Source organism: Misgurnus anguillicaudatus, chromosome 20 (genome assembly GCF_027580225.2).
Source record: "Misgurnus anguillicaudatus chromosome 20, ASM2758022v2, whole genome shotgun sequence".
Lineage (NCBI taxonomy): Eukaryota > Metazoa > Chordata > Actinopteri > Cypriniformes > Cobitidae > Misgurnus > Misgurnus anguillicaudatus.
In genome coordinates this window covers 1,282,583-1,401,398 of record NC_073356.2, presented here as the reverse complement: position 1 = coordinate 1,401,398, position 118,816 = coordinate 1,282,583, and the positions used below count along the sequence as shown (strand labels likewise).

The window sequence follows — 118,816 nt, the reverse complement described above, 5'->3', positions numbered from 1 at the left end:
TAAAAGTTCATATGTAGAGACTAACTGGTTGGACAAAACATGTAAATGTCATAAACAGAGCTTATTTTTTTGTGATAATCCAAACGTCTATGGAAAAAATGAATGGGTTACCTTCCAAATTACCTACAAAAATATGTCACTGTGGCACTCTATTGACAGCAACCTGAGGTAAACATCACTCCTCAACTTGGTCCATGTTTGTTTTTACAATAGCAAGTGGAAATGCATATGTTGGGGAGATGTTATAGCAGACTAATAGCAATGCTTATGGTCCGCAAAGAACCGACGCGTTGTTACATTTTGGGAAAGGTGTGCGTCAGTTTATGCACAGCACGACATAGCTATGGCGTAGGTATGCCATTTATCCTATGTTGAACTATAAATTTAGTAAATTTTAAAAGTTGGTTGATATTCTAATATATTTAGATCTCCTTTAACACCTTTACAAACTCAGTTTATCCAGTTGAAATAGACTTTGCTAAAAATTTTAATTAAAATTTTATCAGATTCTGCCAACAAAGTGTTAATTTTGAATGGCCTGAGGCCGGGATTAAGTGGATTTGAAGTGAACATGTTTGAAGAACGTATAATGTGTGTCCAGAGCATTTAGTTAATATCATCAGCATTCAGCAAAGTCCTCTGTATTTTACTCAGTCTCAAGCTAGATGTATAAGGCTTTCCTCTTTCAGTCAAGCACAGTTAAGGGTTGTGTACACCAAAACTTTTAAACGCGGCTGCAAACGCCTGGACAACGCCGAATGCCAGCTGTTTTTCAGCTGAGTGCCGGGCGCCTGTTTTCAGCGTGGAAGAAAACCGCTAGCTGCTGGCTTATTTGAAAAACGCCGAGCTTCAATTGAAAACTATTGAAAACATGCGCCGGCCGCGGGCGTAAAAGCGTTGGTGTGCACGCCCCCTTAGACCCATAATTAATAAAATCCTGGTTCTTTCAGCTTTAAAACCGCATTGTTTTAATGCCCCATTTTTAAAGGTATTGCGGAGGATTTTCTTTTTCCGGGTGGATCATCAAGACTATTGGTCCTCCTAGTTGTCAATCAGGAGTGTTGCGCAATTGCATTTTTTTAAAAAGTGGAGAAGGCGTTTTTTCTCAAATTTGAGAAAATCCTCCGCTACACCTTTAAAGCTACAAAAGCTGCATCCATCCATTAAAAACTAATCCATACAGTTATTAAATGTCTTCTAAGGTAAATCGATGGGTTTAAGGAAACCTGTATATTTCAAACTTCATAAACTATGTCTGGACACGTGTTCACCAGAGAGTTGAGGTCAGGTTAGGGTTTTGCAATTTGCGATTGCAATCGAGGCAATTAAAGGTGCGCACACTCTGTGTGAGAAATTCATATAGAGCTCAAGTGCATACTTGAGAGCGCATTTGTTTTTAACAAAAAAATATATATATATTTTGCCTGTCAGTCAACTCATGTTGAATGTGTGAACTGTTCAGAACACAGTTGCTCAGAATATAAACTCAGAATATTGTCTTGTTTCGAATCGGAGTGACTGTCTAGCTCATCTGATAGTGATAACTCGTGAAACATTGCTGACTCGAGACATTTTTACGAAACATGAGCAGAATAAATGATCTGTGTAAATATAGAGTTCAGATGTGAATGCCTCCATCAAAAATGAGACAATGATTGTAATTGAATGCTCTTGACATGTACTATACGTTAGTGTTGTAGTCAAGACCACCTAAACAAAGACCGAGTCATGACCTAGACCAAGACAGGCCGAGACCGAGACAAGACCAAGACTTTAAAGGGTCGAGACCCAGTCAAGGCCAAGACCAGTGCAAGTAACTGCAATAAAACACTTATGATGTGGAATATGCTGAAATCAACTTAACCATTTATTCTGAACTGTCTTTTCATGGCTTGCCATCCATTTAACACAATGCAGGTGTTTTTAGTAATAAAATTAGAAAAATTATCATTGGGAGAAACTTAAACAATGCTTAAACAATGCCAACATCATATGCCAAACCTGAATAAACTGCATAAAATGAATGATAAAAAATACATTTGTGATGTGCGATCAGTTGTGGTCTTGACCGGTCTTGAAATAAAATTCAACTGAGACCGAGACGAGACCGAGTAAAAATGCGGTCGATTCCGAGACGAGACCAAGACCTTTAAAAAGTGATCTTGAGACTATACGTTTATCAAATACTTTGCGTCGAATCCGCTTAATCCAGCGCTCAGAAAATACAGTTTTGTTTAAGCGGAATCCTCTGATTAAAAAATTCTATTAACAAGAAATCATGCCAGACGCACTTAGCAGGTTTTGCATTTGTAATGTTCCTCTATAGCTCAGTGGTAGAGCATTGCGTTAGTAGCACAAAAGGTCATGGGATTGAACCCAGGGAACACATAGGCTCCTGAAAATATATGTTTACCTTGAAATGCGCTGTAAGTCGCTTTGCAAAAAACCTGCCAAATGTAAATGCATCTGAACTCTTCATGTTTTCTAGGAGGGCATTTTTAATGCAAATCTGTGAAAATGGTGGCACCATGGGCATGCATATTGCGTGTTCAGTCTATTCAATGGGCATGTGCGAAAACTTGACAACCATAACAACAATGGTGGCCTACTGGAATGTTTTTTTTTGTGTTGAGTTTATTAACACTTCTCCAACGAAATTTGCTGCTTTATGATCCAGGGGCACTTGTAGTTAAAAACCTACCTCATCTTTCGCTCAAACAAAACTGCTCGATGCATTCGCTGTTTCGATTATTGGTATATAACTTTTAAAAAAGTAACATTGCAGACTACTTGCCTGGCACGTGTAATGCGGCAATGTGGACAGCGTTGTGTGTAAAATAAACGTTTCTGTTTCTGAAAACATCAAATTTTAACTGTCCTATTGAATTTATTGCAGCTATTGGTGTAATGAAGAAATTATTACATGATTTACGTAATGCATGGTTTAAACAAATTCTGCTCAATATTGCTAGTTGACTTCATAATTCTTTCTCCAATCGCAAATTTTGTCCAGACAATAAAACCAATCTGATAAAGACTAAAAGAAGTCTTTATCTTACAGAATCTGAAACGATCATCTAGTATATGATCTCTTCACCAGATGTCAATGATGTAAGATCACCTGTAACACTACATGGTGGCCACCAGCATCATATAAGAAGATCCCATCAGCAGAGCAAACAGAGAGATGATGATGATGGTGGGTGGAGAAGACTGAGGGTCCAGTGCATTGAGCTCAGCCAGTCTCAGTCCCTCTGGCTCCCTCGCCAACAATAGAGGAGACGTGGCCTCTAGCCTGCAGCTATTGTACCCGTCCACATGGGGCCAGGGGTAATAGGTATGACAGCTAAACTCTCTCTGGGGGGTCCTATGCACTCATACACACACACAAACACAACACATCAGCAGAGCCGAGGAGACAGCGGTCAAAAGGAAACGGAGAAATGATGGAAATGCTGGTGGACGTCATATTAATCTGGGTTATAAAGCAGTTTAACTGCTAACTTTACCGGCACAGTAGTTTAATACAACTGATATCTGACATTGATTCTGGTGTAGACATCCTTAACCTGTCATGATGTCATAACCGAATGGACACAACTACATTTTAGTTTACATCAATCAAAACAGAGCAAATCCCCCTAACAGGAAAGAAGGAGGGTGTGATGGGGTCATGTTTGCCCATCAGGTAGGGTGGCAGGTACCCTAGGGTGCACGTGACCTAGTGTGCTCTGGCTGGATGTGTGTTTGCATGTGTGCATGCGGTGAACCTGACGAGATTAAGAGGTGGCTGGTCGTTCTCTCCGCATAGCGCCAGGCCCAACATCCTCTCCGCTCGACCCTTCTCACGCTCACAGTTCAAAGAGAAAGAGAGGCAGGCGTTGGAGGGGAGGGGAAGTGATCGCCGGCTTCCTGCCCTCTTCCTAGCAGTGTTATCTACTGATCTTAACATGCCTTATCTCTTAATGAACACCCATCAGAGGCACTACATCTACTCTCAGTTTTACAGGTTAAAGGATTAATCTACTGATTTGGGTAATCTTGGGAGATATTTACGTACACTCAACCTTAAGTTAAAGAATGTCTTGTTAAGTTGACACCACGGGTCACACTGGTAAAACAGTTATGTTCAAGAGATGTTTCTACCTGATCTGAACCTTTCAACATTACTTCAACATTTACTCTGTGTCCCATGATGTTGATGTTTGCCAATGTATCGATCAGTTGCATTACATGTCTTCTGTTAATAAAACTACATTTAAATTCTTAAAAAACTCTTTAAGCCAACTTTAAACTATATGCTCTACTATAAGATATAAATTATTTTGACAGTAACTCTGTTTTCTAAAGTGACATTATATGTATACCTAAAGGTCCACTGTGTAGTTTACTGTAAAAAAAAATTGTTTGCCAGTAACTTCCTGTAGATTTAAATATATTTCAGTGTTTTGCATGAGGCTGTTATTGAATAGTTTTACTGTGCAAAGATAAAGACTTGTTAATGTTTAATGTTCATTTAACTTTAAACAAACTGTTGCCAGTAAATAACATACATTTAAATCTACAGTAAGTTACTGACAAACAGCTGACAGTAATATGGTCATTTCTACAGAAGTTTTTAATAGTGTTACAATAAAAACTTATAAAAAAAACTGTTGGTCACATAATAATTTAGATTCATGTAACCTAACGTAGGCAGGTTAATTCAGTCAGGGATATTAAAATAAAAACAGTTAATCCCACCCGATGCTATTTTAGAAAAACAAGTGAGAATAATCCCTAAAATGTGATATTATAAATATGTGATATGATATTCATTATAACACTGATGATATTTTACAACAAAAGGTATGTTTAATTCATAGATCTTCCTCTCAACCGGCCTGGGCTGAATTTGTTTTAGTGCTACAAACGCTTTTGTCTTCATTATTTGTATTTATACAATTTGAAAAGAAACGTACACTGTAAAAAATTAAGTTGAACAATTTCAACTTGAATTTATAAGTTATGTCATCTCATCACAAGCCAAAACTTAAAATAGTAAGTCTAATTTACTTTATTGAAAGGCTCACAATAAAGTCACGTAGTAGATAGTGAAAAGAAAAGCTAAAGAAACAAAAAGTATGATAGACAAAGAAACTAAGAAAATAGAAAATGCCAACCTGTACAAATTAACAAATGAGTATACATCACTTTACACTTTTTAACAGATTTCTGATCATCTTTGACATGCTACGTTGTGTCAACAATTACAGTATTTCACTTGTTAAAAGGCCATAATTAAAACTGCATTTTTACGATTACTTTGTTCAAACTGTCATTTAAAATCTGTCATGTTACACATTTCAATAAAAATTATAACATTAAAAAAGAAAACACTGTAAAATTGATTTTCTGTAAATTTCCAAAAATGTAAATAAAATATTTTTGGGCCCCTGATATAAAGGACATTTTCTTAAAAAAAAAAAAAAGGAAACATCATGATTATTTACAGTATTGGGCTTTCCCTGTTATTTTATATTATTCATCTAATTCCACAATACATTTCTGTACTATTATCCAAAAATTCTGTTTTTCCACAAAAACAGAAAGAAACTGTAAAATACACACAACTGGTTCCTGTAAAAATAATGATTTTTTACATTGTTGGTTGAACTGGCTTGCAAAGGAAGTTGTTTTAACTTCATGCTGCATTTATTTTACAGTGTATGTAAATATAATATTGACATATATTTAACCTTTGAACAGTCTTGTAGACTTGTACAGTCAGGTTATCTAGCTCTCTGTCAAGAAGAGGTCATTGTAAGCAAAATAGCAGTATGTACAGCCAGACAAGAAGAAGCTGTGTTTGTATGATCAATGTTAACCCACTTATAGAAAATGTCCTAGCAGATTGTTTCGAAGATAAGAAGTCCAGTAAATGTTCTTCTAATGTACCCTTACATATTCACAAATTCACTTAAAATACCTTAATGGCAATGTATGAATAGATATGAAGAAGATGAACTTAAAGCAGATTTTGTCACCTGCACTCTTAAAAATAAAGGTGTTTAAAAGCATCTTCACAGTGATGTGGCATTGTGAAGCACCTTTATTTTTAAGAGTGTGTACTCAATAATCTTACATATGTCTCCTCTTCAGTTATAGACATTTTCAAACTCTACTCAGATTGATCAAGATACTGTAGTTGGCATTTGAACATAAAACATTTCTCATCCAGTTTAGCATAGAGCTGACCAGAGCTATGCTGTCTATATTTGCTTTATACTTGTCAACAACTGTACTGCCTTTTTTTCCTCCAAAGGAATTTAAGAAGCAACATTGTGGGTCTCGACATTGTGTTAATCTGAATGTATTACATATCCTGAGCTCATTTCTTTAATGGTCCACCCTCCACAAGGACAACAATATTGTTTCATTTTTCACTCCTTGTGACTGTGCGCTTTCCAGCAGTACAGGACGATGAGCCAGAAACGTTGCAGAAGGATTGAGAGAAGCTTTCAGAGATGAAGGGACGTCAGAAGAAAAGGAGTAATTACTGGCCCTTTCTTATGGAAATGCTAATGAAGTAGAAGAGAGGCCAGCAGACAATGGGGGCTGCGAGCGAGTCGAGCGTCCCCATGTAAACAGCTTCCTGTCATGGAGCCATTTAGCCCTCACTTTTACTGACTAACAAGACATCTCCACGCCAACTACAAAGAGCCAGCGTTCATCAAAGCCACACCAGAGCACCTCAACACTGACAGTTTAAGAAAGACAGATTTGTTTTTATTATTAAACTCCTAAACATAAAGAATTTTCTTCAAATCAGAATTTGAATCATTTGATGAAACTAAGAGTTTGTTTTGTTTTGGTTTTAATTTGTTTATAAATGACAAACTCTTAAATACTTACATATAAAATAATAAAGCTCCTGAATCCATCCAGAGTCAAAATGACAATATAAACTGCATATAGATGAGACACTTAAGTGTAAATAATTCAACTTAAATGTATTGTTATAGTAGTTTTCCCAACTTAAAATGATTTACGGAAGGGAACTAGAAGAAAAAAAACATTGTTGTTATTAATCTTTAGTTTTTATTAATTCTTTGTGAAGAATTTACACTTCACATTTCACTTTACAGGACTCAGTAAACAAGTACTTGTTACACAATAAACACAGCATGCATTACACACAAAATACAAATTATACAAAGGCTATAATACACAATTTATGCTCAACAATGCAAAAGCAATGCACAACAATATACAACACAAAATAGTAAACATCTACATTATGTGTATAATGTCAGGTACAATGTCTTATTCACTACACAAATAAATGACTTGAAATATAATTTTTTTATCCCATCATTGTGATGCCCAGTCGATATCTGACCAGCGACCATGCTCCGCTTCCCTTTATAATCTAATCTGCATTTTTTTCTTAATAAATCTTACAGTATAGTATTTTTCTTCTGGATCGCCCAAGTCTGCCCAGCGACAACCAACCCCTTTCTTTTTTAATTTCCATTATTAAAACTTTTAATTCCCATTATTTTAGTACCTCACATATATAGTATATCTTCTATAGGATCAGCTATGTTTTGGCTCACTTTCAAGTTTTTTTTTCTCCCAAGGACTTTTTTCTCTAGGGACATTACCTTAACCTAGGACTATACATTATGTCACATCTGCGTTACATTATTACTTCGCTCACTTGTACGGATTAATCTTAGCTGTTTACTTTGCAACTTGATGGTCTGGTTTTCTCTTGGTTTTATTCATGTAAAGCTGCTTTGAAACAATTATGCAATTGTGAAAAGCGCTATATAAATAAAATTGTATTGAATTCATGCTTCCCTTTATTTAATTTACTCAAAATAAAGCATGACATCAGAACTGTAGCCCAAGATAACCCTCATTTGCTAGAGCAAAACTGACCTGTAGAGGGCAACGCTTTAGGTGTCTGCAGAGAGGCGGGACGCTCCGGCCCACAGCTTTGGTAAAAGATGTGGGATTAGGGGGCTGTATCTATTGTCCTTTAATGAGTGGCTTTGATCTGGGCACAGAGTTTAGTGTTTGTACACCTGGGTCACTGCAGCCCTTCAGTAGGTCTGGCTCAGGGTGGCTAACACTGCTGGTGGGTGGGTTGGGGGCTGTAGATGATGTGGATAGGGGGTTATGGGGGATATCCAGCATCGTGCAGGTAACACTTCTCAGTGAGCCACTGTTGCTGGCGTGGGAATGCTGTAAAAAGAGCCTAGCTAAGGGCCCTGCCCCCTTTGTTTGCCCTGGTTTTATGGTTCGCTGGCCCCCAGCTCCTGTAAGGAGCCCAGACTACAGATGCAGGGCTCAGGCTTCTATAAATGACAGCAGGATGAGCTACTGTACCATATCTGCCCCCCCCCCAATTAGTTATGACAACTATATATAACAACTTGGTTTTGCAAGTTAATTCAACCTATTTTAAGTTTTGGCTTGTAATAAATTGACATAACATATAAACTCAAGAAGTTGTTTAACTTCAAGTTAAAGTAATGTTGATTTGACAAACATGCTGCATATTTTGTTGGCTTTTATCTTAAAACTGTAGTTTACCTAACATAAATCTGATGCATATATGCAAATATTATTGTTGTTTATAATACTGCATATATGATGATTTGATGTTTGATATATTTAGAAGTTATTCAGTCAGCAAATAAAATCGAATTAAAATGTCCTCATATATGTCACAGATATAAAGTGTCTATAGCATAACGCATCGACCGCCTCATTGACATACAATGAAGAATAGACTAAAAAGACTTCCTCCAACATCCTTTGTGTCACGCATGTCAAGAGAATATAATACTTTTAGCATTAAACTCCCTCTCTGTGTTAACAGGCAAGTGTGCAAGTATTTAGCCTGTAGCTACAACCTGCTTTAATATGTCACCATTGTTTCCAGAGGCAAATAGGACACATACATTGTGTCTACATACAATGTATTTTTCCTGCAGAACGCCACTTGTCATTCAAATGACCTCAAATCTACATTCAAGCATCATTCTGATGGAGGGGAAATATTTTAATAAAGGGTCTTTAGCTTACACATTTTACTAGTGAATGATGATCTGAATGAGACATATTTACACTACACATCTGTAAAGAAATTCATTTAAGTTTAAATATTGATGAGTTTAGATGTATGTCATCATATTATTTTCATTTAGACAAACACCACTTTTATCCACATTATTTCAAGTTTATTTCAATATTGTTCAAATCAATTTTTTAACAAACTGGCTCATTGAAGAAGAGGACATTTACCCTGTACCCTATAATAAATGATTAATGGACATGTTTTTGTGATCTTAAAAATCTTTGAGTCTAAAAATGACTGTTCAAAATAACTGTTTGACATTACTTTTGCAGACAAAAACATAATTATTAATTAATAACATAATTAAACTACTAAAGTATCCCAACTTTTAAAGAGTAGTGTATATTATACACATTATAGGGTTTGATTACAGAACCATGATCAGTGCATTTTATTTGTGTATTGATTTACTTTTCACTAACATTATCAACACATTGAAGGTTATATATTGATCTAAATGGTGCCAATTTTATATTACATAATTTTATAATCTAACATGTTACTTCATATGTTTTTTCCAAATATATGTATTGTCCTTTTCTTATGTATAACCATACATCAACTAGGGCATAATACATTATAACAAAATAGCACATGAAACAGTAGACAAATTAGACAAGCATATACACCCTTTCACATATTTCATTTACAAAAACATAATTAATAAATATAATAATAAAGATTTAAAAATAATAATAAATACATGAATAAAGAAGTAGGTAAAATTTGTTACAAACAGTGTAATGAGCAATGTTTTTTGTTTTTTTTACATGTTATTTATGTTTGGCTCCCATAGTTGATCAAAGTCTTTCCCTTAGCCTTTCATTTTCATGCATGGAGCATAAACACTTTTCCTGCAATAACTCTTTGGTCTACACGTTTAATCTGTCTTAATGTTTGTATAAAGTTTGTTGGATTTATTTCAAAAATACAACATTTTACATTGAAAGGAATTTTAATATTAAATGATATAATGTACCTTTCTCGTCTAAACATTTATAACACACATTAGCGGACATTTGATAAAGTTTGACAGGTTTTCATTCAATTAAATTTAAATCTTAGATGTATTGTCTGTGCTTTAAGACATGCCTTGTTCCAGTCTGTCTCATCTATATCTTCTGTTAGTTTGTATACACAATAAAAACAACAAATCTAAACACCGCAGACTTTCAAAAGAAACATATGATGTAATGAGTTTGTATCACTGTGTCTTTGTTGCGGGGCAACCTGACCTTAGAAGACTGTAAATCAGTGCGTTGTCACTCTCTCCACCTGACCTGTGTACACCAACCAAATTTCACACTGACATGAGATGAACAGAGTTGTATCTAAGACAGCAGATTTTATTCTAATATTAGATTGAACTGTTCTGCTTCATTATCCAGATTTATGAGTACATTTATTCATGCAGAAATTGATTTTCTGGTGATCACATATTTACATGAAACATTCGTTTTTGTATCTGTTTGTCTTGCAATACATTTAAAAGATTACAATTATTAAGTAAAATCCCATTAAGTAGGAATTTCTGTGTGTTTTTCTTTAAATAAACTGAAAAATAGTATTACTTGTATAAAAATAAACATCCAGTTATGTTCACTAACTATCACTGTCTGTCTGTCTGTCTGTCTGTCTGTCTGTCTGTCTGTCTGTCTGTCTGTCTGTCGGTCGGTCGGTCCGTCCGTCTGTCTGTCTGTATGTTTCTACAGCTTTTACATTACTGTTTCTCTACAGGACAAAGTTCATCAAAACTTTTCTCTCTCTCATTAACATCCAAAAGGTTTGATGTGGACTGTGGGGAGGGGGCAGAAAGAAAGAGAGAAGGAGGGAGAAAGAGAGGGAGGGAGGGGGGAACAATTACTGCCCCTCAAGTCTTTTTTATCCCTTTCAAAGGGCCGGGTGATTAGCAGAGGAAAGTTTAGATTTCCTGAACTTGATGTGGAAACGCAGCAGTGACAGACGATCTCAGGCCTCAATCCACATCTGGTTGAGGGGGGTGAGGGGTGTCTCTCCACATACACATGCACTTCACTGTTTCAGGCAACACCTTTACACACTTATAAATCTACACTTATAAACTGAAATTAAAATACAATGACAACAGCACAGTTGAACAAATCCAGCTAGTTTTAAACTGAACAGATATTTCATTTATTTATATACTGGAACCTTTCGTGTGTGCGTGCTTTATTAATCCTCTTTATATAATGGAATCAGCGTATTTATAACATATATGATCATATATAAATGTAGGAAAAAATCTTGGGTCAGAGATATTTTTATGGGTTAAATTAAACAATTGACTTAACAGATGAACCGTATTATTTATTTTATATCGTGTTTGTGTTGATGAGGTGTGTATCTCGTGTCTTTCATTTTCCAGGAGCTGACTCATCCAGCTCTTCTGTTTACTGATTTAGGCCGGAGAGAAGAAATGTGGAAAATATGCATCTTCTCTTATAACTGTCCTTTTGTGGAGCACCAGGCCTCTGTAATATTTCTCACTGAGGTGAAAGTGTTCTTATGCCAGAGAGAGGCAGCGTCTCTTAACCCTTTACACAAACCTCCATCCACACACACACACACAGAAACAGTAAACATGCTCTCATTGCTGGCCTGGAAAGGAAAGGAGATTTTATGTGCTATTTTAAGTTTGAAAAGTGAAACTCTCTTTAAGAATAAAAAAGAAACTTTTTTACAAGGGCCTGACACATTGTCACAGTGATGTAAGTGAAGTATGTCATTTAGTTATGTACAATGTATCTCATTGGTTAGCATCTAAATTGACTATTCAAGTTTTATTCAAATCAAACTAGCTGAAAGCTTTGGGTTACACCAATAAAAATTTATTTACAGGGCCAGGTAAAATAACACTTTTTAATATTTTGATTCAATGTAACTTCAAAGTAAATTCATACAGCTTAAATAATATTTTGTCTTCATGTAATATTTCAGCCTTTGAGTCATTTATTCCAGTCTGAAATGAAAGGCTGAAACAGAAGCTAAAGATAGGAAAGGGATGTGACTGATGACTGTTTGTTGTTCTGTAAATCAGACAGTAGAAAGGTGTGATGGCCCTTCACATTTACAGCCCTCCAGCAGAACAGAGCTCCACTCAACTCCAAGTGCATCGAAAAGACACTGACCATATTAAAGTTAAAACACTGGCTTTACATTCATTTTACAAGAAAATATCTTTTAACATATATTTTACGTTTTAACTATCCAGCAGTATCCATATAATTTCCAACTAATAAGAATTTTAAATTAAGCTGTCAAGTGCGATACAGTAGCTTATTAACGGGGATAGTTGAAATAAAAGTGTTAAAAGATTGGAAGGTAATTTTAAATGAAACCTGAAATTATAGACAATTACACGTACACATTCCTTAAATGAAAACATTTGTTGCTTCAAAATTATTGTCTATATTTTAATATATGTATTTAAATATTATTTTAGTTTTAAGTAGCTAAATTTAATTTTAATAAATACTGTTTAAATGAGCATGTTTTGCGCAAAAATATATAGACCTAATTCAGCTTAAAATTAGCGGAAAGCAATGCTACATATTGTTTTAAGACATTTACTTGCTGGAGCCCTTCTGAATTAAGGAAATTCACATATCACCTGTGGGCCATCCACACTTCAGACGCGCATTAGCAGCACGCAGCTCGAGTCAATGGCTGTATCCTAATGGCCCGTCCCCAGTAAACACGAGCTTTCTCACATGTGTATCTGGGACAACAAAAGATTAGCATTATTCGCAAATATACAACCGAGTTCAAAGGCACCGAGGGAACAGACACCGTCTCTCGTCCCTTTATGTTTCAAAGACGAGCTTGCGATTAGGAAAAAATAAGTTTGGATTTATTTTACAAACGTATCGAAGTGCAAGCCCCCATGCTAAAATGAGCGTTTTCCGAACCAAATGATTTTTTTACAAAATGTACTATGTTTTAATAGGCTATATTTTAAATGAGGCTATTTAATAACAATAGACAAATAAAACGGAACGACAAATGGTATTAAAAGTGCCAAATTGTTTCTAAAGTTGTAAGCCTAGCTTTAATATTTCATATAACTAAAACATATACTTTAAAAAAAGATTCATTTGTAATTTATATAATAATGAATTATATAATATTATGTTTTAGGCTAGCTTGTTCATTATTTATTTTTTATTAACGTATTATTTTTTTTACACAAAGACCTGCATCTTAAAGGTTTGGGGTAATTCTCCGCACTTTTTAATGGCCCACTATGTATTTCAAGAATACATTCTGTTTAGTGGCGTCAAATTATTGAGCGCTATTAGGGCGCGATGGGCGTGGTCTAGCGCTTTGGGGTCACGCCCCGTATCAGCATGCGGTAAGTATCGGGCCTTTAAAAATGCTCGGGAAGCGTTTAAAGGGCAGATCGTGGCGCTCTGTCAAAGCATCGATATCGGACTTAACTCAAGATTTATTTGATCCAAATATGACTTCCTCCAGTCCAGACCAGCGCCTGGATCACCTCCTGAGCGCCGTGGAAAGCGAGTTTCAGAAGGGCAGCGAAAAAGGCGACGCTTCCGAGCGGGATATTAAACTTTCCCTTGAGGATGCGGAATTATGGACCAAATTTAAAGAGCTCACCAATGAAATGATTGTCACCAAGACTGGAAGGTATGATTAGATTTGTCAAAACATTTGTAGGCTAAAGAGGACTTGAACGCTTTTCAAAACTTTAAAAAAATATATTTCCAGTGCGGTTTGTAGTGAACTAAATAATACTGAAAATGTAATCACTTAATTCACACAAAAAAATCACTTTCAAAGTCATACATAGGCTTACAGTTAGTGCCAAGCATTGTCGGACATTTATCGCTAAGACGTTTATGTTGCGTTGCTATGACGCGTTCATTTACAGCTAATTAAAATGTCGAAGTTTAGATGGTGGAAATTCGTTTACCCATGTATCATACCAAGTAAATTTTTTTGACTAATTTTGTTCTTCGTTCTAGACGAATGTTTCCCGTGCTCAGAGCCAATGTCTCCGGCCTTGACCCCAATGCAATGTACTCCGTACTGCTGGACTTCGTGGCGGCGGATAATAACCGGTGGAAATACGTGAATGGCGAATGGGTGCCGGGCGGGAAACCCGAACCTCAGAGCCCGAGCTGCGTCTACATTCATCCAGACTCACCAAACTTCGGCGCGCACTGGATGAAAGCGTCAGTGTCCTTCAGCAAAGTCAAACTTTCCAATAAACTCAATGGTGGAGGACAGGTAAAAAAATTGCTGCTTTTCTCTATTGTTCTCATTGGTAAATTTATTCAAATTTGTGCTATTTTGCTTTGAATGATTTTTGGTTTTCTTGGCATTAATATGAATCAGGCTTATTGACTTAACAAGTGTTTGCTTTTTTCAGATTATGTTGAACTCTTTGCACAAATATGAACCCAGGATTCACATAGTGAAGGTTGGAGGGATTCAGAAAATGATCAGCAGTCAGTCTTTTCCTGAGACACAGTTTATTGCTGTCACGGCTTATCAGAATGAAGAGGTGAGGGGTTTTATAATGTTTTTATATCCCAGAGTTGTGCATTTATGAAACATATATTTTTAAGCTTTTGTCTCATTTGTCTAATTGTTCATTTTTACCAGATCACAGCTCTGAAGATCAAACACAATCCATTCGCTAAAGCTTTCCTTGATGCCAAAGAGAGGTAAAATCAAAACGCAATTACTAAACAAGAGTTATGTTTCTCCTAAAATGAACTAATTTAGATATTTTGATTTGAAAAGTTTTTATGGACCTATTGATAAGATCAAACTGAACATTACTGTGTTTTCATGTCAACAGAAGTGACCACAAGGAAGTCCCAGACCACAATACTGACAATCAGTCTGGATACTCACAACGTAAGTACCTTTTAAAGTTTTAAAATTTAGAAAACTGTTCTGGCATGGAAATAAACCAGGCCATGCAATTGCATCAAAGTATTTAATTATATATATATATATATATATATATGTGTATGTATTTACTCACAAATACACATGTTAAATTGAAAAGAAGGATGTAAGAAGATATGCAGTAATAATAAAACTATTAGAGCATTGTGTATGTAATTTTATGCATTTTGTTTAGTTTCCAAATTAAACTTGCATTTCAAACACTGTCTTAAAGCATTTTGTTTGTTTTCTTTTAACAGTTGGTGGCTGGTTCTTGCCCAGTAATGGCCCTATGGGCCCCAGCAGCAGCCCCCCTCAATTCAGTGGTGTTCCTGCTCACTCCTCTGGGTCTTACTGTGAGCGATACTCTAGCTTGAGGAACCACAGAGCTGCTCCATACCCCAGCCATTACTCCCACCGCAGCACTACCACCAGTAAGCGCAAATTATTAAAACCTTTCCACAGTTAAAAGTTTTACAGGCTATCATTAAAATGTATTTTTGTTGTGTTATTTATTTAGTTATTTATTGATTTCCATTCATGATCAACAAGATTTGTGTAGAAATTGTTATTGGAGTTGGTGTTTAATTATCGCATGTCATGGCTTTTAGATAACTACATGGACAATTCTTCAGGAAGTCTCGGCTCTCACGATAGCTGGTCAGCTCTGCAGATACCCAATTCTAGTGGGATGGGCACCCTGGCCCACACCACCAATACTACCTCTAACACCAGGTCTGTATACCCTCATGTCTTTTTGCTTTTCAATGAATGTTGTATTTTGCCGCCTGACTCATTAATTAATTGACTAACGTTGCATTTGCTGTGCTTTCCGTACAGCCAGTACCCGAGCTTGTGGTCTGTTGCGGGTACAACCCTCACCCCCTCTGGGTCAACGTCGGGGTCCATCACAGGCGGGCTGACATCTCAGTTTCTGCGCGGATCTTCAGTGTCCTACTCTGGGCTGACTTCATCTCTGCCTGTGTCCTCTCCCTCCTCTATGTACGATCCAGGCCTGAGCGAGGTTGGAGACGCCCAGTTCGAGAGCTCTATCGCCAGGCTTACAGCCTCCTGGGCACCTGTCGCACAAAGTTACTGAGATCCAGACCAACAACCTTCCTGTTTTTTGAACATGTGTTCAATCACTTTACTCTGTGCAAAGATTCAAGAGACTGAAGGGACTGAATCAGAGGTGAAGATCCTACAGAGACTGGTTAGAGCGTATAGATTATTTATTTCTGATGCCAACTTCCAGAGAAACTTTTCTCTGATTCATATCTGTATGCAATATTTTGGCATGTAACATTGTAGACAATCAAAACCTAGACAGACAATCACTCATAGCTATATTTGCTAATTCATCATAAGAAAAAAATATGGGGCCAATGATGGTGTTTATTCTTTATAATATTATCTAAAAAAAATAATAGTAAGACCAAAATGTGCTGATGACTGACTAAAATGTATATGTGTGTAAATAAATAGAAATTAACATTCACTTCGATTGTCATCTTACATAACAGCTACTCTGCTTACTGTAGTAAAAGTGACAGCTGGGCTACAAGAGAATGTCTGAAATGATAAAAACATTTCAAATGTGTCTCTGTAGTTATGTCTGCGATCCATCCGATGTACATATCTATCTATTTGTATTTGTTGGACTCATTGTGAGTTTTATTTATGTGATTTTAATAATAAATTAAAGTTCATTTTTCTGTCAAAACAGTTTGTCAGTCTTTATTCCTCTACCTTATGTTTTTCTTTAATAGTTTAAGGATTTTATGTGCACATCTTGACATTGTAAGGTACATTTATGCACACAGGTGAAGTAATTCGCCTTTTAACACTTTAGCAAAACTTTTATAACAGGTTATGTAATACATTTATAATAATTATGCAACAATTTGTGACCCTGAGATGAGAAGCATAAAGATTTGTTTTGACATTGATTTCAATCTTTGACTTTGACCTTACTCACTCAATATTAAAGATATCAAAATTATATTGTCACCAAATGTTCTTTACATTGATGTAGAAAACAATGAATCACAAAAGTGAATAAATGCAAAACATCATTTATTGTTGGTTTCAGTTCCCTACAAAGCATTACAACTTTTTGCATTACAGAATTGATAGCCATTATAAACATGTAAAATGGTTTAAAAACTAAATCGTAAACTGATGCTCCTTTTTAAAATGATGAACTAACTCTCCAGGTTAAATTATATTACTATTAATCTATTACTGACCACATCTGAATTTACACAAACTATGTGAATGTTTTGGTTCAGGACAGATTTCTTTACACAAAACCTGTTCTTGTAGACATCTAACCTGTGGCCGGTTGCATAAAACTTAAAGACTAGTCTTAAAAGTTAGTCATGATTTTTTTCTTCAAGACTGATCATAACTGTTTTAAGTATGTTACATAGAAAGGTAGATTGGTCTAATTTAAATCCAAATAATAAGACTGATTAGCCCAAACTAATTGTTAGTTAGTCAGAATTATTCTTAAGACACAGTCTTTAAGGTCACGGCTACGGTTATGCAACCGGCCACTGCTGTTCACGCGTAAGTCATCTTCCTTAAGCTCTGTTATTTATCTTTATTCAGGCGAATCTAAAACTGGTAGTTTCAGCCATTTTATCTGCATAATGATCTAAAATCTTGAAATTCAGAGGATGATTGCATACTTTTGATGATGAAGCTGATAATATCGCAGCAGGTGTGTGTTAAATGAAATCAAGGCTCATGCAGTAATAGAGAGATGTGAAGCAGAAGTTCAGAGTACGATATTCACACATCTTCACAGAGCTTTGTTAGAATCTACAGATCTGTGTTACACACTGTCCTCACATTTAACAATTCACTCAAAAATAATGAATATTAAATTGTAAACAATTGTTGCCAAGTAGCGTCAGTAGGAAAATTAAAAGAAAAGAAAAACATAGTGGTTTTGTGGAAGACGCACATACATCAACTTCGTCAAACAGAGAATAATTGATTTTTGTATATTTGTCTGTTGTTTAATGTTTACGACTTAGATTATTGTTATTTTGACAAGATATCTCTAAAAAAAACTTATATTGACTTAACCTTTAAAAAAATGCTTTAACAAAAAATTGACTAATTATTTGAACAGTGCAATAGGCTACTTAAAGGGATAGTTCACCCAAAAATAAAAATGCTGTCATCATTTACTCACTCTCATGTTGTTACAAACCTGTATACATCTCTTTGTTTTAATGAACTCAAAGGAAGATATTTTGAGAAATGTTTGTAGTGCAGGGGTGTCCAGACTTTTTTGTGTGGTGATCTACTTTTAAAATGATAAAGCCGACAAGATCTTCCTGCTAAAAAACAGTTACATTTTTAATGACAATAAATGACTATACTGCATATCTCTACATTGAATTTAAGGCTGTCCCATTTAGGCTACTCCATTCTTTTTGAGGAGTTAAAAAAGTCATTGAGTACATGTCAAGTACTGCTTAAGAGATGCAGTTTAGTGAAACAAACTAGAAAAAGACAACAGTATCAGAAGCGTATCTATCTCTCTCTCTCTCTCTCTCTCTCTCACACACACACACACACACACACACACACACACACACACACACACACACACACACACACACACACACACACACACACCCCGTGCGCATGGATCCACTCCTGATGAAGGCAAGAATGCGCATCCTGGTAAATTTCGGAAGTTAGACGACTGAGCTGCAGCGGGCAGGCATAAGATTTATAAAAAGACATTTGAGAAGAAAGGCACACAGCAACTCAAAAAGTCTTGCGTGTTTCACAATTAGGGGCTAATCACACCAAAAGCGCTTTAAACGCTTGGAAACGCAAGGCGCGACCCACTGCCTTTAAAAAAAGACCAGTGGGACACTTTTATATTGCTCAGAGTTGTATAGTACTTAAGTATTTTTACTTTCTAAAAGTACATTTCAATTATTCGTATTTTATTTGTGTTTTTCTTTGGAAAACAAACATTCCAAAACATATTATCATAATTTTTACTCCACTACATTTCATAATTTCAAGTTTTTGGTTTATATTTAATATTTAAGTACATTAAACATCTAGTAATTTTTTGTACTTTTACTTAAGTAATTTTTTTTTCGTACTTTTACTCAAGAAAGTAAAAGTACGCAATTTTTATGTAATTAGGCATTAAATCAATTTTAATATGCAATATATAATGAATACACAGTATGATTTTATGCTTTAGAATGTAGTGAACATTTCTTAGTAAAGAAAAGTACATTTTTTCCCAAGACAAACACTCTGATAAAGCACAGATGCTTGGAAAATGTAACTAAAATACTTAAGTATTATACACCTCTGATATTGCTAGGCAACCACCGAGTCAGCTGTCTTGTCAATCAAATATTGAAGCGTGAGCACTTTCTCAAAAATGAGAAAATGATGACAGAATTTTCCTTTTTGGATGAACTATCCCTTTAGTACTTTTCAAATGACTCCCAATAGACTCTAAATTATTCATATATTGAAATAGGAGAAAAATAAATTCTCATACGTGTCAACAAATGGGTATTCATTAGTTCTCTCCCTCGTTTTACTAAGTTTTATTGAATTTTGTTTTTGACCTGTCAATTAATCCTCTTATACCACAGTTAACACAAACATTGCTCTGGTGATTATTTTAAAACATTTGACAAACACCCATATACCATTTCTCCACCAATCAGAATAAAGTATTCAACAGATCCGTGGTATAATTGATTGTAATTGGTCACTTACAACATTCCAGGGTCTGTTAACCAAAGCTAAACCACACAACTCTTGACCACTACTACTTCAATACTTAATGTGTTACTCTCTTTTCTCACATAAGAGTTTGAATTTGTTGCAGATAATAAGATATTTCAAATTAATATTTCCAATCATGTAATAATTGGAATGATGTACATCCCACTTCTTTGCATCGTCCTCCTGATCACCCTGCCTGTGCTTATTTTGTGATAACGATCATTATCTCTTACACATCCTAAAGCTCGCTGTATAAGCTGATGCGTTCCTGACGTCACTGCTCTTTGACAGCACTGGAGCTGGATGGTCTGATGGCAATGATTGAGCACTCAACACGTTGGCGTAAATGAAGCCCGTAGGGTCACAAGGCCACGGGCAAACAATAATGAAGGAGCAATGTGACAGCCAGCTGGTAGACCCAAGACTGTGTGCTCTGATTCCCACAGTAAAGAGGGAATTGCCTATGAAAGTTTGCCTGTCTAAATGCCCCTCTGTCTGTACGGTTTAGATGGGTCTAAAGAATTAAGCGGAGCTCTCAAAAGCCTTTTGTATTAGTGAACACGCTGAAACATGTGTACAGCATATATATACTGTATATGTAATGCTCTGCTAGATCACTGACTGCACTCTTTGTCTATAAAGCGTTTGCCCTCATAACATCTTATACACACACAAACACACATGGCAGCCTGCCTGTGTTGATCCTGTTTAGGAGCTTCATTGGGACTTTGTCTTTGTCTTCCAGCAAGTGTGGCTTTTAAATACGCTCTAGAAAGTGTGCTCGGCACACAGGTGAGGAAAGGAAGGCTTATAAGACCCCTCACTGTGAGGACAAATGAGATTATTGTGTTCTGAAGTGTGCTATTTGTCATCGGTGCCCAATACATCCATATGGAGCCCACCATTCGTGTTAACATCACATGTTACTGAGAAAGTGGTACTGAGAATGATGTGTTTATCATACATTAGACACTGGTCATTCAGTTCGACCGCTGATGATCTTTGAAAATGTATAACAGGGACAAGTAGAATATGACTAATGAAGTGTTAAGACTTGGTAGGTTTTCCAGGTTGACGTCCCTTCAAATTTTAGGCGATGTGGACTGATGTCAAAACGCGAAACTAAAGACAATCAGGAAAATTGTACATACTTGTACATTTGTGACCCTGGATCTAAAAACCAGCACGGGTATATGAATACACTGTAAAAAATCCAGCATTTTTGTCAAATGAACATATATTTTTATGTTTTTTATGTTACTCTTACACTCTGAGGCTATTTTGGGGATTTCCGCCTGGATTTAGCCTACACAATATTAAAAGCTTCCCATACCCACATGCAGAGGTGTACATACAAAAGTTTGGTATCATTTTACAGGAAACCTTTTGAAATTATATAAAACACTGTTGGTTGTATGTGTTGTCAGTCCTCTAATAAACAAAAAAATAAATAGCCGCTTTTTGATGTTTCCCCCCCCCCTAAAGTTTGTATTTAAAAGTGTATAACTCTGGCCCTGAGTGATCACGAAAACTGCAGACAGTTTGATTCCTGCAAATGTCAGCTTACAGAGGAAAAGGGATTTTTTTCTGTATCGTAATCTATGCAAAAGTTATTTTTCTCCAACTGATGGGAGGAATAATACCCTTTTTGTATACAATTTCTGCCTAAACATATTTGAAGTGCTCCATACAGTGGAGTAAATGCAATATCTTTATATCATTTTACAGAAAACCCTTTGAAGTTACATAAAAAGCTGCTGTTTGTGACAAATATTGTTATTTATGTTGTTTTTCATATGATGAAACACCAAATCGTCTTTTTTTATGTTGTAAACACTGTCTTTGAAAGTGAATAACTCTGGCTCTGTGTGCTCTAGCAGACTGCAGACAGTTCTGGTTGTTAGCAGCAGCAGACAGTAAACACCCCCCAAAAATAATGGTCTCTTTAGCATGTCCAATTCAAAAGTTATTCCTATTTTACTGAAGGATGTGAAAATAAATTTTTCATATATAAGTTCTTTGTCTTGTTTTGCACATATAATAAATAGGAATAGATTATTCATGCTCACAAACAAAGAAAATGCTGTGAATGGACTTTATCTTAGGACCTAAGATAAAAGATGGTGTAGCATTTGTGGCTATCTGTGCTCTCTGAGGCAGTTCACGCTCAAGTTTCATGTCAATTTACAAAAGACAATTTTTTACCTCATTATTCATTTGACGATTGTTGGATATGTGATGATATGTATTTAAATAACGATGTAACCTTATTCCTGAGAGTGAAAGCTTTCATTTGATATAAGACTTGCCCATGTTTGACATATTAAATGAAAGAAAAAAATGGGGGGGTGGTTGTGTAAATTAAGTATAAATAACTTTCTTAAGGTAAAATATATAAAATATAAAGTGATGCATATCTGCATCAAAACCAATATTTTGATTTTTTTGTCGCCTCAGATTCCAGAATTGTACATAGTTGTGTCTGCCAAATATTGTCCTATCTTAACAATGACAATGGAAAGCTTATATTACATTTCAGATGGTGTATAAATTTGTCTGAATATTGATGCATATGGTTTTGTGGTCCAGGGTCACACATGTGTGTGTGTGTTATAGATATCTGTTCATGTTTTAAATAAAGGTGTCACGTACCGGAAATAAATGTGTCAGAACTTTATACATAGGGAAGGAAAGCGATGCCTCATTTTCCATCAACAATTTCATCATGCACATTTTCAGTATCAGTATGTGGTGACTGTGTAAACACAGCAGTTATAATGGTGAGTCTGAGTGCAAGGGCTTGTGGGTGAGTTATGGGAGTCTGCTGCCAAAACCAAGTCATCAAGTCTGGAGCGGTCATCGTGCTGCTCTGTTTGCCCATCATCTCTCCACCCCTTCACCCCCACACAAACCCTCGTTACCCTCTGATGTCTGTGTGCCTTCGTTAATGAAGAAATTCTGGTAGCTGGGTGAGACATAGCTCTCAGCTGAGCAACCTTCAGCTTTCTGTCCAAACTCTTCACCCCGGGCCAGCTCATCCACAGGGCAGCCAGAGCTTCCTCCGCTATACGCCCATCAGAAGCTGCCAGTGTCATGCAGAAACGGCAGGAAAAATATCTACAATATTACATCTTCGTAAGATGGGAATTTAAAATGATTGCGTCTACTTTCAAAACAATTCATGTTGAGGATAGAAAATTGTATTCACAGATGTTTCTTCTGAGCAAAAGACTCCAGTAATTGTATATGTGTCTGGAAATGTCCCAGAAAATGTTTTCAGTATAGAAAATACCTCTTATTAGATATTTAACAGACTATAAATTCAGTTTTACTCAATCGTCTGATTTGTTTAAAACCCCTTGAGACAAAACCGATACCTATATTAAGTATATTTAAGGACTTCCATAATAGTCCTATAATCAGTCCTTTGTCCTGTACCGTTGTGGCAAATGAGTTGCTTACAAGAGGCAAAGTTACTATTAAGTTTTAGGAAACATATGTGCCATTTCACATACAACAAACACTTGCAAGTTCGCACGAGCTAGTGCAACTGACAGTCTTGAGTAAAACGGTTCCTGACACTTTCACCATCATGATGAGAGATGTTGAGTAAAGCTATAGACCGTCTCACGATGTCCAGGAGAGTTGTTAACAAACTGTACAGCTAGCTTCAAACCATTAACAGTGATACAAAACATACAATCAAGCCTGGGTGAGGAATAACCTCTACAAAGGGGATATGTGAATGTTGGAGGATAAGCTAAAATGATGAAAAGTCACCTTTGAAAAATGTCTTTTGTGTAAGCTCTTGAAGAATCCAGTTATAAAATCTAAATAAATGGCTCTTAAATCAGTGATTTTTGATAGGAAGTATATACAAAAGCAGTGACTGGTGCAGTACCCTTATATGTACCATATGTACCACGGATTTGTACCTTCGAGGCACTGCACCTTTTAGGTACAAAGGTGTACTTATAGAAAGCTCATCTTAGTGCACATATTAGTGCAAACCCTGCTGAAATAAACTGACTGGTTTTAGCTGGTTTTTAGAGGGTTTTGACCACTTTTTAGCTGGTCAAGCTAGTCTTAGCTGGTCAGGTTGGACGACCACCTGGTTCACCAGCTATAACCAGCTTGACCAGGTTGGAAGCTTGCTAAGTTTGGCTAAGCTGGTTGGTTGGTCTTCTTGCCTGACCGGCTAAGACCAGCTTGAACAACTAAGAAGTGTCCAAACTCCCTCTAAAGTAAAGTGACCAGACATCCCCGTTTTCCGGGACCGTCCCGTTTTTGGTGTTCTGTCCCCGACTGGAGCTGTCCCGGAAACGTCCACATTTTACAGCACGTCTAAAACAAGCAGCAAATACACTGAAAAACCCGATCATCATGTAGCCTTGTAGTAGCAGACCGGAGCAATCATGTAATGATTATTTTCACCAGCAGAGGGGGCCGCGAGCTACACTGATTACTTGGTTGCGCTTCACTTCTTTAGCGCAGAAGAATTTAATACAAGACACACAAGAAACACCATCAAGTTAACATCAATCAAGTTATCATAAGATATGAAAACAGTCAAAGTTATCGGAGGTTAAGGTAACTACTCATGTTAAATTAAAGTAATAAACCAATGAAGTGAACTGATCACAGCATGGTAACTGTTACTGAGAATTTGTTTTGCGTTAAATATTTTACATTTTGCATTATTACTTTTGTTCTTCACGTTTACAATGCTATGAAATCAGCTGTAGTAGTGTAGTGTAATGTTTGATGAAGTATGTCTCTGTGCATTGCATAAAAAAGGGAAAAAATTTGATTTCGGCTTCAGAAATTGTTCAACTAATTGAATTAGAAACACTGGCAAAAAAAGTATTCTTAGTATTTTTGTCTTGTTTTCAGTACAAATATTATATAAAAAAACTTAAATCAGGATGCATTTTCTTGTTGAGCAAAATGACCTAAGAAAATAAGTCTCGTTTTAAGACAAAAAATATCAAATTTGTGCTTAAAACAAGCAAAAAAAAATCTGCCAACACTTAATTTAAAGAAAAAATGTCTTATCATTGGCAGATTTTTTGCATGTTTAAGCACAGATTCACTTGAATTTATAATTTTTTTGTCTTAAAGCTAGATTTTTGTTAGGGGATTTTGTTTATCAAGAAAATGCATCTTGATTTAATAATTTTTAAGATATTTGTACTAAAAACAAGACAAAAATACTATTAAGTAAGAAGTAAATAAGTCAGTCAGTCATTTTTTGCAGTGAACCCACAACAATAAAAAGAAAACTTTCAAAAAACGGGTTGTCCCCATTTTTCTTTTATTCATAGATAACAACAAATTATATTTTAATCACATTTTGACCATTGAACTAGGTTTTAATTTTAAAAATCTGGTCACCTTACTCTAAAGCCAACCTGCTTCACCAGATAAAACTAGGCACATATAGATCAGCTAAAACCTGCCAACCATCTTAGGTTGGTTTACGCTGTTTTTGTCAGCAGTGCACTTACATTGTGATAAAGAAGCGGGTTAAAATTCATTAATGTATGGTGTCATTCGTTTAGATAGTTCAAAGGAAAATAGCCTAGATAGGCTCTGGGGCTAACCATAAGAATCTGACAAAAGTATTGTGACAGCTTTGGTAAAACCTCCACGAAAATTAACAATGGTTTTATTGTGGTAAAAGTGTAGCAACCATTTTTTGCTTTATTGATTACTATCAGCAAAACCATGGTTATTTTGTGTTTACTATGGTTTTACTACAAGGCAAAACCTGTCATCAGAAAATAAATACAACTAATTTCAACTTCAAACTCTAAAAACTTATTGCACTGTTATAAATTACTGTTAAAATATATGAATATATATATATATATAAATTTCATAATAACAACAGCTACTTAATAACACTAGAAAGAGAGTTTAGTAGTTAGATGGCAATGGCAGGACTGATGAGAGAAACGCCGACACTGCCCTCTTGTGTTTATAATGCGTTTGAGTGAAACATCTCTCGAAAAGAAGGAAAACCCAAGGTACAATTTACTATAATAAAAAAATGTTAACCATGCATTAAATTGTGCATTTAATCTGTAGAAAAATGATTTAAAATAAACACATAATCTTCAGTTAACTGTTTTGTACCCCTAAAATTTAACGGGTACAAAATTGTTCCCAGGACTACATAGCATACAATATATACCCCAAATGATGCAACATTCCAATGTGTTGTGTACCCATAATTGTACAAAAATAAACCCTTAGGTATAGTTTAGTGTTGGTTTTTGACAATGTACCAATATTTAAAAAGGGGGAGAGCGGGAACGGTGGCAACACTTTTTGCATTTGCATTCCTTCAGTTTCTCAGAGTGTTTGTATTGAAAAGCCAAAATTGTAATACATTAAACCTGATGCCAAGCAAGCATTTTAGTCCGGGAAACCTCCTCTCAGAGTTATCCCTAAGCCACTTCTGTGTTGTACAGGTTGCATGTTTGCGTTGGAAAGAAAACCTTCGGCCCAGTCTCAGGATATCTCTGTACTTTGCTCCATTCACCTTTCCCTCAACCCTGACCAGTGTCCCAGTCCCTGCTGTTGAAACACCCTCTCAACATGATGCTGCCACCACCACCCTTAACTATTGGGATAATATTGGGCAGATGATGAGTGATGCTTGGTTTCCTCCAGACATAACAGTTTGAATTAAGTCCAAACAGATAAATATTGATTTCATTAGACCAGAGCAGTCTGAGAGTTCAGATACTTTCGTGCAAATTTCACCTTTAATTATGACCCTTCTCTCATGATTGTTAGCGTTGCAACAATCATGTTTCTGAGCTCTGCAGGCAGTTCTTTTGACCTCATGGATTGGTTTTTGCTCTGATATTCATTGTCAGCTGTGAGGGCTTTTATAGAGAGGTGTGCGCCTTACATCTCCAATCAATTTAGGTTACCATAGATGGACTCCAATCAAGGTTTGGAAACACATAGAGGCACCTACATAAAGCAAAACTTCAAGTGTTGATGCAAAAGGTCTGAATACTTGTGTGAATGATATTTCTGTTTTTACTTAGTCATGAGTGTAGATTTTTAGAAAAAATTATTGAATATCAGGCTGCAATATAACGAAAAAATGAACGGGTTCTTGTTGCTTTCTAAATGCACTGTAAGTGCTCATTTAACCCTTATGTTCAAAAAAGTCCCCCAATCGGTTTTGGGTCAATAAATTAACATTTTCTCCCTATTTCTATGAATATATTCAAAAATACATTTTAAGTACAATATATGCATGCATAGCTTGATATTGAAGCTTATTCTTAAAAGATCTGGTTTAAAACAAAAAGCTTTACTGGGATAGTACTGACAATATTCAGGTATAAAACATTTCTATTATAACAGTAACAACCCTGACAGCTGGAGAAAGGAAAAGGTTTTCATTTGTCCAACCCATCTGTACATGTCATTATGAAGGCTGCGTCCTCTGGAGGACACATTTGTCTGCAGCAAATATCATCAGGTCTTGTTTAAACAAAAACAACTATTACATAACAAAGTAAGAATAAAACTACAGTGATAATGTCTTAGAGGAATAAATAATTTCATTTTAACATGTTTAACTCTAACATTGGATAACCTCGATGACATCTCACTGCCACAGGACGCAGTCTTCAAAATGAGAAGGCAAGAAAAATAAAACAGGCAAGAAGCTGTTACAGTGCTCAGCATAAATGAGTACACCCCCTTTGAAAATTAAGATTTTACTCCTTTTGTTAGTAAATATGAGACCAGTTTGCTTTCTTTTTTACAAAATAGTTTTATTAAACATTCATTTTTATTAACAAAAGAGTTAAAGTCGCTGACCATCTTTAGGATACAAAAAATAACTAATTTAAATCAAATGAGGTGTTGCAAAAATGAGTTAGCAAAAAAATTAACAGGAATTCACTAGGAAATGATGAATATAATTAATCATCACACAGGTGGCCACAGGATAACTGACAATTGAGGGTGGTATGTAAGAGAGAAAATCAACTCTCATGTAATGGTGACAGAATAGCACCACATGGTAAAGAAATGTCTCAAGACATGAGAAATAAAATCATTTCTTTGCACAAAATGGTCAAGGTTTCAAGATAATTAGTTAAGCATTGCTAATAAGTTTGAATACTGTCACGAAAGGGATCCAAAAATTAAAAAAGGATGGACTTGTGAGAAGCTCTCTGCGATGTCCAGGACGTTTACTGAAGTTAACACCTTGTCAAGAGCGTTTTGTGATGAGAGATGTTGAAAAAAATCATCATGCAAGTTCAGCACAGTTGGCTAAATCATTAGAAAGTCAATCTGGGGTGTTTCCCGTGACACCACACGACGGAGGTATAGTTCAAAGGAGAGGCATGCATGGCTGTCATTCATAGAAAAAAAGCCACTGATGGAGCCAATGCACAAATACCCTTTTACTAGAGCTCATATTGAGAAAGATAAAGACTATTGGGTCTCTAGCTCTCTATACTGTGGAGTACTGAGACAGAGATTAATCTTTGTGGCTCTGAGGTGTTTCACTCAGTATGGTGTGGCAAAGGTGAGGAGTACAACAATGAAAAATGTGTTCTTCTGTGGGCTTGCATGAGTGCTGCAGGTGTCAGAGTGTTTAACTTTATAGACGGCATCATGAATACACAGATGTACTGTGAAATACTTAAAGAGAAGATGCTACCTGTCACTCTGTGCCGTTGGTCACCGAGCAATCTTTTAACATGATTGTGACCCAAAGCACACATCTAAGGTCAATAATTCATTTTCGAAGAAGCTCAGGGTAAAAGTGATTCAGAACTCAATCCAGGTTGAGATATATGTGGAGTTCTGAAAAGACAAGCAGAACGTCATTTTCCATCCAGGATCTGAAAGAGGTCATTGTTCAAGAATGGAGAATAAAAGATGTAACTGTATGTTGTTAACTTCTTTACTCAATGTCTAGAAGAATTTGTGGTTTTTAAAAAAAATGAATGGAGGTCATACAAAATATTTGATTTTTTTGTTGTAGGGTGTACTCATTTTTGCATCACCGCATTTGATTTAAATGTGTTATTTTTCGTATCCTTAAGATGGTAAGTGACTTTCACTCTTATGTTACGAAACATAAATGTTTAATAAAACTGGTGTGTTAAAATATAGCAATTTGGTCTCATATTTACTAACATACTCATTTATGTTGAGCACTATATATTGTGATTAAAGTAGTTATGTAATTGATCTAAATATTGTGTGTGTGGTATTTTTCAAATCAGAAGGTCATAAACAGCTGGGTCTGAAATGATTTATTAAAAAAACACAAAACCAACAAACGCAAGACATGATGCATGAAGCATTATAACACTTTCATCATCACGACAGTGACATTATTCTTACAGTCATAACTGAAAAGGGTAACACATTACATTAAAGTCCTATTTATTGAGATTACTAATAAACATGAACATTAGCTAACACAAACTAACAATATGCAATCAGTTTTTACAGCATTTATTAACCTTTGTCCATGTTAGTTTAAAATTGAGTCATTTCAACAACGTTTGGTAAGCTTGGTATCATTGTTAGTTCATATTAACTAATGCAATTAACTAATATTAACAAATAAAAGCTTACTGTAAAGTGTTACCCTGTCAATGGGTCTAACTGATTAGAAGCAGAGATCTGAACAATGTGTAGTGATGTTTACAAAGTCACAGACCCCTCAGCTGAACTTTGCTTTGGAGAAATCCATCTCAGGATGCTGAGCCATGAACCTGCAACCACATCATACAACAGTTAAAAGTACGAAAAAATAATTAGGTGAATTAGCAGTTCATGAGACCGTGCGTTCACACCAGACGCGAATGAAGCATTAAGTGTGAGTGATATACATGTTAAGTCAATGCAAAGACATCCTGTGACATGATTCATGTGGCGCAAATCATGAGCGTTTCAGGTGTTTGACGGTGGTCACACGTGATTCGCAAACTGAATTTTGCGAATGAAGCAAGTTAACTCAAAATGTTCAAGCATCAAACTACATGCGAATACCGCGATTTATTTGCTTCATTCGCGTCTGGAGAAAACGCAGTCACACCTCTTTTGTATTTTCCTTAGAAAAAAACAAATTCCTCTAGAATTATTACTACGCTCGTTTGTAGTGTTTATTATTAGCCGCTTCTTATATTATCTATCGATTTTTCTGTGCTTTCCCCTACATCTATTCATGTAAAGCTGCTTTGAAACAATTAACAATTGTGAAAAGCGCTATATAAATAAAATTGAATTGAATAGAATTACTTTTTCAGGATATCCTGTTTCTTCTGCTCTTCAGAAGTTGGCAACCCCATAGACTTCTGCCTCTGATCATACATCATCTTCTCCACCATACTGCGTGTCTCCCCATCCAAATCAGACAGCTGACCGCATTCAATTTAAGGAGGGATCAAAGTGTACACAGTTAATAGAATGAAAGTCATCAACACAGAATGTAAATAGTTTACTTTGAAAGAGTTTGGAGTGTCTTTAACCAAACTTTTAAGACCTTACAGTCCTGGTTTGAGATATTGTTTGCTCAAGCAGCTTAGGTCCATGTGTTTGATTGCTTACCTTAGAGTTCTCAGGGCAGATTTTTTTGGTGTTGATTTCAGGGTCTGTGGTCACCAACTTATTCCACCACTCCATTTTATTGATCTGAAACAAACATGTGAAATAATGGTTCAGTTTGACCATCAAACACTCGGCTGTCCCCTAATATCAATCCAGAGATCTGCTACAGCACAAATAAATGACCATGAATGAACTAGAATTACGCATTTTGAATTGGTTCACAATGAGAACAGAATTGCAGTTTGTGCGCTTTGTACTTCTAGGATTTTATCACAAAATAAGTTAAAACACAGAGTTAAAAGCAAACTATCAGTATCTGTAGATGTCATTCCATGTAACGAAACATTAGTATCGGCATAGAAATTTCGATGATAAAAGAAAATCAGTGCAACATCCCTACGACAAAACTAAAACACTGTGATTACACCGAGGACCTAACCGGTTACATCTAATTTGACAATATCAGTATAAGATGTAAACAAGAACACGGTTTAAACAAAACCCAACCCAAGTCGAAAGTATACTAGGGATGTCCGCATGACGTCATTTTTGCCCAAAATTTGAGACCGCGCGGACAGTGCGCGTACAGTCCGTGTACAACAGCGCATGCGCTTGAAAATATTTAGACAGGAAACTCCACTACAAACAATTATACAAAAGAAATAGACAGCATTTGCACACACACTATCGTTTTTCTTCTTTAACTTTTACTTCTTCCAAGAACAGAAAGCTGTGGAGCATGTTTGTTACCATAATGTTTGATCCCTGTTCTTTGTTGTCTTGTTGTTTGAACTAAACTGTGTTGGCAATGATGGATCGGTTACTTTTCTTCACCTATCCTAATGTTTTAATGTACTGTAAATGTCTCCAAATCAGTGCTGCCATGACGGCCTGTAAGAGTAATAATTTGAATAAGAAATCATTTGTATTGCGTATAGTGTCGAACGCGGCCATCCGCGTGTGGCCCCGGGGAGTATACTTGGAAAGCTGCGCGGAAACAAGGCACGCGGAAACAAGGTATACCCTGGCCTTAACACACTTATGATTTGAAAACACTTTCAGCATTTTGTTGTACTTTTACCTTCTCAAAATGGATTGTGACTACTTTTCCATCCTCAATGAGCCAAGAGCTCTCTTCCACCTTCACCTCATTGAACAGCTGTCCGTCAATCACAGGCGGATGACCCTTTAGACCGACCTTCAGAGAACGCCTCTGGATGTCCACCACAACATCTTTGCCCTTCATACGGAAGTTCACATCAAAAGGCACTAAGAGCTGTAAGAGAAACAACAGGATGCCACATGATCATCATCATCATCTCTACAGACAACAGCTAATTAATTAAATATAACACTGTATGATCAGGATAAATGATAAACAGGACCGCAGACACCAAATCTGATTGTTTACAATTGACTAAAGTCACCTCTAGTCAATACTGTCAGAAAAATAAAGATACCCTGAAACTAAGGTTTATATATAGGTGAATCGGTACAGTGAGGAAATATTTGGGTCACTCCACACAAAAGATAAATGAGGCCTTTGTACTGTGATATTACTGTCAGAACAATGAAACACATTCAATCTTTATTCTCATTAATACAGAAGAATCACATTTGTAATACTGTAAAGTAAATAAATGGCCTGTAGTTTAAATTGAAGATGATGTATCATGGAAAACAATATTTGTGGAACATCTGATCAATTTTGCCAATTAAAAATCGGACAGGTAGATTTTTACTTCTGCACTACTTTTCAAACTATGGGTCCGGACCCAATTGTGGGTCTCACAGTGAAAAGTGGGCCACACAGTGGGTTTTCTGTAGTGTTGAAAAGCAGTTTAGTTCAATTAATGACTAGCAATGACAATAATTTTGATATGATATACTAGAAATTATTTTGATATTTTATTTAAACTTACATTTTAATAAAAAAAATGACTGAATACAAAAATAATAAATTATAAAAACATATTTCCACTTAAAAATATGTTGGTGGGTCCAGGGATAGATTATACCTATTCACGTGGTAATGTTTGGAAACCGCTGCATTATAGGAATGTGATTTCTAACTTAATTTCTTTATGCAATATATCATTTCTATAATCCAACACAATTTCACAGCAATGACTAGTTTGCATGTGTATAATTTTTGACAGCAGCTAAAGACTCCAATGTGCAATACTTCTGTTGAATCTGTGAATGAGAATATAACTCACATCCACTTCAGAGAGAGTTTGAGTCCACCTGTAGTTTGGAAGATCTGCTCCATTTCCAGCATTTGGTTTGATCTTGTCTTTTTCATCCTCCTCTCCGTCCGAGTCAGACTGAGATGAACACATCAGTTCAGCAACACTCGAAAAGAACTTTAAAGAACTTGCAATATTGTGTTTTTGTTAAATAGCCCAGCTCTTGAATTTTCTACAACACATAACCTTTAATGTTAATATTCAAATACAGTAATAATACTACATTATATTGAGTATAAGCCTTCTATAAATAGTCAACATTCACGCCCCACCCTCAGGATGAATAACGTAAGGACACTAAAGTGTTCTGTATTATTTAAATACTGTGACTGACATCCAGAGATTGAAATGAGTCATTTCTCATTTTATTTGCAGTTGACAAAATCTTATGCTGTCACAGAGATAAGCTGGATATTTTAGCACACCTAACAAACCTTACATGATATCTGATTGCAAACAGCATATTGAATACAATGAAACACAACTGTTATTGTTCTGCTGAAGCATGTGGACGTCTGCATGTGGAGTCTAACTTATCTTTTGAAAATAATCATATTGACAACAGCTGTCAACCACATAAACCTGTCAGCAGTCATTCAGTAAATATCCCCCGACTTTAACGATAATTTTCAGAACGATATAGTTCAAGGAATTCCTAACGTTAATAATTTTTTAATGCTAATAATTGTTGTCATTTAGGTCAAGTGCAACTACCAAATAAGATAAGGGGTAACTAAACATTTAATACAGAAAAATCTCACCCCTTTTTTATCGGCTTTCTCCGAGGCATCATCTTTCTCAGCTACTTCTGAATCTTTCTTTTCCTCTTGTTTTGTTTGAAAAGGAGGAAGATACGGATTTAAAAACTTAACGGCGGGTTAATTGTAACACAGCTTCTTTATATTTATACATGTAACATTCACAGCTGACTTTCTAAATCATTCTTATAGACCAGGGGTCTCCAACACGTCGTTTGTGGGTTTATTTATTTATTTTCTGTGGTTATGGCGCATTTGGATGTCTGGTTAGTGTTACAAGCGCCTGTGGTACTAAAAAACTGGGTGCGTGTTTGACGTCGCATTGTAGATCGGCGTATCATATGACATCAGTAATTTAACATGTATTATCCAAAAACAAACAGATAAGTCCACGCATCGGCGCCGCGGCAATCGGCCGATCCTTGCAACGCTGTGAAGCCCGCGCCACGGCAACCGGCCGATCCGTGCGACGCTTCGAAGCCGAACACACCTCGAGTCGAGGCACTATGTTTAAAAAGAATGCCGTGATTTTCGGATTCACTTTTGGTAAAACGAAAATACAGTCGTTGTCACAAGTTCAATGGGTTATCATCTCATATTTAAACATCAAATGTCAAGAAATACCAGAGAGCCATACGAGCATTACATCTTGACTGAGAACAGGTGAGAGAACGACATGACACAGCTAACGTTAATAGCTAAAATGATATCAAAAGACTTAAGGCTGCTTAATATTATCAAGCTTGTGCTTTGAATGGACTGGACGTGTTTAAAAACATGCTGATGATGCGCATCCAAAACAGGAGTTAAACTTTCTGTCCAGTATAACTTAGTTTAAGTCTTACATTTTGTGCAGATGCACGTTATATAATACATTTATGTTGTATCATGGCTTAATATTATGTAGAGCGCGTCATACAGTATACAAAGCGCATCAGTTTGTGTTTATTAACCCTTTAGTTTCCCTTCATCACACAGCTTTTCCTGTTAGAGTAAAAAATAGGGCTGCACGATAAATCGCATGTGTTTGTCACGCACATCTCGTCAGTAATGGCGGTTCCTTGATTAGTATTAAATCGCCATCAGCTGTTTTCAGATGGAGCAGCTTTAACTGCACAGAGCCGTAGTTCCCTGACAATCGGGGCAATTTTGCATTAATTATCGCGGACGTATCGCCTGCGATATGTATGCGATATGGCCCAAATTGTCAGGGAACTACGGCTCTGTGCAGTTAATGTCGCGCCATCTGAAAACAGCTGATGGCGATTTAATACTAATCAAGGAACCGCCATTTCTGACGTGATGCGCGTGGTATCGCATGGGATTTATCGTGCAGCCCTAGTAAAAAACATCTATTTCATTAATAATCTAATATGTGTTCATTTTTCTGTCATAGTTTCTTCAAAGTTAAACTTTATTTGAGTGTTTTTAATATAAATATTTTCCTTTTCACAATGACGCCCTTTTCATTGCCTCAGTTAATCGAGTTGGCTACTCGTTTTTCAGACAATATGGATTAATCGAAATGAAAAAGTGCCATACATGCACATCCCTATTATGAATCCAAAAGCAGTAAATACTCTGTGAATGTTTGGATCATCTTTCTAAATCTTATCTTTATTAAATATTTTTTTTGTTCAAAATGTGTTTTTTTTGGAAGAATCCTACCAATATCTAAGAGGTGATAAAAAGTATAAATAAAGACAACATGAAAGTTTTTTTGTTGTTATTGTTTAAAAGGATATGTACTTTCATTTGATGTATCATATGTTTAAATAAATGCATTTTCTGGAAGGTATTAAAATTTTGTGAAGAATATAAAAAAAATGCTGGCACTGGCTGGCAACTTTTTTTAAAAATGCCATAGGGGAAAGAGTTCAAATCATAGTGAGTTAATAGATCGTTGTCTATTAACTCACTAATTTAGGTATTACGTGACACAAGTAGCTCTCGACCACTTTTATTTTTTAGAAAGTAGCTCTCCAATGAAAAAAGTGTGGAGACCCCTGTTATAGACGGTTTCAGCAGTAACAACACAAACAAACGGCTTTCGTGGAACACATATAACTTCTAGTAAACTCGAAGAACCAATGACAACACAGTGCATCTCAACTTTTAATGCTTGTGTGTAGCTGAATGTGTAAATTAAAGTAGTTTTTACTTGATTTAATTGTGACTGGAGTCTTTCAGCTTCTTCATCTGTAAGTTCTTTGATTCTGGGCTCCTCTGAAGTCTGTTTGATCTTTCTCTCCTCTTCCTTTAGTTTAGCAGCTCTCTCCACTTTCTCCTTTTTCTCCTTTTCTTGTCTGGACTGTTTCTCTTTCTGGGCTTTCTGAGCGAGTTGATTGTGATGAGCAAAGGCCTCTTTAACCAACTGAGGAACACACAGCAGATTATTAGTTGGGTCAAATGATACTACAGTAATGGCATGAAAAATATTAGATGCAGATTAAAGAGATCATTCTTTCAAAAAATGAAATATTCTAATATACACACACAAATTGAATAATGATCCAAATTGAAGTTTATTTTATATAAAGTTATTGTATGGCGGAAGAAAAGGTTGTAAAAAAGTTGTACTTTTTGTTAAACCCGACAGCTCCAATCCTTGTTCAGTTTCACTACATAGAAAAGTGTGTGCACAATATTCTTGACCAATTCACCTTTCATGTTGTACAGAATTTGTATGTGAATATTCCTTTCCATACATAATGGTGTCACATATGTGGGAACTACTTAACTAATATCCTCACATATTTTACTGAAAATATGAAGGACATCATCAACCCCCTTTAAAGCCACAGACTTTGAAGGCAAGTCTTGATATTTAAAAGCGGGAGCCTCTAAAGGCCAAAGAGCGAACTGAAATGAGATGGTCTAGCCTATAGGGTCTGGGGGATTGCGTCACTAATGAATTGCAAAATATACACTTTTATTTAACTTCAGTTTTAAATTTTTATTTCAAAATACCCAGACGTCATGGCCGTGCATTGCATCTTGGGACAGCCAAGGCTTGGTGCATCGCAATTCAGGGGCTGAAGGCAAATGAGGTCACCGGGCCACGACGAAGGCTGGCCCAATTCGAAGGCTCCTTCACATACAAGCCTCCAAATGTGGCTCTTCCCCCCACCCTAAAATAACTATCCATTAATGTATCCTTCAGAGCCTTGGCTTTCCCAAAACTGAAGTTAAATAAAAGTGTATATTTTGCAAATGAAAGGTCCTTGTCACTGTTTTATTATTACAAACGATGTTTTAGTGATAGGGAATTAATATTATTGCTGCAATATTGTGCGTGTTGCGTTTGTATATTTTTAAGGTTGGTGAATAATACATACTGTTGGATAGTTAAACTGCATTAGTGTGTTATATTTTCTAAAATAAAACACAAAAATTTCTGTATCCATGTACTTTTTAAAGGTTGAATGCGTCTCAGCTGTTATGTCCCGCTGACAAGCGTAGTGGGCGGGAACAGCAAGACGCAACTCCCCCCGTAGGCTAGACCGTCTCATTTCAATTCGCTTCATAGCCTTGCGGCCATAGTCTGCGGCCCTAAAAGGATCCAGACCCTGAATTGGGATGCATCCACTGTGAGGGATACATATATGGATTCTTGGTTTCAGGGGGAAAGGCCATTTGGAGGCTTGTATGCGAAGGAGCCTTTGAATTGGGACAGCCTTCGTTGTGGCCCGGTGACGTAGTTTGCCTTGCATTTGTCTGTTTAGGGCTACTGTAGAAACATGACTTCCATGTAAGGGGACCCGCAATGTATGTAGATAAAAACGGCTCATTCAGGCAATAAAAACAATACAGTTTATTATGTAAGGTCTTTATATACCACTGATAATATAGTCATGTATATTATATTGCATTTCTGTCATGAGATCATCCTATAATTTACACAGTGCACCTTTAACGGTAATAAACGTTACCACACCTTCTCGGGTGCTCCAGACTCTCCTCCTGTGAAGAAATCTGTTTTTCTCCTAAGAAAACTGAAGAATGTGTTCACCAACTGTTAAAAATAATAAAGAAGACTCAGTGAAATGATGAAATGATGCCAGAGATGCTGTTAATCTAATCTTAATTATAGCAAATTAATATACATTGCTCAATGGACTGCTTCAAATTCTACTCAACTGCATGACAAGACTACCAGAGGCACAGATATCTTGTTAGGTTTCGAGACACATAATATCCACATACTGGAACAATCTAGCAAACCACATAGTTATTCTTAAATTATTAACAGTAAACGGACTCCTACAATTATGTGTTGTTCTATAATCATTAATAAAGAGTTAAGTATACAGTAGTTATTGTAAATATAAGGTAAGGCTAAGGTAAGAAACGTCAGTTAGCACAGTTGCTAGCTTGCTCGTGCACGAGATAGACATGTCATACCTCCTGAACGCCTCCTTCATGCTGCTGCGCCATCGCCAGCAACATCCCATCAAATTTCTCGTCATCACCCATCTTCTCTCTCTTTGTTACAGATAAAAGACAGAAACAATAAATATTATATAATATTAAGAGTCACACTACAGCCGGTGCGTTGCCGTGACTACTTCCTAGATACAATCATAGACACGTGAACCTTACGGCCAATCAAATCAGACATCTTTGTAGCGCAAACGTACCAACCAATCAGATGACTGCGTTGTAACGCTTTAGCGGAGGAGGCAGGAACAGATGCACAGAACCTTCTAGACGTGACCGGCTTGTTCGACTTCATGCGGCCCCGCAAAAACCGACAGCCGGATGACCTCAAGTTACGCGAGAATTAATCGAGCAATCATATGAAGTCTAATTTCGTCTCGCTCGCGCGGTACTTTGACGTCATCCGCCTGTTAGTTCTAGCGGCGCCGCATGAAGTCGAACAAGCCTATATGCTTCTAGACACCACAGACAGACAAGATATTAAATCCTGCTTGATTTAAGTTAGCATTTCATATTTGATTTTAAATAAATATTCGTTTTATACTAATGTACATTTTGTATCATATTTAATGCGTACACCATTCATTGATTTTAGCAGTTTATTTTTAATTTAATGGTTTTTTTTAAGTGTAATTTTTATGAATGACATTATAGTACTCATACTCTCAATATGATATGAGACCCCTAAAACATGTCATACTTGTGTATAACAACGCTATCAAAGAACTTATATACTCTTTGCGCTATCACACTATATACTTAAATAGGTCTACAAGTAATACTTAGTTATTTAAATAAACACTACAACTAATATTGTTATAAACAGAAGACATATTTTCTCTCATTATGAAATGCTCTATACACAAATATCTTAGATTTCAGTGACAAAATCAGATGTTTGCTTGTCATTATTTTGACTAATCAAATAGAACAGATAAATTAACATACAGATGAGGCAAAATTAAAATTTTTGCTTTCAATCATTATTTCTGCATGTATTGTGACCAATTCAGTGCAGTGTCTGTTGAATTTCAACAAAAGCAAACCTCAGGAGTGACATAAAGTCATCCAACAGCAATATAAACGACTGAAAGCATTCCAGAATCAAAATTTGTTCAATCAAATATTCACTTTTGAACTCCTCAACAGTTCTTATGCTGAGCCGGAGTTTCTTCTGTAAAGAAAATGTTACACGGTCCAGAGTTTTTCTTTCTGATGTCTAAGAGTCAAAGAGGTCAAGGTTGAAGATTAGTTATGGTGCTATAAATAAGACTGCAGACTCAAACTGAAGTCAGTCTAGTGTGGAGTAGAAAGTGAATCTAACAACAACAGATTTTATTCTGTATAAAATAGGCATTACATTAGTGAAAATGAAAAAAGACTGTAACAATTCAAAATTCAGGAAACATGGAATTCTCTTAAGCATCCTAGGCCACAAACTTAAAGGGATAGTTCACTTTAAAATGAAAATTCTGGCATCATTTACTCATCCCCATGTTGTTCTATTCCTGTATGAATTTTTTTTCTATGATGAACACAGAAGAGGATATTTTGAGAGATGATGTAAACACACAGCAGTAAGTGACTATTGACTTCCACAGTAGGAAATTTTTTTTGGAAGTATTGTGATAAATGATAAAGAAAAAATTTGGATGAATGATGGTAAGCACACAGTTGACGGTACCCATTAAATTCCATCATATTTTTTATTCCTACTATGGAAGTCTATGGTCACTTACTGCTGTGTGTTTACCATCATTTCTCGGAACGTCTTATTTTGTGTTCATCAGAAATAAGAAATTCATACAGGTTTGGTGCAACATGAGGATGACCAAATGATGACAGAATTTTCATGTTGAAGTGAACTATCCCTTTAAACGCCACGCAGTGCCCTGGAGTTATTCAGGGATGCACAACTGTCAATGTGAGCGTTTAGTAAGACCACATGTACCACCGCTTTTATGGTCCTGATGAAAACTTTTCACTTTATGAAGAGCTTACCTTCATTCCAACATCTGCCGGTCAATGATCGTCTCATTCTTCTTCACAACCGTTGGGTACCACTCTTTATTCTAGGACTCGCTCAAGAGCGCTTTTCTTTTGAGGTGTGGGACTTCCCTGCTGCCAGCATCCTCAGAAATATACTGCTGAATAGCCCAGAGAGAAACCACCGCTATCTACCCACCCTGGCAGAAGTCAGCAAGCTCAAGTCTTTTCTAAATACACTTTGGAGCCTAGACCCGAGTCTAAAAGAGTATGCATATATCAAGGGTGCCATACTATTCAATCCAGGTAAGATTTGTCATTCAGTACCTAACCATAATCCTAACAAACAAATGTATCCTAAAAATACAAATAATCCTGTTGGTGGGTGTTTGCTAAAGTTACTATTACTACTGCTTATGCTTATAACTAGATACACACAAACCCAAACTGTAATTATGATGTTTCAATATCTCAACCTTCATTGTTTTTGCTGCAGAAATAAATTAAACAAATTCAAATTATGCAGCTCATTGAGGTTCATTAAATAGTAAATCCATTAACTAACAAGAACTATTAACAAGCAATATATTTTTACAGGATTTGTTTATCTTTTTCTTGTAGTTCACAATAACTGACGGTAACTGTGTTACTGCTTGAAAAGAATTACTCAACGTTTCATTCAAAAAGAAAAACTTTATTTCAAGATGATTTACACCAGATAAGTTTCATTGCTTAGCATTGAGTATAATTCCATATAATTCTCCTTGTTCAATGTAACATAATTTACAATGTAGAATAAACATAATTAATAAAGGTGTTTATTTAATTTCAACATTTACAGTCTTTACAGACGCTAGGACACATTTCTCAATACCTAGGTCACTTTTTGCAAAACTCTTCACACAGTGAGCACAACAGAAATCTATGTGGGCTAATCTGAGGATCAATTATCATTGCTTTGGCACAAAATGCATTCAATAACTACATCTCTCAAACTTCATGAATTCTTTTCTCACTCAGACACAACAACTGCCAAAACTCTTCATACATACAGGTCAATTTGCACATGCTTACATCCTGTTTTCAAAACTGTTAAACTTATGTTCAAAACAATAGCATAATACACAACTGAATAAGACAGCAATTTGCTACATATCTACAGTAATATTTTAATGAAATATATTTTAAATCTTAAAATTAAATGCTATAAAAATTACTTGACAATTGGACCAGCCACAGCTGTTCACAGTCGATTAGATTAGCATTACTATTGTATCTATCTGTATCAGTGGATGGTGTGTATACAAATTATGGTATTTTGGAATTACGCAATGCAAAAAAGTTAAAATAAAAAAACAACATAAAATATTGAAGAATTCTGCATAATGTCTGATTCATTCCAGTAACATATATTGCAGTGAATTATAAACAGAGATGTGTCCTTGTTTTACACAAGAAAACATTGTATAAAGCTATATGTTGTTAGTGTTTTTTAGGTCATTGTTTTGTGGGTGACAAAGTGTGTTTGTCGGCTGTCAACCTTTGCTAGTGTTTTAGAAGAATGAGTTGATTTGAGAGACCTGAATAAAGTGTTTTGGTAATTGGTGTGCATTTTGAATGTAAAATGAACTGCTTTGCCAAGCTGAAAGTTAGGAGAACTGTGTGAAGAGTTTTGCAAAAGTGACCTAAGTATTGAGAATTGTGTCCTAGCATCTGTAAAAAAAACTGTAAAATAAATTTGTTACATGCATTGTTCTCATGTTTCAGGTGTCCTGGGCTGCAGAGTTCAGTAGTAATAGCAGAACATCATGAGGAGCTGAAGAGAGAGATCAGCACAGATTCACAGATATCCTGATCACAGCCGGCTCGAAGCCTGCTGACAAACCTCTTTATCAGACCCATCACAGGCCAAACTCATCTTCAAGAACTCTTCAATGATGTTTCAGAATAAAGACAAAATGTAGCATTGCAGTGTTATCTTGTTTTGGGTATTCCCGGAAATCAAACCCTTAAACTGTTGCTAATGCTCTACCAATTGAGCTACAGGAACATTATAATTAGCATGAAAGAAGTGGCTTGTAAAACCTTCAAGTCATGTCTTGATTATAGACAGTACACAGAGTACACAGAGCAAAAATCATGCTGTAACTGTTTTAACAACTTTTTAATGTTTAATTGAAGATACAAAACTGCATTTCTCATTACTGTTGCTACGGTTACGCCTGCTATTCACAGTCACACTAATAGCTACCAAAAGATGACAATGACCAGCCAGTGTAAATAATAACATGAAGTTGGAACTGCATGCTTTGCAGAGTTTCAGCGGTCGGAAGCACTTTTGAAGCACATTGTGTGTTTATTCATGACATAAAACCCAAGCACAAAACAAGAATATAAGTACTACAAGTTTTCACCACTAATGAGAGTATAACGTGACAGTGCATCATTTTTAAAGTAAAAGTGATTTCATTATGTTAAAGGGGACATGTTTTAACTGGGTCCCCAGTGCTTCTATCAATATAGAAAATGTGAAAAAGTTCATTGAAATTTGGTTATCTTGTGATGTCAGAAGGGGATCTTATTATAATAATACCGCCCCTTAATGTGCTCTATCCAACCACAGCACTGCCATTTAGTGCAGAAAGAAAGAGAAAATAATTGACAGCACAATTGAATTTCAACAAACCACCATCATAGCGATCAGTGTTTGCATTTTGTCAGCCCATTTGCACATTTTCAAGGACACACCCAAAAACGCACATTTTTGCTCACACCTACATACTGGCAGTTATAATTATTTATATGATATTTTCAGCTAGAACTTTACAAACATACTTTACATTTTAAAAAAGTCTTGTGAAATGTCCTATTTAAAATGTGATTTGCACTGTAAAATTTCCCCTTTAGATAAGGCAAGTTTGTAGTTGTAAATCATGTATCCTAATGGATTATAGTTTTTAGTTGCCTCCAGCAGTGCACTTTGTGCACTTCCGTCACGTGCAGCATAAACTCACGCCAGTGAAATTCAATGAATAAAATTATATGAAATTCAATACAAACGGCTGAAAAGGTTAAAAGAGTTATTATTTACAACGCATTTGGCGTAAATGTCATTTGTCAGTTTAGGTTAAGCAATTTGTAACCTAAACTGATAATCCAAAGTAACTTACAGTTCATGATAAGGTATTCATTTATCAGTATGTGTGTTCCCTATCAAGTGTTATAAACGTTGTGTATGTAGTGCACAGAGATCTTCTCTGAAATGCCAGCATATAGGTGACAATTGTTTTCCTTCTAAAACGAAGTTTTAAAACAAAAATGCCTTAATGTAAACAGGGCATTAGACAAGTTACAAATGACTTAACCTATAAACTGATAAATTAAAGTGTATTCAAAATTTTAAATAAGTTTAAAAATGACTTGCACAGCATAAACTTGAAAATGTACAACAGCTAGAAATGTTTTACAGTGTCTGTATCGTCTTCACAAGTAGATAATGGTCTCCACCTCAATGTCACAAGGCAATTCTGTGAAGCAGTAATTTTCCACTGTCTTTGCTCAGTAAAATAACACACCTAATGAATCTGTAGTCACTCTGAGCAACTGAGATTATTCAACAAATTCTGCTCATTTTAATTCATCTCTTTACCTTCATCTCTGTATTTGTATTGTGGATAAGTAGAAGTAAGAACTAACAACTAGTTTGACTCATATAAACTCATGATGACAATTTCTGAGTAACAGACAAAGTCATTTTCCTGGCAGATGGAGATGAAATGAGATAAAGTGCAAAAATTGGCGAAAATGGTTGTTGCCATAAAATCATGCCTTTGACCATTGTAATCAATATACTACAAAAAAAAAACATGTTTTATTTTTACAAGGTTAAACTTTAAATTAATGTCAAGCACAATCACCCCAAAATCATATGTTTTCAATAAGTATTACTTCCCACATGACTTATGCTTACATTTATTGTGGTATTCAAACTAACGCAAACATTTTTTTTATCACAAAGTATTGATACCATCATTCCAATAATTGATACTATCCCATTTCACTAGCCACCCAAAACGCAAAATAGATGTAAATATATGAGCTTCTGCAAGTAAAACTGTAAACAATTATAAAATACAAAACACCCAATTTGGCAGTTGCACAACCATGTTAAAGTGACAGTTCACCCAAAAATGCTTATTTAATCACCCTCGTGTTGTTACAAACCAGCATCAATTCCTTTCTTCTGCTGAACACAAAGGAAGTTACATTTGTATTTATGAAGCAGGAAACTTCAGATTAACTTCCACAGTAGGAAAGAAAAATATGAAAGTCAATGGTGCTTAAAAATGATTTGGTTACAAACATTGCTCAAAATATCTCCCTGTGTATTTAGCAGAACAAAGACATTATACAGGTTTGTAATAACATAAGGGTGAGTAAATGATGACAAAATATTCATTTTTGGGTAAACTATGACTTTAATGTCATGTTGCCCAGTTGCACAATTTCTGTTAATGTAGCCCATTAAACATGAGAACCTACTGATTAAGATGATATTAGCTGTGCCATTTTTATTGTCTTTGAATGACTGATTATCATGAGGCAACTTAAGGTACTAGAGGATGTTTCAGCCCTTGGATTATTTTAAACATCTGTTCTTAAAGTCCCCCTGAACTGGAAATCGCGATCCAATTTACTTCTGGGTTGTGATGTATTTTCGAGTACAACAGAATATCACACGAGGAAAATAGTGGGCCTGGCTTGTTTTTTCCACTGTGCTTTGATTAGAAATAAAAAGTAGGCATTTCATTCAAAAATAGAACTGGCAGCAGGCTGACAGTGGATGGAGGCGGAGTTAATGGATGCGCCACCTGAGCTGTCTTACTGAAGTCATCTGAGAATGATCTTCACATTTTCATTAAAGTTTATGAGGGCACAAGAATTACAAAAAATTAAAACTTACACAGATAAATTGTTTATAATAAACACTGCAATATTACATTAAACATGTTCCCATAAATTGAAAGTTGAATTATAATTGGAAACTCCCTGTGCACAAACATTTCCCAACAATACAAAGTCACTGTTATTCCACAACGATGACAAAAACTTGTCAAACCTGCTGACAATGTTTGCTGTTGCTGCAGAGGTCTGCTTGAATCTGAGATTTTATCTGAATTGAGCATTAGATCTCAATGCCGTGGGGCACAAAGATGCCTTTATCATATTATTCATGTGCATAAATCATTGTTACTATAAATGGTATAAATAGATATAGCATCTGCATAGAAACAGAATCACTGGCGTCCGTATTGAACTTGTATTGAATCAGGTATGACAAGCTTTAGTAGTTTCAATGGTACCAAAACTATGTGGAGAAGATGAATCATTTGTGAAAATTCACAAAACATAAACAAGGATTTTCTGGACATTGGGCACTTTAATTAATCTTTCATTCTCATAACAGAGCCCTGAAACCATGAAGGAGGACTAAAACTTATACAGAAGAGATAACTTCAATCAAATAAAAATGTTATGTTTAACAACATGTTTTCTTTTAATTATACTTAAATTATTGTCTGAATTGGATTGGATTTTAAAATACGGACAGACTACACTCTAGTAGAATGATAAGAAGTCATGAGGAAAATACTACAAATGTGGTCAGATTAACTATGTTGCATTGGTTTACAATTGAGATCACACTTATATAAACTCTAGTAGTAAAATGTATTTGGAAACTCTATGAATATGAATATTATTTCATTAAAAAAGAAACAGTTAGCACCAAGCAATGTTCCAGCAAAATATAAAAAATAAAGTTTGTTGGGTCTTAAAAATTCAAACAAATGGTTTACCTACAAATAAATAGAAACATATTGTGGTGTTAAAGGTTTGTAGTCCACAGTTAACATGATAATGTACATCTGTGGTTATTTTGTTCCTGTTAAAAACATCTGTGTGAATATCATACATGCATTATGAATAAAGTTTGGATCACCTGGCTAAAAGAATCCCAAGAGTCCTGCAAATCTTTAAACTTGTACATTTCAATCCGATCAAATAAATTTGTGTTTATTCTCTATAACCCTTCAGACAGAAACCTATTGTCTTCTAAGGCTTAGTATGTGTTCGAGTATTAATATAATGTCAGTGAAACCAGACTCCAAAGTAGGCTACTTAAAACTTTCCTCAGGCAAATACCTCCCGCTGAAAATAATATAAAGATTGTAATTTCCTGGTATTGAACAGGGGATTTTATGGGTTTGACATGTGAAGAGTTGTGCTTCTGTACTAATACAATTATTAGCTCTGGCACTGTAACAAAGTCAAAGTCATTTTCTAGCTTATCCCACATGCAAATACAATGTAAAGGGCATTAAAACTTGATGTAATTTTCTCGCTTTATACTTCAGAAGAAGTCGGTCTCACAAAAAGTACAGTAGGCTGGCTGCAGGTCGCTGAGCAAAATACACATTTTATTACTTGGAAATCTATTTCATTCATTACACATAGTGACAGCATTCACAATTACACACAAAAAAAACAATCATAGTCTCTTGACAAGTGAAGTGCTTTTTATGTACATTTAAATAGCATAGGCAATTATCCAAACAATCTAGCAGGCTTATCCCATAAAGCACTTTCACTTTGGCTCAAGATCATTTCTTTTACTTTCTTCTACAAACACATACACACACACTTTGACTGCAGCTCCAGCATTTGACTAATACATTCATCCTTTTAACATCACCAGCAGGCACAGAAGAACTCAAAGGTGAGTTCAAGCACTATGAACTAATTCTTATGACAGTTTTGGCCCAACATTGGCTGTAGCTATTTCACAAACATCTTGGCTAGCTTTTCCACAACGAAAACCAAATGAAAATAACGTGAATATATCATTTGGCATAAAAAGAATAAAGCCTTATTTTAGGAACATAAAGATTTTATGCATTAAGACATTACTTTATGGGGCGGTTTCCGGGACAGGGCTTATCCGAGTCCCAGACTAAAGTTTGAGCTGCCTTAATTTAAAAACATCTTGCACTGACATATCCTAACATAACCAACATGTTTTGTCTCAAGATGCACACCAATGTTTTTTGTAAGGAATGTTTGTAAAAACGACATAAATGTTCTAATATAACTAAAGCCTAGTCCTGAATTAATCTAAAACCTGTCCCAGAAACTGCCCCTATACATACTGTCTTAACACAATGGATGTTTTGTTATCTAACAACTAGGGATGCACCGAATCCAGATTTTTTGGGTTCGGCCGAATCCGAAACCGAATAACGAATCCTACTCGCATCCTTATTCCATAAACACAGTGGGAAAAACTATTTTGACAATTACCATAAACCTATGCATAATGAAAGTGATGCGGTGCGACACGCTCGTTTTTCCAGGTGCGTCCGCGAAATGTGAACCGCCCCTAAGGCTCATCGAAAGAAAAAGCTTATCTTCACATTAGCACCCGATATGTATAATCAACGGCCGCATGACGTCAACCAGCGTAGCGCAAGCCTAGGGTTCGGTTCGGTGGAAAAAAATCTAGGATTCTGTCGAAACCGAACCCCGTCAAAAAGCCAAGTATTCGGCCGAATCCGAATCCTAGATTCTGTGCATCCCTACTAACAACAAATATTACCATAAATGTAAATGCTATACAATTAAAATATTTTGCCTTATAGTAAACTACTGGAGATAGGGGATTAAAAATCTCATTAATATCTCATGTGAAAAGTAAATCCTCATCAACGTAGACTTTTAGTGGTTGATGTTTTTTGTGGTAAAATATGACAATTACAGTGAGATTCACCCATAGAGGTCAGGCTGTATATTATTCTTCATTCCAAGCGATTGTTCTTCATTCATAAGTTGTTTCCAAAAGTCTGAACAGAGTGCATGTAAAGATAACTCACACATGGCAAATAAACATGGGTTGAGAGACAGAGAAATGTAAATAGAAGCATAATCACATTTCTGTCTTCGACCAAAAAAGACCCTAATGACTGCTCCTTAAATTACAGCTTCTAAATGTACTTAAAAATGAATGTAGATAAAACTCAGACCATCTTTTGTCAATGGACAGTTTGAAAATTAAATTGGTGTCCAGAGTAAGGTTGGAGAGAAAGCTCAAGCCTGTATGCTGCTGTGTAGTAAAGGAGTATCAGGTGTGACCGGCACACCTGTGTCCTTGAAACTTGAGTAAGCTGCGGAAAAGAAAGAAATATTTATAAAATACGAAGCAGCAATAAATAAATAAACAGGCAATTTTAAAACTGAAATTTAGGTCAAATAATAAAAAAAGACTTTATTAAACATTAAATGCATAAACAGCTTAAAGGAATAGTTCACAGTAAAATGAAAACTCTGTGATCATTTATTCACCATCAAATTGTTCCAAACTTATGAATTTCTTTGTTTTGCTGAATTCAAATAATTTGAAGAATGTCTGTCACAAAGCAAATCTGGGGCACCACTGACATCCAAAGTAGGAAAAAATAACACTACGTAAGTGAATGGTGCCCCAGATCAATTTAAATTGTTCTGCTAAACACAAACACTATTGCTTTAAAGGAATAGTCTACTCATTTTTAATATTAAAATATGTTATTACCTTAACTAAGAAGAGTTGATACATCCCTCTATCATCTGTGTGCGTGCACGTAAGCGCTGGATCGCGCTGCGACGCTTCGATAGCATTTAGCTTAGCTCCATTCATTCAATGGTACCATTTAGAGATAAAGATAGAAGTGACCAAACACATCAACGTTTTTCCTATTTAAGACGAGTAGTTATACAAGCAAGTTTGGTGGGACAAAATAAAACGTAGCGCTTTTCTGGGCGGATTTAAAAGAGGAACTGTATTTTGTGGCGTGATAGCACTTTTGGGAGTACTTCGACTCGCCTGAAAAGTCTGCTCCCCTTCTCCCTCTCATAATTGGAGAGGGAGGGTGTTACTGCGCCGAGTCGAAGTACTCCCATAAGTGCTATTACGCCATACAATATAGTTCCTCTTTTAAATCCGCTTAGAAAAGCGCTACGTTTTATTTTGTACCACCAAACTTGCTCGTATAACTACTCGTCTTAAATAGGAAAAACGTTGATGTGTTTGTTCACTTCTAACTTTATCTCTAAATGGTACCATTGAATGAATGGGGCTAAGCTAAATGCTATCGAAGCGTCGCAGCGCGCTCCAGCGCTTACGTGCACGCACACAGATGATAGAGGGATGTATCAACTCTTCTTAGTTAAGGTATAACATAGTTTAATGTTGAAAATGACTAGACTATTGCTTTAAGCCAAAGTGTGATGTATTTTGTAAACTATTAACTTCATAACTCATTTTTGCATGCAGTCATTTTTATTAGCATACAAGTGTAGCTTGCCAACATTGTAGAGCATGAAAACAACATCAAGCAAGCAGAGAGGGAGGGGTAAACCCCACTGATGAGGAAAAGAAAGACATTCAAATTCAGAGGAGTGTAATCGATCTTATGGTGTACAGACAAGAGAGCATTGTTTGTGACAATAAGGTTGGTTACATCACAGACCCCTCAAACTAACAAACAAGAAAAGAAACCGTTTCATTCATTCCAGAGCGGTGACAAGTTTCAACAGCCTTTAATATGTACGCAGGGAACAGCCAACACCATTGCTATGCTAACTTACTGAATGCTAAGTTAGCAAGAGCTTAAGCTGAGGACTTTGTTTAGGTTTATCTCTTGAAACATTTTGTAAAAGTCATGTCACCAAACAATTAAGGTTTTGAATGCAGACAAAATTAATGCCTGCTAAGTTTGTCCTACTTATCACCTGCTTATTTAAAGTTTTCTTACTAATGTTTACTTGGTGTCTGTCACATGCATTTCATGACGCGATTTGGTCAAATGTAAACATATATCTGTTGGTTCAGATCACATAAGATTTTACATCTGAACAAAGTTCAGCCACCTCCATTATCCACTGTTTAATAGTCACATCAAGTGCTGCCTGCCCTGCATTAGCACCATAACTCCATGTATTTGCATAAAGCATCATATACATTGATGCATTCACTGCCAAGTGTTTATACTATTATGTGGCTTAATATAAATTAAGTGTTTCCACCCAATCGGAACTACACAATGTCTGTGGAAACCCAGCAAAAGGCACTTTCTGTGAAAATGTAACCTTGACACCTTTCAAATGTAGTGAGTAAGGTCATGTCAATGATTTAAATCAAACTTTCAAACCTATCATAAGATTATAAGACTTAAGCCTGGAAAGGCAGGGCCACAATCGATCAATACACACAAAGTGTGGCTTGGTGTAAACACACCCTAAATTCTGGAGTATGGTCGAACACATAGCCTTGCAAATTGTCGTTTATTTGACTCGTACGTGTAGACAGACGTTCGACGCATGCGCATTGCGTCAAAATGGGATGCATCTCATGGGCTACATACTACATTCTACTTTAGGCGCATGCACGACCTACAATGTACACTAAAACAAAATGAGAAGGGAAGCTTACCCTGTATACTGTTGTTGCGTAACTTCCTGGCTTCAATATCGTCTGACCTCTCCAGTGAAATTTGCAGCTCTAGAATAAGAATTAAAAGAATTGTTTTTGTTAACCAAGCAGCAACTTTCATCATTTCATTTATGCATGACTCTCAGTTTCTACACCTAAAGAGATTAAAGGCAGAAATCTCAATGCCACTGTTTTCCATACACCGTCATAAAAAAACACCAAACTGGTCCTTTTCTGTTGCTAGGTTTCTGTTTTGTACCAATAAAATGTATATAAAACAATACGATGTTGTACCTTTTTGGTACATTACCCTCACCTAAAGGATTATTAGGAACACCATACTAATAATGTGTTTGACCCCCTTTCGCCTTCAGAACTGCCTTAATTCTACATGCCATGATCCAACAAGGTGCTGAAAGTATTCTTAAGAAATGTTGGCCCATATTGATAGGATAGCATTTTGCAGTTGATGGAGATTTGTGGGATGCACATCCAGGGCAAGAAGCTCCCTTTCCACCACATCCCAAAGATGATCTATTGGGTTGAGATCTGGTGACTTTGGCGGCCGTGGCATTTAAACGATGCCCGATTGGCACTAAGGGGCCTAAAGTGTGCCAAGAAAACATCCCCCACACCATTACACCATTGCATTAATGAGAAATTGAACAGGTGTTCCTAGTAATTCTTTAGGTGAGTATAATTAAATAAATACAATTTAAAGGTGGAATGTGTCATTTTTAGAAGGATCTCTTGACAGAAATGCAAAATAAAATACAAAACTATATTATCAGGGGTGTATAAAGACCTTTTTATAATGAACAGTTATTATTTTTATTAGCGGAGGGTCCCCTTACATGGAAGTCGCCATTTTGGGCCACCATGTTTCTACAGAAGCCCTTAACGGACAAACTTTTTTTACTAAGTTGTCTCCATCAATTACATGTTTTTCTGCTGGCGGCTACCATAGCTTCTCAATGCTTTTCAAAAGCGAGGGATGAGCAGTGGACTGAGCCATTGGTTGCAATTCACATCACCACCGGATGCCGCTAAAATTTTATAATAATTATCAGTTTCCTTTCTGCCACAGCTCTTAAACCTTTTCCTGTCCAGATTTAAACATGGCGCTCTTCAACACACTATGCCATAATGCATAATATTAGCAATCACTGTATGAGAAGTTTGAATAAGATTGTGAATAAGATTCAAGCAAAGAGGAAGATCAGCAAATTACAACCTACACTGCAGTGTGCTCCACAAACAAATCTATTGTGTAGCTGTAGTTCATCTAGAGCCGTGGTTCTCATGCCGTGAGATTGTGCCATAAAATTATCATAAATTGTGAGTAATTAAACCTCAGAGATATAAGGCTACTAACCAACAGCACTACATTGTATCATTTAATATGTTTTGTTTTGTTTAATAAAATGTTAGGTTTTATGTCATACATTTTTATTGGGGAGAGGAGCCCACCTTACTCAATGGGGGCCGCACACCAGAAAAGTTTGAAAACCACTGATCTAGAGAACCCAGAGGTCACTTGGAGCACTTTTATGGATTTTAGTTTTACATCTGTTTTTATTCAATGCATTAGGGCTGCACATTCTTGATAAAAGTGTAATATGTGCTAATTTGCTAAATATACGATATACAGTATGCGATGCGATTTGTTAAATCAAATCACATAATAATATATTTTTTAAACTTTCTGGGGAAAAGAAAGCATAACTTTCTCTGTAAACTTTCAGAAGTATTAAATCATTTAATTATTGCGAAACATTGTGACATGCATAAGCTATTTCAATCTGTGTATCTTGCAGCCCTACAATGCATGAAAAAGAACAGCTTAAGACATTCATAATCACATCTCCATTTGTGTTCCACAGAAGAAAAGAAAGCCACTGAGAATGAGTCTCGGGCCATTTCAAAAGGTTCATGACTTTACAGTAATTATAAGAAAGAAATGTGGTTGGCACTCACTCCCATCGTTGATGGAATTGATGCTGCTTTTTTGGCTGGCTCTTTTGCTGTTCCAGGTCTCATTGCCGCTGTCTCGCTGCAGTTCCTTCGGCCTGATATGCGGCTTCTTCTTGCTCTTACGCGTGCTGATGCGGATGATCTCTCGCACCAGCCTGCACTCGGCCTCCTGCTCCTTCATGTTGTGCTCCTGCACGATATCCGAGATCAGCTGACTGATCTCGCGCGAACGCCGGAGGAACATAGAGTCCGACGTGCACCTAGCCAGCTCGTTGATCTCAAACTCGGAGAAGACCTCCATAAGCTTCCGTGTAATGAGTTTGTCCACGTCCTCTGCCTCGTCGCCATCGATAAAGTCTTCCGGTAAGCTACTCAAGTAAATCGGACTGTCCATCTCCATTTTGGAATTGGAAACGAACACATTCCCCTTATCTTCTTCAATGATGGAGGTGTCCACCTTTACGCCACGAATACAGACGTCAGAATAGAAGCCATTCTCAACGTTTGAAGTGCTTGATGGGTCTTCCACCTGTGTGCTGACAGCTGTGTTGTCGCTTGGAGCCAGACAGGGCAAACGCTGGCATACGCGGTACAGTCCACAAGTCAATACGCTACAAAACAATCTCCTGCAGCTGGTCACAGATGCGCAAGGCACACACACGCAATTCCCTGAAACGGGCTCTTCTTTGGATGGAAGAAAGCGGACAGTCTCTGGCCCAGTGGTATTTCCATTGGCATCTTTGTGTTTCACTTTGTGGCATACGACAAGGTCCTGGATTTCCAGTGGGTCGACAGAACGTTCTTGGTATGGGCCTTCCTCAATGGGACCAGTGGCCCAGGATGAGGTGCTCTCCATGTGACCGACCCTCGGCCCAGAACGACCTCTGGCGATTGCTTTTACAAATACTTCTTGCTGGCCTGAGACTTGGGTCTGTTAAAGAAAGACGCAATTGGGATCGGAATAAACATTTGATTTTGTCATTTTGGGATGGAAGCAGTTTGAAAGTGCAAAGTTATTCTATATTTTTTTAAGGGATCTTAACAAACCAGTTTAAGAGCCAATTATGTGTTTGTTTTCTTTGACTGTATTGATAAGTTGATTAAGAAGTGAAAGTAAAACCTTGAGGAGAAGTACAGGTGAAACAAAGAGAAATGTGCAAGTAAGTATTTTTATACTGAACCCATTTCTAAATGTATTCATTGGATGTGTGCAAAACAAGTGACAACGTTACACTTACAGTATATAAACCTGAAACAAACAATATGTACACAACACTACTTACATTATTTTGAATATTACACATTTATAAATTACTACTCCAATGATATTTTTTACCTATAACCAATATAAACGTGTAACGTTAACACTTTACAATGTAATTTCTGAAATTACACGAGACCTAAAACCTGTGTTTATCATTTTTAAACAGCCTGAAAAACGTAAACATTTTCTAAACACTTTGAACTACATAAAAAAAGTCTTAGAAAATATATTTGAACAACATATATTCGCTTTAATATCTAAACCCTAGCTTATTTGCCATAAGTTAGTTATTTGCATACTCGGGCTACAAAGTGCACACTGTTCCCAAACAAACACGCCGTTGTAACATTACGTGAAGTATGTGGTTTTAAGCAATAAACATTACTACAATATTACTTAAGACATTTTAATTTTGGTAAAATTATTAAAACTGAACAATCTTTCTGTAAAGTCTGACTTTACTCACAACATATGGAGGAAATGTCGCAGTCTGACGGCTCCACTGGTCTCCCGGAAGTCCGGAAAGCTCATAAAGTTTATTTATCCAGGATTTCCCTATAATACCGGGAATATTGCGAATAGGTCTTCACAGTCTCGAATATAAAGTGCAAAAGGTTAAATAAAAGTGAGCCGACAGTCGTCTGATCTTCATCCCCGTCGCCCTGTTGTTTATGAAGACTTTCACAGAAACGCACCTGACTCAACAGGTAGACTGAGGACAGCGATGACGTCATTCACAAAGACATTGATTGATTACATCTGAAGACATTTGATATTTAGTACACATGCACAAAAAATAAAACGTATAACCGATTAACTAATATTAGCTCATAAGAGATTTTATTTTTTATAAAATATTTTTATTGTACAGTCAATGAACGCAGCCATTGTGCAAATTTAACCAATAGATGGCGCCAGTGTCCCTCATTTATGGTTTCATGAACGTAGCACTATTCATTAGCTTACTGGACTTCTACATATGCAACATGTATCTGGACGATTTTTGGCAAAAATGTACATTACACAACATAAATTCACACCTACACATTTCATATATTATATCAAAATTTATATATGCCATAAATGCAATAAAACAGTCATGTGTCAGGATAACACACCAACTACAGCTTAAAAGGCTGCACACTGCACAGTTTTACTTCAGAAATAGTAGGCAGTACACTAATATTACATTGCAAACATGCAAACGTTTAGTTTACTGCAAGAGCTGTGGAGTAAATTACATTTAAGTCACTTTTAAAACATGACCAGATCTGAATATTCTTCACACTACAGAGAACAATGATAAATTGGCATTAGCATGTTATGTTTTTATTAACATCAAATATACAGTCTTGGCAAGAGGATGGAGCATTAAGGGTACAAACATAAATCGCCAGGACAGTTCTTGGTGTCCTCAATTTCAATGATTGCAGAACAGCAGCGCTCGGATCAGTCATAGCCTCTCAGAGTCCTCGCAGAGACCAGAGTTTGATGACCGACAGCCTCCCCAGACACAAACCTGATCATAGCTACAAAACATTTAAAAGAAACGATTAAGTGGCATACAGGCATCATGCACATTTATATTATGCTCGAACCGATTTTGCCAAGTGGTTGATGTCCTCAGGGCAACATTGTGTTGACCCAAGGACAACATTTTTTCTAATATAAAACCTAAACCCACCATAAACACTAACCCTAACCAAACCCTAAAATCAGAGGGACATAAGTGAAAAACAATGGTTTAGAAACAGCTAATCCTGGATGTAAGCTTAAACTTAAAACAAACTGTAAACTTATTTCGGAAATCTGATTGGTTGATTGAAATGTTGTCCCAGGGTCAATATAATGTTGCCCTGAGGACATCAACCACTTGGCAAAATCAGGAGAGCCCTTATATTATATCTCATGAAAATAGGATAGCTTTTCTAAACTTTGTCTAATAGCATATTTCTGCACTGCGTATTTTATACAGAATAAGCACATTTTCTATATACCGAAATACCTGGATAACCTTCTGGGCTTGTTTCCATCTACACTATGTTGAATACCGTATTCACAATGCTATGCCCTTGAGACTCCATTTTTAACAAACTAAAAAAGGGACAGCAATTTAATATGCCACTCTGAACAGATGCATAAATATCCTAACCTATAGAAGGTTGACCTAATAGTTTGGATTCTGTAAATGGGGGCAAAACTTGCATCTCAATTCAAAACAGATGGGCTTTAGTGTAAAAGTCAAGGAACTGTACATACTTTACTGCAAACGCTGGGAACTGCTCGTAGATGAAAAGGGTTTCACTCCCTGAAACTTGACTGGGCCCTGTTGACCGAGACCCGAGGGGTGATTTTGGGTCACTTCACATCCGGAGGTAGAGGTATACGCTCTCTGATCTTGATTTTGTGGAGCTGTGGCAGAAAGAACAATAACAGCTTTAAAGTTACCCTTAAAGTTACTCGAGTTAAATGTGGTGCATTTGAATCAAACCTGGTTTATAGCTGCTGAAAATTGTAGGAGAAATCCTTCGGATGACACCTTTGCCAAACTCATTTGGAATTGTGGTGTCATGTGTAGTGGAACCTAAATTTTGGATAGCAGACGATTGGATTTGGACTCCTTTGGAACTTTGATACTGAGGTACTGAAGACAGAACAGGTGCCTGTACATTTTGCCCTCGCCTCTGACCCAGGTAACTTGAAGGTGATACACTTTGGGGAGCACCGCTGTAAGCAGATGAACCACCAACACCTTCTCCAGAAGCCCATTGGTTCTGTAAGTTACCAAAGCTGCTTATGGGCAATTTATTATGTCTCACACGTACTGCATTGATCTCATTAGAGTCAGAAATGGAGGGTTTAGGGGCACTAACTCTTGATGCGACCCAAGGTTTTGAAGGTACCGTTCCTGGTTTGTATGGTGTTCCCTTTAAAGATGATAAGACCTGATAAGCACCCTGGGGTGGGCTGGCATAAGTGCCAGTAGCTGGCTGGACACTCCTGGTATTTTGTCTAGCTTCATAAAGCTGGTGTTGTAGTGCTGACTGACCAGGTGGAAATGTTACTTTACGCTCTGGAAAGATAGGATGTGGTTTTGAAGCAATTTGCGGATTATTGGATTGCGTTCTACTTTGAACATTTGCATGCATCATACCAATCTCCCCAGAACTGGCAATAGAGGATTGTGCCACATTAAGCTGAACCCCACTTCGGGTGGGGTGCATTTGCCTAAATATTTGATTGGGTTTACTTCCACTCACAGAATAGAGAGGAGATCCAGTCTGGGGTGGGCCACCAATATGGTAGGTCTGAGGTTTTCTGGGTTGCCAAACATCTTCACGAGACTGAACGTGAGGAAGTGAATTGCTTCTTTCAGCACCTTCCGGGTCCCTTAAACGAATCTCACCAGAACTCACAATTGAATCTTGACCAAAATTGTCTCTACAGTTTGCAGACTGTTTTGGGGGCTTCAGCCCAGCACCAGATTGACCACCCCTCGTGGAATAGTAAACCGGTACATTCAGTAACTTATTAGGTTGACTGTCAACATTCAGGGCAGCATTGGAGGTCTGAGTGGATTGAGAGGTCACATATTGATTGGAGTCAACATTGCTGGGTTTCACAGAACTTTGATGCGTACTGTAGCTCCCTTGACCTTGGGTACTTTCACCACTCCGATATACAAAAATTGGCCCAGAGCTAACAATCGAAGGCTTAGTGTTCGTATATTTAGGCCCACCTGAATGCACAGGAGCTCCCATTAAGATTGGACCATATGTGCTACTGGATGCCTGGATGTTCCCACTGCTCCGGCTTTCTTGAGAATATCCACGTTGATGTAACATCTGACTTGAAACATAAGTAGATTGGGCATCTTCAGTATCCTGAGGCTTCAATGTCATATGGTCATATGCATGTTTTGGAGCTTGCACTGCAAAGATCTTGCTAGATCCAACAGTTGAAAATTTAGGCATTTCATAGCCAGACCCAACTTTAGTCGGATTAAAGCTTTTTGAACCAAGAACTTGTGGGGTTCCTCTAAAAGTGGATCCTCCCTGAGATGAAGTATAAGCCATCTGACTAACAGGCTGGACATTCTTGAAGACATCAGTAGCTGAACGAGACGCATACTGAGAAGAAGGTTTACCAAAACCTAACAAAGGATAGTTTGGAACAGATGCAGGGGGCTTAAGATTCATAATGTTGTCTTGATTGTCACTTTCAGCACGAGTTTGACAATCCTTTGAATCATATTTTGTATCAGATCCCTCAAACGGTCTCTCTTTCTGAAAACTAGCATGAAGTCTATGAGTTTCTCGGTCGGGTAGAACAGAGCTGTAGGTAGCAGAGCCAATCCAATTTCCAACTCGTTTCACCTCAGGAACAATTTCTGGGAAAGTATGTGCTGAAACACTGTGCACATTAGTGGTTGGCATGTTTCCTGTTTGAAACAATGAACAACAAGCACTTAGTATTGTACACAAAGCATAAGACAAGTATAGGTCACATCAGAGGCTTACCTTCATAACTCCCCAAACAACTTACATAAGCAGATAACAGGGCAACTAGAAATCTGAAAAGCAATGTCACTAAATGTTATTAAGCAAAACCTCTTAAATTAAACTGGACGAATGTCAGCTTTGTGCTCACCCCAAAAAGTATCCAGGACACATTTTTGAAAGAACACCTACAAAAGACCCTAGAAACTAATCAGCTAATACCTACAACCCCTTCACGTGATTTCTGCTTTTTTTAACTTAACCCTCATCAGGAATCACTTATAGACTGCACTCCTTACCATTTACCAATCAGTGAACAGACAACCTGTTGTTTGCAGCTGCTAACAATTATTACTTTGGCTTTGTTTGAAATAGCAATCTACACCACTACGCAAACATCTGCAAGATGTAGTATGCATACTATGCATTGTATGCAAACTTTCACTTTGATGGCCTACTATGTTTTTTTCCAAAATAGGCAGTATGCAACATGTTTTAATTTTCAGGGTAACAAAATCTTACACAAATGTATTTGATTAAACCCCTCGATGGTAAGACATCTTTGCAGAAAACTAAATTACTGATAAAAATAACCAATTGCCTATTTTCAGGAGCTATATTTCCAAGATGATCATTGGATTCCACTTGTGCACATGACAACAATACTACTACCGATAAACTGCTTTTTAAAACATTTAGCATAACAAAAACCTTTTTATATAACATAGTATATATGCTATATGCTTAGGGGCGGTTTCCCGGACAGGGATTATTTTAAACCAGGACTAGGCCTTAGTTTAATTAGGAAATATAACTAGTTTAAACAAACGTGCCTTACTAAAAAAATTACTTTGGGGCATTTTGAGGCAAAACAAAGGGCACTGATGTATTTTAAGATATGTAAGTGCAAGCTGTTTTCCGTTTGGACAGCTCTTACATTTATTTTAGTCTAGACTAGTCTAAGACCACCCTTTTGTGTTCAGTAAGTTAACAAGTCTATGCGCCAGAGACAGTTTATGTGTCAATAAGGATTGCAAAATATTCACTGTGCATTTTTGCAGCAAAGGTTAGGGATGCACCAATAGGATTTTTTGGGGCCGATACCGATTTAAACAGACAACTTCTGGCCGATACCAATATTAAACACTTGTATATAATACTATACAGTTGGTCTATTAGCTAGTTTATTTCTACATCAAATTATTTTTACTGAACATGGATTGGATCTAATTAACATTCAACTGACCAACATAATAAGAGAGGCACAAATTAAGCTAAAACAAATATAATAAGACTGCATGACAACCTTCAAAGGTGGTTTTTGCTATTCAGCATTTATTTTATTAACAACATTAACTCATTTTTTACATTTAATGGATTTCTTTATGCAGTTAATTAATAAACAATCGGTATCTGCCTTTCTTGTGCTATTGCCGATATGCCGATGGTTTCAAATTCATCAAAAATCGGCCGATAAATATCGGCGGCCGATACATCGGTGCATCACTAGTTATGATCCATACACAGTAAAAAACCGCAAAAACAGGTAAAAACTTGGTTTTGGGAGTAAATTCAACCTCCTACGTTTGACTGGTGATAAGTTGACATAACTTATAAAAACAAGTTGAAATTGCTTAACTTAATTTGTTAAGGTAACATAAAAGTGTTGATTTGACAAAAATGCTGATTTTTTTTACAGTGTATCATTAGGATTCATATTCACATGTGTTTCTCTGTTCCTTTAGCAGGTATGAAACTCATGAATGTAATCTAATGTATAGCCCTCGCTCATACCTGTACTCGTACCCACAGCTCTGACACTTGCCCATTCCCAGCAGTGCACATTTGATGGATAGAGATCATTAGTGTCATTCTCCCACAGTCAGCAGAAGGGAGAAACATCCGTCTGTCTCCAGCTACTCCAAATAGTGAGAAGATCTGTCACGTCGGCCTACTTTTCCTTGGCATGTCATTTCATTCCATGCATTGTCCTTCATTATTTCCCAAACCAGAGTGAAGCCATAATGTATAATGTTGGAATTGTGTAGTTTCCTTCATGTGTCGCATCAGGTTACTTTTAAGATGTATGAAGGTCACTGGATGGATGTTAATATACTGTATAGTACTTCCTTAAAGGAAGTTCAAATGAATGCCTGATTTATCTGGACCCAGATCTCTCATTATAATTGCAAAAATAACATTAAGCAGGTTTCCTGGACGTATGATTGGTTAGGATAATCTCACACAAAGCATATGGGTTGAGGCAAAGTTCCTGATTGGGATGCTCCAATAAACTTTGATAAAGCCAAAGAATGGAAAGTTTGTAACATATTTTAAGATGTTCTTTGCTCTTCAGCAGTGGTTTTCAAACTGGAGGGTCCCTGTTTTATGACATTTTATGAAACATATTAATTTAGCATAAAATCTGTGTAATCAAACTTAAGAAAACTATCTCTTTAGCTTTGAACTTAAATGTGATTGCTTGCTATGGAATTGCTTTTATTTCTGTTTTTCTTTTATTGTCTATATTGTTCAGCACTTTGGTCAGCCCTGGTTGCTGTGTTTAAACGTGCTATATAAATAAACACAAACTTGAGACTTGAAGAAAATAAGGATACAAGTTTGAGATCAGTTTGTTTGCAATAGTGAATGCTGAAATATGAAGGGGATGCTGAAAGTTTGAGAACCAATGCTCTACATGCAGTAAAAGACAAACATTTTTTTTTCTTTTTTGCTAGCATAAGCGAAAATCATCAGTCGCACAACAAAAGGTGAAGAATGAGTTGGAAACAATGAAAAGAAATAAAACAAAGGTTCTTTCAATCACAATGAGTCATTAATCAGAAAGCGAACACTTTATCAACCCTTTGGAGTGCTGTATTCTTTGTTTTAGTGAGCATTATGGGAGAATTTTTTTTAGAAAGCACATCAATAAAGCACAGCCACACATGGCAAAATCCACCGTCAGCAGAATCTCCCTAGGAAGCAGCAGCAGCATACAGGAGAAAGTATCCCATTGTGAGGTGTGAATCTATTCATCATGGGCAATACAAAATAATACCAACTAAATATGATACTGTATTTTCCCATCAATTAATCTTGCATTGTGCACCACAACAACTAAATCCTTATTTGGCCTTTAACATTGCACTACTAATGGAATCCTCAACAATTTAAGCTACATATATACCTTAGGTTCTGGTGAGCTGGGGTATAATATATTAAAACATACTGTACTTTAACTTGTATCTGCTAAAAGTGTGTCATTGATATCAGCAACAAATCTGACCGCCATGAAATGTAATCTCCACAGTGTGGCGAAATCATCTGGATTCAGTTAGATTTAGTAAATCAGTGCTGTGTGAGCATTTTTTGCTACAGCAACCCATACAAAGACATGACTTTTATGTTGTTTTATTGAAGCCTATGCAAAAGATGGTGCTGATAAAGAGATTGACATGGCATTTCATTTTTATGTGTTTACTACTGTGTGCAATGCTTAGTGCCAAAACCGAACTTACACACGTCTATGCTGCTAAGCAACACTTACATTGTGAATACCGTAACCTGTTGAAGCTGCAATAAAAATAAATGATTAGGGTTCAAAACTGTCTGCTTACCTTGCCAGAAATCAAACAGTATAAGCTTATAATAAGCTTACTGCTTGACCCCTATTGTATCCGTTAGTTTTCTTATTATTCTTCTTCCGCTTCTTCCGCCATTGCGGTCTATGGCAGCCCATAGCAGTGTACATAGGAAAGTTATGCAATTTGGCATGCTTATAAAGGACTGTCCAAAAAATCTCCACAGCAAATTTGGAGTCTCTATCTCTTACCCGCTAGCGCCACCAACAGTCCAAAGTTGCACTTATGTTTTTGCTTATAGCTTCTGACCCGTAAGTCCTAAATTCTAATTTCCTCTGATTTTCTGGCTCAAGATGATTCCATTGGACCCTATGACGTCATTTTCCGTCATGAAAATTTTTCCACCATTTTGAATTATTCTTAAAACCTACTTTTGCAAACTCATCCTAAAACTTTAGCCCGATTGCCACGAAAAATGGTATGTAGCATCTACAGACAATCATGGCAAAAAGTTATGGAATTCGTGTTGATTCGCCAATCCGTTTCAGCGTATCAAATCTGGTGAAAAAATAACATTTAATTGCGGAGTAATAACTATTTATATGTCTTTTTTTTGCAATTTTCTGCCATTTCTGATGAACATTTTAATATATTTTTGAGTCGATTGGAATAACGCTTGCGGAGATATTCGTGCGTGTTTTTTAAGTGCTATTTTGCTGCGCAGGGCTGACCGTAAGTCAAATTCTGGCATGTTGGGTATCGTTGGACTCGGCAACTATTCAGGACTCGAAGAAAACAAGTCCCTTGAGATACGTTGATCGCAGCCAAAGTTATAGGCGTGTAAAACAATTGTCTTACCACTAGGTGGTGCTGTGACAAAACTGGGCATGCCCCCTCAGATCCTGACTGGCATCACAAGTATAGTCATAAAGTGTATAGTCATAAAACTAGCTAGATGTAACACAAGTGATGACCTGAGGTTGCATGCACAATTTTGTCATTGCGCCACCTACTGGTTTTGAGATAGAAAATGTCTATTTTTGCCTAAAACTACTGTAACAGTACACCTTAAACCTTGAGTCATCATGGATTATTCCTTTCATGGCTTGGAGTATAATCATTGGTGGATGTCAATTCACACCCTAACAACCAATGAAAATATCTTATCAACCGTTTTTGCAAGAGCTATATCTCTGCATCAGAACATCAGTCTTTTGACTCATTATACTTGTTGTAACATGTTGTGACCCATGTTTTGCCACTGCAAACACCACTCACATGTCCTTCAGTGCTCTAATCATCTAATGTTCCATGATTGTCAATAACAGAAGGATGATTACAGTAGACAAGAACATAGATTATTTTTGTTGATTATTTTTATGTTTTTTCATCTGAAATCATTAGGTTTACCTAGGTTCTTTAATCTGCTTATCTTAACTCAACTTTACATCCTTCTTTGCCCTTTTCGGCTTGACCCCAGTATTGCTGCTTGCAGCTATATTTTATCATTTAAGCTGTCACATCAGATTTTGCAGGTTTATCATCAAATGAAACTTACATAAAAGAATCTCAAACTTGAAACGAAACATATTAAATGATCCCAGGTGAATAAGTAGTACACTTCCATAATGTACTTAAACTGCTCTTTTTCTTTTACACACTAATTTTGTACTAAACATACAAAAAAAAATTCTTCATTGGTACTTCTTAAGATTATCTAAGTGTACTTATTTGTGCTATTTTAAGACACCATGAATATAAACTAAACTATACTATCGCTGTTTTAAAGAAATGTATTTAGTTAACACTTATATTAATCTTGAACCCAACTTTAATACAAAGATGGGTTTAAGTTTATTTTAAGTGGTACCTTTTTACACTTAGATGTTCTTAAGATTATCTTAAGAAGTACTAAAGAAAGTTTTTTTGTATATTAAGTACAAAATTAGTGTGCGGAAATATAGCACTTTAAGTAGCTACACTATGGAAGTGTACTTCTTTTTCACCTGGGATGTAGTGCGGTTGGTTAGTGGCCTTATATTTCAGATTTTTAATTTTAAATTAAATGACAATAAGTCGTTTTTCCCCCATCTAGTGGTGAAATTGTATTTTGCATTCAAACGAATAGTGCTCTCTAGCTCCTCGCTTTTCCAAATGCGTGTTGCAACTACGGCAGCCACGATATCCTTGATCTCCTTGTCTGTTTCAGCTAGTTCACGTGTTCTGAATGAAAACGTGTTGTGGGAATGCATTGGTAGGCTAGTGCTTTTTGTCCCTCTCTGCTATTATAGTTTATCAATACAGTGGAACGACATGGATGCCTCCTTGGACTTATCCGTTCAATGTAAGTAAAATAAACAAATAAACAAATAAATAAGCTTACAAAGAAAAGTCAGATCACTGGCAGAGGTCATTTGACACCAATGAGGACATATTTATAAATAAAGACATTTATTTTGATTAATAAAACACTTAAAATCCTACTTACTGTCCCTTTAATGTTATTAAGTAGTGCAGCTTGTAATTGCCAAACTGAATGCTTTGAACAGAAATGCAGACTTTATGATGCAGGCACTAGCAGTAAGGGCATTATGACGACGTTGAGCATGATATATGGTAAAAACAACTTCAGCGGAAACAGCTAGATGTTCAGTCCCATGAGTTTAATGTTCACTACGTCAGAATTTATTCGGCAAATGCGTTCCCATCTCCCATTATTCGCATGTAGTCTTTTTCACATAAGTCAAAAACCACCTCAATCGAGCTTAAAAACTTTTTTTGCAAATTAAGGGATTTTTATTCAAAAGTTGGCGTTTCCATCACTCGTTTACTTCAAAACGCGCATAAAAATCATGGCAAACACTGACACATTTATGTTACATTGCATACGTGTTGGTGAGCTGGTAAAATGTGGCTTTTTATTGTCCTTAGTCTGTTTTTTATTTGTCTCATTGACAGGAAAATGCACTCAAAGGCTGCAGTGGGCCAGATGGTATCTTCACTTTGGAAGCATCTGCCCTTTGACCTCTAGAACGTTCTCCACTTCCTGGCCAATCCTGCACAGCCATCCCAGGCTTCACGCTTAGAACCCCCTTCTGCTCAGGCATCTGGTCGTCTTGAATAACGTACGTAAAAACAATAACTGGAGTCATAATGGACGTATAATGCTCGGTGGGAACCAAAGGTCTTTCACGCCAGGATCTTCCGTTAAAAACACTCACAGAGATAAAACCCTCTCAGGCTTATGCTCACTTCCACTAATAGTCAAGGTTGTAAGACAAAGCCATTTAAAACTAAATTAGCTATACGGACCTGTGCTTGGGCCGATCATAATAAATTCAGTATTCTGTATGACTTAGGCCACGTTTACATGACAATGTTTTCAACGAAAAGGAGAAACGTTTGTACGTTTTGGCTGTTTTAGAGCCTTGAAAACACAAACCTTTGAAAATGGGTTTTTGAAAACGAAACCCATTATCGTTTTCATATAAACTACAAAAACAGCATATCATGTGTTAAGTTTACAGGCATGTGCAAGCACTTGACAACCATAAGAACAATTGTGGCCTACATGACTCGCATATAGCATACTGAAGGTCTGGGAAACATGGTCGCTTTGAATGGCCAAGGACGGCCCAAGAGGCCACATGACTGACACCTAAAGCAACCAATCATGTTTAGGGGAGAGGAAATGTCCCCACACTAACAGATTGGTGTGCAACCACCCTACTGAAAAATCCAGCTAAAACCAGCATAAGCTGGTAGCTGGTTTTAGCTGGTTTAAAGTGGTTTACGCTGGTCCTCCCAGCCTGACAAAGCTGGTCATGCTGGTGGGCCAGCTGGTATTCCAGCCTGACCAGCTAAGTCCAGCTAGACCAGCTTAAAATGTGACCAAAACACAGCTAGACCAGCTTGCTACACCAGCAAGACCAGCTTCCTACACCAGCAAAACCAGCTAAAACCAAGCTGGAGACCAGCTCACCGGCTTATGCTGGTCTTAGCTGAATTTTTCAGTAGGGCAGTAAATCATTCATTCTCAACTCATAACAACTTCAACAAACATGTTAAAATATCTCTTTTAGATTCCACTAATTGTGTCAAGCAAAACTCTTGGATGTCTTTTAAAGAATTTATGCCATGAACCTCGCATACTTTTAGGCTTTGTGTTGTTTGCCAGTGGACTGTATAATTTGCGGAGATCCGTGAGAATGCCACGGAAAAATGGGCAAAAAATTCTGTGACTATCCCACGGAAATTCGTGAGATCAGGCTGTTTAACCAATCAGAGGACGACTTTCTCCGCTGCTGAAGTGTTTCCAGAAAAGTGCACCATATGCGTCAGATGTTCAGCCAACGGTTCATGGGCATGACATCTGAGGCTGAGACTAGTGTTTGTGCTGCTCAATATACTGAGTTTATTAACGCTTCACCATCAAAGCTTACGATATGCTGCTTATAGTCCAATGTCACTTGTAGTAATAAACAAACCTCATCGCCTGTCCAAACCAAATTGCTTTCACCATCTTGAATGTTTAAGAGTGGGCAGGAATCATTGATAGTCAAATTGTACCCATAAAAAAACTAATTAAAAAAATAAGTCAAATCCATTGGACATGGTGACAACAAAGTGAGCACAAACCTTGCAAAACATGCAGCTTACAAAATATTCAGCCATCAGTCCGAGCGTGTTGTTTATGAACCAATGTACAAATGTGTGACAAATGCATATCTGTGATCGACTCGTAAAGATGACAGCGCCTTCCAAAAAACCCTACAACTTTCATCTCTTAAAAGCTCTCACTCCGGAGGATAAACCCTTCGAAGGGTCTAGGGCATAGGGATGAGCCCTTCTGAATGGGACGCAAGGATAGTTTATCATTCTAATGTGTATACATGCGTGTATCGCCAACTACTGGCCTGGCATGCATAATACAGTGTTTTTAGTTGCTTTTGCAGATCCGTATAAACAAGGATAAACTTTTTTGTTTTTAGTATCATTGTCATATAATAATATTTCAAGGTTTGACTATTCATCTTCAGCAGGTGCGATAGTAACACCATTATGTGGGCAGGAAGCATCTTTCTTCATTAACATTCATCAAAAAGCAGTTGTGCACCCTGAAAAAAATCAAATGTTTGAATGATTTATTAGAAGGCCCTTCACTGTGTGAAATTTCAAAAGTTTACTGATAATAGACAAGCACCAAGTAATGGTGTTGCTCCTTTTAAACAGTAATACTCATAACCTCCCCATGCAGGGCTGCTCACTTGAAAGTTATATTTATCTATTTAGCAGACACTTTTATCCAAAAACAACCAAGCTGCAGGCACATAGATTGCTGTATAGAGAACAGTATTAACGGTCGGCTTTCTGAATAAACATGGTTTTGAAATGAGTTGTCAAAAGATACATATAGATGTCTTATGTCCTGTATACAGTATGTATCATAAATTGCCAGTCACATATGTTGTATTTATAACCGCACACTTTGTTCTAACTCAACCAGTGGAATTGTTCTCTTTGAGAAGATGACTAAAACTAGAAGTCATTCCAAGCCCTAATGGTCGGACACACCAGCAGACAGCGAGGCAACACAAGAAACAAAACCCACATAACAGCAACCACAGCTGGGTAAAGGATGAGGGAAAACCCAGAGGAATGAAATCATTTCTGACTGTAGTACATTAATGTTACACAGCATGGATTCATTCACAGATAAAAGAGCTTTGATGGGCCTTTCGTTGTTTGGGATGTCAGAGTCATTGTCGTATTGTTGGTGATGGGGTTATTGGGTTCTACGTGCATTTGTTTTTCATTTGGATTCCACGTCTTGATTGGCTCTGTGTGTGTGAGGGGCCATAAAAAAGTCAAGCGCTGTGTCATAGAAGGTTTCTCAAACTCGTCGGTTCCTTATTTATGGTGGTAAACAATCATTCTGATTTACGGTCTTTCGACATAGCCCTTGATGAAACCTGTCAAATGAAAACGAGTAAATTATATTTTGAATAAAGAAAATGAAGTCTATTTAATGACCATTGCATTTTTTTTGCATTACAACCCCCCTCTCACACACACACACACACACAATTCTCATTATATTGTAATTCAAAAATCCTATTCTTTTGTTAAAATTAAAAATAATTGTATAAAGTACATCAGTATTTTCATGTAGTATCTGTTACAGTAATGAGAGGAAAACGTGTGCTTAATTGTCATAGAGATAATGTCATAATGCAAAAAATTCCATTATCTTCTTAAGGCTAAAAAATCCCTATTGTGTTGGTATATGGAGCTTCTGGCCTCCACCAAAACTGCTTAGACCACCACTACCTTTAAAATATATAGTGAAAACACACCTGTTTTATACACCTGACTAATTCAACCTTGCATTGTTTAATGTCATTTGTTGCAAGTTGCTTTGAATAAAAGTGGCTGCTAAATGCTGGAATGGAAGCCATCTTTGTGTAGTGGGAGTTTGTGTTGATTATGAAACTCATTATAATAAATGATGCTACAACTAGCAAATGATGCATTATGGCTATTCCTCCTACAACAACCACCTTTTCTTAAATTCAAACATTCAACAAATGAACAATGGGACATCGCCACTGGGAGCAGAGACTTGCTTTCATTCATCTGGTTCAAAAACTGGACAGAAACAGACGTACCTGAAAAAATTTGATCATAAGTTGATCATTAATTAGTACTGTGGGAAAAAAACGAATGCTTTACTGATTAAGTCAAAAGACCTCCTCATTTAAAGTCCCTCTGCAGTCTATAAATGTATCATTTAAAACTCATCTTTCAGCATCATAATAGCATATGTAAAAAAATTGGGACAGTTATTTTTTCATGCTTTCAAGCAGCTTGCCCATATTTGTGTGAGGTTTGAGACGGGGAACAAGAGAACCCAAGCACAGGCGACGTCGGGGGGTGAACATAGAACATTTATTAATAAAGACAGGAAAACAAAAGCCCACGTGGAGGCAAAACTACATACAACATGATATAACAAACACTGACTTAACATAATAAACTAAACTCTAATGAAAACATTAAACTGAATAAACACTAAGACGACATGACATGACATGTATGAACACAATGATCCAGCACAAGACAAAAGACAAGAGGAGATTAAATAGGGGAAACTAAACAAGATAACGAGGGCAACACAGGTGAGAGGGATGAACTGATAATGAATAATAAGGGGGGTGGGGACTACAGACGAGACACCAGAGGCACATGCCACAATAAACAAGGCATGAGCCTCCACATGAAACAAGAGACTGTCAGAACCCTGCCATCACTATAAAACATAAATATAAAACAGACTCTCGTGGCAGAGTCCTGACACTTTGTCTCATTTAGTATACACAGATTTATGAAAATGCAAATTAGTCCCCTCCTCTACTCAAGCGCACAGCTCGGACCATAGATATTAGTATGCAAGTTAAGCTAGGTCCACACCAATAGATTTTTAAATCTTTTTTCACATGTTTGCAGAGAATGGTTTACAAAAACTAAGTTACTAGGTTGATTTTTTTTCACATTTTTAGGTTGATAGAAGCACTGGGGAGTGGGGACCCAATTATAGCACTTACACATGAGAAAAGTCAGATTTTCATGATGTGTCCCATTTAAAGGTGCTAAAGAATGCATTTAATTAATCTGTTAATTTGTTTTTGATATCTGCATTAGAGCTGTAATCGGGCCTTAAAAGTAAAACCCGTTTACAGCCCGACATTATTTAAATGTGCGCACACACACAGCTTTTGTCAAGAATGAGAAATTTACACAGGTTTTAACATTACACTGTAAAAAAAAATCCGTAGAAATTGCAGCTGGGTTGCCGGTAATCCACCGCAGATTCAAATTTATGCCACCCACTGGAAACATTTTGTTCAACGTTAAATGAACATTAAACATTTACAAGTCTTTGTCTTCACAGAATAAAACTAGAAAAACAGCATCAAGCAAAACATTCTGGGAAACAAAATCTGAAGCAAAAAACAGAAAAAGGTTGATGATGATTTCTGGTTCCCAGAATGCTTTGCATGAGGCTGTTATTGTATAGTTTTATTCTGTAAAGATAAAGACTTGTTAATATTTAAAATTTATTTAACTTTGAACAAACTCTTGCCAGTAAATAACACAAATGCAAATCCACGGCAAATTACCGGCAACCCAGCTGCAATAACATTGAAATTTTTACGGACTTTTTTTACAGTGTATTTATTCATGACTAATAATCTACACACCACTTGGAAGTTGAAACAAAGAAATAAAATAAGTCATCTGTAACATTGTAACATCTCATTCTAAATAGGCTTATGCAATACACTATAAATATGCCAATAAAATTATTATTTCTTAACGAATTAAATTAAGATAATACATTCTGAATTAAGATGGGTATTTGGCAATAACGAAATTAAGAGAAAGGCTCCGCGGAATTTGCGTCGGCACTTCTCTCCATTACTGCCAACATTAGTCTATATCCTCTGTCTAAATTATGTATTTAAGACTCGATTCATATTTAGTTATGCATTGAAAAACCTACTCACCAAGATTAGGCTACATGTTTTTGATGAGAAAAATCATTAAATCCACTGTAAATGAATTCAGCGCGGTCCTGCAGCATTGAACTTGACCGCTCATTTACCTCACAAAGCCGGAGCGCAAGCCCGAGCCCGTGTAAAATGTTAGAAATGAAGCCCGAACCCGCCCGAGCCCGTCGGGTCCCGACGGGTCCTGTCGGGTTCGGGAAAAGATCTTCAGCTCTAATCTGCATAGAAGGTTTGTGGCTTTATTAAGTGCAAAAATGATCCAGAGACAGTTTTACATGTCCATTTACAACCCTACGATTTGCCCTTAGAATGAAACGGTCTATTATTGCCTCATTTGAAAGGGTCATAATGTTGAGCTCTGCTCTGATTGGCTGTTTCTCAGAGCGGTCCATTTCAGTAGCTCTGTGTGTTAGCAAACATAAGTTTACATAAGGAGGAAACAATCGTGTTTGAGCCTCACAATATGTCATTACTAGCCTGGCTAACACCAGAACAGTCTCATAGATTAAGAGACGTGGTCTGGGAGCCATATGCTCATTTTCTCGTATCTGAGGCGTGGTTTACGAATGCCCAGAGCCGTTTATTTGGCGCTACGAATGTCTATCAAATGCGTATGTACGTAGCTCATAGCCAATCGTTTCAATTATACCAGATGACGTATGTAGAGCGACATCAATTCAAATGTAAACATAAACAACTTTTATCGGGTACATGTGCACACAAGCTGAACACTATCTAAGGCTGCATTGAAAAATAACTTGGCGTCTGCTGTCGTGTTGGACAAACAAAACTGCTTCGGTGTGTCGTATAGACGTCGTCATCATCTTGCTGCCCTCTCTTTTCTGTGATTGGTTCCCTATTTCAGGAGCAAAATTGGTCCATAGTTTCCATGCTAGACTTGCAGCGTGAATAAATTTGTGTGCAAGGCAGCGTGGGGAAACCCAGGCTATGTCATTACTATGTACAAAATTATTAAATACAGATTCTACGGCACCTTTAATGAAAATGAGCAAGATTTCTTTACCAGTTTTATCATTCACTAAACAAATAATGTAAATAGACACACTCAGATAACTAGTAGAGTTTACCTGCACACAGTAAAATCATTAGTGTTAAATGTACACTGCTGGTATTTCTATAAGTACCACCAGACCTGGTAATACTCGCATACACCAGCAGTGTGCAGGAGCTTGGTGTTGTGCACTAAATAAAAAACAAACCCCAAACTATTACTAACAGTTCTTAGAAAGTACAAGTAAAACTTAAAATGCGGTTAAAACGCAAGCAGTTTGAGCAGTGATTTAGTTTAAGAGAGAAAGCCGGTGAGATAAATGCCACTAAATTGCTGTTGTGAAGTTGATGAGTTTGTTTTTTAATGGATTTAGTTCCTCAGAGATGCGAGGCTCATTTCTGACAAGCATAAATTCCAGCTATTAAATGCTTTTTCATGGTGCCAGAACATTTCTAGACAGGAAAACATTATAACTCTGCAAATAAATGACTAAATACAAAAGAGCTGCATTTGTCAGTAGCATCCCTAGAGCGTTTTTGTTTAATAGCAAAACCTCACCGAAGGACCATTAAGATAAAATAAAACTATGGCAGTAAAGCCAGTGGGTCTCATGAACAGCAAGCGGTCGCATGAACTGTCTTTGTTCTAGGTAAATTGCCAGTGAGCTTGAAAGTAACAGGCAAACAAGGGAAATTCAGACCTGTGTGATATAGTTTGTCTTTCCTGTAGTCTCGCTGTGAGGGGGAGAGGAGATTACATTCATCTTCAGTCCCGTTCTCTGGCACAGTGGTGTCCGGCGCGATGATGCTGGCAAAATAGCATTTTTTGTAGGTCTGAGCCCTGAGGACAACCATAAATTTATAACTAATTGGGTGAATTTCTTCTTTGCTTTTAACAAGCCCATCTGCAAGAAGCTGTTGAAAACAAGAGATACTTTAACAACCCTTTTGCTTTCTTAGTCCTTATGTTCTGAATCATTGATATTAACAATGTGTCCTAGACATGCGATAAGCAAATATAATGCAATAAGACACATGCTGTGATTTTCAGTAATAAGGCGACCGAAGGTCATTGAATTTTAATGCTTAATGACAGCATGAGTGACAGTGACACTTGGCAATGTGCACGTCAACAAAGTTTGACTTCAACTACTGTAGAAAAAAGACTTTGCAGTATGTGAGTTCACTTTAAAATGCTATAATATTAAGATGGAGAAAGTCTCACTGTAATATTTATATAGTAATATTACATCTTTATACTTATTACTGAGACAATTTAGAAATAATTAAGTCAGTTTTTTTATATAGCGCCTTGTAGATATAAGATGGTGAAGAGACAATAATGAAGGGTGTGAGAGGGGAACAGAAGTTAGGAAACACCCATCAACTGGGACTCGAACTCTGGCTATTGCCACCAATTGTGTCGAGGTGTTTTTATGTGACTTTAGGTTTGCTCAGCTTTGTCACGATAAAGGTTCATTACTTAATTATTGTTCATATTGAAATAAATGACTTTTAATTGCTTTTGAATTACTAATAATGAAGCCTATTAATCAATGTGATAAGCAAACAAACTAAACTGATATCAGCCAATATTGTTTAAACGAGTCACAGAGCCTTGCTCTAAACAACCCATCATTTATAAGATGAAATACAATACATTTTTAAAAAATGTTTTAGGTTAAAACGTAAACATCACTTTAAACTCAAACACATTATTAGTATATGAAAAACTGATAGAGTGCTCCAAGTTTCTGCTGTAAGCAGTTTCTTTAAAAAGCAACTATGGTCCGATTTACGATTTTATATTTCCTTTGGTTTGTAAGTGTGTATTAGTTCATGTTAAAAAGAAAACAATACCGTTTTCAAATATTTTACTATGTTCTTACCTCAACTTATACTGAAAAAATTTTTATGTTGAATTTACTTCATTTTATTATGGCAAGATGATGCACACAATAAATTTATTTAACTCCAGATATAATTTTTAAGTTGAGTGTACTTATAATTTATCAATGAGTGTACTTATATTTTATAAGTAATTTCAGATTAATTATATTCATAATTGTAGCTACATTATTTTGAGTAGAATTTACTTAAGTATGTTTAGTATACTAAAATTAATTTTGTGCAACTAGATCAATTCAATGGTTTAATCCAATCGTTTTTTAATCTCTTATTCTATCTTAACATTATACATTCAACTGCAACCCAGTCTCGCCCCATGGCGTCAGTGTTTGACGACGCTTGACCATGCGTCGGTGTGTTGGCGCGGAGGGTGTACCTTTCGCGTCATTTTTTGACGAACTGGGGACTTCAATACTATTAAGTCCGTTGCATTCTCTTTCCTATTTTCTTACCATTTTCTACCATTTTCGCGTCGGTTTAGGGTTAGATTTACATAATGACATCCCTACCCAAACCTTTCCCTAACCCCAATGCCAGGCGACAACTGTTTAATTTCGCGTACCTAGTGGTATTGAAGTCCCCAGTTCGTCGGGGGATGGCGCGAGGGGTGTGCCCTCCGCGTCGGCATGTTGACGCATGGTCAGGTGTCGTCAAATATTGACGCCATGGGTGTGAGACCGTGTTATCAACTGCCACATTATGTTGAGCAAGTAAGAAGAGACTCAGTAGGTCTCAATACTGGCATAAGCACAGTTACTGCTTACATCATGATTTTCATCGTGTTACCTATTGTCTAGCACCACTCTTCTGAATGATGCTAACCACAAAACTCACAACAGAATCAGAAACTCTTCTAAACTTAAAGATAATTTAACCTGAAAAACTAACAAGTCTTTCTTTTTTGTTAAAAATACAAAAAAGAGCATTTAATTTCAAATTTTACTCTCCAAATGTAGTCCCATGCAAAGCATGCTGGGAAGTAGAAGTCCACTGCCTAGTTAGTTATATTTACTTAAATAATTCAAGTAGTTTCAACACAAAATTTATTTCTTACAAATTTGGGTGGATTTTACATGATAAAATTAAGTGAAATGTACTCAATAATTTGTTAATTTAGAATTGCTTAAATTTTTTGTGTTATTTTCACTTTTTACATGTTTTTAATAGAATTTAATAATTTCTTTTAAGTTAAATTTACTAAGGCACAGAATCATTTTTTTCAGTGATGAGTACATTGCGTTGTGAATGTGTTAGAGAAAACATGGAAGTTTTTGGTGGCTTCTAAATGAATCCCTGTTTGGATCTTAAGGAATAAAAGGGGCTAATTATAATAATAATAATTCATTACATTTATATAGCGCTTTTCTGCAGCACTCAAGCGCTTTACATATGAAAGGGGGGAATCTCCTCAACCACCACCAACGTGCAGCATCCACCTGGATGATACGACGGCAGCCATATTGCGCTAGAACGCTAGGCTAAATGCTAACACATTCAGGACACGCCGTACAATTGATAAAAGATAGGAATGTATTTTGAAGTTGAAGTAAGAACATAGTAAAATATTGAAAAACGGTGCTGTTTTCCTTTAAATATGCAAAAGGTACAAACCCCAAAGTAAACGATGATGCGAGTTATCGTTTCCAACGCAAATCTATTTTCTTGGACTATAACAAACACACGGATTGTAGGCAACAGTTTACTTCCTGGGATTGGTGATGTAGTAAAGACTGACATTATCATAACATCATCACATTGCATTGTGAGTGAATCTTTCAAACATGGTAAGGAGAGTCAGGTTTCAGGCTGACGTCAGAGGTATTCAGGCCAATCCCAATGTAAAGATAAGCTGGCCAATCAGGGACACAGCGCTTTTCAGATCAATGAGTTTTGTACAAAATCAATGTGTTTGAGGAAGGCAGGATTATCTTGAGTTAGAAAAATGTACGGAATGTGGAAAATAATGTGTTTTTGAACCATAAACCACGCGATTACAAAAAATTATACTGTTTTTCTTAGCAATGAAATGGGTGCACTTTAAAGGAGACTTTTCACAAATTTTTTTAAAATGTAAAATAAATCTTTGGTGTCCCCAGAGGTCGTATGTGAAGTTTTAGCTCAAAATACCATATAGATAATTAATTATAAGATGTTAAAACTGCCACTTTGTTTGTAGATGTGAGCAAAAATGTGCTGTTTTCGGGTCTTTCCTTTAAAATGCACATTTTTGCTGTGTGATGAAATGCAAGCACTGATCGCCATAATGGTTGTTTGTTAAAATTTAAACTCAATTGTGTTGTCAATTATTCTCTCAGTCTCTCTGCACTAAATGGCAGTGTTGTGGTTGGATAGTGCAGATTGAGGGGTGGTATTATTATAAGATGATCCCCTTCTGACATCACAAGGGGAGACAAATTTTAACTACCTATTTTTTTACATGCTCGTTTGTTCTTTTTTATATTTTCTATTTTGATAGAAGCCTGAAGACCCAATTATAGCACTTAAACGTGAAAAAATTCAGATTTTCGTGATATATCCCCTTTGAGTTAATGTTTTATAATGGTAAAGGAACACCAGACATACAATTCCATACAATAATGACATCATGACAGTAGGAAAATAGCAAGAGATTGCATGTTTCATGCCCTACGTCTAAAATTGCGTACTGTGACAGTACATATCCTGCATTAGTTATACTTAAAACAGTATGTTGTGTTTGTGTGTGTGTGGCATGATTACATTAAAGACATACAAAGTATACATTTCTGAGTATATATAACACACTTAAAAAGAGCTGCCTGGCAAACAGTAAGTTTTTGTCTTTCTTCATTTGGCCTTGTGAGATAGAAAAACATCCACCCAAAAAGTGCACCTAAAAAACTTATCAGAAGCAGCAAACCTTCCCAACATTAATCTACTGTTTCTTTTTTTAAATATACAGCACTGAGGATTTTTGCATACTATACAGTATTACGGTAGGTGTATTCGGACACAAGGAAAGAGTATTTGCTGTGGCGGCACACAATAAATAATAGGTCAGGATCAAGACAAGTTAAGCTTAATTGTCAGCATTTGTGGAATTATGTTGATTATGTCAAAAGACATGTACTCTATTATTTAAAAGTAAAATTAAGATTACAGCGAAGCTTTTATAAAAATTATGTAAACAAAATACATGTTGAATTTATTGTGGTATAGCATCACAAAAGTCATGGGTTCAATCCCAGCTGGACACATAAAATGATAAAAGAAATGTAGAGATTGAATGCAGTGTTACCCGTTCAGAAAAAAAAAAACATTTGCCAAATGCATAAATGTGTAAAGATATTTTTGGATTTAACTTTAAAGTTAGTACACAATTTTGCCAACTAAAATCATGTTAACACCTGTAATGTTTAAATTTCTGTACTTACTGTAATCTCGATCTTTGGCAAGCAATCAACATTACGACACAAATAGTGTTTTTTATGTAGCACTATAAAAAATGTGCTGTACACTGCAAAATAATTCCATAGAAATGACAATGTTACCTGCAGCTGGTCGCCGGCAACCCACCGCAGACCAAAATGTATGTTATTCACTGGCAAGAGTTTGTTCAAAGTTAAATACATTTTAAATATTAACAAGTCTTTATCTTTACTGAATAAAACTATACAATAACAGCCTCATGCAAAGCATTCTGGGAACCAGAAATCATCATCAACCTTTTTCTGTTTTTTTTTGCTTCAGATTTTGTAAAGACAAACACTTGTTAATGTTTAATAGTCATTCAACTTTAAACAAAATGTTGCCAGCAAATAACATACATCCAAATCCACGGCAAGTCACCGGCAACCAGCCGCAAGTAACACCGTAATTTCTACAGAATTTATTTACAGTTATGCAGCTGTTTGCCAGTAACTTACTGCAGACCCAAATGTATGTCATTCACTGGCAACAGCCTATTCAAAGTCAAATGAACATTAAACATTAACAAGTCTTTATCTTTACAGTATCAAACCAAAACAACAGCCTCACGCAAAGCATTCTGGGAACCAGAAATCCTCCTCAACCTTTTTCTGTTTTTTTTCCTTCAGATTTTGGTTCCCAGAATGATTTGCGTGAGGCTGCCACTCTATAGTTTTATTCTGTAAAGGCAAACACTTGTTAATGTTTATTTAACTTTGAACAAACTTTAAATCTACAGTTAGTTACTGGCAAACAGATGACAGTAATACTGTAATTTCTACATACAATTTTTACAGTGTGGGCATAACTTTCTATACTATTGAAACTGGAATATTCTTTGTTAAGAAACTCAATAAAAGGTTATGGCCATGAGCTGTACTGTCAACAAAACGTAAATACAGCTCTAAAGCAACATACTAATTTAAGTTTTCAATTGAAAAAAAAAAACACTTTATTTTTAAGCATGCAAAACAAACTCTGTCCAGAAAAAAACTAAATGCATGACAGTTTGATGTCTTTTACTGGATACCTTGTAAATTTAAGAGTAAACATTTTGCTTTTGCCATACAAGGTTGTCTCTTTTATGTTAAAGGTTCATTTATTTTTAAATGAATCATATATAAGTGTAAAGATATAAAACACAATGGAAGACAGTCCCAAACTTCCTGTACCAAATATCTTAACAGGCAATTAATCAGGCACAAGTACATTTTCATTATCACAAGCAAAGTTATGGTATTTTTCCACAGATGATCATTTTTTCTCAATCCAAAACACTGCGTCCAAACATGTCATTGTATCATAAAACATCAGACACAAGTGAAGTTGACAACACAGAGACTTTTCTTTTCTTAGTTCAGTCTTTTTACAGTTCGAAGCAGTACTCAATACAGAGCCGAGCAGGAGACCTTTCTGCACAACAGCCCCAGTTTCATCTGTATCTTATCACTGTAAAGTCTCTTAAACAGAAAAAGCTGGGGAACATATGAGCCTTCAAAGAGCCGGCAGCCTCTCTGCAGTGTTTAAGGAGGAGGGGTCTCGCTCAGCGGCCCTCGTAAGGGCTGGTTCTCATCATTCTGACAATAAAAATGAGCAGAATAAAAACAAAGCCAAATGTCTCTTTTGAATGAAAAAAAAGAGCCAGATATTTCAGCAAACTGAGGCTCTTTCTTTAAAAGACCCTCCTTCTAGAGCTTAGAGGAGGTGATCCTCATGTTGGAATGCTTTTGGAGAGAAAATCCGGCACATTCTTCTCAGACTCCCTGTGGATAGAAGGACAGAAAGGACCACAGAAAACGGCCAATTCTCTCCGACTTCATATGGATCTATAAAGAAAGCATGCGATATACGGCACCTCAGACTTCATAAACACTATAGTATACACATCGGAGTCGCCCCTGTCTCTGGTCAGCCCCCCGAATCCTACAAACAAGGCACTTAAGCTGTAGTTGAACCAAAAAGGTTGAGGGCTATATTCCAGTACAATGGAGGGTGGCGGGGGGTTTGTTGGTGGTAGTCAGACTTACTTTATGGCTTCTGCCCTTTATTGGGCTAATCCTCCAGCATCCAGTAATGATTAAAAAGCAAATGCTTCTCGAGGGCCAATTCTGAGTTTGAGGGGGAGGTGTGCTTGTTGAAAACAAGACTTAACAGGCAGTACATGCTTGAGTACACATTGAATATCGAAACACAAATGTACATTTTTCACATATAAAAAAAAAGTGAGCTTGGTGTGGGAAGAGCTTGCACCCGGTCACACATCGACCGTTGTGGAGACCTGTGACAGTCTGGGATCAGAGTCCATCTCATATCGGTAATGATATCCTTCCCACACTTCCCGGCAGGCATCTCGCATTTCGTAGATCCGTTTCTTAATGTCCTTGCGGTTCAGGTAGAGCACAAAAAGAAACATGAGACCAACGAATCCCAGCACGATACCCAGGAACACGTAAGAGGTCTGCAGTGCTATGTTGTCAGTCTCTCCCACCCTGTGACAACCCAACTCCAGCTCGCCCACCGTCAGCAGTGATGTGTTCTGCAGTTCCACGGGGAAAACGCAAGTGAGGCGCTCCACATCCGCCACATGTGCACGCGAGACATTCAGCCAGGCTGCGAAAGGCTCGATGTCGCAGACGCAAGTGTAAGGGTTGTCTGCCAAGCGGAGCCTTACCGTACGAAAGTGTTCCAACTCTTTAAGAGCTTCGTCCCGCAACGTTCTGAGGGCGTTTTGGGTTAAATCAAGTTCCCGGAGATGATCCAGCCCCGCGAAAGTCCCATTATGGATGGCCACTATAGAATTATTACCGAGCTGAAGGCTCTGCAAGCCGACAAGATGGGAAAAAATGCCAGGGGGCAAGTAGATGAGGCCATTACTGGACAGGTCAAGCACTAGCAGATCACCCAGGCTGCTCCAGCGAAGAGACGTGGCTAAATCAATGACAGAAGAATGGTTGTAGAGAGCTCGGCTAAGGTTGAGCTCCTTCAGTGTGCGGCTCTTGACAGTGAATGCCTCGGGATGGATAAGAGCCAGCTGGTTGTTGCTTAGGTCCAGCGATCTCAGACTTCGCAGGCTAGAAAATGCATGAGACTTCACCTCAGAGATCCTGAAACAGGAGAAAAAAAATGTCATACTGACTTCTTTTCTATAGTGTCATGTAAACAAGGCTCATTTTGATTTCTATGAATAAAAAAATCAGATGAATAAATTTGGGGTTAAAAAATCTTCTCTCTTCCAAAAGCATAAAAACTAAAAGCATTCCACTATTTATTGGTCTTACATAAATAACAGCAATGGTAGTAAACAAATTTAGTCTAACTATTATTACTATGGTAGTTGTTAGAGTTGTTAGTTGCAAAAGTTATCTTTAAAACAATGCACATGCTTTATATTTAATGCATCAAATCGCGTGTTACCTGTTGTTAGACAGTGCCAAATTTGTCACATTGTCCAGTCCCTGGAAAGACTCTGGACCAATGCGACTGATGTGGTTTCCGGTGATGAAGAGGTTTCTCGTGTATCCCGGGATGCCAGTCGGTATGTCCCGCAAATCTTTAGAAACACATTTGACCGTCAGCGCGGCTTCCGAGCACTCGCACCCCGACGGACACGCCGACGCGCCCGCGGAGCGCACAACGCACAGCAGCCCGAACACAACCGTACACAGTCCAGAGTAAAACATGTTCAGCAGTACCGCATTAAATCTCACGGAATAACGCCACTTTTAACGATCGTCCTCATTCAGATGCTGTAAGAGGTTGTGGTTTATTATCTCGAAAGTGTCCCGCGCGCTCTTCGGTCCTGCTTCCCTCAGCAATTGTCCGCGTGTGCTTGACTTCTTTGCATTACAGAAACTTCATGCGTGAGAGGCAGACACTTTATTTCCATGAGAAAAGGAGGCTCTCTGTGTGAGGTGTTTGATCCGCTCCTCTCAAACAATGACACTGAATCACTTCGGCTCTTAACAATCGTGAGGGAGGAGCTATAGGACAACAACTCTCCCCTCCTCGAAAAAAACAAACTTCACAATATAGACTCATCTAAGGATCATTCAGATCTTGAGCTCATCGTAATGATTAATAGGCTTAATTAATAGTGATCAAAGTTAATCGAGATTAAGGCCATTATCGGACTAATCATAGCTACTATTAAAGGCGATTCAATTTTTAGTTAACTTTTTGGTCTGTATTTTTTAATTTATTCTAGCCTATTTAAGATTAAAATCTAGCATGCGTTTAATCGTTTATTTAGATATAATTTATGTAATGACTTTACATGGCATTACTGCTCAATTAAGGAGTGATAAATAAACTACTAGTATGTTTTTGTAGGTCAAAGTTGTGAACATTTATCATACAGCACACTCCGCGGGACTCTTTGAACTCGGCAGGGGTCTGTTGAAGTGTTGAGGGACAATAAACTATAAATTCAACACATCGCTCGTTTTTTGGCCGCCGATGGTCGACTCATTTGTCCTCTTGCGCAATTAAAGGTTTCCAGGGCAACCGTTTCAAAGGAGCGCGCGCTCTTATTAAAAAAATTATCGTAAAATATCTTTCAGTAAACTTGATTTTACAACATTTTGCGGGATTACACGAGATCAACAGTTGATTTTTAAAATACAATGGGTCCAATTAAAGAAAGATAAGCCATGACGTAAATAATAAAAATATTTTTATTATTATTAATAATAGCGTAAAACAACAAAAGCATTGATGATATTGTTACTGCCATAACTGTAAAAACAACAAATAGCAGAAAATTGCAAATAGACAGCAAGTGATTTTGATGACATCTGGCACTGGTGTATGTGATTAGGAAAATAAAAAATAAAGAAAAGTTGAACAGTAATTTAAACGTTTTAGGTTAAATGAGGACAGTCAATGCTTTCTTAAGCCATACAATGTGATTCCTGTTTAGCTTATTGCAAAACAATTAACTGCATGAAATGTTATTGCCTTGTAAATATAAAGTCTTTCATCATTTGACATTATTATTATTTTGGAAGAAAACATAACATTATCTGCTGCTTATCTAACACTCATCAGCCATTTGTAAAACCGCACCTAACATCCAGTCAGTTTTCTATGGGCATAAACACAGAAGTTTTAAAATTAAGTAAGACTATAGCAAAAATCATAATGCAAACTGTAAAGTACTAACCAGCAGTATCAGATCCTTATGCATGCAAACAAGTTTAGGGAAGGGGGTTGTGGGGGGGTGGCATTCTAATAAGCAAACATACACATGCAGATAAACTCTCGCACTCATTCAACAGTGTATATAAATACAATTATATAAAAGTAAAAAGTCTATTCGTCTGCAGTAGTCATCAACATGATGGATTTGATATTCAATTCATTACAGCATGCTGAGATGTTTTTACTATAATCTTTACAAACAGGTAAGTGCAGCTGAAGTGTTTAACCCTGTTACCGTTTTAACAATGTTTAAAGCATGTTTAATGTTATTCTTTTATTGCACGGTCAGACATTACAAGGGTTATTCCCCGATAACATCGAGTCATCTTGACTTGTGTTTAATGTATCACTCTTTTCTCACTCCAACATAAAACATGTCTTTACATTAAAATGTTTTTGTCCAATTATTTTCTTGTGGCAAGCAGCAGTGTAATAAGTGGGACAATGTACATTGAGTAGGTTTTTGTTGCAAAATTAATACAAGAGCCTTCGACTTTGGGTAACCCCTTTAGGGTTAATTTTTCTAAAACAACCATCTGGATGTACATGATCTATGAGAAGCATAAATCTATCAATCATACCAGTGCAGGATCTTAAACTAGCTAGCACCTCCAAAATGTGGAATTCATTTAAAAATCTAAAACCATGTTACTTTCAACTCTGTGTAGTCTGCGGTGTAAACCTCAGTCACAAATCACTGTTTTCTTACATCTTAATTTAGTGAAACATCCTAATGTTTATGTTTTGGTTAAACATCTATCATACTGCTGATATGGTGTGTCCTGTTGATAAGTTACATCTAACGTAGCCTACGTTATTAGCATACATTTTATCAGTGAATGAATAAATATTTTTACAAAAGTATAAACCTGTACTTTATCATTATCTTTTAGAGATTACAAACAGGATGGGGACTTTAAAGGAATAAAATCGTTGCTTTTGATCCACCAGTTCCCATCTTTGAAGACAGGGAACCAGTGAGAAAGACCGTTAGTGAGAGTCAATGATATTTCACAGCGTCTCTCTAATCTGATCAGCTCTAGCCGGTACCAGCAGGGGCAACAGTCATCACACACAAACCAGCCAATCTGAAGATCTTTAGTAAGTCTCCAAAGAACTTAGGATACTTGGCTACCTGCTGGTGTTGGCGATACTTCCAAAGAGAGAGAAAGAAAGAGTGTGAAAGAAGTGAAGAGGAAAATGTGGGAAGTACTGGGCTCAGTGATTTTTCTGTAAACAATGGAGGGATTTAATTCAGACACAGGAGCTATAGTAACAAAGCTGGTGTCCAGACCATAGCTTTAGATTACAGCATGAATCAACTTGTGTGGTTTTTGAAAAGTTCATTGATACAGTGGATTAAAGCAAACAAAACTCTAACAGGATTTACCATAAAAGTGGAGCTGTGTTGGGGATTGCTGTAATGGGGATTAGACATAAACATTTGTCCAACCTCAGTATATTTTAAGATTACCAGCCTGATCTAAGAGGAATTCAAATGTATTTTACGCGTTGGCTAATTTGTCTGAATTCGTACGAAGCAAATTGTACAAAACATATGATTATTATAAAAAACAACAATGTAACTACACCCCTTACCCTGCCTCAAGCTCAATAAATGCAGGGATGACGTATTTTTGTAGGCAAAACCCGAAAGCGAGTTAGCACCTCCGGTTCCGTTGTTCCAAAGTCAATGTGGTTTAACTCCTTAAATAAGATCTTGGCCAAGCCCAAGATATTTTCACCTTTTACTCTACAAAAAAAAAACAATACTACCCCCACAAAGTGTCTTTACATGAAACTATAGACTTTGTCGGGGACTTAAGGGCATTCACATTATCCTAACCAAACCGCGCCTGAGAAAATTTGACTCCCAAAGCCTCAGATCGATAAAAGTACATTGTGAGTAAAGGTGAGTGGGAGGCAATCGCGCTAGGGCGCAGTTCGGATGGTTTTGGATAATGTGAGTGCGCCCTAAAGTAAAGATCTTAAAAACAACGCAACATAGGCACAATTCCCAAAAAACATTAATTCACAGAGTATTTCCGTACCAGGGAACATGTTTATAAATGTGTCTAATAGAGTTTAAGAGAGCTGTCGCAGGGTTCCCACACCTTAGTTAACTTCAAATTCAAGGACCTTTCAAGGACTTTCCAGGTCACACACCCTCAAATTCAAGGACTTAATATGGGGACACATTTCAAGTGAGAGCAAGGTTACATCGTGTTACCTTTAAAGATACATTGTTACAGTTCCCTTTCAAGGGAACTCGCGCTGCGTCTGGGCGCCTCCAGGGGTAAGTGCGTCTGAATGTGTATATCAAATTTAACCAATGGTGAGGCTTAATGACAAAGACAGGGTGACGCAGGAGCCAGGAAGTATATCGCTATCTGAAATAATGCCAAAGACGGCATTACAGGGACGCAGGAAGTATGGCAAGGGAGACGCAGCGTCTCGTTCCCTTTATCAGGGAACAACAGTTACATACGTAACCCGAGACGTTTTCATGTGACAAACACAACTATGCAAAAAAGCATTTTGGTATGAATCAACATTTGCATTCAGAAGATATAAGCATTTAAAGTGAACAGTTTAGCATGTGTGCTTAAAAAGTCTAGAATTTAATGATATTATCCTACACGACACAGGGAATTATATGGATTTTTTCCAGAAAACCTCTTGCATAAAATAGATTCAAGCACTCTCAATGATGTACATTTTCAAAAACTTCCCAGGGGCTTGAATTTTTTCCCCCAGATTCACAAAATTTCAAGGATCCGTGGGAACCTGTGTTGGAATCTTAGTGGTGATGACGTTGATAGACTGCGGTGAAGTTTGCTTGTAGTCTAAAACCTCATTCACACAGACCTCTGGTCCCAGAAAATACCCGTAAAATTGCCAGACAAGCGTCTGTGTGAACAAAAACTCGTTCCGTTAATCTTCTGGGATCGTTGCCGGAAAGAGGACCTAGTAAGATACGCGGGTAACCCTCTGTGTGAAGTTGGTTCAACTCTTTAAAATGAGGGATTTACAACATTCACTATGAGAAATGTCAGCAAACTGGACTGAAGCAGATATCAGGTAAGTTAGCTCGTTACTTACTGCGTTGAAACGGAGATCATTCAGCAGCATAAAAGAATATCGCGTCACGTGCTCATTTGAGCTATAATAAACGAAAATACCCGCGCGTCATCCCAACAAGTCGTTCAGCTCCTCAAAATGCAGTGTTTTATCGTGAATAAAGCCCACCTATTGACCAATCAGAATCAAGGATTGGAACTAACCGTTTTATAAACAGCAATTAAATTACAGAAGTTAAAAGGATTGTAAATTTCATGTTGACTAAATAATGCAATATAGTAATAGCTGGCCAGGCATTTTGTTGCAAATGATGCTTTTGAAATATACGTAATGCAAACAAGACTTAATAAATAACACAGTAACTAACAATAAGTTTTTTAGTGGTAATCACCATACAGAATTATATTTTTGTATAAAAATAGAACAAATTACACTCAATAAAGCATGCCAAGGTACTGTTATTAAGATTAAAGCAGTATTGCTGAATAAAACTAAATATTAAAAATCAGAATATTAATATCCTTGTTTTTTAAAGAAAATCTTTTTTTATCTCCATGCATTTTTTTTCTATGATAAATTCTGCTCTCAATCAAAGAACATAAAATGATTAAAAATGTATACAGTAGTGTAGTGTTTAAAAAAAGACTTTATAAATTTGAAGTGTTATTTTATATGTGTAAATATAGTATAACGATCAACATCTAATCAAACAATAACTAAGCACCATAAGGAGTTACACCAGATTATGCCTTTGGAAGACGTTTAAGGAAATAGCATGTCGTACATCACCACAACACACTGAAGGCATGGTGTATTTGCTGTCCCTATCCAACGACACAGAGGACCAGCATAAGACTTTTAAGGTTGAGCTCCTCTACGTTCTGAAGAGTTGGACTGGATTGTATTCACCACCTCTGGTCCAGTTGAGATTCATTGGAGTCCCACATTTAGCTGAAAAAGTGGATCTCCTGCAGGACGCTGGGCTTTGTACCAACCCATCCTGAACCACCCCACCTCTATCAAAGCATGCTGGGTCATCGCAGGTTTAGAGATAGGGTCACAGCCAGGATGACACTGGTTAGGATGAAGAACGGAAGCCAGGTCTTTAGAAAGCCTGCACAACTGTTGAAAATCAAAAATGCAGTTGTTGGATTAATGATATTAAGAAAGGTATATGACACTAGATCATGAAGAGGTGTCGCCATGATGCTATAGGGTGCTTGCTATGCTGAACAGTTTAGGTATTCTGAGCAGTTTTGTGACGAACTGTAATAGTAAGCTCTCAGTGTGAGCAATAACTATCGCTTTAAAGCATTACAGCATTATGCTGCGTTTACACCAGCCGCGGTAAGCGCAAGTGACTTCAATGTTAAGTCAATGTGAAGATGCGTTGACGCGCGTTTGGAGGTCTCGCGGCGCGGATGAGGCGTTTGGCGAGGTAGACGCAATTCCGCCTCATTCACGCATCTAGTTAGCGCGAATGCCGCAAATTGAGTGTCTGGTGGGGTACGCGTGAATGGTGATTTTTGTGCATTTTGCGTTTGACGCGAATTTGCGGCTGACGCCCGAGTTGAAAAATGTAAACTTTGGCAGATTTTCACGCCGCGTTAACCAATCAGGAGCCTGCTTGCTGCTGTGGCGGTAGCCCCACCCGGAGTCACTCATTCAACATGAAGGAACGCTTGATATTAGGCCTGGCAAACTCGATTCATTTTGAGGATCCGGGTTATTGTGAGTCACTCACTAAAGTGATCCGGGTTGTGTGAGTCACTTAAGTCAGTTTTGCTAAATCAAGGAAACTCAGTACAGACCCACTTGTAACCGACTGATCCGCGCGACTCGAGATTCTCAGAGCCGGAAACATTGCAGACTTGCAGACCATGGGACTTATGAGACTTCACTCGCTCTACAGAACCACTAGCCAGCTGATTCGCGCAAACTGACTCGAGTGAGGACATTGGGCAAATGGGTAAGCTGTAAATACACATTTCACTTGAGTCACGTGACGTTTATCGACACGCGCCGTTTATTTTCCCCATATAGTAAGGTGACCAAATACAAACTGGTAACTCTTTCAATAAATGCACAATCAACATCAGCCATCTTGCAAAAAGACAACCGCATAGCACTTGCCCCACCCACAAGAAGTGGATTTTGCCTCTGACGCACGTCAAATGCTTGCTTTTTCCGCGCGTGTACTTCGCTCTAAGCACGCAAATGCATTCAAACTGTTCAAGTGGCAAATTAGGCGCGGTAGACGCGAATTTTGATGCCTCAAACGCGGTTGGTGTAAACGCAGCATTACTGAATCATTAGAAATAAATGCTATTGAAACACTCAAGACCTTCAAATTACACCTGAGAGCTACCACTAAAATCACACTACACTCTTAAAAATGCTTTATAATATAAAGAACCTTTTTTTCCAAAGAACCTTTTTCTTTTAAAATATAAAAATATTTTGGAATTCATTTCCTAATATAAATTCAGATTATATAAAGGTACAAAATAAATGTATAGAAAATTACAGAACCTTTATTACATGGCACTCTAAAATGCTTAATTCTGATTGGTCAGTCGCAACATTCCAAGGTATGTTATTCCGAGTTATACCACAGACCTGTTGAATGCTCTATTCTGATTGGTTGAAAAAAGTTCCACAGGTTTTGATTATTTTTTAATAAGCGCACACCTAACCTGTCAAATGTCTTAAAATAACCACCAGAACAATGTCTGTGGTAACCATAGCCTAACTGTGCATTCACACCACCACCTTCGAGAGCGTCAATAAAAGCTCTGGCTGCCCTGCCAACGACGCTAAAGAAAAGGTGTAATGAACGCTCTGACGCTCGAATGCAATCTCTGAACTACTCTCAGGCTGAGGTTTCTGCCTTCCGATTGGTTGCCACCGAACATTTCCGCCTTCCGATGGGTTGCCGCCGAATCGTGTCATATCTAATTACCATAAAGTTGAGCTGATTTCAACTCTCCTCGACGCTCACGCTGTACATGACGCGCCGCTGCTCGCCGCAGGCTCTCATTGAAAATGAATGACTTCCGGCCACTTTGACGCTCTCGCCGGTGGCGGTCTGAATGCAAAGTAAGAAAGGTATAATTGACTCTTTTGAATTATTTGAAAATAATGCACACTTTGCATCGTGCTACATTACCACCTTGGATGTGCATTATTTTCGAATATTTCAATGGTCCGTCATCAATTATTCCTTACTTAACAACCGCCTGAAACTAATAACACATGTTAACCCAGATGCTGCAAATCATTTTTAGAGGTACAGTTAAATATTATACAAAACTGACGTTTAGTAACATATATGACATTATATCTACAAATGATTAAACCAAAGGTGTGTTTTTGACATTTGATTGTCTTGTCCAATCTTAAAACCGGAAGTAAATGTGTTTTCCTTGCGGAAGGTCAGCATTCATTAATGCGCAAATAGAATATTTTAAATCAATCTTGAATGTTCCTTACCTTACTTTGATTCTTCTAAGGCATTACTGTGAAGAACCTTACAGTATAAACACCTATATTTTTAGCAGTGTACTCTTAAGTACTTCTGTCCCTACTGACTGCACATGGTGGTGCTCGGACAGCAACTGGCTCTCAAAAAAAGAAGTTGTTAAAAAAAAAAAAGAGTTGTGTCCGGAACAATCCCTCATTAGACTTTGAGTGGACAGTTTCAGGTGTCGTGGCATTTTTGCTGACATCCAAAACCGCGCACTGGGCCCAATTTTCAGTCTTAAACTATGTCTACTCCTGCAGTAGAGAGGGTTACAAAATGCATCACTAAAGTTGGCTGCAGTTTTAAACCTGGATCAAACTAGACACCCAAAATGTGGTTTGGATTTCATGTAAATGTTGTCACATAGCCATAGATTCAGTCCCAGAACGCTCTTCACTGCATGAAGACTGGCCACGTACACAGAGACTTTTGTTTAAGGGCTCCAAGCTCTTTTAAAATATGACCTACGACAAAAAAAAATTTTTAATTCATGGAATTCAAATTTGTGCCCATGCATGTAAACCACACTAAAGTCTCATAATTATAATAATTAAGAGAAAACGAGCATCAACCTTTCATTTCACTCATTCATTTCACATTGATTTCAATCTTTGACGTGATCTTACTCAGTCAATATTAAAGATATTACGGTTATATTTGAAGAGTTTCGTTGCAAAACGAGATAAATCCGTTTCTTTTAATTTTTCAGAAAAATCGTTTTTGGTTGTGCATTCCAATTAATATAAATTCAACTGAAGTTGTTTTGATTTGATTTAAACATTCATAACTTAAAAAATACAGCTAAGTAGCACCATAAAACAAGTAATAACATGATAACATAATAATAAACATGTTTTGACAAAAATGTTAAAAACAGAGTTCTCTCGTTTTGCAACGAAACTCTTCATTTTCACAAAATGTCCATTATGTAGGATGAGTTTATATGTACTCTTTGTGAAAACATACCATACCCATATTACAATTTTTATTTTCCATTAAAACAAGTCATCACACTTAATGTCCATATCTGCAGCCCCTCTGGGCAGCTGTTTTAATGATACAAGACCAAGTCATATTTACTTGAATTGGGAAAATGATCTCTTTTGAAATTGCGGTCTAAAGTAATAAACACATATTTTTGACAATTAAACTTGAAAAATAATGCATGATAAATTTTATTTCTAAAACCTGAATTTAATTTGAAAAACACTTTATTTAGGTTGCTCCAGCTACTGCGCATGCACAAAGGTTGGCAAAAGGTGTGTTCGGGTTCACGCGGCGCTGTGCAGACGATTGCCAAGGTTAACTTTAGCGTCACTTAAAAGGATAATAACAAATAACAGACTTCATATGAATAATAAAGAGAAATAAATTGATGAGACAAAAAATGCCAGTTACCGTAGATATATCCAATTATTTTATGTTTGACCATCAGATACCGGAAGGCATAGCAGCTGCACTGAGACAGCTGGAAATTTCAGAAGAACTTGCTGAAATGAGGCTGCCCTCGTCGGTGTATACGCCGCTGACCACCCACTGATTCAACAGACCTCACGTATCCAGGCGCTATCCTTACTAACTGACCATATATTTGAAGTTTATTCAGATATATTCTCGACTGAACAGCTCTTAAAACTACATTTTATGACACAGAAAGAGTAACATTTCAATATTGTGCAAGCTTTAAGGTTTATTGCCGTTGACGCGAAATGCATTCTGGGAAACTTGGCTGTCCGAAGTCCGCACAAGTCACCTCAGGATGCATCCTTCATAAAATAGGCGGATCAAGAACGCATCCGGGAATGTTATGTGAACTTGGCTTGATGCGAACTTTGATTTGAAACAGTACTTGGGCCGCGACTGATGACGTTTTACAAGTCCACAAAAGCACAAGTACAGACAAGAGGTGTTTCTCAATGTCAAGGACTTGGCAGGACTGGTCCCTCCAAGTCATCTCCTTCAGAGGCTAGGCGAGGCTCCTCTTTAGCACTGGGAGAACACGTAAATGGAACAGGCTAGCAAGTGCACATTATTACGTCAGTGAAAAGGTCTGCTTTCGCCGCTGTGCCCATAGGATTGTAGTAGGTGATTTGGGAGCGCGAAGAGCATGAAGGCTACACATATGCATCTTTTCCTGTATACAAGATATTTTCCGAACAAAAGACTCAGTCCTTGGATGAATTTCCGAGGATCCTCAACATTGGAACAGTCCTTCAACGGATGTCGATGACGTAGCATCCTTGAAATTCTGGCTTTTGAGGATCCTTCCTTGACATTGGCTATGTTTACATTTTTGCACGAAATTGTGTCAATCCGACTGAATTTAATACGATTGAAGGTTACGATGATACAGTTTACATGCACAATTAACATTGCAATCTGATTTAAATGTTCGTTTACATGTACATTATATATCCGAACCGAAAGTCTGCGCAAGCGCACAGCCAGGGTTGCCAGACTCGCGTATTAAAACCATCCAAATGGACATTTAATACTAGCCCAAAAGCATCCCAATGACTATTCACAGCCCAAATACCAATGACTTACCAACAAAATAATTTAATCTTTAACCCACAAAAAAAAAAAAAAAAAAACTGGTGGAAACAGTTTAAACAGTAGCCCAAATCTAAACTCTAAAAAAAGGAATAGGACTTGGCAACGCTGCACTGCGGACAGCATCTCTCGTTGGAGTTCATGCTTTATCTCTGGATAAAAGTCAAAGCTGAGTTGGAGAAAGTTGTTCTTAAGAAGTTTTCAGATATAGATGATGAAAACACACTTTTCAAAAAGCACAACACTATTTTATTGCTTTAAGTAGCCTAATGTTTTAAAAGTATACATAAACGCTGCACAATTGAGTACATCGCTTGTACAGCACGTGGCGTGACCCCATTAACCTTACCTTAATAATACGTGATGCGTTATCTTCTTGTTGTGTGTTTCTATGGCAAGAATCATGTGATATAAGAGTTTAATATAAGACGTGAAGTTGGGCACAAATGTTCTGCGCATGTGCACAAGGTATTTTTGCACCCGATCGAGAAAATACTATGATTCACGCGTTTACATGAGTACTTTGCTCCTGCTGATCGGATCACTGATCGGAGTACACCACCCCCTTCAATACGATTCAAATTAGCATCGGATCATCCTCAATCATATTCTCAATCGTATCGATTTTGTAAAACTGAGGGAACAGTTTCATAATCTGTGAGTACGGTTTATAATCTGAGGGGACGAATTACAAAATCGTGATCACGGATTTGCGGTCGTGTTTTCTTTTCTCCAATGGGTGACCTAGTGCTCCGTAATATTGATATATTATGTATGAACATACTAATACAAAAAGACTTACACATAGACTGCACCTTTCTCTCATATTCACCTGCAACTCAGAGTTAAATTACATTTAGCAGACTTTTAGTTTTGAACCCTGATCTCCCGATTCACAGTCGGAGACATTACACTGTAAAAAAAATCCGTAGAGATTACAATGTTATTACAACTGGGTTGCCGGTAATTTACCATAGATTTAAATTTATGTTATTTACTGGCAAGAGTTTGTTCGAAGTTAAATAAATTTTAAATAGTAACAAGTCTTTATCTCCACAGAATAAAACCATACAATAACAGCCTCATGCAAAGCATTCTGGGAACCAGAAATCATCATCAAACTTTTTCTGTTTTTTGATTCAGATTTTGTTTCCCAAAATGTTTTGCTTGATGCTGTTTTTTTAGTTTTACTCTGTAAAGACAAAGACTTGTTAATATTTAATGTTCATTTAACTTTGAACAAAATGTTGCCAGTAAAAAACAAATTTAAATCTACGTTATTTTACCGGCAACCCAGCTGCAATTTCTAAGGATTTTTTTTTACAGTGCAGAATGCTTTGCATTAGGCTGTTATTGTATAGTTTTATTCTGTAAAGATAAAGACTTAAATAATTTATTTAACTTTGAACAAACTACGGTAAATTACTGGCAACCCAGCTGCAATAACATTGTAATTTCTATGGAATTTTTTTACAGTGTACAGCTGACCTCTGTTTTCAATGTAAATGACATAATATAAAAATCAATTACAAAGGGGAGTGCTAAGACTAGAGATTTGCATTAATGAAAGAACTCATACTTCATTCCAAACGGTGTATGTTAATGTAACATGTAGCCTAACTACTTTTTTGGGGGGATTGGCAACACGATAATTCATAACCTGTCGTAAACAAAAAAAAAACTGCTATGCGGTTTTGGATCATTGATAACAAGTCTGAATTTAAATATGTTTATAAAAAAAGAGTCTATAGCCCTATTCGGACGGGATTAGTTTTACAGGGGGACAAAATTTTTAACTGCCGTGCACTGCTTCAAGTCAGCCGCCGATCAGTCTGCACAGCGAACACACTTAAATACTTCATGTTACTCTGTACAGAGCGCCTTCCATAGAAAATGATTAGTCTTTAACAATTGGCTCTTTTTACTGGAAGGCGGGACTTTCTTTGCTGAAGCGATTGGACCCACTTTTTGCAGTAATGTCTTTATAACACATTGATGAAACACTACATGTTAATCAAGGTGCATTTACTTGTACATCTCTTATTAAAGAATTGATAGCGTTATTGGATTTAAAATTTGTCCTGCAAAACATTATCACTGATGTCCTCCTCACCTGACGTGTTTGCCATGAATGAGAGCGAGCAGGCAAAGGTTCACCATATTCCACGAGGTGCTGTTGTCATAGTGCATCAAGTTCAGCGCCATAGCCACGTGTGAATGACAATTGTCACAACAAAGGTTGTGCTGGAGGAAAGAGAAGTGTCACAAAAGAAATAGTAGTTCATTCACATACACACTGGTTTGTGGAAATAAAAAAAACATGCAGAAACACACACATTACCATTCTCTGTTTATACTCTTCTGAGGCATTGTGAACTGCCGTGTCCCAGGCGTTTGATCCGCTAGCATATACTTTACTTGCGTCCAACATCCAGTACCTGAACAAAAAGGCATTATTGAAATATGTACAAAGTATGCGTATTATAAAATGTTTCATGAAAGGTCTAACAAACCAACATTTCTATTATAAGCTCTTAATGAAGGATATTTAGGATATTTGAGATGTTCAAACAAATATTTTTAAACTCACTTTGTTGGTCTTCCAAAAGCCATGTTGTCCTCCTGCAAAAACAGGTAGTAACACTTAGACTTTAAAGACATCAGATGACTTTCACGTTTCAGCAAATATACTTGTGGTGGTAGCCAAAAGATTGAACCACGTAGTGTCCATGTCACCCATAGGTTTGTGAAGAGCTTTTTTGAAGCCAATAGTTGCTGGGGCCTGTTGTCGCCATCTTGGCTCCACATCACCGCGCATCACTCGTGGATAACCGAAAAGGGGTAAAGATGAGGTGTCTGGTTTCTGAAACCACGTCTGTCTAGTTCAACTCTAGTGACAGCAGTGGCAGTTCACCCGTCACTCAAGTGGCCACGCCCTTAATTATGCAAAACTTATATAAAGCTTTATATAATTTAAAAGAATGAGTTACAAAAAATGCACCCTCCTCACAATTGTCATGAAGGGCAAACTTAGCTATATAGACCAAAAACACTTTTTGTACCAGACTGTAAACATATTATTTTCTTCTGTAAATTTGGGCATTTTAACAAGGAGGTCTATGGGAATTCACTCCCTTTTGGAGCCTAGCGGCCAACCGACGAATTGCAGTTTCCATGTTGGCTTCATCAGAGAGATCGGAAGGGTGCTCTCAGGTTAAACACAATTATTCGGCACTTAAAAATGTACAATATGTCACCCATCTTAAAAAATGCAGAGACTGTGATTTAAAACATTATTCCTGACGAGTTACAAACATCGTTTTTGTGCCTATGAAGCCCTCAGGCAAATGATGCTGAGAATAGAAAAATGAGAAAATGATAGATTTTGTTTTATTGCTTCCCTTGCCAAGTGTGTTCCAACATTCTGAGACACAACTGCAAAACTACCTCCTTTTGAAGGGTTCTGCCATTCAGACAAGCAGAAGCAAAGGGATGCTCATTTCTAATTTTATTACACCTTCTGTTTGTTTAAGCATCTCGATCAGTCCAGACAGCACCATAGATACGAGACTCTCAGGCCCGGTTTATACCTGGTATTAAGAGGCGTTTTGGTCGATTGGATCACAAGTGGATGAGAGAGACACATTCCCATTCACACCTGCTATTTTAACCTGTCTCTTTAGTCCACTTTCGACCGCTTCTGTTCTGATTACTCGAGGGGATGGTCTGTGGACGAGTTGTTAAAGCATGAGCAGGAGAAATTACGGGTTTAAGTTGATGTTAGTGAACATGCTGCACAGAGTTTTGCACATGTATCTGTAAGGGCTTTCTCAGATATTTCAGAGCAATTGATGAAATTAGTTTGTGCAACTTTCAAAGACATTGCAAAATTGAACAAAAATGAAAGAGGCAGAGAGCAGCCGCTTTAGTTTTATCATCAATGAAGGCCTAAAGAACGCCCCTAACACTGTGGGGCAGAACCAATGGAAAAACACATTTTAATATTTTTTTAGTTTTAAATGAAGCCAAGACGTGTGAAGATCTGACCCCCCTCTTTGAACAATTTGCTCCTTATGTTACATCATGTGCAAAAAATCTAGATGTGACACATTAGATTGTAACTTAAACTTTGAGAAACATATCACCTCTGTGGTCAAATCTAGCTTTTTTCATCTGCGGCGTGTCTCTAAGCTTAAACCTTTACTTTCAAAATCACAACTTGAGCAGATTATAAACTTGTTTGTTCTATCACGCCTTGAATATTGTAATTCCCTGTACACTGTAAAAAATCCAACTTCAAAATGTTCTTTCAACAAAGGCTGCGTTTACACTTGGCATTAACATGCGACCTGTATCCGGATGTTTGTATCAAAGTGCTCTATAAATGAGTGAGTGAGTGAGTGAGTGAAGGAAGGAAGGAAGGTAATACCAGGTGTAAACAGCCCTTCTGTCTCGAGATATCTTGGTATCAAAATATATATATTTTTTTAATAACTTGAAACCACACACTGTCCCGCTCGTATCACATGCAAGACAATCTTTAGTTCTTTAGTCTGCCACAAGCAGAGTTAAGTGGACAAGATCACGATGCGCTTCAATGTGTGCTGGTCCGTGTCAAAGCAGGTCAAAAAACCATCTCATGTTACTGGCTATGTTTTACCCAAGACATTTCCCTTTGCTCCTGTCATGTGTCTAAGAGGGATCTGTTTAAAAAATATTGCCCAAACTTATAACTTATAGTTCGAACAGCTTGTCTGTATTTTTAGATATGAACAAGTGTCTATATCTGCCACATGGTTTTATTTAATATCTTATGCATTATGGGATAGATTTGTTCTAAAGGTGAACTCTGGGATAATGCCATGTATTTTTAACAAGAAGACTCTCAATTGAAATGGTTAAGAACATGGCCATTAAAACCACAGACAGCCCACACATGGATGTGTAACACTTTTATCACACGTCCCATTAGAAGTAGGAAACCTCCTCTGCTCATCACCTTTGTGCACAGGTATAGATTGTCCTTTTGGAAATAACAGGACGTCTCTGTGCAAGGTCAGGAGAAGGCCTAGTATTGCACTTTCTAGTGATTTCCAGTGGGAATGAAATTTAATGAATGGAATTTATAGGAAGCTTAAGAGCACTTTATCTAGAGGAACCATCTTCCCTACCATCAGATACACAGCACTTCCACATTAATAGTGATTGTATTAATACAATCGTATCTGGCCATGTATGTAAATGTCGTGCCGAGAAAGTGTTTAGCCAATATGTGCACATCTTACTTGCGATCATTCAAGAATGGGTAGCTGTTACGTGTAAATCCAGGTAAGACAGGAGCGGATCCAAATGCAGTGTGGTTTTATTAAAAATGACAATAAACAAACAAAACATAGCAGGTAATCCAACAAGGAATCTGGGATACGAAAAACACCATAACATAGACTAACGATCGACATCAGACACTGGAAACACTAGGCTTAAATACACAGAGTAATCAGGGAAAACAAGACACACCTGGGGAACAATCATCACACAGACCAATGAACAAAAGAACTACAAAGAACTACAGACATGGATGACACAGACATGACTTCAAAATAAGAGTACAAGACAGGGTACACAGACAGAGTTCATAACATAGCCCCCCCTCAAAGGGCGGCTTCCAGACGCCCCCCAGAAAACCCCAAAGTACAACGGTCTAGGAGGGCGGTGGCATGGAGGTGGACCCGGGGGAGGGATGGTGGGCCAAGGCCATGAAAGTCCAAGGGCCAGGGCGGAGCCGTAGGCAAAGACAGGGACCAAGGCGGAGCCGCGGGCGGAGGCTGGAGCCAGGGCGGAGGCTGGAGCCAGGGCGGAGCCGCGGGCGGAGGCTGGAGCCAGGGCGGAGCCGCGGGCGGAGACAGGGACCAAGGCGGCGCCGCGGGCGGGGACAGGGACCAAGGCGGAGCAGCAGGCGGCGACAGGGACCAAGGCGGAGTCGCAGGCGGAGACAGGGACCAAGGAGGAGCCGCAGGCGGAGACAGGGACCAAGGAGGAGCCGCAGGCGGAGACCGGGACCAAGGAGGAGCCGCAGGCGGAGACCGGGACCAAGGAGGAGCCGAAGGCGGAGACAGGGACCAAGGAGGAGCCGCAGGCGGAGACAGGGACCAAGAAGGAGCCGCAGGCGGAGATAGGGACCAAGGAGGAGCCGCAGGCGGAGACAGGGACCAAGGAGGAGCCGCAGGCGGAGACAGGGACCAAGGAGGAGCCGCAGGCGGAGACAGGGACCAAGGAGGAGCCGGCAGAACTGGCAACCAGGGCGGAGCCGGCAGGGCGGGAACCCAGGGCGGAGCCGGCAAGGCGGGAACCCAGGGCGGAGCCGGCAGAGCGGGAAGCCAGGGCGGAGCCGGCAGAGCGGGAAGCCAGGGCGGAGCCGGCAGGGCGGGAAGCCAGGGCGGAGCCGGCAGGGCGGGAAGCCAGGGCGGAGCCGGAGACCAGAGAGGGACTGGATACCAGGGTGGTGCTGGTGGTATCATGAACCTGGGTAGAAGAGAACAGAGAGAGGCCCTCTGGGCCTGGTTAGACAGGGCAGTGAGTTCACATATTGACATCTCAGACCAGACAGTGAGGGCAAAGAGCTTGGGGACAGTCTTCTTAGGACATGCAGAGAGTTCAGCACTGGCCATAGTCTTGGTGACGACAAAGAGTCTCTGGGGCATCGCGGTGACCACACTAGCTGACCAATGGGGCTCAGATGACTCACTCGGCTCAGATGACTCACTCGGCTCAGATGACTCACTCGGCTCAGATGACTCACTCGGCTCAATGGCTCACTCGGCTCAGATGACTCACTCGGCTCAGATGACTCACTCGGCTCAGATGACTCACTCGGCTCAGATGACTCACTCGGCTCAGGGAAATCAGAAGACTCACTCGGCTCAGGGGAATCAGAAGACTCACTCGGCTCAGGGGAATCAGAAGACTCACTCGGCTCAGATGACTCACTCAGCTCAGGGGAATCAGAAGACTCACTCAGCTCAGGGGAATCAGAAGACTCACTCGGCTCAGAGGACTCGGGAGATTCACTCGGCTCAGAGGACTCGGGAGATTCACTCGGCTTAGAGGACTCGGGAGATTCACTCGGCTCAGAGGACTCGGGAGATTCACTCGGCTCAGAGGACTCGGGAGATTCACTCGGCTCAGAGGACTCGGGAGATTCACTCGGCTCAGAGGAGTCGGGAGATTCACTCGGCTCAGAGGACTCGGGAGATTCACTCGGCTCAGAGGACTCGGGAGATTCACTCGGCTCAGAGGACTCAATGGGCTCAGATGACTCAATGGATACCTGGAAAGCATCATAGGAGACAGAAGAGCAGTACGCGGACCACACACTCCACAAAGCCATGCCAAATATGGAAATTACTGAGTGCAGAGAACATACCTCAGACTTATTATGCACCACGGAGCTGAAAACCACAGGACGGGGCACCCCGGCCACCCGTACGGATACCAATGGTACATCCATCAGACTGGTGATTAACTGTCGGATTTTTGGCAGTGCTGGAGAGTTCATCAAAGCAGTTTGGTGAAGTGGAGTGGGTGTTGCAGTCATTCTATGAGTTGGTTCGGGTATGGGAGCCATCTCGAGAATGGGTGCGGGTGTTCCTACTGCACCTTTAACAACGGGTACAGTGATGATGGTGGCATTCTGACATATCGGAGCTGGTATGATTGTGGCAAACTCGAAAACTGGGGCAGGTTTAACAACAGCGAACTGAGGCATGGAGTGGGATGAAGTGGCGGCCATCTTCAGCACGGGCGCTGACACAGGGAAAACAGGACTCGGGAGAATAGCGTCCGTGCTAACAGTAGCTCGCTCAGCCTTGGGTCTCTTCCTCCGCCGCCGATGACGTGAGCAATGCGTTGGTTTCATGATGACTGGCTCGAGTGATGTTACAGTCTCTGCGGTTCCTTCGGCGGGGAACTCCCACAAATTCCATCGGCCACGGTTGTGCATGTAACCGACGAAGCCCCAGAAATCTAGTGTTTGCAACCCGTCCACCTCTTGCTGTGGCACGGGTTTATCGAGACATTCATTAAAATAATTTTTGAGTTCCGAGTCACAGAGGTCCAGGCCCAGCGAAAAAGACCAGAAAGTCTGGGCAAAACAGCGCACAGGTCTCCCCTGTTGCCGGAGGGAAGTCAGGTCGGCGAGTGCGTTCCACCATTCTTCCTCCGTGGTGGGGGGTGAAACTTGCACTCGGATATCGCCGACACGGAGCATGAGGACACAGGGAACACACCAGGAAACTTGGAAAAACACGGGAACGAGGAATTACTGCTGGATCCTGAGTGGTCGATCGTTCTGTTACGTGTAAATCCAGGTAAGACAGGAGCGGATCCAAATGCAGTGTGGTTTTATTAAAAATGACAATAAACAAACAAAACATAGCAGGTAATCCAACAATGAATCAGGGATACGAAAAACACCATAACATAGACTAACGATCGAAATCAGACACTGGAAACACTAGGCTTAAATACACAGAGTAATCAGGGAAAACAAGACACACCTGGGGAACAATCATCACACAGACCAATGAACAAAAGAACTACAAAGAACTACAGACATGGATGACACAGACATGACTTCAAAATAAGAGTACAAGACAGGGTACACAGACAGAGTTCATAACAGTAGCACAGTGGCTCACTATTGCCTCACTGCAAGAAGATCCCAGTATAAGCCCCAGGTAAGCCATGGAGTTTGCATGTTCTTCATAGCCCTTTTCACACAAAGATTACGGAAAATACACAAAAAAAACGCTTCCGGGATTTGTCTGGGATCGTTTGATCTTTGGTTCATTCACACTGCCAATGATTTTCCGTAATCTGTGCGTACCGTAAAGGTCCCGTAAAGACACGTAACAGATTTTTTACGCAGCATCTAAAGTTTGCTAATTATCCGTGATTTCTCCGATAGGGGAAGGGAAAGGAGACTCTCATTGGTTTATTGCACGTTAAGGCCAAAACACACCCATTACTCATTATGAGAACAGGAACAACCTTTTAGACTGTGTGCTAGGCGCACAATCCATTTTCCCATAGTTAAATTAGCAAAAGTGAATTCAGACACGCCCTTTTAGACTGTTTGCTGTGTACTTTAGACAAGTACGTATAAGTAAGTGTACACTTAGATCATTAAAATAGGGCCTTAGTGTCAAAGAGCTGAACCATAACCTCTGGTTGTGATGACACGTGCATCCTTACTATGGCACGCCAGTTATAGCATTGTTTCTGCCTCTTGTTCACACAGAACGCTTTCTGTGTATGTTATGGCAATGTTACTAGGTCCTCTTTATTGGACTGATCCCAAAACATTTCCAAAATTTCAAGGCAGAAAGGCCTGTCTCCTGAGATACTTTCATCATCTTGTCCCACAATTCTATGGATGAGCATGCATGGGGAATGTGATTGGTCGAGCCTGGTCGAGTTAAAAATGAAATAAAATGGCGGCCAAGAAAGATCACAAATTAAGTGTAAATAAAGTTTTATTTTCACTTTTTACACCTATTAATTGCATTTCTAATGAGAAATTAGTATTATAGTTTTCAAATATGGGATTAGTTATCACAAAGACGCTCTCAATTTATATTTCAAACAGAATTCCATTACGCTGCCTATGTCCGAATGTGTTTCCCAGAGCTGCCTTCGTGCCCCAAAAGTCTGGAGATCCCTGGATTAAATCTCTAAAAATGTTTTCTATCAAAGAGGTCACTTTTAGTTAACTGACAGGCTTATAAAAACATGAAGTAAAATGTCTTTGATGATGTATATGATTGTTAAATAGTCATGTTTTCACGATCAAACACAGCTGAGCTATGATCTTAATACCAATAACTTGTAATAGAAGGATGACATTTAATGATTGTACTTAATTTATACTTAAACATGTGTGTCTAAAATGTTTTATTTTACAAAAACAATAAGACACTGGAGGCTGTGCAATACTATGAACACTGACCCTTAGCACTGACTAATACAGCTACTCGAATCTTTTTCTGGAAGTATTGATCTCTAGATACTGGAATCAGTTAGTAAAAACCTATATCAGTGGTAAAATTACATAATTACAACTACTGCAAATATTCAGTAAATAAGTAAGGATATTTTGTAGGACTTACAGAGACAAAGTATGGCCCTGCAAAGTCCCGGATGACTCCAGTGGAGGTGCATATGCCCATATGTCCAATAAATGGAAACAGCCATCTAAAAAAGTACAAAAAAGAAATTTTAATTAAAGTCCCACTAAAATATTTAATGTGCGCCATTTTTCCAGTGTTAATGGGATAAATCTAACTTTTTAACAATGACTAATACCTTTTACATACTGCCTGGCACATTTGACAGCTTGAACCATGAACAAATTCAAAGAGACAGTTGTTCAGGACCTGTCCCGAGAATAAAGAGGACCACACTGTGACAATGTTTGTGCCCATATGAAGGGCTGTCAAATGATATGCTTATAATTTAGGGTCACTTTAATTCTAAAGGGCAAGTTATTAAAGAAACATTTCAGTATTTTGGTCTACTTGACTGTTAGAGAAAAAAAAATGAATACACAGAAATATAAGAAAAATCATGAAAATCTTTACACAACAACCTAAAAATAAAGCAGAAAGCTTTTTCTCGGTCTGCATGCTCTTTCATGTCACATAATAAAATAACTGCACTAAAATCTACATATTACGTCCATTCTTTGGCTTGGTAAATGTTTAATATACTTGGTGCCTGGATCCTCAAAAACTATAATGACTGGATAATGTACATTACCCTCACACAGAGTATAGCAACAATAATCATCAAAGCAAGCAATTTAAATCACAAGCGCTCATTTCATTTTACTGTAGCAATCTAACATGATTTTTCTGTTAATATAACTACATTTTTATGATGCACACGTTTATGGGGTGTTGGCAGAACAGCCACAAGACAATATGACCACAAGACTTCTACCAGCCAGTATCCTTCATACACCTGGCCAAAATCCAACTTCTGCTGATTCATGTTATTTTGCCTTTGAAACTCAAGCAGGGCCACAGCAGGACAACCAGATAAGGACGTGGACACCAGACAAAAATTATTCTCAAAGTGATTAAAAAAGTATTAGTAACAGTGCTCTCAAGGTGTAATGTGAATAACAGTATGAATATCCTGGATAAAACGGCACCAGCTGAGCCTCTGAAGTAGAGTAGGGCACGCGCCAACACCCCAGATATGATCCTGTCTATGTGCATATTCATCACCGACCATCCTAGAGGGCAAGCCGCCGACCCAAATTCAGGAGAACAAGAAAACCAGGTGCGAGAGATGCTCACACGGAGATAATCTGGAGTGGAGGAAATCAGGGGACTGTTCCGAGATCAGCTTTAATCAATTTCATCTGATCGAATAGTTATCAGAATAGGCTTGATACCAGGTGAAACATAATATCTCAACCTAAGGTCCATCTACAATCAAAGTGGTACAAAGGTTTCATCTTGGCAATTTATTGTCACTAATGACATCAGTCAGTGTGTGTTATATAACTACTGTGTGATATGCATTGCAAAATATATGTCGGCCAACTTGACAGGAACAAGAAAAGTGTCACAACAATACAATAGTATTTCTTGAAGTACCTTGGAGTGTCATATAAATACAACAGTCCATCTTTGTATTATCACTTTACATAAATATTCAGTAAAACGGTGTAAATATCTTCTTATGGCAATAAAATGTTATTCTAAAAGCCTATCCGGACAGTTTAAATGACATCTGAACGCAAAGTTCATGCTTTCTGCTGCGAATTAAAACACACTGACTTCTCAAGCAAACATTGACTGGATAATACAAATGGATAATACCTGGACCATTACTTTTACATAAATAGATACAAGCCAGATAAATGCTATAATGCCATATTAAAGGTGCAGTGTGTCATTTTTAAAAAGTTCTCTTGACAGAAATGCAAAATAATATCCAAAACTATATTATCAGGGGTGTATAAAGACCTTTATATAATAAACCGTTATGTTTTTATTACCTTAGAGTGAGACATTTTTATCCACATACACCGAGGGTCCCCTTACGTGGAAGTCGCCATTTTGTACCGCCATGTTTCTACAGAAGCCCTTAACGGAAAAACTTTTTTACTAAGTTGCCTCCGTCAATTACTTTTTTTGGTGGTGGCTACCATAGCGTTTCAAAAGCCAGGGAAGAGCAGTGGACTGAGCCATAGGTTGCAATTCGCAGCCTTACCACTAGATGCCCTTAAAATGTACACACTGCACCTTTAAATAGCTGGAAGCTAATTTCTGTGGCAGCCTATGGCTTTGCATTAGCAGCATGGGTTCATGGATTCGATTCCCAGAAAACACACAAACCGTAAAAATACATACACCTTGAATGCACTAGTAAGTCACTTTGGATGAATGGATCTGCCAAATACATATTAAATAAATAAATAATTATTCACAGAGAAGTATTCTCTCATGGTTGGATGTAGGCCAATAGACCCCGTGCAACTCCAATGAATAATGCTACTGTATGCAGCACATGACACTACTTTTAGAGCTTAAAATGCCCAAATTCTCATTGACTTCCATTACATGCAAAACAGCAGCACATTTTTCTAAATATCAACTTTTGAAGTTCTACTACTGAAGAAGGTAAATCATCATGTGGGTTTTAAGGACGTGAGGGTGAATAAATTACGACAAGATTGGGATAACTGCTGCTTTAAAAAACAACAGTCGGGAATATGATGGGAAACAGGTTCAGGACAAACTGCAGAGTCAGTTATTTTACAGCTGTCAACGCGACGCGACACACGAGAAAACCAAAACAAATGCTGCAAGCGCTCGGTGACGCGTCGATATCTTGCGATGTATACGGGCTGTAACGCATCCATACACAAAAGCGGCTTGTATGTGTGGGACTGTGTCGCTTTTGAAACATCAACACGAAGCGAAAGTAACAGCGGATGCGAGAATCACTCACGACAGCACGGGGATGGGCGTCCACACGATACAGTAGGGGTAGCGGCTCGAGCTCGGGTCTATCCTCTCAAACGCTATGTTATAATTCTTCATGGAGTCTGTGTCGATAGCATCCGCCATCACCAGCTGTGAGAAATCAACTTCATGCGTTCCGCTTCCTGAAAGCTGCAGCGCGCGCTCTCGACAGGAGCAGCGCGTTTCCGGGGTCCTTGAGTGAACTGCAAATGTGCGCTGGCTGGGTAGCTAAAATCAAGCAGTGCGATAAATTAATAACTAAAAATTACCAAATACATACGGTATACGCACACATAGGCTTGCTTGCATATATGGGTCATTCTTTAGGATATTTGTGGTTACAAGTGGTGTCCCTCTACTTTACAACAGTTAAACTAAACTTTAAATACCATGTTTGTATTTTGTAGGATAAATACTTCGTGCACTATTAACATTTTTTTTTTAAATACAATTGAGATTGCATTTGTAACAAAATATGAATTTTTCCTTCGCGCCATACCTCAGAAAGGTATCATGGATTGTAATTGCAAAAATATACAATTTTTAACACAAATGAAGTGGTTATATTATGAATATAAATTTTATTTAACGTGTACAATTTTAATAAATTGTTTTATATTTTGTAATATTTAAGAAAAAAGTAGTGTCCACCAAAATCATGTCTGTGGTGTTACAACAATGGATGTCGCCCCTTTAAAGGGTACATTTTAAAATGCTTTTTAAGATGTCAAATAAATCTTTGGTGTCCTCAGAGTACGTATGTGAAATTATAGCTTAAAATACCATATAGATAATTTACTATAGAACCTTAAAAATGTAACATGTAGGCGTGAGCAAAAATGTGCCGTTTTGGGGTGTGTCCTTTAAAATGCAAATGAGCTGATCTCTGCACTAAATTGCAGTGCTGTGGTTGGATAGTGCAGATTAAGGGGCGGTATTCTCTCCTTCTGACATCACAAGGGGGACAACTTTCAATGACCTATTTTTTCACATGCTTGCAGAAAATGGTTTCCCAAAACTAAGTTACTGGGTTGATCTTTTTCATGTTTTCTAGGTTGATAGAAGCACTGGGGACACAATTATAAAAAGAGTGATATTTTCATGATATGTCCTATGTAAGAAAAGGGGGAAATCTATTTGGACTGCTTCCTGTGTGTGTAAAGGTCATTGCAGGTGCTAGTTGATCTGAGGGGTGCATGGGGAGTGCATTCTTTCTTATGTTTTGTCTCTCGTGTTGTGTTTTAAATATTTAAATCAAAATTTTTGCTAAATACATACTTATTAATATTTCCTAAATGTCCCCTGGTGTTGAAATCATCATGATGGCAGCCTCCATTTTAGAAAAGACTGGCTAATTTGTCTGTGGTGTTACTGTCTTTTCACTTCAAATATTGGTAACACCACAGACATAAGTGAATGTTTCACCAGTGTTTTTTTTTTAATTATTTAAAATAAAATTTTATTAAACTTCAATTTTAATGGATGAAGCATATTAAACTAATTTTAAATGCATAACAATAAATTTTATTAAAAGAAAACAAGCATTTTTACAATTTTTGCCTCTCATTTGCTACACCAATTGAGGAATGGCCCACATACAAGTTTAAATTTAAAGATTTTTTTATTTTCTAAGCACGCACATTGAACTGAATTCAGTAGTCTCTGTGTTGATGTTCTTGAATGCACGTGGTAATATTATTATTTAACCTTACCTAATTCTCCCATGGGTCTCAGAAACATTTTTTCGTTCATTACATTTAGCTCGCTTAGCTAAATTAAAGCTAAGATAATCTTTTTTCACTACATAATTTGGTTAGGGACATGAGAAGCACAAGGCAAATGGAATTATGACAACAGAGGTTTTAACAATGTTAAATGTCTTACAAAATAAAATGTCAAATAAGCTCAGCCTTTCCTTTTATTTATAATGCCCTTTTCTTATACCCAAAGCCCTACAGGATAAGACCACACTCATATAGGTGCTATATAGCCTTAGTATTAATTAAATATATATATGATATTTGAAAATGCATGCACAATTGTTAAAAGAAGTTCTAACTATTCATTTTAATACACTATTTTCACAAAACTAGTGCAACACGCAGTGCATTTACACATCAAAATGAATGTGCTTTATTAATGTCTAGTTTCTGTAATGGAACAAGAATTTTGTATTGTCCACAATAAGATCAAAAAAGATTCTCAACAAACCAAGCAAAGGCACATCAACACACATGCTGACGATTTCTGTCTTTCTGTATGACAGACAAAACACTATCGACAGTGAAAAATGTTCAGCATCTTTGCCCGAGACATAGTTGGTCTGCAAGAGAGATTTTTTTCTTTAAAGCTTTGAAAATGCCCTTTGAAATAGATCGTATGCTGTTGTAAATTATAAATCAATTAACCATACATTGTAAGAGGATACATCTGTACTCAGTCTAAAGGAGGAGAAGAGAGGCTCATGGGAATGCTCTGCAGCCATATGTCCCCCTCACTAGCCACCATTAGACCTGACAGGTGATATATGGTGCACACAGCAAAAACAAACTACTCAGCAAAAGCAGGCAGACATTGATAAACGAAGGCACGGTGACACACATACGGCGAGCTCATCGTAGCCGAGCCCGGGGAGTTCTTCTGCGAAAATGCCACCTCAATTTCTGCCTGCAGCATCCAGCCCAATTAGGGCAGAAATGTGCAGGCCAGTGTCTGTAACAACATCATTTTAAAATCCACTTCCTTAATGTTTTTATCACTCCCCAGATTCTTCTCTTCTGCTTCTTTTCTGTTTGTAAAAATATCCCAAATGAGCTTTTGTTGCAGAAACTCAGTTTGAATTTACCCCAGGGTAAAAAAAAAAACTTTTTTGTTTGCATTACAATAAAGAGAAATATTACCATTTGAGATATTTTCCCATTTGCATTGGTAATAAGAATTATGCAGGGCGTGGGAGTGATTCTTTTTTATGAAAGTAATGTAACAATAAAGAAATGATACGTGCCAACAACTGCAGTGTATAAAGTTGAACGAACGAATAACTGTATATGACCACACAAATATCATTTGATCTTCTGTATGTCAAAAGTTGTCCCTGGAGTCTCTGCACATTGAGTGATTGTACTGTATAGTCTGTGTGGACCTCTGAATCTGACACATTTCATCGTTGGTGGGCAACATGCAGACATCTCAGGGGGATCCTCTATATTTCTATGGCTTAAAATAATAACCTTCAGCTCCACAGTATATCCTGGTGGACAACTCGGCCATATGTACAGAGGTTAATTGAGTCTCCCTGCTAAGGTGTGAACCGATGCCATGTAAAAGGTCACATTGATGTTTGCAATGGGCTTAATAGCTTGTGTGAGTTATAGGTCATCCATTATAATTACTTGTATTCTTTAAGTAATCATTATGAGCATGAATAAGATCTATTGTGAAAGACAAATAAAAAAACTTAAGATCTAAGTTTAATGTAATAGACAATTAAATTCACAGAACAATTTTAGAATTAAAAAAGAATTCAATTTTTGTTTAAAAATGTGATTTTTCTAATTATAGGCAACTACTGTATATCTACACTCATGATTTCTACTATATCTGTTGTTTCAAGCTATCATAGCTATCATAACAATATGGTTGTATTATTTGACATTAGTAAATGCATTAGCTAAACAATACAGTATAGTGTTTCAGCATTTATCTTTGTTAATGTTAATGCCAATACATTTGTTAAAACGTTTTAGTAAATGCTAAATGTGGTAAACTAACCACTAATGCATGGTCAAGGACAAACGTGAACTTTTTAAATAAAATAAATAAAATAAAATTTTATGTCTAAACATGACTAAAGATCACAGCTCGGCTTTTATTGGTTGTGGCTAGAAGAGATACAGCCGCCGTAGCTGTAACCTCTCTAGCCTTTACTGGATTTATAAGGGAAACGCCCCCTCTAGTGGATCAATTGCTTATCTTTATTCTGAAAACACAACATAAACTACTTGCAAGAGTCATAAAACATATTTAAATATTAACCGACATGTACAGGTTACAAATCATTGTAAATAATAACACTTTAAACTCCCACCGTTCCATAGCTTTCCCAAATATGAGATGTAAGGATCTTTACTGCACCTATCTTATTATGAATCTTCTGATACTGTATGTCTGTAGATCATTCTGTTCAAATCATATCAATTACACTAAAAATCAACAATTAAGATAACACCTGAACTCTTGTTATGATCTTTTCAGAGATTGTGTTTCGTATTTTAAAGGTATTTTTATTCCATCTTCGTTTCGAGACATCTTCCCAGTAAGTTTGTGTAAGCACTGACTATTGATCACGGTAGATAGATTCTCTGTGCCACAATCAGTGTAAATATCTCTCGAGGCCTGTATAATACTGACACCAAGTGGAGTCTTTCATTAAGTGAATTTACAGACACACCTGTTTTGCACACGTCACAACCAGGAAACTCAGATCAGGAAAACCGGAACTTTTAGATTGTTATCGTGCGGTCGTGTATATTTTATTATGTACGTGTAGTAAAATGGCAGAAGCTACTTTTTCAGTTGATCAGTTCAGCTGTTCAGTGTGTCTGGATCTCTTAAAGGATCCAGTGTCCATTCCCTGCGGGCATAGTTACTGTATGAGCTGTATTACAAACTGCTGGGATCAAGATGATCAGAAGGGAATCTACAGCTGCCCTCAGTGCAGACAGACCTTCAACACAAGACCTGCTTTATGTAAAACCACCATGTTGGCTCAAGTGGTGGAAAAACTAAAGACGACAAAACGCAAATCTGCTTCGTGCTTTGCTGGTCCCGGAGATGTGGAGTGCGACATCTGCACTGGCCGAAAACGCAAAGCTGTGAAATCCTGCTTGATGTGTCTGGAGTCTTACTGTCACACTCACTTTGAGCGCCACGAGGAGTTTCGACCTGGCAAGCGACACCAAACCATCGATGCCACAGGACGACTGCACGAGATCTTCTGCCGTCAACATAATAAGGTCCTGGAGGTTTTCTGTCGTACTGATGAGGAGTGCATTTGTATGCTGTGTATGATGGATAAACATAAAAACCATGATACTGTTTTAGTTTCAGCACAGAGGAAAGAGAAAGAGGTATGAAATGGGCTTACACGTTGAAATAATAAGCTATTAATGTTGACACTTTTTTATGCTTGCAGATGTTGGGTTTTAAAACAATGCATTAGTGTGCGGAATGTTAATAATATTATTAAACTCTCAAACACAGGGTTAGTAACAACAAATAAACAAATATTCAACTTTAGCATGTGCTACTGACATTAAAATAGACTAAAATAGGCAAAGAAGTTGGTAATGAATAATGCCACGTGGGGCAGATCAACTAATAATTTGAAAGTTACCAAGGAAACAAGGGTACTACAGGGTCAATACATGAAACTGACAGAAAAATAAAGGTCACCTGCTCACACAATACAGATGACATAATAAACACAAATACATGCCATGTGCCTAAACAGGAAACACACATAGATGTAAGGAATTCAAGCAATGTTCAATATTTCCAGTTGTATGATTATATTCAGGTGAACACAGATATGGAAAGTTCAAATTTTTGCTTGTTGTACACAATGTGTGTGTGCTACAAAATAGCCTATACCCATCTTTTTTATAAAGTAAAATAATACAACAAGATTAATATAAAATCCAATCATAGTATCCCTCATTGGGGGCTGAGCCTCCCTAAAATTAAGAGCCAATTGTCTGTAAATAAACGGACTAATTCACAACCTGCTGTTACACCCATTGTGGGTGTCTGTCTGCTTCATGCCCCCACTGTCCTCTTTTTTTTGTTTTTAAAAACAAAAGAATGGTTACTCAATACAAATTAAGTGCAAGTTATAGCCATACGTAAGGTCTACGCCATAGGTTATATGCATAGACTGTGATTGGTCTACTAGAACCCCTAAAATAAAATCTGGGTTGCTTTTCTTCATAGGCATTTCTGCTAAGTTGCCAAGGCCAAGTTAAGGAGTAGGTATGCTCCGATCAGTGCCAATCTCCACTAAAAATACGTGGCCGATCACTATTCTAGCTGATCTTATTCACAGCTATATTCCTTATCAATCTAAAATCACGTTTATAACATGCATTTGAAAAAGCAACACTCGTCAAACATAATTATTAAACATATTCTTTATTATCATGAAAATACCTGAATGTATATGTATATAAAGGCTAGGTGTCTCGCCCGCCCTGCTGGCCAATTGAGTGGAACGTCTGCATTTGGCGGCCATCTTACCACAGGCAGCTCGCTCACTCGTAGCATTGAATTTTAATAGAGACAGAGTGCAGCGCGTCATAATCTGCCTACAGGACTTTATTAATGCTTCTCCAACAAACTAAATAAGCCTTTGGTGCTTTATAGTCCAGGCAGGGTCACTTTTAGTAGTAAACCTACCTCGTAGTTCATCCAAGCAAAACTGCTGGATGCTTTCGTCAGCTTGATGTTTGTATTTATGGCTATGTAGAAGAATGCAGCTGTGTAAAGTGTTTCCATACAAAGTAACATCGCCATCTACTGGCATGGCAACCATAGTACAGCTTTTTTTGTTGTTTTCACAGATCTGTGTAATCTTTGTTTTTTAAAAAATAGCCTAAATTCAAATCTGGGCATGATCACAAAACTCCATTTAAAGGGATGATAATTATTTTTAAATGAAACATTTTGCATGATGATTTTGGGATTTCATTTTTTTTTTTTTTTTGATACACTTCTCAAGTTTGTTGTTTACTTTTCCTACAGATGTGCTTGAAGGGTGCAAAGATAGACATCCAGCAGAGAATCCAGCAAAGATTGAAAGATGTTCACATGCTGAAATTGGCTGTGAAGTCTTATAAAGTGAGATCTGAGCAGAAAAGATCGTTTAGTCTTACTAAAGCTCAATATGACGCACTGTGTGATGTGATTTGTAATATATGTGTTTGTTTTACAGTGCTCTACGCAGACAGCAGTGGAGGACTGTGAGAAGATGTTTACTGAGTTGATCCGCTCTATTGAGAGAAGTCGATCTGAAGTCACACAGCTGATCAGAGATCAGGAAAAGGATGCAGTAAGTCAAGCTGAAGGACTCTTAAAGCAACTGCAGCAAGAGATTGCTGATCTGAAGAGAAGAAACACTGACCTAGAGAAGCTTTCATATACAGACAATGACATCCACTTCCTTCAGGTAACTATTGAATGGATAATGTTGGGAAAGGGGGTTTTCTTATTAGTAAAGCTAGGGATATTTATTATGATTCAAAGATGCAAAATATACAAAAATATATATTAATGTTATCGTCCTGGTTTAACAACCTGCAGCAGTTTAAGGGAATTGGTCTTTAGCAGCCAGAATTTACCATTGCAAAATAAAGTTTGTATTCCATATACATGTTTATTAGTTTTTTTTATTAGAAAGCACTTATTCTAAATAAATGTTACAAAAGAAGATGTTTGATTATCTAAAGAGATTTTTTGTATTTAAATTCAAATGGTACATTTTAAAGGTTTTAAACTTTAAAGGGAAAGTTCACCCAAAAATAAAAAAAATCCCTATGATTTACTTAACCCCAAGTCATCCTCGATGTAGATGATGATATTTTTCCAAAAGATTGGACTTGTATTAAGTTATTATATAATGATAGTGAACGGTGCTTCTGATTTGATCAAAGAGTCAATCTATCCTTCACAGAAGTAATCCATGTACGTTCAGGGGGTTAATAAAGCCTTCTGAGGGCAATCGAGTGATTTTGGAAAAAATAGTTTAAACTTAGCTTTTGGTAATGACTGATGCATGTTCACGAGAGAGTGCGTTTTCAGCTTATGATGTAGGATGTAGCGTACGAGATGTAGTGGCATTGTGACTAATGTGGAAAGCATCCCAGATACAGTAGACGCAAAAACGAACTATTTAAAACTCCACAATATAGCTGAAACAACTCACTTTTCACAGATTTCCTGACTGGTGTTTTGTTTTGCTCTTTGCATTTCCGGGTTTGTCACTACGTCTCTTACACTACGTTATACGCTGGAAACACACTTTCTCGTGAATGTGCATTTTCTCATATAACTCTGATTGTGTCCGATTAAAAAAAAATTATATACATTGAGGATGACTTGAGGGTAGGTAAATCTTGGGGTTTCAATTTTGAGTAAGCTATCCCTTTAAGGCTTTTATACATCATACACACAAATCAACATATATATATATATATCAACATATATACAAATCAACATATATATATATATATATTTAATTACATGAAAAATATTTTGTGTCATTCTTAAAGGTGTTTTGAAAACTAATCATTCCTTTTTTGGTAAATTAATGTACGTATTATAAAATCTCAATAGACTAAACACACCAGCAGGCATGTTGCATCTGTAAATAAAGTGAAACTCACCCCAGGTAGTTATGTCTGTAGATTCTTTAAATAACTTAAAAGAGTGTGATATTAAAATACTTAAATTAAAACTCAAAAACGGTTAACAACATTTCCCGTTAATTGGCGCTGTCCCGTGAGCGGGACACTTACGTTTTTTTCAATATGTTCTATGTAAATGTTAATCTATCACGACAAACTATATATTGTTGGAAAGGTCTAAGAATGTAGTTTTCATATTTCAAAACCTTTTAGCAGTAATAATAATGCAGTAACTGTAATTTATTCATTTGTGACACAAGTATGCAGCAAACCTCAAAGCAAACCTGCACAAACCTCAGTTTTTTGACAATTTTATGTATTAAAATTATACTATAATACTATATACTATATACAAATAAATGTAAACTGCTTTAAAAAAAAATATTTTCACCTCCAGACACTTCCCTAAAAAGTGTCTTCTTAAAAGGGGAGCAGATTTAAAAGAGGAGCTACATTTTATGGCGTAATAGCACTTTTGGGAGTACTTCGACTCGGTGCAGTAACACCCTCCCTCTCCCATTATGAGAGTGAGAAGGGGAACGGACTTTTCAGGCGAGTCGAAGTACTCCCAAAAGTGCTATTACGGCATAAAATATAGTTCCTCTTTTAAATCCGCTTAGAAAAGCGCTACGTTTTATTTTGTACCACCAAACTTGCTCGTATAACTACTCGTCTTAAATAGGAAAAACGTTGATGTGTTTGGTCACTTCTAACTTTATCTCTAAATGGTACCATTGAATGAATGGGGCTAAGCTAAATGCTATCGAAGCGTCGCAGCGCGCTCCAGTGCTTACGTGCACGCACACAGATGATAGAGGGATGTATCAACAGTTCTTAGTTAAGGTAATAACATATTTTAATATTGAAAATGAGTAGACTATTCCTTTAAAGGGTTAATATTTGTAATGTCAAGTGAACTAAAGTGTAAATTTGACAGTGGTCAGTGGTTATTGTCTAAAATCTGAAGTTATTTGTGTGTTTTATTGTTTTCTGTAGAGTCTTTCATCTCTCTCTGTACCACCAAAGTCTACAGACAAAATCAATATTAGTTTCCTGGTTTCTTTTGATGACATGAGAGAATCTGTGCATCAGCTGAGACAGAAACTGCAGGATTTCTGCCAAGAGGAGACAAAAGAGATCACGGGTAAAGCATACATGATACTGAAATCACATAGAAAAACCTATAGACAAGTTGAATTGAGGCAGTTGTCTTTTTCATATACATTCAATTTATACTAATTTATATATCTGATGATTTTTACAGTGACATACAACACCATTGTCTCCAGGTTTAGAAAGCAGTTCCTACCATGTAAGTCACTAAGCATACAAATACAAAAAACTGTACACAATAACAAAATAATGCACTATGTTTGCTAGAATATTTTTTTAAAGGGAAAAAGATGATACATAATGAGACACTCAGACACAAAAAGAACTAGGGCCTCCAAAACTGATATCTAATCATATAATCAAATAATATATATATTTGTTTTTCAATTCGCTGATTAATCCTTTGGCTAACTTGCCAATAAACAGTTCTGGGTAAGTTACTCAAAAAAGTAATTAATTACTAGTTACTAATTACATCTTCAATCACTTTAAATTTTTGTCTCCAAAAAGTATTTAATTACTTATATTACCAGTGCTTTAAGGGGCCCAAAAGAGGTGCCGATAGTCTATTTTTTTTTTTTTTGCTGACTCCTATATTGAAGGGGTTTTACATTCAGCAGTCAACAGACGACCTTGTAAAAAATAATAAATCCTTTTAGAAGTTTGTGGATTTGCTTGAGCTAGAAATAGCTACTGAACATAAATAAAATGTGCAAAAGGGATTTTGAAAAAATACCATTAGAAATAGCTACTGTAGAAAGAGCTTTTGAACATAAATAAAATGTGCAAAAGGTAGATATGTGAGTAAAAGAGTAGAAAGAGCTTGGAAAAAAAAACTTTAAAATGACACCAAGACCATGTCTGTGAATTCAAGAATAACAAAATACTGGCCATTTGAAACTCGAAAGTCATTTATTTTGTCCCATTGTTTTCCATTTTGCGGGTGGTAAAACTACTGTGCACGTCGTTCAAATTCATTGAAATTTCGTTCACTTGTAGTTTAGCAATTAGACTAAATGTATATTACAATTTTAAGAATGTTTTCTGCACTTCGTCTGAGGAAATCCGAAGTTGCGTCGAGGGGAACCAAACTGACAGCCGCAACAGCGTAGATTATCACGTACCTACAAAAGGGTATTGGATAAAGCTTGCGTCTGACCTGCAGCATCATTCTGGCTGGTGGGATGTCAACCAGCGAGTCCTCTGATTCTGACCTTGTTCTTTTACTACTCAGAGTCTAAAACAAGGAGGGCATATTAAGTGTTCATTGTATTTTCATTTTAACCGAGCAACTATGTTGCGCGTTTCACACACAAACACACACCTCTCCAGTCCAGAGCACGTTGACACTGCGCTTTTAAGTTGTAAACGCAAGGGTGTATGGGTAATGTAGTCTCTGCTCTCGGTGGGATGAATTAGGAAACGTACATTAAGGGCGCTCTGAAAAGCCGCAGCGCAGCCAAAGGATTAAATTAAACCTTTGATTTTTAAACAGATTTGCAAATGAGCATTCCGGTACGCTAAAAGCACGTTCTGGGCACACGGAGAGGTGGTTGTACGCTCGAGCTATTTTTGGAAGTGGCGGTACTGAGTACCGGGGCGTTCCGGCCCACTTAAAGCACTGCTTATTACTAATTACTTTCTAAATCCTGTTTAGTAAATGAAACGGCTCAAATAAATCATATACATAAATTATTCCAGCCACACTTTTTAAGGTCCAATTCTCACTATTAACTAACTCTTAACTACATTTGCCTCAATATAATTACAGCTTATTAATACTTTGTAAAGTAGCTGTTAAGTTTTAAGTATTGGTAGGAAGTTTTAAAGATGTAGAATAGATTTAGCAGAATCCGGCATTAATATATACTTTTTAAGTATGGATAAACAGACAATATCCCAGTAAAATAAAGGCTAATAGGCAACCACTTGATAGTGAGAATTGTAAACTAGACTAGGGTGTTACCATTATTATTATTATTATTATTATTATTATTATTAACTAACCAAAGTATTTAAAGTGAGAAGCAGAGGCGATTCTAGGGTTAGAGCTTTAGGGGTGCTGAGCACCCAATGAGCTCCGCTGCCACCACCCGCTCTTTTTTCCTACAGAAACCAATAATATGTATATTGTAAAATAGCTTTCATTTTAACATTGGTTTAACTAACTCCAAAATAAAGATTTTTTGGAGACCTTTCAGGCATGAAAATGGGTCAGGGGTGAAAAAGATGAAAAGAATATTACCCCTAGGGTCCGGGAGCATGCTCCCCCTTAGAATTTTTTTAAAATGACATATTTTAAAGCATCAATCTGGTGAGTTTTCAGATGCATTTTTTGCCAACCTTTTTATTTCTAATTAATGGTGAGCTAGCACATTTTTGCCATTAATGCCATATTAAAGTCTCAGGACAAAAGGTGGGCTACACCAGCAGTGTGGGTATGGCTTTATGTGAATATACAGTGTATTGTTTGCCTTTGTCGAAATGACAAATCTCCTAATTTATAACTTTTATGCCTACAACATATGGTAGGTTTATGAATAGTTTGTTAATTTGCAGCTTTTCTTTTAACAGTCCTTTAATTGAACCATTACCTTTACTATATGTCTAAAACAAAACACTTGTGACTCCTGCACTAAGGGTTAAAGACGTTATCACCTTCATATTAGTCTACATGTGACAAACTAAAAAAATATTTATTGTCTAGTTTGATAGTCAGACAGTTAGTGATTTCACACATAACTTACCGGTAGCCTACTGGTGGTATACAGTGATATGTTTGTTTTCACTCTGTTCCAAACGCCATGTTTTCATGACGACTGACCAGAAAAGACGCCCGTGATGTCATGTTTACATGACTCCCGATTGTTAAAATAAGTCTCAGATTAACGATAAATCATACAATAAACTTTAACAACGGAGACACACGTATGCAACTACCCACTGAGACGCACTGCATGCGTCTTGCGGAAGAACATTGTAACCGGCGCTACTTCTCCGTTTAAGTCTATGGACGAGTCACCCAGGTACTGTGCTACTCCGCAGCGCGCGGGTACCCGCCGGACTTAAATAATCCGAAAATAAACACTTATTATACGTGTACCATGGTGATTCATTATAAGACAAAAACACGACTTGAAAGATTGATTCGTGGTGTACTCGCTCATTATAAACATAACGTAAACATTTTGTAAGATTTGAACAAAAAAGTTGCATCACAACACTATCTGATTCTCACTCTGCGTGTGTTTCACGCTGAATGACGGACGGGCTAAGCGATGCAGGTACAGAGTAGAAGAGGATGACACCATTTGCTAAGCGGGGAGGTTTTCATTTTCTACCTTATTATATATTTTAAACCACAAACTACGGAGTATGTTTTGGACATTATTTAACCTGGTCAAAGACGAACGAACATTTTAGAATAATTAAATTTCTTGCCCCAAGTTTTAGGGGTGCTGAGCCCCTTTTTAGGGGTGCTGAAGCACCCCTAAAAAGGGGCTAGCCTCGCCCATGGTGAGAAGGATACATAAAAAACATGCACTTTAACCTTAGACTTTAAATTTTGATCCAATATGTAAGAAATAATTGATGACAAGCTGTTGAATTATTCAGAAATAATGAACACCCAAGGTTGTAATATGGAATGACACAAAGGTGTGCATTATTTTCAAATAATTTAAAGTAACCAGAGTCAATTATTCCTCTTATACCACGGTTACCACAAACATTGCTCTGGTGCCTAAGACATATGACAAGGTAGGTGTGTGGTTTACAGAAATATAATCAACACCCAGGGGACAATTCTCAATCAATCAGAATAAAACATTTAACAAACCTGTGGTATAATAAAAAATAATGCACACCTAAGGTGGTAACCTCGAGTGTGCATTATTTTCTTATAATTCATAGATATCATAGATATTGCTCTGGTTGTAATTTTAAAGCATTTCATAAGTTATGAAATACCCACCCATGGAACATTTCTCAGCCAATCAGAATAAAGCATTCAACAGACTTGTGGTATAATGTATTCTATATAATTAATCTAATCCATACACAGTATTTAGATTACATCAGACAAACTAACTGAGTAATCCCTGACTTTACTTTTTCAAGCAAAAAGTGAACGCACCATGAGATCGATCCAGATGCTTTACTCACCAGATGTCATGCGTTGATCGATCTGCGCAGTACTGCATGTGAAAGTAGCATCTAGCTTGCTATAATTATTGTTTAAAAGCACAATTCTCCTTTTTTTGTCTCTATAGATTCCCTTCAGCTCACTCCGGATCTAAACGCGATGAATAAACACCTCAGTCTGTGTGAAGGAAACAGAAAGATTACTTTCACTGGCACAGCCCAGCAGTATCCTGATCATCCAGACAGATTTGATTTTTATTTGCAAGTGTTGTGTAAAGAGATTGTGTGTGGACGCTGTTACTGGGAGCTCGAGTGGAGTGGGAAGAATGGTGTGTGTATATCAGTGTCATATAAGAGCATCAGTAGGAAGGGAGGGGGAGATGAGTGTAGATTTGGATATAATGATCAGTCATGGTGTTTGTTATGCACGTCCACAGGTTACTCATTCTGGCACAATAACAGAAACACACATCTCCCTGTAAAATGCACATCCAGTAGAATAGGAGTTTATGTGGATTACAGTGCAGGATCTTTGTCTTTCTACAGCGTCTCTGACACAATGACCCTCATTCATAGTGTCCAGACCACATTCACTCAACCTCTCTATCCTGGGTTTTATATTGGTCATAAATCATTGGTCAAACTGTGTGATCTCTCAGTATAGATTGTGACCCTGTCACACTAGATGCATGCTTTAAAACATTTTGTATACGTGGAGTGTAAAAAATTATTATGTGCCTTAGTAGACTGAATGAAATAAAATGAGTTAAAGAGCAAATATTATCCAATTCACGATTTCCTTTGGTATGTAAGTCTGTATCAGTTCATGTTAACAGAATGCAAAAGGTACAAACCCTAAAGTAAACGATGACGCAAGTTATTGTCTCCAACGTAAATCTCTTTTCTTGGACTACAACAAACACACGGATTGTAGGCAACAGTTTACTTTCTGGGATTGGTGATGTAGACAAGACCAACATTATCATAATTCCTCCCACTCCGGACACATTGTGAGTGAATCTTTAAAAAAGTA

At 37.4% G+C, this 118,816-nt stretch overlaps 8 protein-coding genes across 10 annotated transcripts; 3 read left to right on the top strand and 5 right to left on the bottom strand.

Moving 5' to 3' along the window:
• The first annotated feature begins 13,501 nt into the window (after nt 1-13,501).
• tbxta (T-box transcription factor Ta) lies at nt 13,502-16,565 on the top strand. The gene is made up of 8 exons (XM_055220813.2): nt 13,502-13,795; nt 14,134-14,398; nt 14,541-14,675; nt 14,777-14,838; nt 14,976-15,034; nt 15,328-15,501; nt 15,679-15,802; nt 15,908-16,565. Exons 1-8 carry the CDS (start codon nt 13,524-13,526, stop codon nt 16,164-16,166), a joined length of 1,350 nt encoding a protein of 449 aa, XP_055076788.1. The 5' UTR covers nt 13,502-13,523; the 3' UTR covers nt 16,167-16,565.
• A 12,577-nt stretch (nt 16,566-29,142) lies between these two features.
• Nucleotides 29,143-38,072, bottom strand: nudc (nudC nuclear distribution protein). The gene is made up of 9 exons (XM_073857990.1): nt 37,872-38,072; nt 37,405-37,482; nt 35,619-35,841; nt 33,471-33,547; nt 32,680-32,787; nt 31,542-31,736; nt 30,461-30,544; nt 30,152-30,270; nt 29,143-29,625 (listed from the first exon to the last, which is right to left on the bottom strand). Exons 1-9 carry the CDS (start codon nt 37,941-37,943, stop codon nt 29,574-29,576), a joined length of 1,008 nt encoding a protein of 335 aa, XP_073714091.1. The 5' UTR covers nt 37,944-38,072; the 3' UTR covers nt 29,143-29,573.
• A 1,440-nt stretch (nt 38,073-39,512) lies between these two features.
• Nucleotides 39,513-42,102, top strand: nr0b2b (nuclear receptor subfamily 0, group B, member 2b). The gene is made up of 3 exons (XM_073858229.1): nt 39,513-40,199; nt 41,661-41,677; nt 41,755-42,102. Exons 1-3 carry the CDS (start codon nt 39,869-39,871, stop codon nt 41,842-41,844), a joined length of 438 nt encoding a protein of 145 aa, XP_073714330.1. The 5' UTR covers nt 39,513-39,868; the 3' UTR covers nt 41,845-42,102.
• Nucleotides 42,103-47,979: 5,877 nt separating this feature from the next.
• Nucleotides 47,980-54,820, bottom strand: kdf1b (keratinocyte differentiation factor 1b). Its single transcript, XM_055220191.2, has 4 exons — nt 54,123-54,820; nt 52,396-53,323; nt 50,419-50,487; nt 47,980-48,112 (listed from the first exon to the last, which is right to left on the bottom strand). The coding sequence occupies exons 2-4, from the start codon at nt 53,246-53,248 to the stop codon at nt 48,036-48,038; spliced, it is 999 nt and encodes a 332-aa protein (XP_055076166.2). The 5' UTR covers nt 53,249-53,323; nt 54,123-54,820; the 3' UTR covers nt 47,980-48,035.
• Nucleotides 54,821-54,963: 143 nt separating this feature from the next.
• On the bottom strand, nt 54,964-58,448 carry LOC129455459 (uncharacterized). The gene is made up of 5 exons (XM_055220190.2): nt 58,307-58,448; nt 58,177-58,229; nt 56,148-58,097; nt 55,916-56,068; nt 54,964-55,185 (listed from the first exon to the last, which is right to left on the bottom strand). Exons 1-4 carry the CDS (start codon nt 58,327-58,329, stop codon nt 55,917-55,919), a joined length of 2,178 nt encoding a protein of 725 aa, XP_055076165.2. The 5' UTR covers nt 58,330-58,448; the 3' UTR covers nt 54,964-55,185; nt 55,916.
• A 19,223-nt stretch (nt 58,449-77,671) lies between these two features.
• On the bottom strand, nt 77,672-85,002 carry tpbg1b (trophoblast glycoprotein 1b). The gene is made up of 2 exons (XM_055220269.2): nt 80,090-85,002; nt 77,672-79,779 (listed from the first exon to the last, which is right to left on the bottom strand). The coding sequence occupies exons 1-2, from the start codon at nt 80,353-80,355 to the stop codon at nt 78,930-78,932; spliced, it is 1,116 nt and encodes a 371-aa protein (XP_055076244.2). The 5' UTR covers nt 80,356-85,002; the 3' UTR covers nt 77,672-78,929.
• A 316-nt stretch (nt 85,003-85,318) lies between these two features.
• Nucleotides 85,319-104,275, bottom strand: tmem222b (transmembrane protein 222b). 2 transcript variants are annotated; one of them, XM_055220275.2, is made up of 6 exons: nt 104,055-104,275; nt 101,198-101,282; nt 93,622-93,653; nt 93,373-93,469; nt 93,145-93,275; nt 85,319-86,077 (listed from the first exon to the last, which is right to left on the bottom strand). In XM_055220275.2, the coding sequence occupies exons 1-6, from the start codon at nt 104,171-104,173 to the stop codon at nt 85,990-85,992; spliced, it is 552 nt and encodes a 183-aa protein (XP_055076250.2). In that variant the 5' UTR covers nt 104,174-104,275; the 3' UTR covers nt 85,319-85,989. The 2 variants fall into 2 exon arrangements, with proteins under 2 accessions (XP_055076250.2, XP_073714090.1); XM_073857989.1 differs by lacking the exon at nt 104,055-104,275 and adding an exon at nt 101,394-101,527.
• A 4,234-nt stretch (nt 104,276-108,509) lies between these two features.
• ftr55 (finTRIM family, member 55) lies at nt 108,510-118,561 on the top strand. 2 transcript variants are annotated; one of them, XM_055220268.2, is made up of 6 exons: nt 108,510-109,083; nt 110,867-110,962; nt 111,057-111,290; nt 113,524-113,671; nt 113,792-113,839; nt 117,912-118,561. In XM_055220268.2, the coding sequence occupies exons 1-6, from the start codon at nt 108,622-108,624 to the stop codon at nt 118,445-118,447; spliced, it is 1,524 nt and encodes a 507-aa protein (XP_055076243.2). In that variant the 5' UTR covers nt 108,510-108,621; the 3' UTR covers nt 118,448-118,561. The 2 variants fall into 2 exon arrangements, with proteins under 2 accessions (XP_055076243.2, XP_055076242.2); XM_055220267.2 differs by having other exon boundaries at nt 108,511-109,197.
• Nucleotides 118,562-118,816: the final 255 nt, after the last annotated feature.

What these genes read in the sequence shown, in the direction of transcription:
- tbxta (XM_055220813.2), top strand. Translation starts at nt 13,524, where the DNA reads ATGCTCGGGAAGCGTTTAAAGGGCAGATCGTGGCGCTCTGTCAAAGCA. An exon ending in AACTCAATGGTGGAGGACAG is followed by an intron (nt 14,399 to 14,540) that starts GTAAAAAAATTG and finishes TGCTTTTTTCAG; the next exon opens with ATTATGTTGAACTCTTTGCA. An exon ending in TTCCTTGATGCCAAAGAGAG is followed by an intron (nt 14,839 to 14,975) that starts GTAAAATCAAAA and finishes TCATGTCAACAG; the next exon opens with AAGTGACCACAAGGAAGTCC.
- nudc (XM_073857990.1), bottom strand. Translation starts at nt 37,943, where the DNA reads ATGGGTGATGACGAGAAATTTGATGGGATGTTGCTGGCGATGGCGCAG. An exon ending in AGAAAGCCGATAAAAAAGGG is followed by an intron (nt 32,788 to 33,470) that starts GTGAGATTTTTC and finishes TGTTCATCTCAG; the next exon opens with TCTGACTCGGACGGAGAGGA. An exon ending in TCACAATCCATTTTGAGAAG is followed by an intron (nt 30,545 to 31,541) that starts GTAAAAGTACAA and finishes TGTTTGTTTCAG; the next exon opens with ATCAATAAAATGGAGTGGTG.
- nr0b2b (XM_073858229.1), top strand. Translation starts at nt 39,869, where the DNA reads ATGGTCCTGATGAAAACTTTTCACTTTATGAAGAGCTTACCTTCATTC.
- kdf1b (XM_055220191.2), bottom strand. Translation starts at nt 53,248, where the DNA reads ATGGAGAGCACCTCATCCTGGGCCACTGGTCCCATTGAGGAAGGCCCA. An exon ending in CAATTCCATCAACGATGGGA is followed by an intron (nt 50,488 to 52,395) that starts GTGAGTGCCAAC and finishes TTCTTATTCTAG; the next exon opens with AGCTGCAAATTTCACTGGAG. An exon ending in ACGCAACAACAGTATACAGG is followed by an intron (nt 48,113 to 50,418) that starts GTAAGCTTCCCT and finishes TCTTTTCCGCAG; the next exon opens with CTTACTCAAGTTTCAAGGAC.
- LOC129455459 (XM_055220190.2), bottom strand. Translation starts at nt 58,329, where the DNA reads ATGTGTCCTGGATACTTTTTGGG. An exon ending in TTGTTTGGGGAGTTATGAAG is followed by an intron (nt 58,098 to 58,176) that starts GTAAGCCTCTGA and finishes TGTTTCAAACAG; the next exon opens with GAAACATGCCAACCACTAAT. An exon ending in TTTCAGCAGCTATAAACCAG is followed by an intron (nt 56,069 to 56,147) that starts GTTTGATTCAAA and finishes TTTCTGCCACAG; the next exon opens with CTCCACAAAATCAAGATCAG.
- tpbg1b (XM_055220269.2), bottom strand. Translation starts at nt 80,355, where the DNA reads ATGTTTTACTCTGGACTGTGTACGGTTGTGTTCGGGCTGCTGTGCGTT. An exon ending in TTGGCACTGTCTAACAACAG is followed by an intron (nt 79,780 to 80,089) that starts GTAACACGCGAT and finishes CTCCTGTTTCAG; the next exon opens with GATCTCTGAGGTGAAGTCTC.
- tmem222b (XM_055220275.2), bottom strand. Translation starts at nt 104,173, where the DNA reads ATGGCGGATGCTATCGACACAGACTCCATGAAGAATTATAACATAGCG. An exon ending in ACGCCCATCCCCGTGCTGTC is followed by an intron (nt 101,283 to 104,054) that starts GTGAGTGATTCT and finishes GTACTTTTTTAG; the next exon opens with ATGGCTGTTTCCATTTATTG. An exon ending in CAGGGCCATACTTTGTCTCT is followed by an intron (nt 93,654 to 101,197) that starts GTAAGTCCTACA and finishes CTGTTTTTGCAG; the next exon opens with GAGGACAACATGGCTTTTGG.
- ftr55 (XM_055220267.2), top strand. Translation starts at nt 108,622, where the DNA reads ATGGCAGAAGCTACTTTTTCAGTTGATCAGTTCAGCTGTTCAGTGTGT. An exon ending in CACAGAGGAAAGAGAAAGAG is followed by an intron (nt 109,198 to 110,866) that starts GTATGAAATGGG and finishes CTTTTCCTACAG; the next exon opens with ATGTGCTTGAAGGGTGCAAA. An exon ending in ATGACATCCACTTCCTTCAG is followed by an intron (nt 111,291 to 113,523) that starts GTAACTATTGAA and finishes TGTTTTCTGTAG; the next exon opens with AGTCTTTCATCTCTCTCTGT.